A 144,179-nucleotide genomic window follows, 5' to 3' on the forward strand; every position below is an offset into this window, starting at 1 on the left:
TATTTAAGATTTGTCTTGTTTCCTGAAGTAAGCTTACCATAAACTTTCCTCTTAGAACTGCTTTTGTTGCATCCCATAGGTTTTGGTTCATTGTGTTTTTGTTCTCATTTGTCTCCTGGTAATTTTTTAGTTTTTTTGATTTCTTCAGTGAGCCATTGGTTGTTTAGTATTGTTTAATCTTCACATGTTAGTGATTTTTTTTTCTTGTAGTTGATTTTTAATTTCATAGTGTTGTGATCAGAAAAGATACTTGATATGATTTCAATTTTCTTAAATTTACCAAGGCTTCTTTTGTAGTCTAGCATGTGAGCTATCTTGGAGAATGTTCCATGTGTCCTTGAAAAGAATATTTATTTCCTGCCTTCGGATGGAATGCTCTATGGATATATCTATTAAGGCCATCTGATCTAATGTGTCATTTAAGGCCAGCAGTTCCTCACTGATTTTCTGTCTGGATGATCTCTCCATTTGTGTAAGTGGGGTGTTAAAGCCTCTGATTATTATTGTGTTACTATCAATTTCTCCCTTTATGTCTGTTAATATTTGCTTTATGTATTCAGGTGCTCCTATGTTGGGTGCATATATATTTATAATTGTTATATCTTCTTATTGGAGAGATCCCTTGATCATTATGTAATGTCCTACTTTGTATTTTGTAACAGTCTTTGTTTTAAAGTCTATTTTGTCTGATATAAGTATTGCTATCCTGGCTTTCTTTTGATTCCATGCAAACGAAAGACATTTTTCCATTTCCTCACTTTCAGTCTGTATCTGTCTTTAGATCTGAAGTTAGTCTTTTGTAGGCCGCATATACATGGGTCTAGTTTTTGTATCCATTTAGCCACTCTGTGTCTTTTGATTAAAGCATTTCATTCATTTTCATTTGAACTAATAACTGATATGTATGTTCTTGACATTTTGTTAATTGTTTTTTATTGTTTTTGTAGGTCTTTTTTGTTCTTTTCTTTTGTTCTCTTCTCCTGTGATTTGTTAACTGTCTTTAGTTTTGTATTTGGGTTATTTTTTCTTTTGTGTATGTGTGTCTATTAGAGATTTTTGGTTTGTGCTTACATAACATTTATATATAGCAATCTATATATACACATAATTGTTTTAAGTTGCTGATATCTTAATTTCAAGTACATTTTAACAACCCTGCATTTATACTCATCTCCCCTCACAACTACTATTTTTGATATTGTATTTTACACTTAATTGTTTTGTGTATCCTTTCTGCTCATTGTGGATATAGATGATTTTATTACTTTTGTCTTTTAATCTTCCTACTAGTTTTGTGTGTGGATGATTTGCTAGCTTCACTGTATATTTGCTTTTTACCAATGAGCTTTTTCATTATGTAATTTTCATGTTTCTAGTTGTGGCCTTTTCTTTTTCACTTAGAAAATTTCCTTTAACATTTGCTGTAAAGCAGGTGGTACTGAACTCTTAGCTTTTGCTTGTCTGTACAATTTTTTATTTCTCCATCAAATCTGAATGACAGGCTTGCTGGGTAGAGTATTCTTGGTTGTAGATTTTTCCCTCTCATCACTTTAAATATATCATGCCACTTCCTTCTGGTCTGCAGATTTTCTGATGAAAAGTCAGCTGCTAGTGTTATAAGAGTTTCCTTGTATGTGATGTGTTGCTTTTCCCTTGCTGCCTTTAATATTCTCTCTTTGTCTTTAATTTTTGCTGTTTTAATCATAATGTGTCTTAATCCTAACTGGGACTCTCTGTGCTTTCTGGAGTTGGATGTCTGTTTCCTTTCCAAGGTTAGGGAAGTTTTTAGCTATTATGTCTTCACTTCTCTCTCAGCTCCTTTCTTTCTTTCTTCTCCTTCTGGGACCTCTAAAATGCAAATACTAGTGTGCTTGCCGTTGTCCCCAAGTGCTCGCACACTGTCCTCATTTCTTTCATTTCTTTTCATTCTTTTTTCTTTTCAGCATCAATGATTTCCACTACTGTGTCTTCCAGCTTGCTGATCTGTTCCTCTGTTTCATTTAGACAACTGTTGATTCCTTCTAGTATATTTTTCATTTCAGTTATTGTATTCCTCATGTCTGTTTAGTTCTTTATATTTTTTAACTCTTTGTTGAAAACTTCTAACTTCTTACCTCTGTGCATCCATTTTCCTTCCAAGTTCTTTGATATGCTGATGAGCACTACCCTGAACTCTTTCTCAGGTAGACTGCATCAGATTCTTCCAGGGTTTTATATTACTCCTTCATTTGGAACATGCTCCTCTTTAGCCTCATTTTGCCTAAGTTGCCATTTTTATTTTTATTTATTTATTTATTTGCGGTACATGGGCCTCTCACTTTTGTGGCCTCTCCTGTTGTGGAGCACAGGCTCCGGACACGCAGGTTCAGCAGCCATGGCTCACGGGCCCAGCCACTCTGTGGCATGTGGGATCTTCCCGGACCGGGGCATGAACCCGTGTCCCCTACATCTGCAGGCAGACTCTCAACCACTGTGCCACCAGGGAAGCCCGCCATTTTTATTTTTGTGTATCTGGTAGGTTGGTTACATTTTTCTGATTTTAGAGAAATAGCTTTTTATAAGAGATGTCCTATGTGTACCAGCAGCACACTCTGCACTCATCACCAGAACTATATGCTCTAGGGCTTCCCTGTGTAAGGTCTGTGTGTGTCTTTCTGTTGTGGCATACTAACAATCTGGGCAGTTTGGTAGGGTTAGTTTGCCCCGAGTCTGGTTGGTTGCCATGTCTTGCCTTGTGTGGAGGCTGCTGGCTACTGGTTGGTGGGATCAGGTTAGGAGGTGGCTGACTGCAGAACCCTCATGGGGGGGCTGGGCTAGTGCTTGGCTACTGGTTGCGAGAGTCAGGGTCCAGGAAAAAGAGGCTTTTGCCTGGTCCTGGGGCTAGTGCTGGCCTACTGGCAGGCAGAGCTGAGTCCTGGGGACCGGTTGCAGGAGTCCCAAAATTAGTGTTGAATTGCTGGTAGGTGGGGCTGCTTCCTGACACAGTTGCCTGTGGGGCCCAAGGTATCTTGAAGCTTGTGTTGGCCTGCTAGTGGGCAAGGCTAGGGCCCAGGTGGTTCCAGGGCAGGATCTGGCTTGCTGGTGGGTGGGCCAGATCTGCAGCCTCCAGTGCTGTGGTTTTCTTGCAGCTAGTGTCTGCTCCCTAGTGGGTGAGGCTGGTCCCTAGATTAGATCCTAGATCCCTAGGATCTCTGGTGGGATGGGCTGGGGCCCAGGGGATTCTGGGGCTAGTGCCTACCCACTGGTGGGTGGAGCTTTGTCCTGGAGTCTGTGGCTGGAGAGCACTGGGGGGTCTTGATTCTAGTGCCTGTACACTGGTGCCTGGGGTCAGGTCCTGGGCCCTCTGGTGGGCAGGGATGTGTCCTGAAGCAGCTGTATGCTCAGGGGGCCTTATGGCAGCCTGTCCCCTGGTGTATGGGGCTGAGTCCATGCCCAGTTACTTGCTTTGCCTGAGGCATCCCAGCACTGGTCCCTACAGAGCACTGGGCCAGGACAGGGCTAATAAACTAGAGAGGGGATTCCCAAATGGTGCTTATCAACACCAGTGTCCACATGGTAAAAGGAACCCCCCAAAATGGCTTCTGCCAATGTCCTGTCCCCAAGGTGAGCTTCAGTTGCCTCCTTCCTCTCCAGGAGATTACCTATCAGCAGGTAGGTCTGACCCAGAAGGTAGGTCTGACCCTATCAAATTACTGCTTTTGCCATGGTTCCTGAAACCTGTGAGATTTTGTGTGCACTCTTTAAGAGTAAAGTCTCTATTTTCCCCAGTCCTCTGGTACCCCTGAAAGTAAGCTCTGCTGGCCTTCAAAGCCAAGTGCTCTGGAAACTCAACTTCCCAATGCAGGACACCTGGGCTAGGGAGCCTGATGTGGGGCTTGGACCACTCATTCCTTTGGGAGAACCTCTACAATTGTAATTATTCCCCTGTTTGTGGATCACCTACACAGGGATATGGGACTTGACTATATCATGTCTCTGACTCTCCTACCTGTCTCTTTTTGATTCCTTTTTATCTTTAGTTGTAGAAGATCTTTTCTGATAGGTTCTGGTCTTTTTCATCGATGGTTGTTCTGTAAATAGTTGTGATTTTGGAGTGCTTGTGAGAGGAGGTAAACTTAGAGTCTTTCTATTCTGCCATCTTGGCCAGTTCCCCCAAGATAAAAATTTTTGACTCCAAACTCTTTAATAATTTACACACAATTATGGAGAAATCCATATATCTTACTCTAGAATATAAAGTTATTTATTCTTCTTTCAATATTTCTTTAAGACTAAAATTTAAAATTTTGGACCTACAGCCACTCCAAAGATATTCCAAAGTGATTTTTTTTCTTTATGTCTGTTTATAACTATGACAGCTCACTTTATTTTTTAATGTTTCATTCCCTTTTGGCTTTTGTCTATTTTGCCAACAATCCTTTGGTTGTAGAGTTACATATTTTCTCATGATGATGTCTTCATTAACCAGCTTACCAGCTTCTATATCCTAGTTTCTTTAGATTAAGGGTAGATCACATGGTTTCAATATGGAAGATGATATGTGTTCAGTCCTTAAACACTTCATTTGCTTCATTATTTTAGGTAACGGGATGACTAGGTTGTCTCAGTAGAGACCACTGGTCTCAAGAATGCCAAGCAATAGAATATGGATGGATGCACTGATGCAAATCCATCTACCTTCCTGCAAAACCAACTAAATCGAATGAAGATCTGATCACATCATATGTAAGTACTTTTCAATCATTAAAAATTAACCAATTAAACATTATGTAAATCATCATTTGATGTTACTTAAAACTTTAAGAAATCCTGGTCAATGTGTCTAGTGTAGTTTTCAGTAACGAGGTTTGGAATTATTCACACTGGACTTTAGATTCTGTCTATGGCACCTTGGACAGGCATTTAATCTCTCTAAGCTTCATGATTCCCAGTTGTAGAATGGGAATAATAGCATCCACTAGATTAAAGGAAATGAACAGAGAGATGCAGAGTGAGAGACAGAGAGAGAGGGCTTCATATGTTTTCTACATCATGTATGATCCTGTTTTCTTTCTTGAATATCAGCTGTATACTTCCCCTTTGACTTTTAAAAATGCCTTAACAGCAAAAACAATAATAACTTATAAACAGTCATGTAGCACTAAATATGTAAATTCTAAATATTTTTAAAAACAAGACATTTAATAATAGCAATAGGTGATATAATTATTTACATCTACAGATGAAAAAATTGGAGCACAGAATAGTTAAGTAAATTTTCTAAAGTCACATGGAAAGTAAATGGCAGAATTGGGACTTAATTCAGCTCTTAACAACCATGTATACTCTGCTCAATACTGGTATTGTTTTAATATTCATCACTTGTGCTTAGTCTTCCTTGAATTTGGTTTGTGACACTTGCAAGCAAAATTCTCCTAACATGTACCTCATACACAGTATTTAAAAATGCCTTTAAAAAATTTCAGGACTTATTATAGTGGTAGCAATTCTACTGGCATTGGTTGTGGTGGTGGTGATGATGATGATGATGATGATGATGATTAAAACTGAATCATTTAGGGACTTCCTTGGCAGTCCAGTCGTTAAGACTTCATGCTTCCAATGCAGGGATGCGAGTTTGATCCCTGGTCGGGGAACTAAGATCACACATGTCATGCGGCTGGGCCAAAAACAAAACAAAACAAAATTGAATCATTTACTCTATAGCATGGTGATATGTGTCAACGTGTAAGATACTCTGAATTGTTTTTAAGCAAGTTTTTATTATGTAAGTTTAAAATGGAACTGAATGTTAAACCAACTACTGTATGACAACAAAAAGGCTAAAAAAAGACAGAGATGTAAAATAACTCAATAAAATGAATTCAGATATGAACATATGTGTAAAATAACATAGTACTAAATAATTTATAAACAACTGTGAACATGTGGTCATATATAAGATTCAATTCAACAAAAATTGAATCAACTATGTTTTAAATTTAAAATTGTTTTCAATGAGCATTTTTTGCTTAGTTTTCAGTTCTTTATGTTTTCCTTAAATAAATGCAGAAATTCTTATACTTAGGGAGAAATGTAGCATAAATTGTTGCCCTAAATGTGACAACACATTTGCAAGTTATTAATGTGTTTATTAGAGAAACATTCTGTATTTCCTTTGAAAATCTCACAGTGCTTTTTTCTTGTTAAGGAAATCTTCAGCCTTTTGCCTTAAGCATCACTTTTTCTGGGTGATATAATCCCAAAGAGCATTGGTGATGAACAATTTTAATAGAGAGTATAAAAATACCTTTTTAAAAGGGTACACTCCAATAGAAATAATTTCTTTTCTAACAGAAAATATTTTTTTCTCAGCCTCCTTGATTTTTCAAGATTAAATCTGTAAATCTCACTTTACCTTTGATCCTCTCCATTTATGGTTATGTAAAGTTTTCAGTCAATCCAGTCAGAGTTACAGATAGATTACCAGCTAAAAGCTGCAAAAAGATTAACATACATACACTTAAACACTATAAAGTTTAAAATGTCTAGGATATGAGGATTTTGAATCACTTTTTTCTTTGTTTTATTCTCATTGCTCTTTCAAATGTTGGGTTATTACAATTTCTGGGTATTATTAAAATTTCTGGAAGATGGTTTATTTACAGGTATATCAAAATATAAAAACTAATTATTATATGATATACTTTCAAATATTATGTAATCAGGCCAAAGTAAATAGCCTTTGTGAAGCTGAGAAAGAATGAACAGTGTATAATATATTTGTAAATTGAAGTATATATCAAACATCAATGAGGATTTCCTCCCTCTACTTTCACTAGTCTATTTTTCCCTTACCAGCTAGATACAATTTTTACTGTAATTCCTCTCTCTCTCTTCCTCTCTCTCTCTCTCTCTCTCTAAGATTTTTCCTCTAATAGTACTCTCTCTATCTGATAGAATACACAAGAGAACTTTAAATTCTTTAAAGGATTTTTATAAAATTAAAGTGGACTGTGCAGTTTAAAAAAATTTAGGCCATCTTGAACAAAGACCTAAATAGGCATTCAAATAACTTGATATTCTTTAAAGAGATATAATCTTCAACCACTACTTCAATATTTACAGCTTCATCCATATTTTGTAATTCTTCTTAGACATTTGTAAAAACCAGTCAAGACATTGGATAGCTATATAAATGAAACAAATGGATTAGCAGATATCCTCAAACCATCTTACTTCTTCCAGCATTATCAGTTCAAGTGGTTTATGATGGGCAGAAGATGTTAGCAGGATACATAATAGTTACATTAAAGAAGGTTTTCTGATAGAGTAGTGATCTAGGTTTGGTGAGGGACACTTATCTGAAAGAGTGACAATAATGTCAAATTTTATAATAGTTGGGGAGGTGGGGAGGGTGAACCAGACTTTGTGGCTTATGTATTTTAATCACATGAATCTTATCCAAAATACATGCCACAGAGTATCCATGTAATTAAATTGTTCTCTGTGTCTCCTCCTTATTGTGAAACATAAAGACATTATGAATTGTCAGTATTTGCCAGTCTGGTCAAGTATGTAGTAACCAAATTTAAACTTGTTTTTACATATGCCACTTTTGACAAAGAGAAGACTATGGGTCAAATTATATAACTAACTCTGTCGTGGCCCTTGAAAGGACATTAAAAATGGACCCTATGTTTAAGGAAGAGAAAATCCTAGGGTAGAAAAATTTTTTGAATGGACTCCAGCTATGTCACTATTTGAATAATCTCACAGAGAACAGTTTCAGCTCATGTGAAGACCTACAGATAAAATATATAGAATTCTCATTACTTGGAGCTATGAGAGGGAGCTTCATTAATCATGGGGTTTGAAGGAACGGTGATAAAGATACTCTAAACATGAGTGAAATGTATACATCCAAGAACCTAAACCCAGTGGCACTGAGTAATGAGGGCCAATTACTTGTATTTATAGTTTTGGATCACACTGCAGCAGAATTACTCTCTGTGTATATATTTGATAATGTTCTTGTACTAGGTGACTGATTCTGATATGCTGTAAAAGACACTATACATAAGGTATATTTAAAGTAACATCAAGTGAAAGAAGAAATTCAGTTCCCTGAGTAATGATAATGGAAAATTATTCAAGTGACAGTTAAACATTCAGGGATCCTCCTGTTTGCAGAACTGCCTCAGGCCACATTTAGTTACAGAGGCTATGGTGGCAAATCAGTAGAGATCAATGCCCCATTTATTCTACATTGCTGGGTAATGAGGTGTTCCAGCAACGAGAATTTTCCCAGAGAAGTTTACCCTTTCAAAAAGAAAATGTTTTTATGAAAGCCACTTTCTAGCCTGTGGTCTTCTACCAGCACTTAGGTCTCTAATGCTCAGATTCTCATTTGCAAGTTTGAAAAGTCCATTTCTAACTCCAAAATAAATGGTTCTTTGAAATCTGTCCTAATAGTTATATTTACTTTTTTTCTTAAACAGAGTACAAGGCCTCTAAAGAAAAGAGAATTCAAAATCATTACTGTCATATTTGTTCTCAATTCTCTATTTTTACTCTAGACAACACCCATAACACAAGGAAAGAAGTTCTTATATTTTCTCTTATTGAGATTTTTAAAAAGAGGTCACTGGAGAATCAGCTGCCTGACACTAGAGCTATGCTTAGAGTTATTTCTGGAGACCAATCCCTCTGTGTAAACCTAGAAATGCAAAGCTGGAGAGACCTTTTGACTTCCTTATTCTCACCTCCTCACTGTAGGATGAGGAAACTGAGCACCAGAGGGGTGAAAGTCTTGCCCATCCATCAGGTATCACTGCCATGACCACATCCTACACCAGAGGTTGGAAATCCATGACCTGCAGGATAAATTCAGTCTTTCTTCTGTTTTCGTAAATAAAGTTTTACTGGAACACAGCCATGTCTGTTAGTTTACATATTATCAATGGCTGTTTTCATGCTCTAACTGCAGAGTTGATTAGTTGTGACAAAGACCAGAGACAGAGACATCTGGTCAACAAAGCCAAAAATACCTACTATCTGTCCCATGACAGAAAACATTTGCTGACTTAAATCATCCCGTTCACTGTCGAATACTTTTCCCTCTCTTTCCTAGTATATATTTTTTGTTTGGTGGATTCACCTCATACATAGATACAAATAATACCCAAGGGCCTAAAGAATGTTGTGAGGAGATGTCTGTTAATGCTTTGTCTAAATAACATCTGCTTCTATAGGGCAAAAATCTGAAGACCACATTACTTTAAACCCCAATACTTTTAAAATACAACAGCTCATATCACTTTACTCCAAATTCATGGGGTGGGAAGGATATAGAAGGAGTATATCTCCCTTGAATCTTCTTCCTACAGTGAATGTTTAGATCATTTAGTCTATTGGAGGAAGAAAATATGTGGGTTAGTTACTAATAAACCTTGCTACATTGTTATAACAAGAAGAAATTTGATAATAATTTTTGTTGTGTGGTATATGTTTATGAGTATAAATATTAATTGTACCTTTCTTAGAATTGAAAATTCACTTATGACCAGAAATTAAGGGATATCTTATTCACTAAGTATCTCCCCCTCCTCATGGCACAAACTATCTATATAGAAGCCTGGGTAATGAGGAAACTTGCTGAAATTCAAAACACTTCAGACAAGCTTTCTCATGCACAAAATACTGCTTTTAATTGGTTCTTAACTAAATTAATTAAGCTGGTATGACTCACTCTCCAGTCACAACTCAACTTGAAAAACACAAAAGAATATGGCTGGGATAACAAAAGCTAAGAGCTCCTGATTTTCATATTAACAAGGGAGTTCAGCCTAGAGAGAAAAGGTTGATTTGTTTTTTAATGGGCTTTTGAAAGACGTGTTCAGGTCTAGTGTGATAATTTATGGTTAATCATATGTTTAGAGGCAAAAGACATTAATCTTGTAATATTAGGTCATTTTGTGTAACATAAAACAAAATTCTTGTCACAGTAACTTTAAAAGTCAGGTCAGACTTCCTTTTTGAGCAAAGGTGGCAAACTGACAACAAGAAAAAAGACATTCTATCAGAACAGCAGCGTGGTAAGCACAGAATGGCAGAACCACTCCTTGAGCAGACCTCAATCATAATCTGTCTCCCGCTTCATTTTTCCATATCTCATGACATAAACATTAATTCCACTGACTTATGTGTTGGTGGTACTGAACACTGAACAACTTAGCAAGGGCTGTGTTCTGGACCCTCACAAGTCAAATTAAAGAGAAAATAATCTTTCTGAGTCCATATTTATCCCCCAAAATGTAATTCCTGGAGCAGAAATTTGCTAAACTCAACCACAATTACTTTACCACATTGGAATCTTGCAAAAAACATCCACAAAGATAGATACCAGCTTGGAAAAACAGTATACAACAGTATAAGTCTACAAACAATGTTGAAGACTTTTATGACCTAACTTCTGTCCCCCTAAAAAAGATGTACTGAAGTTCTAACCACCAGTACCTCAGAATGTGACTTCATTTGGGAGTAAGGTCTTTACAGAGGTAATCAAATTAAAATGAACCCAATAGGGTGAGTCCTAATCCAATATGGCTGATATCCTCATAAAAATGGGGAAACCTGGACAGAAAGACATTCACACAGGAGAGGCTATATGGAGACACGCAGGGAGGAGACAGCCATGTGATCGGAGTGATGCATTTAGAAGGCAAAAATTAATAAGGAATGACAGCAAGCATCAGAAGCTAGAAGAGGCAAGGAAGGATTCTCCCCTAAAACCATTAGATAGAGCATGGCCCTGCTGATACATTGATTTCAGACTTCTAGCTTCCAGAACTGTGAGGCAATAAGTTTCTGTTGTTTTAAGCCACTCAGTTTTTGCTGCTTTGTCACAGCAGCCCTAGGAAAGTAATACAGGACATTAGGCACAATTGTTTTCTTCCATGTCCCGGTGAAAGTATTTCAGGAAAGGAGTAAGAAAGATAGATAAAAATAAACATGTTATATTGGGTGAGATGCTCACATTTTATAATTTAAAAATCAACCTCATGTTGCTGGAGCAGCTGCACAATTTCAGAGATGCGAGACCATCCCATTTTGTGCATCCCCTTACACTGATCTGACATGATGAAACTTAGCGCCTTGGTGGTATTTCTGCTACAGAGACTTTCGTCTCTTATGAGTAGGTGGGATACATAAAAGCCCAGATATAATGCGGTGCTTTATCTGTTGTTAAATGATCATGTTTGACAGGGTTGGCACATGCCAGAGAATTTGTACAGGATATAGTACAGGAATCTGATCATAAAATCTCCAACTTAAACATCTTCCATGTATAAGTTGTGTTCCAGAGAACCAACATTAGAAGAAATTATTTTTTGACGATAGGGACTTTAATAGATGTGAAAGGATCTTTAAATTACCCTGTCCAAACCCTTGCTCAACCCTGCAGGGCTTTTTATGCAATGGAAATGTAACTTAATTTGACAACCACTGCTCTGACACTTTTCCTCTTAGAACTGCTAGGACCACTGGGCTACACCCATGGATACAACTCCATCCCAGGGTCTGAGGTTGGCTGATTTACTATGGCTCACCTTCGTACTCATCTGGGTCCAGCTTCAAGCCCTGACTTAGTTTAGATTGCACATCCTTAGCTCCATAAAATTTATTTTACTTTCTACTCATTTAATTGTGTCTGAGTCTTCAACCAAACCAAATGAGTTAATAAATAAATGGCAACCAAAGCCTTCTCCTTTCCCTGCTCTGTTGTCTTATCACATCCTGATCACCCCAATCACATTTCAGCTTCAAGTTACCTCCACTACTGTAAGATGAAAAACAAATAGTTTGTCCTCAGTGCCAAATCAATGCTTGATCTGCCTCAAACATTGACTTTCACTTCTTTCATCTCACTTCTTCTAAGAAAATTTACTAAAGATTCCAGTTTTCTTAGTTACAATCTCACTTTTGCATCCTTTCATTGTGTTCTTTTTCTAAAAACCTCCCACTTCCGCTCTTAGAGTTCATATACTTACTGATTAAATGACAATTTAGGCCATTATGATAATAAAAGGAAGAGCACAGATTTCATTCCACTGGCGCTAACTGTTAACTTTATCTTGTTCCAAGACCAGAGGCTTCAGACATATCAATGGTATTTGTACACAGTACCCAGCTAAATATCTGCTATGACTTAATGTAATTCAAGTACCTAATCTAGAAAAAAATATATATATAGGGGATGTCTTTGAGAGAAAACTCACTGTACATTTCAAGCAAGGGAGACACTTTGGAGAGAAGTACACAAAGAGAGGAAGGAGGCAGTAATTAAGGTATTTGAATCTTCCAAATCAATCATGGATGTCAATAGGATGACAAATAAAACTGTCAGAACTTCTTTTTATCTACTTTTTCAGAGTAGGTTGTTATATTTAAAGAGATTTTAAAATATATGCAAGTATTTGAAAGGTACCATTATAAAACATTCACGTATATAGGTACATAAATAGTTGTCAAAGCACTTTAATATAGTAAATTTACTGTTCCTTCCATCTAGTCTGAAAACTGTCAGGTGGAAAAACTGTGGCTCCTAAAGAAATAACATTCCCAAAGTCACATAGAGCCAGAAACTTGTTGAATCAAGATTCAAATTCAGGACATCTGATGACTTAATAAACATTAATTTAGCACCTACTCTGTGCTAGACTTATGCTTGGGGTAGACCAATAATTTTCTTTTTATATCACTATGGCTTTGAAGCCCATGCTATAAATTGAATAAAAAGATAACCTTTTAAAAAGTCATTGTCTCTACTCAATACACTGTACTGACCTATATGGGAAAAGAATCTAAAAAAGAGTGGCTATATGTATATATATAACTGGTTCACTTTGCTGTGTACCTGCAACTAAAACAACAATGTAAATCAAGTATACTCCAATAAAAATTATTTTAATTAATTAATAAATAAATAAATAAAATAAAAAGTCATTGTTGAATTGTTATTTCTCTCAAAACAATCTCACAAAATTTTTGGTTTAGGCTTTAGAGTTGTATGAAGCTCAAAAATATAATCCAATAGCATTAAATGACCATTTCTGAACACCTCTGACTATTAATGCATTTATTTGAGGTGTGGAATTATAGCATCTGCTCTATGTCGAGGTATTAATAAACATAAACAACATTACTCTTAAAATGACTTCAACTTAGGAACATCTCTACCTTTCCTGTAGACTCCACCGTCAACCTCATAATTAGATTTTGTAACCCCAAATTTGAGGTGTAAATAAAGTATCCTGTTTTGTTTTGTGCAAACAGTGTCAATAACTGACAGGAGATATATGTCAGTAACTTTCACGTCTTCTAAAGTTAAAAAGAATCGCTTGTTTTCTATGATCTACGTATTCAATAAAATGTATGGGTACAGAATCTCTTAAAATGGAATAAAGCACTTTGCTTGTTAAAATCTAACTGAATATTGTAGGGCATTCAGTATAGCTTTGTAAGTTGCCCTCATCAGGGAACTGAGGAAAAAATGTCAACTCTAGGTAATTCCAAATTTTGTTATAACCAAGCCTGCTTTCCTTGCTGTTCAGTACTCAAGGCCCTGCTTTTCTATCTTTGTACAAATTATCTGTCCCAGAGACATCCAAAAGCTTTTAATAATCTGTCAGTTGAAACAGTCCATAAATGTTTATTTTTATTAATCCATCCTTTCACTCTAAGCTCCAGTTCACTCACTAAGCTGTTGGCTTTTTAATTCTGTAGTATTCTGGCTTCATAAACCCACTGAGCTTGTGATAACTTTCGGTACAATTCTGCAATCCAAGAGAGTGGATTTGAAATTTGAAAGCTCCCTGGAACTCCAGATAATAATGTAATGGGTAAAGCCAGCTGATTGATCAGGCCAGGCCTTAGTGGGAAGTTACACCTTCATGGACTCACCATGTCCCAGCTTAGCTGGTTCAGATGCTCACTTTTGTCAGTATAGCCTCGTGTGACCATCCTCTGATTCTCAGTGATCATGTTTAAAAGAGACTGATGTACAAGCCAGAATGCTAATAATTTACAACTAGCTAGGAGAACTTGGCATCTGCTCACCATAGTGCCTTCCAAATAAGTAGGTTTATTCAGATAAATAAATAAAGATCAGGAGGTTGCCTGGTGAATACTGTGTTATAGAAAAGGAGTAGACTACTTTGAAAGAATTTCTGTATCCTAACTGAAAACAACTTGCATCCACTTCAGAGAAAGTTTAGTTTAAAGGAAAGAGATCAATCATTAGAAGTACAGCTTTCTTGAGGATACCAAAGAAACTAACAAACTCTAACTCATTATCCTTCAATACCCCACCCTTATGTTGCATTTAACATTATATTCCTTCTTTTTCTTTCAAGATACATGTAACATTTATTTTTTGTCATCTGATTTTTTTAAATTTATAATAGGAAACCTCATAAATTTTATAAAGACTTTTTGTCCAAATTATAGCACAAATTACTTATAGGGTTTCTCAAACACCTGATTCCAAATCTTAATTCATTTGTCCATTCACTTTTATACATTCATTTATTCAAAAATAGCATAATGTGTCTTGTTAGCTTCAATCAAAGAGACTATATCTTCTCTCTGAACTTTCAATTACTTTATTCAATAACTTCCTTGAATAATTATTAGACCAAATCTTGTAACTCAAGTGTTCACTTTCATTCTTTACAGTGTATTCTGGCCTGGGTCAACTTCAATATTCTAAAAAATACCTAACTTGACTCCAGGTCCCTGTCTTAAAATTTTATATCATGGAGGATGTTTCTGAAAATCTGAGCTCTCAGTTGCCTGTCATTAACAGCAGGAAAATGAATGCTTCAGTAATCCCTCAGAGACAATTCTTATATGGAATATGGAATTCTCTCCTAGCTCTATTCCTAGAGTTAAGCCAAAGAAGTAAATAATATCATGGGGTTAATCAGCTTTGAAGCAGGAGCTATGAATTCCAAAACATGACAGCATACTTCACTATAAAAAATCACAGAGAATTTAAGTTTTCTCAAGGATGCAGGATCTGTTTATTCTCCTAATCTTCCTGTCTTTTCTGTTCTCATAATTGTGATTACTTTTAAGCATTATATTAATGTTCTATTTTAATTTATTTTTTTAGGAACATGGAACATATCAAATGACTTTATCTCCTAAAATCATATTGATTCATCATAAATGTAGATAGATCCAAAAAAGTACATATTTGGCCAGTTTTGTACCATTGTTTCAAACAAGATTACCAAAAAGTCAAGTAGGAATGTTTTCTCTTGATCTTGATATGGTTGCAAGCAGATCATCTTCCCCTTTAGAGGTGTTAGAGTATGATTGCTTCCTCTCCTCAGTCTGAAAGTTGAGTCATTGTACTCTCCAAGCCAGGATAAAGAACCAGACATACTGCTGAAGAGAAAATCAAAATTGGCCTAAAAATCAGATGAGCACATTCAAGTATAGTTTGACTGTCACTCTGCACAATATGACATTTAGATTTGACAGCCCATCAACTTTAGAGATCTGTCACGGTGGTCAGTTTCACACTATGCATTCCTAAGGAGGTTATTGTGATAATGACATCATGAGAGATATAACAACAAATAATTAGTCTGATTATATTGAGATTGTATTTTCTAAAAATAATATATATAAACCAATTATATTATATGGTGGGTAGGTATGTTTTGCCTCTTTTAATGAAACATAGTACAGTAATGCATTCATTTATTAATGAAAATAAATTAAGTAATAATCAGCACCACAAAACATTCCTTATTTAGCTCTAAAAATAAGAACCTTAAGCACATTAAAATATGATTCAATTTAGAACATTTTTTCATGTATTTAATTTTTAGAAATAATCTATCTTAAAAATGTAATTTACAAATGAATAGAAAACTACTTGTCTGATATGTTCCTGGTCTAGTTCTCCTTTGTAATCATATAAACCTCTGATTCTTATAGAACAATTAATAATTTTTGTTTATTTTATATCTTTTGGGGGAAAACATTAGTATTTACAAATACAACTATCAAAATTATAGGTGATAAATATAGCAAAAAGAGAGATTGTTTAGGTTTGCAAAATTCTTGTGAAATATTTTTGTCCTAATTTGTACTAGTCTGGAAGTTCACGTGTCTGACGGAGAAAATCTGCCTACTGAACCTGCTTCAAAAGCGATAACAGAATTATAATCGGATTTTACTAGTGCTCATCATTTATGCCCCAGAAAAATTAGCAGAAGATATGAGGGCATGCCCTCTTTTAAGCTATCTCTGCCTTGTGGTAGATGGGTGCCAGAACACCCCTCTGTGTGTGCCCACAGGAACAAATAATGACAGACTACTTGAATGTTTAAAGAAAGAAATTGATCTTGGCAGGAAGAGAAATTCAGCGAGTGTGTTTCATTTTTATTAGCATAGAGAAGATGGCAACTTCTGTCTCAATCTTTGAAAGTATATTCTAACTGGTTTCAAAAACAAGCCTTCAGAAACCAAAATATTCATTTATTTACTTTCTAGTCAATATTCATTTAAGGCCTACTACGTGCCAAACACTGGCTTATGCAGAGAGGATAAAATGGTGAATAAAAACAGCCAGGCTAAAAGTACAGTAACCCGAACATCTCAAAATCATTGCACCTATGGATCAATTTTAGTATTCTTTAGGAATTACTTAACAACTTTGCTTTCTAATTTCGTATTCTAAAAAAGGCCTTGGTTCAAGATTTGTAAGGCCTGAAATCTATGAATGAAAATAAACACTAAATGTTCTATATCCTTAGATAAAAGAATATTTTTTTAACAGTGCTGGCGGTGGGAAATAACAGCATTTAGTGGAACTTTAAAATGCATTTTTTGAGTGTTCACAAACTGTAAGAAAATTTGTGTCTAATTTTGAATTATAATAGTAGAGAATTCCAGGTTCAAATTTTGACCTTTTATTTACTACATCACAAATTTATTTTATTTAGTATAGAATCCAGGTAGAGGTTATGTGAAAGGGTTACAGAAGTGTGTGAAAGTGAAGCTGACGTAATTTGTGAGCGTGAACTCACTAAACATCCAAGGAGCCTGTGTAATGGGGCACACAGGAAGCATGAGTCCATGTTTGTACTCAGTGAAGGAAGATTTCACTCCAGACTCAGTCTGCAAAAAAGTACCCTTTGTATAAAAAGTTGGCAGGAGAGACTCCCTTCCTTTACAGTAGTAAACACAGATCATAGAGGCAGTGAGTAAGAGAGACACAGAGAGCAGAGCAGTAGGAAGATGAAAGTAGAAAGACAAGCTTTTCTTCAGTGGAGGTAACTAGTGCTGTATGTTTTGTGAACATATTAAAGGGAGGCGAAACATTAGCATAGAGTTAATCATAGTCTGTCTTTATATGAATGTTGAACACTCGTATAAACACAGGCTGAGGATTTTCTGCAAATAATAAAAGAAAGCATCAGTGAAGATTATCCTGGGAGAAGAATGGCAAGAGGGTGTCACAAAAACATAACAGCAGAACATAACAGCAGAACTTGTGTAATTTAGAGAAACTTTCCTAGACCCTCAAAGCAAATAAATGGTTTTCTCTAGTTCCTTAGTGGGGACAGCTGAAATTAACTTCAACATTGTAATTTATTTTCTGAATACAATTATGTTTATGTTACTCATGATCTTATTAAACTGCATAGTATTTTTACTCCATAAGACATTTCAATCATTTTCATAAATATTTTTATTATATTTAAAACATCTCTTTTAAGTAGCTCCAAATTAGTTTTCACTGTTATCTGGGATTCTATGTTATAGAAAAGAAAACAGCATCAGATAGGTAAAATTACATGCATATGTGCATATAGGTTGTGTCAAACAAACAAATAAACCTGCACAAACAGACTTAAGGACCATCTACAAGGAAACATTAAATGAATTAGCTACAACTATTGCATGACTATTATGCATCCATAAAGTAGGACAAACTGAAGTAAGAGCGGTCTAGAAGAGTTACTTAGGAAGTACTCACAGGTGGAAAAACAAGGTGCAGAGAGTGAAATTTTTCGCATCTTCGCATTATTTACATTTTTGTAAAATGCCCAATGCACCTAAAACCCTTTTTAAGTATATGTGCATGTATGCACACGTTTGTAAAATATCTGTATAAAATTATATAAGAATGAAGAAAATAGAGAAGTAGCCATACTAGGTGGTTAACAGGTTCCTAAGAAAAGGTAGGGACATTCTGATGGTGCTTATTATTATTCCTTTATTTTTAATTTTTTAATTTGAGGTATGATTGACATATAACATTGTATTAGTTACACGTGTATGACATAATGATTTGATATTTGCATACATTGTGAAATGGTCACCACAGTAAGTCTAGTTAATATCCCTCAGCTTTCATAGTTAAAGAATTTTTTTTTCTTGTCATGAGTACTTTTAGGATCTACTTTCTTAGCAACTTTCAAATAGGCAATACTGTATTATTAACTATAGTCACCATGCTGTACATTATATCCCCATGACATGTTTATATTGTAACTGGAAGTTTTTACCTTTTGACTATCTTCACCCATTTCTCCCCTCCCTGCCCACCCCTCCACCCCCCTGCCCCCCCTAATCTCTGATAACAATCAATCTGTTCTCTGTATCTATGAGCTTAGGTTTTAGTTTTGGTTTCATTTTTGGTTTAGATTTCACATATAAGTGAGATAATACAGTACCTGTCTTTCTCTGTCTGGGGTGTTTCCCTAAGTAAAATACCCTCAAGGTCCATCTGATGGTGCTATTTTTTTTGAAGATAAAAGAAAAGAGAAAGAAAAAGCAAAGTCAAACAAACAAACAAAAAAGGCAAAAAGAATAGAAAAATGGTTCTTTAAAAAAAGCAGTTATATATTACAACATTGTTTAGAGATTGATGCATCACTCTTGATGTGTCTACGTTCATGAAGAGCTTTAACTAAAATTAAAAAAAGAAGATTGTGATTCATGAGTGATAGAAATATTAAGTGGTACTTCATACAGATCCTTTTATGGTTCTTGAAATTTGGAGCCACATTACAAAAATATATCCATTCATTTGCATTCATCTACCCTATAGTGTTGACACTTAAATTGGAAATTTAAATGTAATTTGAGATTATTTCCAAAAATAAATTTTCTGGACAATATTATAATACTCCACAGAAAACAATACTATATTTAGATAAATATTTATACATCAACTCAACATTTTCTAAGTCTAATTGCAATAGTTTCTAAAGCATAATTTAAAATTAAAATATACTACTTTCAATGTTTAAATATTAAATACCTACAAGTATATCATCAGTATTACTATTTAGTATCTGTCTGCATTTGGTAACTTTTAAAATAATTTTGTTTTGCAATGTAGTAATAAAGAACTAATATCTATCTATCTATCTATCTATATATATATATTTTTTTTTCCTGGATAAAGTTTTATTTAAGTGAAGCACAGATTCACTATTTCACATAAAATACAGGATAATACCTTTTTAATATGATGAATTATTGAAGAATGGGAAAGCAGTTTTATTTTTTCTGGAAGTCCTTTGATATTTTACTTTAAAAAAGTAAAGTAGGGCTTCCCTGGTGGCGCAGTGGTTGAGAGTCCGCCTGCCGATGCAGGGGACACGAGTTCGTGCCCCGGTCCTGGAAGATCCCACATGCTGCGGAGCGGCTGGGCCCGTGAGCCATGGCCGCTGAGCCTGCGCATCCGGAGCCTGTGCTCCGCAAAGGGAGAGGCCACAAAAGTGAGAGGTCCGCGTACCGGAAAAAATAAAAAAAATAAAAATAAAGTATATAGCATTTGTAATTGGCATATTATTTTATATAAAGAATTTTTTAAGAGGTTGAACAATTCTCAACGCCTAAAAAATATAATTATTCTTGTGTGGTATCTTGAATGATTAGCAAACTTTTTTTTTTTCCAGTCTATGAAACATGCATTTTGGCCAAGCCCCAGTGATTCAAACTTTTCAATGTCCAAATTAATTATAGGTTCAAGTATGTTTGCAAACTTAAGCTACTATAAGAGTGAAAATTATAGCTTCCTCGAAATCCAATACATTATTGGGAAAAAAATAAGTACTTGGAATAACAACAAAATGTAAACTTCAAATATAAGCATGTATATTGACCAGACCCCTAAAAAAAGTAAATGAGAAAGCTGAATTATGTCAATGCTTACATATATTTTTAATCAACTTTCAAGTGTTTGATTTTTTTTTGACAGTCTTATCCCCTGATGTTTGAAAAACTTAATAATAGATGACATTTAATGAGTGCTTTGTATGCCAGTCACTACTGTTGGTGATTTATATGTCGGAACATATTTAACCCATAGAACAATTCTGTGAAATACAAACTATTAATCATTTTACAAATGAGGAACTAAGACACTAAATTGTTAAGAAATGTAATGGGTATAAAATTCCAGTTATGCTAGATAGGTAAGTTCTACGGATCTGCTATAAAACATTGTGCCTGTATTTAACAATGCAGTATCATGCATTTCAAACTTTGCTCAAAGGGTACAGTTTATGTTAAGTGCCCTTACCACAAAAGCAGAAAACAAAACAAAAAGAAAAACAGAGGGACGTCAGGAAACTCGGGGAGGTGTTGGATGTGACTATAATGTTGATTGGGGTGATGGTATCACAGATGCTTGCCAATGTTCAAATTGTACAAATTAAATATGTGCAGTTCTTTGTGTATGACGTACCTTCTTTAAGCTGTTTAAAAAAAGAAAAGAAATTTGTCTAGGTCACTCAGCCAGGATCTGTAGAGCTGTGTTCCAGACCAGACAGATCACACTCTGCCATTACACTAGGGTTTCTCAACCTCACCTCTACTGATATTTTGGGTCAAATAACTTTTTGTTGTAGGGAAATTTCCTGTGCCTTGTAGGGTGTTTAGCAACATCCTTGTCCTATACTCACGAGATGCCACCCATGAATCATGGCAATCAACAATGTCTCCAGATATTATCAAAAGTTTCCTGGGGACAAGTCTCTCCTAGTTGAGAAACACTGGGTTACACTAATCAGAATATTAAGAGCCCTGATTTATGGGACTTCCCTGGTGGTGCGGTGGTTAAGAATGTGCCTGCTAATGCAGGGGACACGGGTTCGAGCCCTGGTCCAGGAAGATCCCACATGCCGCGGAGCAACTAAATCCATGCGTCACAACTACTGAGCCTGCGCTCTAGAGCCCTCGAGCCACAACTACTGAAGCCCACGTGCCTAGAGCCCGTGCTCCAAACAAGAGGAGCCACCGCAATGAGAAGCCCGCACACCGCAGTAAAGAGTAGCCCTCGCTCGCCACAACTAGAGAAAGCCCACACGCAGCAATGAAGACCCGATGCAGTAAAAAATTAAAAATAATTAATTAATTAATTAAAAAAAAAGAGCCCTGACTTAATGGAGGAGAAGACGAAAATAAAGGTTCTGTTTAGAAGGGAGCAGGAGAAATGGGTGTTAGGTAATAGATCTATAGTACCCACTACCTATTTGTTATTATTTATTGCCCTTTGTCCTCTACTACAATGAATATTTCTTGAGGCTTTGTTTTACTACTTGCTTCTCTTATTCCTAGGGGGCTATGGATAACAAGTGAGGGCAGGTCATTGCTATTTAAGAACATTTAAAGATATCAAATAGTACCAATGCAGACATGTTCTGATTCTGCACAATTAAGGGTGGGGACGGCAATCACAACTCAGGAAATCTGTGCACGTGTGTACTGACAATCAGAGCTTCCACATAATGGCCTGACCAAGGGTGAAAAGATAGGGTACTCCTCCCTCCCGCCCTCCCTAAAACGTGTTAGGCAAGGTTTAAGTGGAGTTTTTCTGAATATAGACATTTTCTTCTAAGAAGATAAACTGAAGAAGGAAGAAAGTTGAGTAAAAAAGAAAAAACTGTATACAAATTGAAAATATTTCATCCATTCAAAGCTAATTACTTGGCAAACAATTTAATTTTTGTGCAAAATGACCCCTGCTAATATTTCAGTTACAGTGTGTGCCTCTACTAACTTGGCCACACGATACAGACCCCACCTCTGCCTTTAAGTAACCATGTCTCAGATCTCTCTTATTTACCACAAGTGAAACAGGTAAAGAGTGATTGTAAAAAAAAAAAAAAAAAAATCACATTTAACTTTTCATATCTTAATTAAAATGAACATTCACTCTATTAATGTAATAGGAGATAGGTCAAAGTTGACATATAATTCTAAAATTTAGTATAATTCTAACTTCAGAGACCTTTTCTCTTATGAAGGAAAAATTTAGTTTCTACATATAATACGAGTAAAGATTTTAAGAGTTAGTTAAGAGTTAGTAAATAGATACCATGTTGTTAACATCACCTGTGACATAATAGTAATAAGTGAAGGATGGCATTATATGGATAGCAATAAAAATAATGTAATCACTTAGGGAAAATATCACATCAGTGATCAAATGAACAAAGGCAAATATAATTTATTATTTGCATTTTTACTAAAAGCTATTAAGGTTTCATTGTTTTCCTGTCACTTAAAAGTAGCAAATTTAATTCATATTCCCATTGTATATTGAGGAAAACAAAACCGAATGGTTCATAGAATAAAAACTCCTTTGCTAGCAAAAATATTTTTGGTAATTTTCCTTTTGGCTGACATATAGATTAATTAACTCTGTTTTATTGTATAATAAATTGTTCCTTCAACAAGATACAACTTATAAAAACACATTATTTTTAGTACTATTAATTTTCAGCCAGGAATCTCATCAGTTATTCTGCAGTCTTGATATATAATAAAATTCCCAATTCCTTGTATCTACATGTTCCATGACAATATCATGTACACTGCAGTCCTTTTGGATAACAGTATATCTGAAGGCCAAAAAAAAAAAAAAAATCACCATTTTAGATATTGTGGTATTTAGATATTTGGTAGCAATCTGTGTTTTATAAAGCTTAAAACATAGTAACAGATTCTGGAGAATTAAAGCATTACTAGTGTTTCGGCAGAAAGTCTCCAATAGTTGACATAGACTTAACACCAACACCAATGTATATAATATAGGTACTATTGTTATTATCCCTATTTATCAGTGAGAAAACTGAGGTCCAGATAGTTAAAATGACTGTCCAAGTTCATAGAGCTAAGAAGTGACTGAGATTAGAATCAAGGCAGGTCAAAGTTGACATATAACTCTAAAATATATTATAATTCTGACTCTCATTTCAGAGTCTGTTTCTTAACCATACTGCTATTTTGAGTGTACCTGGAGTACCCTATAAGTATTTGTACTCTCCTTCCAAGTCAGTACCACGTTTTTGGTATCATTTTCTGTTCCAATGGAAACTATTGATAAGAGAACTTTTTTCTACCATGCTTGTATAGACAGAGATACGTAAAGCTCTGTTTGGGTAACTATCCCTAAAACTGACATCCTTGAAAATTATGGGATTTTTATCATTTCTCCCTAAGGAAGTATAATCTATGATTCGTGTGCAAGAGTCTCTGAAGCAAATAACATTGCTGACAACTGTGTGGTTTGTCGGTAATACAAATTAAGTAATATTCTCTCACGCCATTTTGAAAGAAATGTGCTGTAAAGCTGAACTGCTCAAATTTTTTTAAACATAGTTTTATATTTACATTTAATTTAGTTAAGTTTATGTTTACATTTAAATATTTATTTAAAAATAATTTTTGAAAAAGGTAGATGAGGAAAGGGAGTCAACTAGCCTAATTGTTCTATGTGCCTTTCTTGATAAACAATTGAAATACATTAAAATAAGTTAGCATAAAACAAGTATCATCTCATTTAAGAGATTGTAATCACACTTAGTTAAAACCATTTTGAAGTGAACTGATAATATTTGCATAAGGAAAAATTCTGGCAAATACATATTTTTTGGAAAAACCTGATTGATTACCATAATCTAAACACATAACAGATAAAAGATTGTCTTGATGTATGTGTGGGCTTTACTGAAGAAAATCAATACCTCAGCTCCTGCAAAAAAGAGATAGAGAGAGGAGGAGGGAATAGAAAGAGACAGAGAGAGAAAGAGACAGACAGAGAGAGAGAGAGAGAGAGAGAGAGAAAGGAATTTGTGCCATTCTGTGGGGTAAAGATTTATCATAACAGGATTTGATGGAGAATCTTTCCTGTGTTTCAGTTTCAGTTTTACATATCAGTATAGTAGGTATAATTCCTTGTGTCATAAGCTTGGTTAAAGCAAAGACTCAAAAATGTGCTTTAAATGTTGGAAAATAGGGTTTTTTTTGTACAAATAAAAATATCTTTACAGTGTTCTGTAATCAGCTCAGCTCTGTATAAATTGAAATACTCTGACTTGTCTCACACCATCAGTCTTTACATATTGCTAAAATTAACCAAAAGAATTTCAATCTATTAAATTGCTTTAAAAATTCTTAGTGGATGCTTCCATATAAACAAGTACTTAATATCTTAACATCCTATTGAACATCTAAATTATATGTGAAAGAATAAATGTAAAAACACTTGCCTTTTCTGAAAAACATTTTTGAAATATTTTAAGCCTATGAATTAGTTAACTTCAATTTTATTTCAAAGACTTTTAAAGTCTCAGATAGAGCCAAAATAAGTATTTTGTCTGTGCTGCACTGTTATTCAGCCAGTCCTAAATCAGTCTCTATCTTGACATGATATTCAAAGTTTATTTTTGCAATATAATTAATGTTTCCTAAAATATGGCTTATTCCTTTATATAATCATATATCATGAAAAGCAAATCATGTATTCCAGAATACAATAGATTAATAAAAAAAAATTGTCATGGCACAGTTAGCTAAAACACCATCTTAAGGAAAATATTAGTGTTGTTCATCATTATCAAAGAAGGATCATCTGCATAAATTATTTCTCATAAATGCCTGATGCTTTCTCATTTTAAAGGAAAGTCTGAGGTAGAGATGTTTCCTTCCTATTTTGCAAGCAAAATTAATTTGTATACTATCACTCTAAATTTAGCATTGCTGTGTTGTGGTCTTTTGAAAATTTCCTTCTCAATTTTGCAGAATTCATGCAGAATTCAAGCATCTTCATTTGTTTTTTTCTATGCTTGTAAATGATATAGATCATAATATGCCCCTTTATCTTCAAATATTTAAGAAACTTCTAAACTTAAGCCAATATATTCTATATTATGTAAAGTTATTAAAAATCACACACTAATCCTTTTCTAAAATCATGTTTGTAATGTTTCCAAAAGGAATGATTTAAAAACAAAACAAAAGCAAAGCAGACACTTAAACACATTTTTTGAAATCAAGGACTTGTGATCCATGGTAAATATGATATCATATAAGATCAGTTATTCCTGTGAAAAAATATCTAATTCAGCCATCACCTTATACACATCGCTAGAGGTATGAGGATCTTTTCTTCAGTTTATAATATTCTGGGTTCCCTATATACCTATAATGCCCTATAGAAGAGAATTCTGCTAAGTCAGTATTCACTTCACCAATGGAGAGGGCTAGTTATTTAACAAGTAATACGTATTTCCATAATTAAAATTCTCAGGCATGCCCCAGCTAATGCAAAATGCTGATGAGTTTCCAATCATGTGGAATTAATTTCTGGAGAGGCTGTGGAGTAACATTAGGTTTCATGAGGAAATCAGATAAAAAATGAAAGACCGGTACATGAAAACTTTTCCTCAATTTAGCACTGCAATAGCCTTTGATGCTCCTTAGAACTCTGCTCATGCAAGGAAAGTAATATCCAGAAACCAAGTTATTAGTACTGTGAGTGAGATAAATCATTCAAAGGTAAGCAATGTATAAGGCTACTGCACCTTCCTGTTCTAAGCTTGGGTCTCTCACCATGGATAATAACAACGATCATTTTATTAATAATTCATTGATAATTATCAGATACTGAAAAATCACATTTTTAAAAATTTCCTATTAAGTGGATATTCGTTATCTTCCTTAAAATTACCATTAGTTTTAGGAAAGGGATAATGATGTTCATACATATCCCCAGAGCAACATAGAAGCAGATGCTGCAGGAATTAGAATTATAATGTTTCATCATTTTAGAAATTTAATATAATATAGTTTCTGAATTTTATAAGTAACAATTTGTTAGTTGTTAGGAGACACTATTGAAAAGAAAATTTTTGAGTCTTGGGGAAATTTTTTAAACTGGAAAAAATTTAATTTAAAAAATAATAAGATACAGCTCCTTCTCATATAATTTTCTTGTTTTGAAGTTTAAATGTGCTAAAGCTTTGTAACTAAATAACAATAGGACCTTATAAATCCTTAATAGAAAGTCTATCCTTTTAAAAGTATTAATCTAAGCAACTGACTCCATAGTCTGGGTTAGCGAACTAAATGATATAATACATGTAAAACTTCTTTGTTTATGTGAGTTCCCCAGGGATGAATAAGTTCTACACACTGAAAAATGCTCAGTGCAGTTATCTAGCACTCACTGACTTAACTGTTAAGATCTTGGTTATTGGAGTTTGCATGCAATGCCTACTTAGGGATGATTGGTTCCTGGATTAATGAAAAGATAACCATAAAAAATTTTCCTTGGAGCTCTTCATTAGTCAATCTTTTAAAATCGGTGACTTTCTGTTTCTTGTTCAGTGCTATCTCATTTCTGGACCAGAGTTTATACATCGGGTACCTGTGTAGCTAACCTCAGACTGCTCCTCTGGCTCTCCTGTGCCCCTTACCTGGGCAACTCTCCAATTCTGGCCCATGTTAAGCCTTCTGTGGTTCTGTTCTTCCAATCTCCACTTAGCTTTGTGGGTTCTAGCCATCACCCTACATGGAAAAACCAACGATTTCCCAGAGTTAAAGCAGGAGTGACATGATCCTGGGTCATATTGAGCCCATAGTTAATTTCACCCTATGACACTGCAAAACTTATACATATTTGCTCTATAGGAATTATATATATTTTCTTTTTTAGTTTAATTATTCAAGTAACCTAACATCATCAATGATATATTTTATTTTACCCTTGAAGTAAATGTTCCTTTTCAGAGTACAATGGGCACAAAATCCTCCAGAAAACTTTAGAACTTTCCCATAAGCAGATAAATGATTTCACATGAAAAGCTTCTTCCATAAACAATATAGTCAACCATGAAACTATAGTACAGCAGAATTTAGAAAATAAAGGATATGGTCTTTCCAAAAATCCCCATCATAGAGCTGCTATGGAAAGCTTGTACCTATGCCTATTTTGTTCTGCTCATTGGTGTTAAAGTATCCATTTCCAGTGATTTGTCAACACAATAGATTTACCATGATTAAACTGTGACTTTAAAAAAATCTGCTTTGTTAATATTTTTCTGGTGATTACTCAGGTTTACTACCAATAGTATGTTCTATTGAGCATAGAAACTTACTTGTAATTGATAAAAACTCCTTGCAAGGCCTATCACAATTATTCGTGGAGAGAAATTTCACCAGCCTGTTCATCCAATATCATAACTTCCCCAGTTTTCTCTTTCTTCCTTCTCTGTTGCTCTTTTTGAAAGACTAATACAATTACACCAATTCCAGACCCAATCTAGCCCAAGACTTGCTTCTTGCTCTGATTTGAAAATATAAGAAATTAATTTTTAATTTTTTTAAAGTTTTATTTTATATTAAACTATAGCTGATTTACAATGTTGTGTTAGTTTCAGGTATACAGCAAGGCAATTCAGTTATACATATATCTGTTATTTTTCAAATTCTTTTCCCCTTTAGGTTATTACAGAATACTGAGCAGAGTTCCCTGTGTTATACAATCAGTCCTTGTTGGTTATCTATTTTAAATATAGTAGTGTGTATATGTCAATCCCAACTTTCCCTCCCCCCCACCTTTCCCCTTTGGTAATCATAAGTTTGTTTTCTAAGTCTGTGGGTCTAATATGTTTCTGTTTTGTAAATAATTTCATTAGTATCATTTTTTTAGACACTGCATATAAGCAATATCATATGATATTTGTCTTTCTCTGACTTACTTCATATCCATGTTGCTGCAAATGGCATTATTTCATTCTTTTTAATGGCTGAGTAATATTCCATTGTATGTAGCTTTATCCATTCCTCTGTTGATGGACACTTAGGTTGCTTCCATGTCTTGGCTATTGTAAACAGCACTGCAATGAACACTGGGGTGCATGTAACCTTTTGAACTATGGTTTCCTCTGGGTATGTGCCTAGGAGTGGGATTGCTGGATCATATGGTAGCTTTATTTTTAGTTTTTTAAGGAACCTCCATACTGTTCTCCATAGTGGCTGTACCAATTTACATTCCCACCAACAGTGTAGGAGGGTTCCTTTTTCTCCACACCCTCTCCAGCATTTATTGTTTGTAGACTTTTTGATGATGGCCATTCTGCCTGGTGTGAGATGATATCATATTGTAGCTTTGATTTGCATTTTGCTAATAATTAGCGATGTTGAACATCTTTTCATGTGTCCCTTGGCCATCTGTATATCTTCTTTGGAGAAATGTCTATTTAGGTCTTTGGCTCATTTTTTCATGGTGTTTTTAGTTTTTTTGATATTGAGCTGCATGAGCTGTTTGTAAATTTTGGAGATTAATCCCTTGTTGGTCACATCATTTGCAAATATTCTCCCCCATCCTGTGGGTTGTCTTTTCATTTTGTTCATAGTTTCCTTTGCTGTGCGATAGCTTCGAAGTTTCATTAGGTCCCATTTGTTTATTTTTGCTTTTATTTCCATTATTCTAGGAGGTGGATTGAATAAGATATAATAAGATATTATGTCAAAGAGTGTTCAGCCTATATTTTCTGCTAAGAGTTTTACAGTATCTGGTCTGACATTTAGGTCTTTAATCCATTTTGAGTTTATTTTTGTATATGGTGTTGGAGAATGTTCTAATTTCACTCTTTTACATGTAGCTGTCCAGTTTTCCCAGCACCATTTATTGAAGAGACTTTTTTCTCCACTGTATATTCTTGCCTCCTTTGTCATAGATTAGGTGACCATAGGTGTGTGGGTTTATTTCTGAGCTTTCTATACTGTTCCATTGATCTATATTTTTGTTTTTGTGCTAGTACCATACTGTTTTGATGACTGTAGCTTTGTAATATAGTCTGAAATCAGGGAGCCTGATTCTTCTAGCTCCGTTTTTTTTTAAGATTGCCTTGGTTATTCAGGGTTGTTTGTGTCTCCATACAAATTAAAAATTTTTTTGTTCTAGTTCTGTGAAAAATGCCATTGATAATTTGATAGGGATTACATTGAATCTGTAGATTTTCTTGGGTAGTATAGTCATTTTCACAATATTGATTCTTCCAATCCAAGAACAAGGTATATTTTTCCCTCTGTTTGTGTCATCTTAGATTTCTTTCATCAACATATTATAGTTTTTGGAGTACAGGTCTTTTGCTTCCTTAGATAGGTTTATACCTAAGTATTTTATCCTTTTTGATGTGATGATAAATGGGATTGTATCAGAGAAGACAAATAAATAAAAGGAATCCAAATCAGAAAAGAAGTAAAACTGTCACTGTTTGCAGATGACATGACACTATACATAGAAAATCCTAAAGGTGCTACTAGAAAACTACTAGAGCTCATCAATGAATTTGGTAAAGTTGCAGGATACAAAATTAATACACGGAAGTCTGTTGCATTTCTATACACTCACAATGAAAGATCAGAAAGAGAAATTAAAGAAATGTGATTTTTTTAATAAAAAGTATAATACCTACATAAAATTTTTAGTCAAGAAAAAGTGCTTCAGGGCTTCCCTGGTGGCACAGTGGTTGGAAGTCCGCCTGCCGATGCAGGGGACACGGGTTTGTGCCCTGGTCTGGGAAGATCCCACATGCCGCGGAGTGGCTGGGCCCGTGAGCCATGGCTGCTGAGCCTGCGTGTCCAGAGCCTGTGCTCCACAACGGGAGAGGCCACAACAGTGAGAGGCCTGTGTACCGCAAAAAAAAAAGAAAAAGTTCTTCATAAATAAATATATTAAAAAATAGATTTCAGTTCTGGGAATTTTGTTTTGTTTTGTTTTGATTTTTCTGTTACTATTTTTTTTATATTTTCCAAATTTTCTACCTTAAAATATATTACATTTAAATGGATTAAAGAATACTCAAGAGATGTGGAATATATCTGGAACAACTGAAAAAATTTGAGAGAATATATGTGTGTACAGCTATGACTTTTCATACTTTTTCATGTAAAACACCTCATAAATTTTTTTTTTTTTTTTTTTTTTTTTTTTTTGCGGTACGCAGACCTCTCACTATTGTGGCCTCTCCCGTTGCGGAGCACAGGCTCTGGATGCGCAGGCTCAGAGGCCATGGCTCACGGGCCCAGCCGCTCCGTGGCATGTGGGATCTTCCCGGACCGGGACACGAACCTGCGTCCCTTGCATCGGCAGGCGTACTCTCAACCACTGCGCCACCAGGGAAGCCCCACCTCATAAATTTTTAACTGGCCAGCACATTAAAAATCAGCAAATTTATTTCTTCCTAATGAAAATGTTTATAATATTACCTTTTTCCTTAAAATACAGTTCGGCTTATATATTTGAATTCTAAAGTCATCTTGAAACAATAAATAAAACAGTATGTGCTGAAAATTCACAGTCAAACCAGAAGTCTAAGGAACCCTTGGCGTCTATAATAACAACATAGCTTCACATTATGTCTTTCACACAATATATTTACCATAGTTGCCAAAAGGTAAAATAGCTGTATGTTTTATTATCTTCATGGAGATATTGAAGTAAAACATTTATTTTTTTTTTATTATTTGAGTATTATCTTAATTTTTAACATTATTTATTTATTTGTAAATTTATATATTATTTTTGCTTTTAAATACACTTTATTTTTAGAGCAGTTTTAGAGTCATGGCATAAATGAGCAGTAAGTGCAGAGTTCCCATATACACCTTGCCCTTTGACAAATACACTCAGCCTCCCACATTATTTGCATCTTGACCCATAGCAGTACATTTGTTATAATCGATGAACCTATATTGACACTCATAATCACCCAAAGCCCATAGTTCACATTAGGGCTCATTCTTGGTGTTGTGTATTTTATGGGTTTTGACAAATGTATAATGAAATGTATCCATCAAGATGATATCATACAGAGTAGTTACAATGCCCTAAAAATTCTCTTGTGCTCCATCTATGCATTCCTCCCTTTTTCCCTCTTATTCCCAGGCAACCAATGATCTTTTGCCATTTCCATAGTTTTGCCTTTTCCGGAATGTCATATAGTTGGAATCATACAGGTTTTAACCTTTTCTGATTGGCTTCTTTAACTTAGTAATATGCATTTAAGCTTCCTTCCTGTCTTTTCATGGTTTGATAGTTCATTATTTTCAGCACTGAATAATATTCTATTGTCTGCATGTACTTTAGGTTATTTATCCATTCACCTGCTTTTGGACATGTTGGTTGCTTCCAAGTTTTGACAATTATGAATATATCTTCTATAAATATCCATGCGCAGGTTTTTTGTGAACATAAATTTTCAACTCCTTTGGGTAAACACCAAGGAGTGCAATTGCTAAATTATATGGAGAGTATGACTGGTTTGTAACAAACCACCAAACTGTTTTCCAAAGTGTTTGTAACATTTTCCATTCCCACCAGAAATCAGAGTTCCTGTTACTCCTCAACCTCACTAGCATTTGGTGTTGTCAAAGTTGTGGATTTTGGACATTCTAATAGGTGTATAATGGAACCTCATTTTGTTTTATTTTACATTTCCCTGATGACTAAGATTTGAAGCATCTTTTTATATGTTTATTTGCCATCTGTTCATCTTCTTTGGTGAAATGTCTGTTAAGGTGTTTGGTCTATTTTTGATCAATTTTTTTTTTATTGTTGCACCTTAAGAGCTCTTTGTATATTTTGGATGAGAGTTCTTTATCAGATGTGTCTTTTGCAAATATTTTGTCCCTGACTATGGTTTGTTTTCTCCTTCTCTTGATGATATCTTTCACAGAACAGAATGTTTTAATTTTAATGAAGTCCAACTTAATTATTTCTTTCACAGGTCATGCCTGTGTTGTTGTAACTAAAAAGTCATTGTTAAATCCAAGGTCATCTCGATTTTCTCCCAAGTTATCCTCTTAGAATTTTATAGTTTTGCATTTTACATTTAGGTCTATGATGCATTTTGAGAAGCAGTTACTTTTCATACATGTGTAAAGCAAGCTTTACATAATCAATAACAAGGTTTCAAAAGTAATTATAAGAAACTGAAAATTGTGAACATTACTTTTAAATCACAATGATACTGATAATCACCAATATCATTTAAGTAGATATTGTATGCATTTCCAAAAAGGGAGCTCTAACAAGATTCACTTATATTAAAAGATGAAATACCTAGTAAAATTGTGAAACTTAGCTTCAAAATTAATTTTTACTACTAATGTCCAAATATCAGCAAAACTTCTTCAATTTACACATTCAGTGGCACATGCAAAGTTATAATTTGATATTTCATGTGGTAGCAATTAACTTTAGCTTCTTTTTAGATATAAAAATGAGTAAATATAGAACAAAAAAATAGGAGTAGATTGTGGCACTTGTTTATTCAAGTTGTGTTCAACAACAATTGTTTAAGGATAAAATCAATTGAGCAAAGTGCATTCCACAGTATATGTAATCTTCTAGAAGATCTAGTTGTATGTCCTTCCACTCATTGTAAAGCTATTATCAGTCTTCCTGAAATTTCTGCATCCAGGGGCAGTAGTAATATCTATAAACAATCAGAGTAATAAGTAAAGACAGTGCAGCCATGACAATTTAGATCTAAAAACCCATTTTGTATAGAAAAAACTGTAATCTCTATCAAATGATTAGTTTGCCAACCACCTCATACTATTTGAGAAGAAATCTTTAGAATTCTTAGTTATAACTATTTTGAAAACTCTATAACTACTTTGAAAATTTTCCCAGAAGGAAACAGACTTATCCTTCCATCTTTGAAACTAAAAAGGCTAAAGGGTAAATATCTTATTTCTTATGTACATGGAATTATTAAATGTCAAAGCAAAAGCAATTGACATCTCAAAGATAATTCCATTTCTTCTTTCTTCATCATCATCATACACTTGTCCCTTACTTTATTTACATACAGAGCTATATAAAACATTTTTATGGGAGAAAACATTTCCACATAGTAATAGTTTCTACAGTATCTATGGCATGAAGCACATAGACTAGTAAAAATGACTCTTCTTGGAGACAGACTGTATCTGGAGCCTCATCTTTAATTAAAAGAAACTATGAACCTCTTTAATAATTCCACAACAATATATTTTATAATTAATTAACAATTTCTGCAGCTTTGTTTCTATAGCCCACATTTCACATAATTTTTGTGAAATGTTATAAGCATGACCAATAAGCTGTTCTAATTACTGGTATTATTAACTTTTTATTTATAGAAGTGTTATAAATATATGTGAGCATACAGATATGATGCAAAATATACACATCAAATCTAAGAGTGTATTTGTAATGATGAAGAATCCATTTTTCCCTGTATTCTATATTTGTATGAACTGAAGTGAAGAATTGCCCAATTCCTGACTGCGGACTTCCAGGAAAACATTAAAAACTAAGAAACTTTCAGAGAAAGGCAATGAGAACAATAAAATATTTTGAGAATACATCTATGAAAAATTGTTGAATGAATAATGTTGAATAAAACTACCAACTCTTCCCAAGGGGCAGAAAGAGGACCAGTGGGTAGAAGTTAAAAGGAGACATTTTTTTTTCATGTAACATATAGATAAACTTACTTAAAGTTTTATCTCTTCAGTAATATCTTAAAAAGTTGTAAACTAGCCATCACTAAAAATGTTCAAGCATAACCTAGATAACCATTTCTTATAAATGGAGTAGAATAGGTTCACCAACTAAAGTTTACATTAGATAACCTCTAAGGGACTTCAACAATGCTAAGATAGGATCAATTAAATTATATATAGATATATAGTCTAAAAATATATTTTGAGTTCCATTAATGTGTGCTAAACTGAAACACAAGATTCAGACAAGTATTAATGGGCTATTAAATCATGCCCTATGGTGTCTTTAAATCACATGTCTTTTAGGATTACATTTAATTAAAAATTAAAGGCTATTTTTGGCTATTGAACCTGCTCTTCCATCAGAAAAAGCTTAGGAAAAAGTAGGATTTTTCACTTTTCTTGTTAAATGTTCAGCATCAGTTAAACTTTTTCATACCACTAGCTACCTGTTCTAAAACTTCTAATTCTAGAGACCTATTTCACTTGCATAATACTTTTTTTTTTTGCTTTGAGAATAGTTTATGGTAATACATTTATATTTAGATAAGCTCAAAGGCTTTACAATTGTAAATAGATTTATAATCTATACATAGAAACACAGTTTTTTTCACATCCTCTTGTTAAGGTGATATTCAAAAGAGCAAATCTTTATTATGAATGAAGGAATTTGTAATTTTTATAATTTTTTATATGCTTGACTTGTTTTCACACCAATGATGTATCCTTTGTAGTTAATGCAATATGATCACCTAAGTAGTTACCAATGTTTTATTTGCAAGAGAAGATTATGAAAATTTCTGTAATAATATTTTTAAGAGATTTGAGGAAGAGGAAGAACCCAGAATCTACAAGTTTCCAATAAGATTGTATTGAGGATGTAATTCAGTTGTAAATTATGTATATTAATCTTCTGAAAGTTCCACTGTTGATGGATTAAGAAATAACAGAGTAAAAAGAATAAAAATTAATGTAATTCAAAAAGAAAATTATTAGTTCCACAAAGATAGGCAGAATTCAAAATCTGAATTTGAGTATAGAAATATCTTTTGTGGAGGGATGTTGAAGGACGCCAGCAAAAATTTGGTCGTATAAACCTTAAAAGGCAACAATGAAATGGTTCTAGTTGAATGAGCTCTGATTCAACAGTCAAGAGGCAAGTAATGACTATGTGAATTTTCCTGGGACAATAACTTCACATGTTTGTGCATTTTTTCCTCCAACATAAGAGAATTTGATTACTGTTACTGCTGTAGAACAACAGCTTGAGATTTGTCAGGTTATTAATTTTTGAAAATCATTTAAAATTCCTGCTTTTTATGACAAACCAGATTTTTAAAAAGGGAGAAAACTATAAACTGTATTAAATAAAGAAGAAAAAGATGATGTACTATGAGAGTAAATTTTTAAAATTTCCCTTAATATGCTCCTTATATGGTCTAAAATGTGGTTACGTATTAGCACTGAGATAAGAAACAGTATCTCTTTTCTCTGGTTTGAAGTTAATTTGTGGGGTATTTTGAAAAAAAAAAAAAAAACTCAGTAAGTAATATTAAATTTGATAAAAGTTAGAAGAGTCATTGAATTGACTAAAATTTTAAGCATTAAATTAAGAATATGAGACATCCCTTCCATTCAGAAAATGTATAATCTTGTTGGAAAGATAAACTCCATTGGGTCCAAAATAAATGTTATTCAACTGGAGGCAATCTAGATAACATCTGGAATTTCAGAGAAAAGAAGGCTGATAATCTATGATATAATTTACCTAAAAAAAGGGGTATAATTGCTGCAAAAACAAAGTACTTTATTATGATTTAATAAACGTTTTAAATGATCACTATATCTTTATTATTTTTAGAAATACCTTTACTCTTCTAGTTAGTTTGTAAGAGATAGGGAAGAGAATTAGATTTTCATATAAATCAAGGAATCAAAGTATCACTACATATCCAGTTCTTTTTGTTTTCAGACCATGGCGATGCAGTGCTAATTTAATCAACAGCTATTCTAATGAGTGCCAGATGTTTTTGTTCAGTGTTTTGGAATTTGGTTCATTCAAATAACTTTACATACACATCACCAACAGAGTTTGAACAGTAGAGGGAGCCATTATCTACATAGTCTAAAATTTGAAAATGGTGTTCTCTGCTCATGAAAGAAGCAGTCACAGAAACTTAAAGTCAATCTGTAAAGCCCTTTTTAAATTTAAAAAATAAATAAATAAATAAACCATCTAAATGGGTTTAGCATTTTTCATTTAAAAACAAATTTAAACTGAATTTTATTGTAGTTCCTTTTGATGCAATGAAGAAATGAACATTTTAATAATTTGCCTACTTTTAAAAATCTTGTCTCAACTTATTAAATGTCAATACTACAGGAAATGTATAAATATCTATTATATCAGTGTTTTCTTCTTTTCATATTATTGCTATATCTGTTTAGCCTCATTTTTACCAAAAAATTCAAACTACCTAGTGTCCATTCTCGTATTATCTATACATATAAAAAATATGTCCTAACTTCTAAAAGACCTATGGATTTTCTTATTAGTAACTATGAGAGTATATTGGAAAAAAAAATTTTGATGAGTATAATGTATTTTATAAACTAGTGTTTGTTTCTTAAAAAATAGAATTAGGAATCTGTATTTGCCCATATGTTGATACATGCGTAACATTAGTGCAGTATTTAAAGCTTATATTTATTTAAAAATAATTATACATGAAGACATCTAAAATGACCCCCATAATTTTGTATAGTACAGATTAACACAAACTTAAAATAAGTTTATAATTAAAAGTCTCCACACTCATACTCCAAAAGCTCAGTTTGCTTCTCGTGATGATATATGAAACACCTGTATTAATCAAAGAAAAACGTCTTGTGACTATTTACTTTTAAGTAGTATTTCATTAGAGATTATAAATGATCCCACACTTCTTCACATTTCTTACTATCATTATTTAATACAGTTCTTACTTTATCATAGTTGTGATAGCTACATAAAAAATAGCCCTTGTTTATACCAAATCTTAGGGTCTAGATTCAGCAAATATATACTAGCATATGCCAGGCACTGTGCATAATATGAGATGAAAAATTAGATAATCTGTTGACATAGCACAGGCCAAAACAAGGATCCACAACTTCATCTTTGATGTGGTTTGTATAGTAAGAAAGCCAAGTTACTGTTACCCAGAAAGAGAAGAGTCTACACCTTTGCCACTCGAAGTATGTTCCAGTATCCAGTAGCACTGGCCTCCTCTGGGAGCTTATTACAAATCTACTCTCAGGCCCCATCCCAGAGCTACTGAACCAAAATCTGCATTTTAATAAGATCCCCGGGTACTTTGAATACACATTACATTTTGAGAAGCACGGAACACACCACCTCTTTACAGAGATTTCCTGGGACACAGGGGAACACTAGACTTTTACTATCTCTAGTTTTAATAAATATCTGTGAGGTTGAACCTGGGTAGTTTTGGAAAACTGCAAGAAAGCTTTCTAGTTCTTAGATGGCCTGTCAATGCCTAGGAATTCTACTATAAATCATGACTTGAAGGTGTGACACAGAATACTTACGCAGTTTTGCATATGCTGGGTTTAATTCTGAAATCACCAAAAAGCTATTTTCTAGTTGTCCTATCATTTTCAGTAAAAAAAAAATTTATTAGAAATGCATCTAAGACACATATCTTTGTGTACTTTTTTTCTTCTCTATCTGCAAAACTTTTTGATTTAAATAGTCGCTGTCACATGAGCAGCTTTTATAGTCGTGATAGAATATGAAGTGAAAATATATTGGTAGCATTAAGAAACTTCATAACATCATTGAAAAAACCCCTGTATATAAACTTTGATATAACAAAGCTGGCAAGGAGTTAAACACCACTAGCTGTTCCTTGTGAACAGAGGAACAGATTCAGCTGCTAGAATACCATGGTTACGTGTTGTCCCCAAACCTGCACTCATACTTCAGTTGACAGGGTAATCATCCTCATGTTCAGCAATTTTCGGAGCTCTGTTTATACTTGGCCAAATTATATATTCAGTATCCCAAGCAGTCTCACCTTTATTATGATATAAAATGAACAGACAGAAGAGTAAAAATCACGATGTAGAACTAGCAAAGAAAATGGAAGTTTATGCTTCTGGCTAGAGCTGGTTTTGTGTCACTTATTATGTGGGTGATGACCTCAACCCATGCACATCCCTCCTAGAGAATCATGTCTCATGTGGGGGAGAAGTAGAGGAAGAGAACTAGAAGAAAGTTCGTGATTCCATTGCTTACAGTGTCCTGAGGTTGTAGACACCTCTGTGTTGTGTGTGCGGGTGTGTGTCTGTGCATGCACAAAACTAATATTCCCTGTCTCCCTGTCTTTTGTCCATTATCACAATTCAGTCTCAGAGGACCAATGTCATGTCCTTGAAGAGATGGAAGAATCAGCCTCTTTGATTACAGATAATGGAAAGGGGTTCAGAGAGGCTGGGAAACTTGCCCCCAGTTTAAAGTGAGTTTGCAGCAAGACTAATAGTCAAAGCAAAGGTTCATCAAGGCCCAGCAGCATTCTTCTACACTCACTTCAAAGACTGCCTTTTAAAAATTTATGGATTTCATTCTTCCTTCCAGGCATCCCTCTTAACATAACTCTGAGACTGGGAAGAGAGGGAAAATGCTCAGGCATCAGGCACCCTGGGTGTTTAGACTAATGTGTTTGAAGAAATTGTTAAGTGTCTACCATACTCAGGACTTTGTTAAGTGGTAAGATACGTAGCTGAGAAAGATGTCACCTCTTTTCTCACTGAGATGATATATATGCGAAGGCTAAGGGTTGTCACCAGGCTGCACAAACCGACCAGTTCTCTCCGGTAGGAGGTTACAGTAGCCTGTCATAGCCTCAGTGGGAGAATGCACCTCTCTCTCCGTGATCCTTCACACCTATACCTAGAGGGCTGCACACACCCCTAGGAATCATACATTCTCTGAGCATATAAACAGATCTACCTGACTTAAATGCAGTTCCCTGGAAAACAGCAGACCTTGCCAACTTGAGAATCTTCTTGAATTTGAAAGGAACAGACTAGGGAAATGTTGAAATTCTGAGCACAGTATTGTGTTGTTGAAATTTCGTCATAAACCAGCCTGTTTTATCAAACACCACCATCATCTTATACGTTTTATTTTACCAAACATGAAGGTTTGCAAAATTTTAAAAAATAGTGATTATTTTAGCAATTTAAGATGTGCATGTTATTTTTAAAATCTGCAAATTAAAAAAAAAAATCTATTTGTTAGACCTTTGATCTCCTTCCTTTACCCTGTTGGTAAAATAATCAGTGGCAAGCATCAGCTCCCCACTCAAATATATACATGCATCCTACTGTTTTTGCAAGAGCATAAAATTATATTTCTGACTGAGAAAAATCATAAACCTCATATTATATCATTTTCTCCCTTCACCAGAATGAAATAGAAAGAGGATGGGAGGAAGATTGGCATTATTAGGGATTGGTATCTCTAAAAAGTGCTTTAGCACATGCTGAAGAAATTCCAGTATCTCCCATTAAAATGTTGTTGTTTTAAACCATTAAGATGCACACATGGAGAATCAAGTGCAATCGTTTTAACACTTCCATCGCATAAAGGATGACTGCTTAGCTTGGAGGGGAAGGGAAAGAGGGGAATTAATAAAGAAAATAACGAAGACACAGAAACAGTGTAGAAGGACTGTGGATGTTAAAAACATTCTTATGTAATACACCTACAAAGAAAAAAGATATATGTAAGAAGCTAAGAGTGCCCATACAAAGTGATAGCTTAGAATTTCATTTTATTATTATTTTTTGCGGTACGCGGGCCTCTCACTGTTGTGGCCTTTCCCGTTGCGGAGCAACAGGCTCCGGACGCGCAGGCTCAGCGGCCATGGCTCACGGGCCCAGCCGCTCCGCGGCCCCTGCATCGGCAGGCAGACTCTCAACCACTGCGCCACCAGGGAAGCCCTAGAATTTCATTTTAGATGCTGCCATTATCTCTGTGTAAATCCAGGTCCTCATTCTCACTTGAAATACTGCTTCAGCTTCCTGACTGGCTACATCCCTACAAGTCTCTCACTAGTCAAATCCACCTGACAAATTGCCGCAGAAGCGTTGCCCTAAAAACATAATTCATCACATAACTTCCTAATTTTAAAATAGCTCTTCCCTGTTGCTTGTCTCTGGCATAAACTCCCATTTAGGCCTAGGCTTTAATGTCATTTGCAACCTTGCTGCAGCTCTGTTTCAAGCTTTGTGTCTCCTTTGCCATTGCTCCAACCTTCCACCTGCTTTCTACAAGGTATAACTTGGGCTCGCAATACTCAGCCTTCCAACATTTCCCAGACAAGCAAGGCATCATCTAATATACCTCAGGATGCTTTTTTTTCCCTCAACCTGGAATGCTCTCTGTCCCTTTCTCACATAGCAAACTCCTGGTTTTCTGTGCAACCCTGACTTTAAAGCAAGCTAGTAAGAAAGAATCCCTTGGTATCACTGCTCCTGCCTCTTCAAGTCATAATTTAATCAATGTCGTATACCCTGAAACATCTGAGCATGTTATCTGCAACAGTCACCACGTGATGGTATTATACAAATTTCCCAATTTTCTCTTCTATTTCTTATGCTGGATAAGAGAGAGTCCATGTTTTATCTACTTTTCTATTTCCAGTTGTCGTTACCAAACACAGTACCAAGCATATGGTTGTTTCTCAAATTGCTCAAGGGAAAATGAATGAATGAACCTAGTCAGACTGGGCAAGTACATTCACAAAACTAAGCGGTTCAACCCTTTTCAATTCATTAGCACAATATTTTGCAGCTCAAATTATACTTCAAATTTTATTTAAATGCACTACAATGAGTATTTATTGACTATTTTTGGTGTATGTGTTTACCCCTTCTTTTGACTGAGAAACAACACTATTAAAATTCCTTCTATCCATTTAGATCCCTACTAAAGTATCACTGGGAAATTTTCAGCTATTGCAAAATAAGTAATTGCCACACTGATTCTTAGATTTCTATATAACTTTCTATAATATTTTGCAAAATTATGATGAATAAAACTCCACTGATATCATAAAATATCCTGTTATATCTCCCCAAATTTTTATACACTAAGCACATGTTTTGAATTATCATCTTTCATCCACCGGGTAGAAATTTCAAATCAAATTAATTGAGATTATAAAGCTTTATGCTGCTCCCTTTGTGTGCTGTTATTGTTAATAATCTTGATGTCATTTGCAAAGGCTTATTGATCCAGCTGTGTAATAATGGGAAGTATTAAGCTTGTGGTTCATTTACCATTAAATGGATTCCAGAGAAAGTACACTTTTTTCGTCACCAGACACCATGATTCACCTGTGTGAAATAAATCCAGGTTAAGTTTTCTTAGAAACTCTCTAAACAAAATTACTATATTCCCTATAGAGCATTATGGCTACAAGTAATCATAACAGTGGCTGTGTGGTGGATACCACTCCCTTCAGAAGTGTTTGGACAGATGTAATCCCACTTCCACTGCTGCGGTACAAGGTTGAATAGAAATATTGAAAGAAGACGTTCTTATACTCAATATTAAGGTGGACAGAGTGTTCAGTATTTCCTCATTAAGTATGAGGTGAACCACAGGTTGTTACAGCTGCCTGCTTTTAGATTGGAATATTCTCTTCTTAGTTTGCTGATAACTTTTATCATGAATCAGTGTTGACTTTTGTCATACGATACCTTCTGTATCTATTGATGGCATTATGCGATTTTTTAAAATAGGTAACAGATTACATTGATTGATTTTTTGTGTGTGAAACGTTTTATAATCCTGGATAAAGCCTATTTGGTCATGGTGTATTATCCTTTTTCTGTATTGTTGGATGGGATTTACTAATATTTTCTTATATTCATAAGGGATATCAGTCTGTAATTTTCTTTGCTAGTAATACCTTTGATTTTTGTATCAGGGTTATATGGACTTGAAAAATGAAAGTTGGTAAGTGTTTCCTCCTCCTCTGGTTTCTCAAAAGCTTTGCATGTTGTGGTATTAATCTTCCTTAAATGCTTCATAGAATTCATCAGTGAAGCTATCTGTGTCTGAAATTTTCTTTGTGAGATTTTTTTATTAAAAAAATTCAATAACAGGTATAGGGCTAATCAGATATTCTATTTCTTGATTCAGGTCTGGCAAGTTGTGATTTCCAAAGAATATGTTCATCTCACCTAAGCTGTCAATTTGGCATTATTGGCATAATGTTGCTATAATCTTTTAAACGTCAGTATCATCTATAACGATGTTCCCTCTCTTATCAGGATACTGATACTTTGCGCTTTTTCGCCTCTCTTTTTCTTTTTGCATTATTAAACTTCCTAAAGATTTAACTATTTTATTAACCTTATCAAAGAATCAATTTTAGCTGTTGATTATTTAAATATTATTTAATATTATTCAATTATTATTTAACATTATTTAAATATTTGTTGTGATTTATTCTATAAACTTATGATTTATTTGGAAGTGAGTGCTTAATTTCTGATATTTGAAGATTTTCCAGATATCTTTCTGTCACTGATTTCTAATTTAATATCAAATGGTCGGAGAACATATTCTGTATGACTTTGATTCTTTGAAACTTATTGAGACTTGATTTATTGCCCATTCTTAGTGCATATTCTATGTGCAATTGAGAATGTATTTTCTGCTGTTTGGAGATGTAATATTCTATAAATATCAGTTAGTGTAGCTCAGGCTTCTATAGTTTTTCTCTTCTCTACTGGCATTTCAGTGGAAATTTAAATTGTCTCAGGACTCTGGGTCCTGATCTGGACATTTTCCCAGGAGGAAAAAGCAGCCAGTCATCCAAGGTCAACCTGAGGAGAAGTCAATGTCATCACTTTCACTGTTTCTGTAATAAAAGAATAAGGCCTATGGAGCCCTTCAAGACAAGATACCATCTCTAGAAACCTACAACAGAGGTGTGGGAAGAGGTTGCAGGAAAGAAATCTGCACTGTGCTTCCTAGTCTAGTTTCTTCATGTCAAATATGCTCTTCTGTTTTAAAAGCCTGTATATCATGAGTGCTAAATCTAATCAGACTCACGAAAGATAGGAAGGAAATTGGAAGTTACTTCAACTTTAAGAGCTATGAGGTTCGATTAGAAATTCAGAACGAGCCAGGGGAAATTTGGAACAGTGCTTATAAGAAATATTGCGTATAAATAACATTTCTCTGTTTTCTTACCCCACCTTAACACTACCATACAGATACACACACACACACTCATTCACACTTCATATCTTCTTAACTTCTACAATGAGAGCCCAGAAATCATTAATTTCTGAATATAGAATGACATAAAGATACCATTTTATCCCTTTTAAAATTATTTTTGCATAAAAAGTTTTTAAAAACAATTTCAATCAAAATCTTTGATTCAGTGGACCTATGAAGACACATCCTGATATTTTCCCCTTTAATAAAAATGCAAGAATAAAAAAAAAATGAAGAAAACATTTTACTTAGTCAGGATTCCCATCAACCTAGGTTTTTTTTTTCCTTCTTTGCTTCTTTAAGCGTCAACAAATGAAAAAGTGAAGAAGTATTTCAATATATAACTAAATCATAGAAGCTTTTCCACTACTTTGCAAAATAGATTGATTGCTTCCCAAATAGTCTATTTGTCAAATTCTTTCTCTTAAGAGGTACTGCAGTGACCTAGAAACCTCATTAGAACCCTATACCAGAAAAGATTTTTCTTTTCCTGCTACAATATCTATGGGTGTCTTCATTAGTTGCATGTTTTTTTGTGTGTAATAAAGTATTTTTAAAAGATCATTTTTTTGTAGCAGAACAGCCACTAAAATGAGGTTTTTCCAAGTAAGACAATTTTAGCAAAGAACACTGTAGGTTTTTTATTGGTTATAGTTAAAATAACATGTACATATATGTTTTTGCTTTATCATTTCTCATTTGTTTAGTTATTACATTGATTTGTGTGACTTTATTGCCTCCTATACTGGTATAATTAGGGAGATGAAAATCAACTCAGAGGAACAAGCTGGGGAAATTCTATACAAAGCAGTCATTTAAATCTGCTGGTGATAAGCCTGTTGAGGTGTCTTTTTTTTTTTTTTTTTTCTTTTTAAGTCAGTCTTACAGAATATCTTGAGTGGTAAAGGTTTTTTTTTTCCATGAAACATTGTGAGAGTTTAAGGTGTACAATGTGATGATTTAACACATGCATATATTGTAAAATGTTTACCACAGTAAGATTTGTAAACACATTCTTTGTCTAACATGATTACCATCTTATTGGTAGTGATGTTAAGGTGAGAAGTTAAAGCTCTACTTTGTTTTATGTATACGATACAGTATCGTTGACTATGGTCAGCATGCTGTATGTTTTTTTTAATTACTTAATTTTACTTATTTTTGGCTGCGTTGAGTCATCGTTGCGGCACACGGGCTTCTCATTGCGGTGGCTTCTCTTGTTGCGGAGCACGGGCTCTAGGCACACGGGCTTCAGTAGTTGTGGCTCGCGGGCTCTAGAGTGCAGGCTCAGTAGTTGTGGTGCACGGGCTTAGTTGCTCCGCGGCATGTGGGATCTTCCCAGACAATGGCTCAAACTCATGTCTCTTGCTTTGGAAGGCAGATTCTTAACCACTGCACCACCAGGGAAGTCCCCATGCTGTATATTAGATCCCAGAAACTTAATCATCTGATGACTGAAAGTTTGTATCCTTTGATCAACATCTCCCATTTTCCCTACCCCTCAACCCTTGACAACCACTCTTCTATTGAGTGGTAAAGTTTTAAACGTGTTTAGACTTAAATGTGCTTTTGTGTTGGGGCAGGTTTGCTGCTGTCTTATCACGGGGTTAAAAGTGTGTTCCCAAGGCAGTCTGGTCTCAAAGGAGAGTTTGGAGTCTGAGATGCAGAAGTAGCCAACTGGAATTATCCTTGAGTAGTGGTGAAACATTTCATATACTCCTGTTTGAAAGTAACTTCATTAATGGAGAGCAAATCAAAACTGCTTCCAACAATCATTTTGCGAGCATGGTTATACCTCTTCGTTTAAACTCTCCCAGAAAATATTATCATTACTCTAAGGGTTGAGTTCTGCCTTACTGAATTTAACTGGCTAATTTCTATCTTAGCCACTTGAAATAGTTTCTGTTACTTAAAGAATTGTTCCATGTATTTGAAATTATATGAATTACTAAAGAAAAGCAGACTGGGCAAATGTGGCAATAAATGTTTTCAAACATAAGTATATATTTATAAAGAAGATTTTTGTGCCTACAGGAATACAAAAATCATTCTAATTCCTACCAAGATAATCTTGAGAGTTATCATATCCCTGAAGAAATTGTTGTCTATAGCACATATTTAACACATAGATACTTATTTGAAATGTTAATTATTTTTTCACATATGTGTGTATTTTTTGGCAAGTGAAACCCAATGAAATAAGCATTATTATAATCATGCCCGTTCTGCATATGACAAAACTGAAAACTAATTTGTTCAACATAATACAAATAAAACAGGATAGAGAAAATTAATATCTTTATCAGATATATATTTTATTAATTTATATTATTTAGCATCTAGACCAACCCTGAGCATACATACACACAATATATGTATGTATAAATACAAAATAGACTAATAGACTGATATATTATTCAATATAACTCATGTGAGTCCAAATACTGAAATATGTGTTAATTAATTTGTTACTGTTTCAGATGATTTGATTACATACAGTTTGGAAGAATGTAGTAAAATTTATAACCACAAATACGCAAACCATAAAACCTACAATAAAATTTATCATTTAAATTATCAGATAATGGAGAGATGGCTAACAAAAGTGTCACTCTGGTATAAAAATCATGGAGAGTAAGACTTGCTAAAGGCACTCCGAAGATATATATTTTTTTCCTTCTGCAATGAAGAGCTCATTTTTGTGTAAATCTGCATTTATTCCTGTGGAAAGAGAAAGGCATAGATGCGTAAAGATAATGCAAATTTAACCTAAAAGGAATTTTTGTAACCAGAGTTATCAGGAGTAGTAATACAGATGAGAAGTAGAAGTCATACGATTTTCAAGCCCAGATGCAGAAGCAATAAGGGACTGCTACTCAAAAGCAACAATTTGGTTGCAATTTAGGTCCAAATACATTAAGATTAGAGTCAAATGAGTGTGATCTACTCTCATATCCTTGAATTTTCCCTGGAAGGAATGGACAACTCAGATACATGGCAATAACCTCCGGGATGATTTTGGCCTAGAGACTTTCTAGTTCATTACCTTCCTTAGCATTTTAGTCCAGGGAAAACCAATTTCAATTCTATTAAAGAGATTCTTGCTATTATGCCTCTTTGTCTCTCTCTTCCATTTTTTTAAATTTAAGATTTTTTTCTTCAGCCGTATCTGAACATATTTCGAGAGACAACATCCCTTTTGCTTTATACTCTGCTGCTTTGAAATAGGTTGTGTTTATAATATGATCTTGCACAATAAATTACTACAAAATTTCTGAAATACATGGTGCCAATTACAATGAAATATTAACACTCAAAGCATTTTGATTGGTTATTTACATCCACAATTAGTTGAACTACTAAGAGAATTGAGAAACATATTTTTTAGCATGTCAAAATTGATTAGCTTACATTTATACTTTGCTCTTAAGTTACAGAAAATCAAAGTCAGAGCATTTGCACAGTGTTGCCAGTCACCAGTACTTTCTGCATATGCTGCATCCTTGTCAGTTATTAAATCAGTGTGCTTCATTTTCCCAGCGTAGCCTTATGCTACTGCAGAAGTGATGTGAACAGTGGAAGCAAGTGCTTGAATTTTGCCTGAATTTCTCAAATAATCCAAGCAGAAATAGAAAGTTTGCTTGAAGCACTGTTGTTATCCTTCTCTTCACAAGTTAAGTCATCCCCAACCTGTCAATCAAATGTCCTCTCTGTTAGACGGTTCCACTCTCTTAACCACCATTGCTCAAAATGTCTAGACCTCATACATTTTCTTATTTTATTCTTGGAAACACTCTTTAAAATATAGGCCCCATTTTAGATAGAGAATATTTATATACATCAGAATGAACTCTAGCAACATTTTTTGTAAATAAAATACTTTATTATGCATTTCTATATAAAATTTTCGAATCGTTCATACCAACATGATTACGTTTTCTCCACTATATAAGTCATTATGAAAATCAACATATTATATGTGGCTATAAATATTGTGAATTTGTAAACAAACAGTAGAATATACACATCCAAATATTGTTAATGCCTTCAAAGTAGTCACTTTTGTAGGTTGTGTGTTTATTCAGAAGTAACTATCACCTTGCAAAAAAGGATTTTGAATTTTTCTTGGAGAATTAACTTGAATGTCTGTGATAGATTCATTAAATTTCTAGAATTCTCTACCCATAAAGAATATATTCATGTCATCACTGCTCCACAACCTCATCAAATATTCTTCCTGGTCAAAAATAAAACTTTGAGGGCTTCCCTGGTGGCACAGTGGTTGAGAGTATGCCTGCCGATGCAGGGGACACATCTCTCCTTCCAGAACAACACTATCCTAATTTTTATCATCAGAAACATCCTTGCTTTTCTTTACAATTTTTATCATTCAAGTGTGCATTCTTAGACATTACTGGATAGTCCAGTTTTCTAGGCTTGGTATGTAATTTAAATCTCTTTTAAGCTACGGGGTCATTTTCTATCCCTTATTTTCTTTAAATTTTTAGATGCTAATTATTAGGCCATTTGACGTGTAGAGTTTCCCATAGTCTGGATGTTATAGATTGCATGCATAATGTGTAATGCAAAGGGCTATTTTGACCTCTGTATTCTTGTAAACTGGCCACTGGATCCAGAGACTTTATCAGACTTAAATTTGATCCCTTTGTCAAGACCACGTGTGATGGTGTGTGTGATGGTGTGTGTGATGGGGTGTGTGTGTGTGTGTGTGTGTGTGTGTGTGTGTGTGTGTGTGTGTTTTCAGGAAGCACATCTTATTTGGTTTTGATTCTGGATTCTTTTTGATGTTAGCTTCAGTTTCTGACTAACACCTAGATCTTTCATCTGATTGGAGGTGTGAGTGAGGACATCTTGGATCTGTACAACCCACCCCCTACCCCTCCCCGCCCAGCTGCCAGCTGACTTCCACTGTATTAATGTTCCCAAAAGACCAGTAGTAAGAAACCACCCAGCTGAGCCCAAATTGCTAACCCAAAGAATTATGAGCAAATAGAAAGGTTGCTTTAAGCCATTCAGTTTTCAGGTGTTGTTTTACATTGCAGTAGATACCTGACGCAATATATTTAAAGATAAAATGTTCTGAGTTCATACTGATATTTCCAATTCAAATTAGACTATAGGCTTCCTACCTAACCTCTTTCCCAATATATCTAGATCTTCTTCTTCCACATTAAGAAACCTATTCCTGAAGAACACAGAGGATGGTAATTTCTCATTTGCTTTATTTCACAGTATCCACAAAAAGACTCAGAAAAACAATAATACTCGTATTATCAATTGTGATTACTAAAAAATATTAAATGTTTTTAACGTGCAGTCATATTTTTAACATGCAGATTTTAATGTTTGATTATATCTACGTCATCAGATTTCTAAGTCATTAAAATTTCTAAGATTAAGATTTCTAAGTCATTAAATATTATACTCACTCCCATTTAACCCTCACTTAATCTCAATTTTACATCTATCTATATATTTAATGCATACCACAGGTCATTACATCAGTGTTTCTCTAGTCATTTTAGGTCTCTGAAGCTAATTCCCTATAAGCTTTACCCTGTGTATTAGGATAAAAACAAGGGAACGCTCTTCCTTGTGTTTTGTGTATTGGTAACAGCTTGTGACTTTCATAATTGAAGGTCAGTTTTATGGGATATAAAAAGCTTATCACATTCTCTTTCTATGAGAATCTTATATATTTACTCTATTTTCTTCTGAAATAAAACATTGCTGTTGGAAAGCCTGATGATAATCTAATTTTCTTTGCCACAAACGTCACATTTTTTTCCCCTAGATATCCAAAAGATTTGTGTTTCCTTTAGTTTAAGTTCCAGGAAATGTGCTAGGTTATGTGATGTCCCAGATCTATATTGCTGCATATCAAACTACCCTAGAACTTAATAACCAAAACAACAGCCATGTTATAAGGCTCACACGTTTTGTGGGAAAGAAATTTGAAAAGGACACAGAGGGGACAACACTTCTCTATTCCATGATGTCTGGACTGGAAAACAGATAACTAAGATAGTTTCTTCAATTTCATCTGGTGGCTGGCATTGCATGACTGAAGGCCAGGATTGGCTACAACCATTAGCTGGAGCACATGTATGCCGTTCCTAGAGATGGTGGTCTCAGTGTTATTGATATCCTATGCAGACATTGAGGGCTCCTTTATTCCCAGTGAATAAAGGGGAAGCTACAAGATCTTTTATGAATTTCTTCATACTCTGTGGTCAAAGCATTCACAAGTCTGCCCAAATTAAAGAAGAAGGGATGTAGTCCCCCAACTGGATGGTTGCTGTCTTAGTCAGCTTGGGCTGCTATAACACATTACCATAGAGTGGGTAGCTTTTAAACAATGGAAGTACATTTCTCACAGTTCTGAGCCTACGATGTCCAGGATCTAGTCACAGGTAGGGCCTGCTTCCTAATTCATAGAGCCATTTTGTACTCATGCCCTCACCTGGTGGAAGGAACAAGGGAGCTCTTCAAGGTCTAATCCCATTCATGAGGGTTCTGCCTTAATGACCTAATCACCTCCCAAAGGGCTCTACCTCCAAATCCCATCACATTGGGGGTTAAATTTCAACATAAGGATTTTGGGAAGACATAAATGTTGTCTGTAGCAGGAGAAATATCAAAGAATTTGCAGCCATGTTTTAAAAGTTACCAATCTATCCTCTATCTAAAACATTACATCTGGTCTTCTGTCATTTATACACGCCTTTATTGATAAAATTGCCTAACAGTCTTCTCTCATAAGGCATCAGGCTCAGGCTCATTGTTGAAGATTAGTTTAGAAGAGATCCAGGTGTGGATGAAGTTCCTGATCTGCATCCCTCTTGATCTTATTTGCTTATTGTCAATATTTGTCACTTTCTCTCAAATCCTTATTCTCTCTTTATGATTTTTATTTTTTTCCTTTTTAGCTTATATTTCTAACAGGACTGTATTTTTTATGTTTATTTCCTTTTGTTGTTCATCCTAGTTTAGATTTCTTGTTTAAAATATATTTTCTTTTACTTCTAATCGTGAGTCTGCTAGCTCACTTCTAAGGGTTTTGTCATCTGAAAAACTGTTTTTCTTTCATATATTGTATAATTTTTCTTAATTTATTTTAGCTCATTTTGAAATAGTACAATACAGTTTTAATCTGTTACGTTTTGAGCCTGACTTCCTGGTGGGCTTTCGTTTCCTGTAAGGAAGTTATTCTCTTCCTTATTCTTTTTTTCCTTAGAGTAACTTTGTATGGGATTTGACACTGATATTTTCCTGTTACTCACATGCATGTGATTTTAGTTTTCCTGAATTCTAAGACAGGAGGTTGGATTAGATAGCTTTTCTAACTTCACATAAATTTTGGGTACTGTTAAAAAAAATGATACCTTATTTTATGAGATTTCCTGGCTGTGTTCCCAAGCCCACTTCCAAATAGATCTTCTCTCATTCCTTCATATCTGTTATTCCTATCCTGCTCCAGTTATTACTGCTCTAAGCAGTTTCTGCTTAGAGTGTGGCCCTCTCTTAGAAGAGAGTCTTGACTGGTCAGTTTTAAGAGTTCACAGGGTATAGAATATCTAGGCAGCTTCAGCACTTTCCACTAACTGCATATATACACACATTAATGGAGTGAGCAAAACTCCTCCCAGTTTCAGCGGCCAGCTTCTAACTGGTTTTCCATGCCTTCCATGCATACATGTTGTTATTCTGTGGGTCCCTGTTCTCACTTCCATCAGTCACCCCACTGTTTCTCTCTCACCAGAGGAATATAACACACAGTTGCTGTGTATTGCCGGTTTAATTCTATCTACTTACAATTAGAGTTTGGGGAAATACCTTGTCATCTAGCTTTGCTGTAAATTTTGAACATGTGTGCTTAATCTTGTTATCTAGTCACTGTTAATATTTGGAGATTTGGCAAGACCCCAAAAATATGCTTTCACCATTTACTATTTTCCAAAAAATTCTGAAGACAATTTCAAAGAGTTTTCTGAATACCATTTGAGAAAGGGTAACATAATAATGGCCATCTTTGAAAGGAGATCACTAACATATGTCTGGTATATTAAAACCAAGCTTAATATTTTATAGCTATGTCTCACATTATATATATTTCTAATGAAAAATGATGAAAAGTAGTGTGGAGCTCAATGTCATTTTAAATTGTAGCTTTTGGAAAAAAAACTGCTTTCCCTTTATATAATCCTATTTTTATCAGAAAAACTCAATAAGATGAATAACTTAATTTGCAGTGTTCCCTTTTAATGTCAGCTTTATATTGAATGTAATGCAAAAAGCACACATATATCTGTAGACTAGACAAATATATAACAGCTTCTTATGCACAGGAAATAATATACTTTGAGAAGGACTAAGGCCATTAGAATATAAAATTGAATGAGTTTCTATGTTATCTTAAGGAATAAGGTGAATTTTTTCTCACTGAATAATTCTCTAGCAAAACTAGGAAATTGCTCTGTAACCAAGATATGTCCTTTGATCCACGAGGCTCCACAGATATAATTTCCTCCATGTTTCTAGATTCACTTTGATAAATTTTTCTGAAACCCCAGATTATTCTGGAAGAGGTAGTGTAATTATATTATTAGTTATCAATTCATTACCAGTCAAACTCCAGAACAAATACTGTTTTCCTCTTTATATGTTAGGGTAATGGCTGCTGGTCAAATTTCCTCTACATTTCTAGCAGTTACTAAAAATCTATGCATGGATATTTACTTTTTGTGATAACATTGAGTAAAGACAAAAACTAGTTAGTGCTTTCTAGGAATATAACTTAAAGTGTCTTTAGAGAAGATCCCATTTCTTATAATGAAGCATAATTTGTCATAGATTTTATAGATATAAGATATCAGTTAGAGTTGTTGTAACATCCACCTCTCATCGCTCAAAAGGTAAGGCATGATCTTACCTACTCTGAATTGAATATTAAAGTTCCATTTATACTGGACCAAATTAGAGCAATGTAGACAACCTGAACTTTTATTTCTTAGAGTTCTAGCTCTAAATCATATGCACAAAAAAAAGTTCTCTTGTGTTTACATACAGAAACATATATACATGTACATATATATACATATATATGCTAGTATGTATTAGTATGTACATATGAATTATTATGCATTATATATAATTAATTATTATTATGTATTAGTATGTGTGTGTATATATGTGAGAGCTGCCATATATATACACATATATATATACACATATATATATATATATATGCAAGAGCTGCCATACCAACACAAAATACCACAAACTGGGTGGCTTAAACAACAGAATTAATTTTCTCACAGCTCTGGAGGCTATCAAGGTGCCATTGGGATTAGTTTGCGGGGAGGCATATCTTCCTGGCTTATAGATGGCTGTCTCTTGCTGTCTCCTCAAATGGCCTTTATTCAGTACACACATGGAGAGAGAGAGATTTTTGATGTCTCTTCCTCTTTTTATAAGGACATCAGCCCTATCAGATTAGGGCCACAACTTTATGACCTCATTTAACTTAGTTACTTCCCTAAAGACTCTATCTCCAAATATGTCATATTGAGGGTTAGGGGAGACATGATTCAGTCCATTATATATATAAATACTCAAATATACATATAAGCATGTGAACAAATCATACAGACACAGACAGTCAGGAGCACACTATATATAGATGAGCATTGTTAAAAGTTTAGTTGTAGATAACTTTTTGGAAATGTGGTAGTTAAATTCCCTGTCCTCTTAAATTCCCTGTCCTCTTTTCTTAAATCTAAAGTCTATTTAAACCATAGTTTAGCTATATTTTATATTTACAACAAGAACTATGGGTTGCTATTGCAACACTAGAAATTAACTAATACTAATGTAAAACCCTAAACTGAATTCTTAATGGTGGTTTAATACTTTTTTTTTTTCTTTGCAATTGTGAATTTTGATGCTGGAAACATAGGTAAAAGGGGATAAACAAAGAATTTTACAGAATCTTAGGATAGAGGTGGTGAACACATTTTCCATTATATTAGCAAATGCTAATATAATTTTCTGGGTTGTCTGACAATACTTTAAAGGACATAGTTTCTTTATTTGGATAGAGGTTGCTCCTGAGCGCCTCATGCTTAGATTTGAGTTTGATAGTGTTCCTAGGTCACAAGCGTAAGGGGGCAGGGAGGGAGAGAGAGAGGAAGAGAGAGAGATTGAGATTGATTTGGGGGTGATTTTTGTATATTTCTATTCCCCTACCAGCTCCAGCAGGAGCAGTCACAGTGGCACTGCCCCTCAGAATTCCTGAGGTGGAATCTCTTAAAGCTCTGAGTCATCCCGATAAGACTCTCCAAAAATATTCACAGTCACATCCACAGAATCTGCCTAATTGGTTATCAGGATTAATGCCATCAAGCCCTTTATCTCTTTGGTTTGGTCACCACAGGAAACTTGATATTCCCGATATCCCATATTTAACACACACAATGATGCTGACTAGCGTTATTTTAAATTCAAAACCTCCTCTCAATTCCTTATTCTCAACTAATGTGCTTTCTGTTTTACATCACTGATGGAAAGAAGCAATAGCACAAGTTTGCTTTTTTATATCTCTGATAAAACAGCAATTGGAAGAGAAATTCTACATGTGCTCCACCAAGCTACTAACCTACACACTCTGCCTTCCCTCCTTGTATAATAAGGTCTGTTCTCCCATCTAAGGCAACTTCTTCACTTGCAGGGGATCACGTTCACTCTTCACTCAAGGAAATCAGTTCTGAAGTTGTTTCTTCCCAAATAGCATCAATTGTTTCTTCTATTGTCTCAGTCCCATCAACAGACAAACATGCTGTAGTCCAGTTTTTTAAAAAAGTTGCTCTGACTTCTCACTTAAGCAATCATCTCCATCTCATTTCTCAGCTCTACTTATACAGCAAAATTCCACAACAATGTTTTCTATACTCATTGTTTCCAGTTCCTGACTTCCCATTCTCTCAGGAATCCATTTAGTTCACCATTATTCTACTGCAATGGCTCTCTCATGAATGATATTAGGAAAATTATTTAACCTCTCTGAGCTTCAGTTTCCTCATCTGTAAATTTGAAATTTTATTTTCTGTTTAGAAGGGTTGTGGGAGGATTCAATAAGAATGTCATATTTGCATTCTACTGCCTGAGAACATAGCCAGTGAAAAGTCCATTTATAAACCCAAGAAGAAGGCCACCTTACAAAGACTGAGGCAGAACTGGGACATTGTCTCTTAGAAACCACTGAGACTGTGGATGGGGCTGTGGAGAGAACACGGGTACTGATTAGCTACAGTCTGGTCATTTTACTGAGAACTTTCAGGTGGAAGAAGACCCCCTTATACATTTGCTTACTAAACTCAGGAAGTAATGACAGCGTATTTGATCTTCATGGCACTTGTTACAATTTCAAAATCCTATGCAATAAAGATGTCTTCTCCCACATCTAATAGGTTAAAATATATGCTGGAGCTTATACTACTGGCTCATGAGCACCAGCTGTTAAATATTCCAAAATTTTGTAAGCCAGTTGTTACTCTGCTGGTAGCATGAAAATGACCATGGAGGAAGTATTTATAACACAGAAACTGGCAAACACTATGAATCAGGGCATTAATTAGTAACTGATTTACCAACCAACACTGCATATTATAATATGATAGTCATATGATTCCCTGTGTTACTTAATTATATTCAATTTGACTTTTAATTTTTATTTATTTATGGCTGTGTTGGGTCTTCGTTTCTGTGCGAGGGCTTTCTCTAGTTGTGGCAAGCAGGGGCCACTCTTCATCGGGGTGTGCGGGCCTCTCACTATTGCGGTCCCTCTTGTTGCGGGGCACAGGCTCCAGACGCACAGGTTCAGTAGTTGTGGCTCACGGGTCTAGTTTCTCTGTGGCATGTGGGATCTTCCCAGATCAGGGCTCGAACCCGTGTCCCCTGCATTAGCAGGCAGATTCTCAACCACTGCGCCACCAGGGAAGCCCTTCAATTTGACTTTTATTCTATCTCATAAATTTTTCACATTTAAACAATTTCAACAATTGTGAAGAGATTTACAAATCAAATAGGAACTACTTGAGGAGAATCTAAAACCTAGGGTACACTGAAAGCCTTAGAATTACTCTAGTTTCCATCTCACTAAACTAAATAATAGTACAGTCCAGCTGAATTTCTTACTTCCCCTTCATGTGAGAAGGTCTCATTTTAAGATCATAATATCCCTAAAAGAGCTCTTAAGCTTCTCAGACTGAGTTTGATGGTCTCAAAAAAAGATTGTTGAGCATGCATATGAAAATGAGTCCTATTATTAGATGAAACAAAATATAGCTATGTGACAAATACAATTTCCTATAACATTTCTTCAAAGGAAGCTACTTATGTCATTATGAAACACTCTTCCCCAATAATTTATTCTAGTTTATTCTCTATAAATATTATGGTTTCCAGTTACAAATGTAGTTAAAATATCCAGAGCATCCTGCTATCTGATTTCCATCACACTAAAGCTATGTTTGACTAATGACTACTTGTATAACTTCTTGTTTTACAATATTCTTCCTAATCCTAAATCACTCTCAAAGCCAGTAATAGGTTCTGATGTGTCATGTCACTCAGAATAAAGCTCCTCATGTATTTTTGATACCACTCAGACTAGGGCAAGGTAACTCTCAACATAAAATTTTTGCTGTGAACTTTCCAGGGGAAGAACTTTTGTAAGGATGTTTTTAAAAATCTTTTTTAACCCATGCTGAATTTTGCTGAGTAACAACTCCCTAAGCCCCGACAGCATCACCCTTCTAAAATGGTTGCCTGATACAATCTCACATAAACCATCTCTTAGTTCTTTGAATTCTGAGCCTTTGTTAGTTTTCAACTCTTTTAATTTGAGGTGATATTTACATTTAATCAGAATATCTGTCTCTATTTTCCACGTATTTACATTGAGATTGTGCAATGTACCAATAAACATTGCTGCTGTGCCTTAACACTAAGTTTAAAAACTCCTGAAGGGACCATATATTTTTAGTATTTTAATTTTTTTATTTGCTCAGTGCCTAATATGATCAGCACCCCCAGAAGGCATGCAGTGTGTGTTGAAAGATCCTTACTTGTTTGTCAGATTTGCATAACAGGTATAATAAATCTAGAAGATATTATATGTAACTAGAAGACTCATCAATTTAGTTATAAAATGGAATATTGCAATATGGCTTTTTATATTTAAGGACCATAATGCTTTCAAAGGAGTCAATGATTTTATGATGATGAGACATTTTAAATATTTTGGATAAAACTGACATTTCCAGACCCACCACACTGGTCAAATTGCTCAAATTATCTTGTTATTCTGGTCTTATAATTACAGCTTTATTTGGTGAGAAGAATTGTAGTGGTGTACCAAGTTTCAAGAAATTGGACCAGGGTTCAGTAACAGACAATATGAGGAATTTCAGAAAGTCTGAACAGTGAAATTAAGTTTATCAATACATAAGACTAAGGTCCAGACTTATAGGAAGGTTGAATTAGGGAGATCTGACAACAGGTGCTGGAGTTTGGTAAAACGTTTCTAATTTCTTGAAAGATAGAATTATGTGCCAAATGGGCTATCAGTCCAGAAGAAATCACACTCAAAAAGAGAATCAAACCAGGATTTATTCAGCAGAGACAATACCAGATTTAGGCACCGAGAACCAGGCTACACAATTAATGAAAAGGCTGACATGACTAGCTTTCTTCCTAGAATGCTCGTAGAGTCTAGGGCTGAGGAGCAGTCTACAGATTGGTATTAAATAATATCATGTGGAAAAGAGGAGACAAAATCCAGAAAGAACATTGGGGTTTTATTACATGATTGGCAAATATGATTATCCTACAGAAAACGTTGTTTGTAAGGCAGAATATAAACAGATTTCTGGGATCTGTATACAATATGTTCCTCAAACTTGTGTCAAAACTTGTCTTTTTCTATCTCTGTTTTATCCATCCCTAAATCCCACAATTCATTCAGAAGACAGAGACAGAATCACTGAATAAAACAATATCAGCAAGCTGGTCATAAATGCGTTTTAGTCCAGAAAGCATTTGAAATGTTTAGGATACCTATGTACATAACTATTAAAATAGCGTTTCTGATCAAAACATTTGCTTTCAGATATGTACAGATTTAGTAAACTTGCTTTAGGCTTCTTGAGAAACTGCAAAATTTATAGGTAACTCTAAATGTTAAGCAGTGCACTAGAAAGTTATTTGCATTAATATACTGAAGCATAAATGTTTCTCTAGTTAAACATTCATAAGAAAGTGTTGGTAAAGCCTCAACTGACTTCTATATATTTTCTTAAAACATACACTTCATTTGCTCAACTAAAATTTAACTAGAAGATTCTACACAGAAGTGAAGAAATAGGTCTTATTCAGAAATTGTGAAGGGCAAGTGTTTATAATCATTAGATTTTGTTGAGCAGAAATAACTGATATAGGAAAAGGAGGGACTTCCCTGGCCGTCTAGCGGTCGGGGAACTAGGATCCTGCATGCTGCGCAGCATGGCTACAAAAAAAAAAAAAAGGAAAAGGAACCTAAATGTACCCCTTTTAATTCACTTTAGAAAACATAAAACATATGTACTAAAGTGTGTAAATTAGTTACATTGCACATCAACATAAGGATGATCTGTGAAATTATAGAATTAATTAGAATAATGTTAATTCCATGTATAAGCATAAGAGTTTTACTTAAAAAGACATATTTTAAAAAGATCATATAGTTCACCAAAGTAACATATCAGTGTATTTTTCTTTATTTCATATAAAAAAATATTTTCCAGAACAGAAAAAATAGGTTTAATATTATTTTCATATGGAACATTTTACTAATCTTTCATCAAACTTCAATATATGTTTATACAATATATAAAACCTTCCACTAATTTTAGTCAATTTAAATTTCAAAACAAATATAAAAATCAACCAGGTAGTGCTGATGGTGCACCCCGGTGGTGCAGTGGTTAAGAATCCGCCTGCCAGTACAGGGAACAGAGGTTCAAGCCCTGGTCTGGGAAGATCCCACATGCCGCGGAGCAGCTAAGTCCATGCGCCAAAACTACAGAGCCTGTGCTCTAGAGCCCACAAGCCACAACTACTGAGCCCATGTGCCACACCTACTGAAGCCCGTGCACCTAGAGCTTGTGCTCTGCAACAAGAGAAGCCACCACAATAAGAAGCCCGCACACCGCAATGAAGAGTAGCCCCCACTCGCCGCAACTAGAGAAAGCCCGCATGCAGCAACGAAGACCCAACGCAGCCAAAAATAAAAATTAATTAATTAATTAAAAAAAATCAACCAGGTAAAGTATAAAATGGGGCTAATTATCCAAATAACACTTATCCATTTCCAACAGATTCTCTTTCACGTGGTTATTATTTTCTGAAATGTGTTCTGTAATTTCCATTGAATCACCCTCCTTAGATTTTCTTAGGTTAGACACTGCCTGAATTATGCAAACAAATGAAACTATGATTTTATTTCTATTATTTACTCAGTAATTTAAAAAAAGAAACTTCCTGAAAATTTTTGAAGGAATAATTTCAAATTTTTTATAATTTTTATTGGTGTATGGTTGATTTACAATGTTGTGTTAGTTTCAGTTGTACAGCAAAGTGAATCAATTCTACATATACATATATCCATTCTCTTTTATATTATTTTCCTATGTACATCATTATAGAATATTGAGTAGTGCTATACAGTACCACTGTGCTATACAGTACGTCCTTATTAGTTATCTGTTTTATGTATGGGAGTGTGTATATATCAATCCCAACCTCCAGATTTATTCCCTGCCTTTCCTCCCTGGTAACCATAAGTTTGTTTTCTACATCTGTGACTTGAGCTGGAAGATAGAGTGGTGGAAATCACTGCCATAAAACAGAATAAAGAAATAAGAATGGGGGCTTCCCTGGTGGCACAGTGGTTGAGAATCCGCCTGCCAATGCAGGGGACACGGGTTTGAGCCCTGGTCTGGCAGGATCCCACATGCCGCGGAGCAACTGGGCCCGTGAGCCTTAACTACTGAGCCTGCGCGTCTGGAGCCTGTGCTCCACAGCAAGAGAGGCCACGACAGTGAGAGGTCCACGCACCGCGATGAAGAGTGGCCCCCGCTTGCCACAACTAGAGAAAGCCCGCACACAGAAACGAAGAGCCAACACAGCCAAAAATAAATAAATAAATTTATGAAGAAAAAAGAAATAAGAATGAAAAGAAATGAGTACAGTCTCAGAGACCTCTGGGACAACATTAAACACACCAACTTTCACATTATAGGGGTCCCAGAAAAAGAAGAGAAAAGAAAAGGGCCTGAGAAAATATCTGAAGAGATTATAGCTGTAAACTTCCTTAAAATGGAGAAGGAAACAGTCACCCAAGTCCAGGAAGCACAGAAAGTCCCATACAGTATAAACTCAAGGAGGAACATGCTGAGACACATATTAATCAAACTGACAGAAATTAAATACAAAGAAAAAACATTAAAAGCAACAAGGGAAAAGCAACAAATAACGTGCAAGGGAATCTCCATAAGATTATCAATTTTTAAAACTGAAAATAATAAAAACAACATACACAAACAGGACAATTACAAATGTTCATCTAACAATCTTACAAACATCTTTATTTTAAAAATGAAAGAACAATGCCATACTGTTACAAAAATTGAGTGTAATGCATCCAAGGACATGATGTTTAGAATAATAACTGCCAACCTAACTACCATATATGGTGAAGAAAATAATCAAAATTCAATAATTAACATATTAAAAATAAATATTTAAATTTACGGATTAGGATTATTAAATACATAGTTAATTATCAATAATATAAACTAATTGATATTAACTAGTTGAATATAAACTAATCGAAAACAATATGGAGAAATGACCAATAGGGAAAGGTTTGCACATATAATCAGGAATTAAAATATTTTTATATTAAAGATATTAATTAGTGTGCATAGCTGCCACACTTTAATATGATTTACATGTAGTCATTTGAATCAAGCATTTACCAGCAAGATTTTTACCAAATTCTGAGCCTGGATACATCTCTATCCTTTTGAAATCAGGGCAATGCTTAGGGGACCTTATTAAAGAGAATAAAATTGCAAAAATAATTAGCATGCCTGTGTTCATTTTATAAACCGAAATGCCAGGAAGTGTCCTTTAGCTACAGGCTCCAAAACTTTAAATGCAAAGTAAAATATTTCTAGGTGCAGAGGAAGGATTTTGTAGTAAGTGTGGATTGAGGAAAGGACAAAACTGATAGCTGTTGAAAAGAAATAGGAGAAACTCAATAAACATTTTATGCAGAAATGAGATGAGCTGCTCATGAGATGTGATTACTCTTGACATTCATATCCTTCTTGTCCTGCTTCAGCATGGTTTATAATATACAGTAACCTACACACATGTCAGAGCTTTCCTGGACTGTTCTACAGCATGGTCCTAAGACTATTTTTCCAGCAGTACCCCAAGTATTACCGTACTTCAATGACCAAGACCAATACTGACCATGAAAATTAGCAAGTAAGATGTGATGCACCATTACCACTGTTATTGACAGGGAATTAATAACACTAGTGCCACTGAAAAGGGTTGAGGAGTTTGTCCTTATACCCAGCCAATTCCAAGGGTTAGGTAAGGACAACACAAATGAACTCACTATGAAATGGAAAGTACTTACAAAGGCTACTTAAGCTTTCTAAGTGTCATTCATGTTGTGTATATTTTTACAGTGTCTGTTTCTTTTCTCTCAGTCATTTCCCTGCCTTTAAGAAGACTTGTTTTATTTTCATTATGTGTATGAAATCTTTCTTTGTTATCTTTCATCCCAGACTACCTCTGTTTGCAATTCGGAAACTCAGTTTGTGATGTTTTCCTTCTTCATAAGAGAAATTTAATATCAAACATGAGCTAGTGTACATCAACTTAAATTTCAGACTGATTATTTTAGTTGGGCAGTTGACCTGACATATTTTGCAATGACATGTTATGATTTATTTAATTAAGTTAATGATATTAAGAGCAAGAGATATCTGTCAATTAATGTTTTTAAAGCTAAGCAAGGCAAAGAGGAAGATGCTAGTATTGTCATGGAAACTAGTAAAGTATAGCAAGGGAAGTGTTTCAAATTCTGTGAAACCAAAACTAAAATATACCATAATTAGAGGGAATAATCAAACTACTTTTAGGAATAAAGCACAAAAACTATTGATAGGAAAAAAGTAAAATTTAAGGGGTAAAAATACAAGGAACCAAACTATTAGATATGAGGCTAAAAAATAAGTTGAACACAAACTATTAATGAAATTTTGATCTATAGAAAAGTCCAATTTATACTGAAAAAGGAAACATGTATAGATTGCCAAGAATAAAATATTTTGAAAATTAAATGATTCCACATCTTTGAATATTAAATACTGTAATAATGTTACCATATGAGGATGCAATTAACTTCTCTTGATATCAGTGGCAAAGCTTTTTAAGGGATCTGAGGCATGAAAATTGAAATTGAAATTTTAAACGTAACCCTAAATAAATTGGGTAGTTTGTATTAATGACATTTAGAAAATAATGTTATTTGTCTAAATATTTCCACTCATTTTGAAAAATATTACAAGTGTATGGACAAATTATCTAAATTACTATCTAAAATACAATATAGAAAAAATTATAAAGTGTTTTTTTTATTTGTTTTCCTCCTTATTCAAGCTAATGTTCCCAGGAAACCTTAAAATCTACTTATCTAGATGTTTAAAACCATCTTCTTACATTGTTTTACATATTTAACATTCCATTTTTATACAACGCAATAATTTAATTATCTTACTACGTAATATACACTTCGAATATTTCCTTTAGTCTATGGAGAAAACTATAGAGTTGGAATAAATAGGGTAGACTACTATGTTGTTCCAAAGAATTCAAAACGAGATGTTTTGAATAATCTGTTAACTTTCCACACTAAAGCCGTAAGAATAATCCTAAAGAAAAACTACAGCCACAAAACAAAGATAAATCAAAAACAAGAACCTAAAGTGTTCAATTCTCTCATCCATTTTACATTCATTCTGATTGTGTAAAATTTAAATTTGATTGTAAGAGATAAACTTTGATCAATTAAGGGAAAATTTTCAACCAAATTATTTAACAAGTACTTATTCAGGCAGTCAGTATCTAATAATGGTCTGTTGGCTTACTGGCTAATCCTCCCTGTTATTCATACTTTCTAAGCCATGATGAAATCAAATCTCCTCTCTCTCTCTCTCCCCCCCAACCTCCCTCTCTCTTTTCTTGCTAGAAAGACACTATAAAGATCATATATGCTACCTAATTTAGTGTTCATTTAGAGAAACTAAAGATCCAAGATGTTAAATAGCCTCCCCAAAAGTCATACAACTCACTCTCGGATGAATTACATCTAGAACTCAGGGATCTAGACTCCTCTCTGGTGCTAAGTTGCCCTTAATTCCTAAGTATACAGCAATTTCCCAGTAATTTTTAAGTTATGAGCAGATGTCAAATGAGCAATGAACTCTGAAAGCTGTATAAACGTGAATAAAGTTTAGAGTGATAATCAAACAAAACTTACAACAAAGTGTATTTAGCACATGCTTAATGGATACACAATCCGTATCCTGCCACAAGGTAATTGGGGTATAAATAGTAAGCAAAGATCATAAATGAGCACAATTAGTCTTTTAAATGGGCAACTGTATTGTTTTATCTCTTTAATTTTTTATGTTCTAGGTCATTAGTTATCCCTGATTCTAGTTTACCATTAGCTGTGTTTGGTCAAACTCTGCCTGGAAAGATTTCATGAAGCACAAAGGCACACACCTTCAAAATAGCACTTTGAAGGTGTCCTATAGATAAGTCACCCTGGGGGTGGGAAAGGCCTCTGGAAATCCAGGATTGTAAACTAAGTCTTATGAGGGAATTAGAGCAGTTTCCAGCAGTAAAATATTTTCATCAAAAAAGTAGTACAAAAAGTTCCAAACTTGAAAAGTTGCTTGTTGCTTCAAATAACAGAGCTATACCAACTGGGACTGCTGAGCTCAAGGTTAAAGTGAAAGTACAATGATAAGCAGGGCAGGAACAAGGAATTGAACTTGAAAAATGCTGGAGCACAAAGAGGCAGCTAAGGGAGAGGGAGGTTGAACCAGTGTGAATCACACTTGCCTGGCTCGCTGGGTCTTTAGGGGTTGGAGATCAGTGCCGAAATGCATACTCTGCCTGTCTCACTCTTTGATAGCCTTAAGGTTAAAACTTCAGGAAAACAGCAGTTGACAAGTTAGAGGAAGACCACTGCCTAAAACTTGCTTCCCATTACGCTTGCTAATTTTCACATGAGGCAAGGCAATGTTCCTATATTAGAAGAAACATCATTTCTTGCAGTTTGTTTACTGCCACTGAACTAACTTGCTTGCTTTTTAGCAAGTGTCCCTGGTTTAAGGAAAAGTTCATCTTAAATAAACAGGGAGCAGCAAAATAAACTATCATAGTACAATTGATGCATAACCCTTAGGGCTTTCATTGAGAGGAAAGATTATTTTAGGCGATTTTGACTTTGATAATCAGAAATGTCAGAAAAAGGTGAAGAAAGATATTGAAGATTAAAGATGAGCGTTTTAGCAAGATTATTTTAATTTATCAAACTCTTTATGACAATGCTTTTGTAATTGTAACCAATAAATGAGTTATAAAATCATTTTAAGGATACACAACCAGCATTTAAATAATAACTAGAAGAGAACAAAAATATAATAGAAACTATAATAGTGCATGATTTATTGTAAGCATAAGTATCATTTGATGAAATTTTTGTCTCTGTATTGTTTTATGTGTGTGTGTGTGTGTGTGTGTGTGCATGTGTGTGTGTTCTGGCTCTCTATGCTACCGATGTGTTTATTATTTGAGTCAAAGAAAACCCAGCAAAACTCTACCCCCTTCAAAAACAAAACAAAACATTGAAAATCACTACCCCTTCTCCAAGGTGCAAACTGAAAAGGACGAATGCCCTTGACTGTACAAATAATCCTATAGGAGGTAAAGTCACAGTAACCCACCAAATCTTTACTTCTCAAAACCACCTTATTTTCCCTATGTAAAAGTCCTCCTCTCTGAACCTAATTTTATTTTCTCTCACATACACAAACATCACATACAGAGTCACAGCTCACACAAAGAATATCCTACAGAATATTACACTGACAAATGCTAATTAGCTTAAAATTTTTAACAGTTTGCTTTCTTTTTTCTCAAAATTATTTAAAATTGGTACATCTTTTCTTCACAGTTTGTCAGAAGGAACCTGTAAAATGATACAAACTGCCTTCCGCTCACTTTTTCTATTTTGAATTACTACAGCTACATCAAACTCACACACACTTATACACTTACCAACCACAGAAACAACAGGAAATCTTCAGAAAATCATTATTATCAACAGGCTCCAGACCATCCCCCTACCTATTTTCTATTCATAGATAAATGGGCAGAATAACAGCATTCCATCTGGTTTATCCCACTGGGTTTCAAATATGCCATCTGGCCCATTCTCCATAATTATATTCATCTCTTCCAACTACCTAACAAGAATGCAAAAGAAATCCTGAATTTATCTGATTTCATGAGAAGTATTTATTGAACAGTTATTCATTAAGGTTATGTTTTTATGCAATCTTTTTTCCTGACTCAGTGTTATTTTAGGATGTACTCACCTCTGTATCAATTTATTTCATGAAATGAGAGTTACCACTGTTTAACACACATCACATGGAAGACTGGGCTGGCTCCCATCTCTGTGTGATAAACATATGACCAGTACTATGGCCATTAGAGATTGGAAAGTCCTATGTGAGTTTGAGGAGAAAGAAATGGTACAAATATTCACACATATGCAGCTATAAGTCTGTATTTTACAATACAAAATTATAGCATCCAAAACTAGAATTTTTCTAAGATTTCAATATAAAATTTCCAATATGCAATGAACTGTGGCTTTTACAAAGTATAAGCTATTCAGTTTTGTTACTGTTTTGGGTTTTTTTTAATTCTTTTACTGTTCCAGCTTAATGAGGAAAAGCAATGGTGAAATTTAATAGGTCTTTTGCTAGAAGAGTTTTCTATCTAAATTACTTATGGAGCAGCAAATATGCTATGCGAGGGAAGTGTACAATGTTAAAAGTCAGAGAGCGTAGCTCTGAGAGGCTTAAGTGACTATGTGACTCAAGATTGGTGTAAGTAATAATATGGGTTAAGGGTAAGGTGCAGGTAGCAAAGGGGGCAGTATGTTTGTTTTCTTTCTAGGTACTTCAGTACATTAACCTTTCTGAGTGACTGATATAAGAACAATAGACTAAATGTAGTTATCAGATTACTCAACCATTTCATACCATGAGATAAGGATTCATTTATTCAATTATTTGTTTTATGGTGGCAAAATATACATAAAATGAAATTTACCATTTTAACTATTTTTAAGTGTACAGTTCTGTGGCATTAAGTACGATCACGTTGTTGAGCCACCTTCACCACCATCCATCTCCACAAAGTCACAAACTGAAACTCCGTACTCGTTAAACAATAACCTCACACTCCCTCCCAGGTCCTGGCAACCACCAAACCACTTTCTGTATCCATAAATCTGAGTGCTCTAGATACCTTGTATACAAGTATAATCGTACAGTATTTGTCCTTTTGCGACTGGCTTATTTCATGTAGTATATTGTCTTTGAGGTCTACCCATGTCGTAGCATGTATCAGAATTTCCTTCCTTTTTAAGGATAAATACTATTCCATTGGGTTGCTTCCACATTTTGGCTGATGTAAATAATGATCTTATGAATGTGGAGGCACAAATATCTGTTTAAGTCTCTGCTTTCAATTGTTTGAGGTATATATAATATCCAGAAGTGGAATTGCTAGATCGTATGGTAATTCTATTCCTAACTGAATTAAATAACAGTGAGAAGTCTGACTCCCAACATATACATTTACTAGCTTATTTATTCAATTCTAATATCCACGTATAGTGGTTTCAGAACAGTTGACCAGTACCTTCATGGGAAACAAATTTATCAACAGGGTACAGTGCATCTATAAAGTTCCTTTTGCTTTTAATCTTGTACACTCTGCGCATTTCCAAAGATGCTGAGGTTAACATCTTTATGTTCCTTCAGAGAGGTTGTACACATCTGCAATAGACTTAGGTAGATCCTTTTATTACATTCTGGATTTTGTCCTGGGGTCCGCAGCCTTCAAAAATATTTTTGTTTTAATTTGTATACTTTAAGGTTTCACTTTTGTACTGCAAAGTTCTATATATTTGGATAAATGCGTAATGTTATGTATCCAACATTACCATATTGTACAGAATGGATTCTCTGCCCTAAAATATCCCTTATACTTTATCTCCTCAACATCCCCCTCTCTCCCTGCGCTACTGGCAACCAATCATCTGTGTACCATTTCTATAGTTTTGCCGTTTTAGAATGTCGCATGAGTAGTATATACTGTATGTAGGCTGTTCAGGTTGGTAGACTAGTTTGTTTCACTTAGCAATATGCATTTAAGATTAATCTATGTCTTGGCATGGTTTGATAGTTCATCCATTTTTATCATTAAATAAAATGATACTCACAGTTTGTTTTTCTATTTACCTGTTCAAGGGCATCTTGGTTGCTTTCAGTTTGGGGCAATTATGAATAAAGCTTCCATAACATTTGCATGAATGTTTTCATGTGAACATACGCTTTCCAATCATTTGGGTACAAATCTATGAACACAATAGCAGGATCATATGGTAAAACTATGTTTATCTTTGTAAGAAACTGCCAGACTGTCTTCCAGTGTGGCTGTACCATTTTATATTCCCACAGCAATGAATGAGAGTTCCTGCTGGGGTTTGGTTTTTAACCAGCCATTTTGCAAAGGGATAACTGGATGAACTAACAAAACTCTATCACTCATTTAAACAATCTGTTAAATATCCTCAGTGATTTCTTGTATGACACAAAGGTTAGTAATGCTGAAGTAACAAAGGCGAGAGTTTCACAGTCAGGGCGACCTTGTTAACTCACAATATTGCTTTCCACTAAAATTTAGGGCTAATCTCTCTTGACTTTCACTACTTCTCCGTATTTCACTGACTTCCTAGTACCTTCCACATGGACTTTTCTGAAATAACTTTCATACCACAGTGGCACTGATTCTCCAAGCAGTCAAAAATCCGTATGTAACTTATAATCAGCCCTCTGTATAAGCAGTTCCTCTGTATCCATGCTTCTGCATCCGTGAGTTCAACCAACTTAAAGGATGTTGTAGTACTGTAGTATTTACTATAGAAAAAAAATCCACATATAAGTGGACCCGCTCAGTTCAAACCCATGTTGTTGAAAGATCAACTGTATTTTAGTAACAAACCTAACTCTACACCGTTAATTCTTGCTAAATGCTTTATCCTCCTACTTAGCAGAGTAGATTGAAGAAATGTAACAGTTATTTTATAAAGAAATATATATGTGTGTGTGTATATATATATATATATATATATAAAATGTATTAAGTAATGCCACCAGTCTAGGCTGCATCTAATAGAAACACTTGGGATTCTTCTTCTCATGCATGTTTCTTCACAACCAGAGAGAAGCTGACCTCCAATGTACCCAGAAACTGCATGACACTTACCACCTCTCTATTTACTAACTGACTAAGACACTGTCCCTACTGTACCTACACATACATTCACAAACTTACACTCTCATATTTTCCTTGAAATCCTTCTTGGTGTTTCTGAGTAGTTTGGGATTGGCACAAAGGAGTTAAGAACAATCCATGATTGTTCAGAATCATTTCTTCTGTTTCTCCTCCATTCCTAAGAAAGGCTTGAGAAGCCAGGATAGGGATGAAAAAGGAGCCTAGATCTCCTATCCCCCAGCTTCCCTACCCTTCCCCTCCACTCTCTGAGAGCCATGCCTCTACAATATTTTCAACTATTTTTCCTTCCTTCCCTGTACTCCCGTTCCTGGCAAAGCTATCTCCAGAATTTAAAGTCTCTACCAAAAATTGTGAGCTAGTTATAACTGACTTGGGATTAATACATTTGTAAAAAAAAGTACTCATTTATGTCTTATCTAATGAAATTTATTGAGCACTTAAGATGTGCCAGAAAAAATATGGTAGCACATTTTACCTTAAAATAACTTCAATATCATCATCATTATCATCTCATCATCACTCCACAAACATTTATTAAAATCCAACTATTGTAGGAATTAGAATACAATGCTAAGAAAAGCACCTCTGGTCCCACACTTGCAATCTGGTGGAATAATAGTAAAGATTTGCACAGTAGATTACAATTTAAAAATACATTCAGTTATAACATGTATTTAGCTTTCTTTTGACTTCCTATCTCATAATTTATAATTTATCTGGTTTTGTTAACTTAGCTGCTTGAACAATAATATCTATCATTTAACCAGGTGTGAACATAGATGTACCACTTTCAGGGAGGGAATGGATAGGGAGGTTATTTCAGTTTTAAGCATGCTACATTTGCTATGGCGCATTTAGTTATAAATATCCAGTGTGTAGACAGTTTACCTTAGTAGACTGGAACTCAGGAATGAGAGGTGGGCTAAAGATTGGGGATTCACGAGATATACTATTGGCAGATGAGGCCATGGATGAAACCACCCAGGAAGAAAGGTAAATGCGATGAGAACAGGAGAAAGGATTCTAATGTCTTACATCTAAGGTTAGGTTGGTCAGAGAAGCTTGCCTGGGAGACTTATAGGGCCAGTGGAAGATGGGTGAGAAACTAGGAGATTCTGCATAGTAAGAGAGCTTCCAAAAAGAGAGCTTAGTCAAACATGATTAAGATACAAGACTGAAATTTTCAAAGCAGATTCTGCAAATAGGATATGAATGATGAGGAAACCTACATTTGACAAGCAGGTTTAGAGAGCTGAAATGGATATTTTGTGTTTCAAGAGTGAATGTGGTTAAGGAAGTGAAGACAGCCAGGGTAGATGGAGACTGTATGATTAAGGGTGTTGAGAGCTTTTTTTGTTGTTTTATTTTTTGTATTCACACTTCTAAAATCAAATCTTCTCTGTGTTCTTTTGTTTTATCTAATCTCCTCCCCTCCCCTCCTTTCTCCTTCCCCTTATACCAACTCTCCCCACCCCGCCAGTCTCTCTCAACCTCTTTCAAATTCTATCTTTGGTGCCCTGAGACTACTCACCTACTTTTTCTGACATTGGAATAAGAACTTGGCTAAGAGGAAAAAAGGTTGAAATCATAAAATCCCTTATACAAGTTAGATTTTACTTCTGTAGTGCTGGCTTCAACATGCAGAGGGTGTTAAGGGGGGTTTGCTTTGCCTTGCTGAGCCTCCAACTGTCAGCTGACACTGCAGTTTGGTAAATGTCACTGCTCTCTGGGGTCTTGAATGCCAGGATGCAGATGGTCCACTGGACTCTCTCTGAAGCGATTAAAGAAAGAAAAATCTGATTCTTCATGAGGCATTTTTCTAAAGACATTGACCAAATGGAAAATTCTTCACCAAAGTATTTATAGAATAAACTTCCCAGTGCTGAATTTTGACATATTGGACCAACTTAGGGAAAATTTTACTTTTATTTTTACCCTAGGGAAACACCATTCCAAAACTCTTTCCTCTTTCTTTACAACACTACTTGGAATGTATTCTGGAACATGAGTAAAGTGACTATTTCACCCTTCTCTGCATATTTGTTGTAGTTGCCTGAATCTCTCCTTACTTAATGATTTCTCCATATATGAAACTAAACTCACACAACAGTGCCTAACACAGAAGATGCACTCATTAAGTATTAGGTACTTTTGGTGAGAGGCAGAGCTTCTCTTTTACTTGAAACTGAAAATGCCCTGTGATTACATTTTAATCTCCCTTTGCATTTAGTATAAGACACATACCTCGATTTCTTACATCAGAAACACCCTCTGTCATTTCTGAATTGAAATATACAGAGAGAAGAATGTTAAAGAAACAGGAAGAGCAGAGAATGAATTCTGATGGTCCATGGTGGCTGTGGAGCAGACACACACTGATTTCTGGGGGGACAGTAGCCATGTTTCCAGGAGAAGCCTGTAACCATGGAAGCCTCTTCTTATAGTATGTAGTGCTAGAGGCTTGTTCCCATTCTGTGGCATGATTTTGGGTAAGGTCCTGACTGCAGCCCAGCATCCTTTTTCACACTCTTTTTCTGTACCTGCTTCTCAAGACTCCTGGTATTCTGTGATCTACTCATTCTAGTTTTAAAAATTTATTTTTTGCTTAAATAATAATCAAAGTCAGATTTTGTCACCTAAAACTAAGAAGCCTGATAGATACGATTGCCATATACATCAGAAGCAGCCACCAAGGATCTTACATTTAACTCTGACTATATATTATTAATGCCTCAAAAATCTCAAGTATGGCAAATCTATGTGAAAATATTTTTTCTTCAGATCTGGTAATGAAGTGAGATACTAAGGGTTCGTTACTTAAGGCATGAATCTGGTGAGTGAGGTCATGGCAGGTCAGATTCTGATTGCTGTCTATGGAGACTACTTTCCTAGTTTGACATATAAAAGCCTAAGCTCCACAAGCTATTTTTCTGACTGATTTCTAACAATGTTCCCTCAAAAAACAGAATCGATTTTTTAAAATCTACTCAATGATGTCCCAAATAATGGTTTCTGTCACCAAACTCTTCAAGACCTTTTTGTATGGTGACCTTCTAACTTCACCAGTTTAGTGACTTTTGTGACTCAGATTCCTCTCAGGATCCTCAGATCCTCAGGATCCTCTCAGATCCTCAGATGGATCATGGTTCCACCTCAGTCCCTTTGCCCTCCAAGTAGAACTTTTCTAGCTAATTTGGGTGCTCCCCTGAAAATGTCTGCCAGTTTCCTCTTGTTTAGGCCACAAATCTGAGCTGCTTCATAATTCTTTAAGAGGAAAGGTTTGTTTCAGGGTTTGGCTCAAAATAAATCTTTGTGTTGAGATGATCATATAGAACATATGTCTCAATATACCAACATACACTCAGGATCAGAAGAATTTTCTCTTGATGGATTTATAATATGGGATAAAATACAAAAGTGTTCTGGAATCCTGTAATTTAAAAGTTTGTCTTGATACTTTGCTAGTATCTTTGAATACATAAAGTGCATATACCTCTGCATGGTGGACAGAAAGTTCCTCTGCACTTTATATGCAAATAAAATGTACTTATTTCCTTGAACTGGAAGTAATCTTAGCAGATAAATGACCCCGATATATGCTTGTTACCATAGAGAGTAATTATTTGAGCTAGGTTAATAGATAAACAGTTTCTTCAGATAATTGACTTGTTTAATAACATGTAGATACATTTGAAAAATGTATCTTTTAGTGTCCAGCTGAAATAACAAAGGATATCACACCGTACCAATGTTGTTTAATTGGCAAGATGGACATTGAATAAAATCCAGTATTATTTGGATAAAACCAATATAGGTATGACATATTGCTTACAAGTTTGACCCTTAGAGTTGGCAGGTAATCAAACTTATTTTTCTTTTCAGGAAAATCTTGTCCTATTCATGGATGGTCTTTCCATTTGAGTCTTAGCAACTTTCATAAGGGGAAGTGAAGTCCATGTTTAGCTTAGCTGATTATTGAATTATATGCCTCCATTCTTTTCCAGTATAACACAGATCTGCTTTCATGTAGTGTCAAAGAGCATAAATTCAATTCACTGCTATGTAGTACTTATCAAAACTGGGCTGAAATGGATAACATCTGTGGAATATTGAATGAATGATATTTAAACACTCTGCTCATTTATCAATCAACTTACATTAGTGATTTCAGAAAAAATTAAGCTCTGGAATACTCTGTTCTAACAAGGCCTTGAGCAAACAGTCACTGTGTAATAGAGATGAAGGTGGGATGGTCTTAGTTGGAGTGTAAGTAGACAGCCTTCATCCCAGCCACCAAGAACCTGGATTTCCCTAGATCTAGAGAGCAGTGTTTGGGAAACCTCACTCTGACTGTGTTAATCTGGTTTGATGTATTAAGACATTCCCCCAAAGGATGTGCACCAAGGCCATTCTGTTCAAATCCCCACCACCGGATTTACCTCATTGAACTGAATGTGTTGTTAGGCCATGGATGTGACATAGGCTATGGATGGTGTAAGAAAGAAACGGTCCTTTGAAACTCATCATAGCATCTATTACAATTACAATGTTGACATATTTGCCATACAACTCCTCTTTACTCACAGGAAAACTTTATTTCACATATCACAGCTAGGAATAATTATACTCATGTGAAGTCAGTTTGTGCTCATCTTTGGAACACCGGGACACAGGTAATGTGTTCCTAATATTCATTGGTTACTTATAAGCTGACGGACAAATTTGTGGCTAAAATCTAGCAAGTGTACAGTGACCTCTGGCCGTATTTTGTGTGTTAGTCTTTGATTTTGTGTGCTCTGGTTGTGTTTTTGTATGTTTACTTGGGGATTGGTTTTAGACTTTGAGTTTATCTTTAACCTGTTTTGTTTCTCAACCAAAAAAAAAAAAGAATCTGATTACAGTATTTGTATTTTTGAGTGCTGCCTGAAATTCATGTTTGAGGGTCTTTGTTTTTGAACAAAACGGATATAAATTTGTTAGAATAATTTAAAAATGTATTGTATCTTTTTTCTCATTCATACGAAGTCTTGGGTGTGTACATTTAATATGACACCTTCTGAAGCTTTCTTTCTCTCTTCTCAATACTTGTCTTCCGTAAATCCACTTAGTCCTAATCTGTTTTTTCACACACACTATAAATAAGGTACTAACAAGTTTTCAAATATTTTATGTGCTCATAAACAATTAATTGTGAACAGTCCTTTTACTTCAAAAATAATTTAGGTAGAAACATTTGTCTTCTACTTTTAATTCAAAGACCTCCTAGGTTCCCAGTTTGGTACAAAAACTCTAAATTCAAAATGCTTCCAAAATCTTAACAACTGGACAGAGTAATTGGATAATAGAGGCAGCCACTAGTGCCCTTGTACTTCATTAGCAGAAAACTAAATAGCAGAGCTTTTAAGAAATGTTTTTAGAAGCTAAGTGAATATACCAAAGAGAGCTATTATGTGCAGAGATTTCAGACATGTAAATTGAGTTGAACTTTGTTTGCATCCATCAACCTGTCCTCAATGAGGCTAACCAGGAATTTTGTAAAGCTTTGTTACAGTAAATGATATATCTAAAATAATGATAGTCTCCAAAGTATGGTCTATTAGAGGTAGCAACCTTAACATTGGGGAGAACAGAAATTTAACTTTGTCGTTTCCAACCATACTTCAGAGTAATAGGGGTGTTTCAGTGACATCAATTGACTGACCAAATTAATAGTTAGTCCTCAGGTGTCCTTAAATAGTTAAATAATTTTATTAAGAAAGACTCTTCTTACAGCATCTGGCTCAACATAACTACCTGACTTAAAATAAATATTTCCCAATGTTAAAAGATTATCTACTTAATTGTCAGAGAGTCTAGCAGATCCCTAGGGATAATTAGACAGAATCACACTATGGAAACTGGGAGGCACATCAAGCATATAATTTCTAACACGTTTTAAGCAATGGCTCTCCACTTTTGCCCTGTAATTATTTCTCACACAATATGATCCATCCCAGGGCAGAATTTCTGGATATAAACATAACTTTCAGTGGGAACGACTAATGAAGGAGCAATGATCAGTGTTATCCAGCACAAGGACGTGCATAAATCATAATCTCAAAATGCAAAAAACAGAATGAACTACTCTATTAATCAACAGTTACAGTCCTCAATACATTAGTATCTTCCAAACTAATGACATCAAGTAGACTTTCATTCTAGCTAAAACTTTCTAACCCACAAAAACAATATGAATATGTTTATTATTTCCAAATTTCCTAATACATTTTCTAATTAACTATAATTTGGGGCAACATATTAATAGCATTTCTATCAAAGCTAGTATTTTAATCAAACCAAATATTCCCAAAAATGTTTTATACATTTAATTTTTTTATAAATTAGTCTAATGTTTTATATATAATAATTGTGTTCATCTCTAATTTACTTAAAATTCTGCCACAGGACAAAATCTGTAGACAGATTTTTACAAACTTGAGATCCAACATAATATTTGGAAACCAACCAGACAATGATTGATAAAAAAGAAAATTAATATTTTTTTCTGTTCCACCTAGAGCCAAGACCAAGACAGGAAATTAAACACCTTATTGCTTTCTAGTTTTTTTCTAGGTTTACTCACTGTGGAGTCAAAGAATCCTCTGTGTGTGTGTGTGTGTTGACAGTAAGGAGAGGTTCTAACCTGACCTTTCATTCTCCCTTAGACCCAGGATTTTGTCATAGTTCCCATATATGTGCACACCCTGCTAATGCCATATTATAAAGCCCTAGGGTTTGGCAGATGCCATCTAGGTAAATGTTATTCAATATCCCTTCATCCTTCGGAACTCTATTTGTCTCCTCCATTTGTTTTCCTAACTTTCCCTCCAGCTCATTCATTTAAAACAAAAACAGGTCTTATCTTCATGTATTATTTAATATATTTGGTGTTTTGAACTGGGAGAACTGTGCTCTACATCTTACTAATGTAATTCCAAAAACTTCCTTTTAATTATATTTTCTGAACTGCAGCAATTTTTATTATGCTTTAACCTGTTCCCTCTATGGAAGCCTGGATGAGGTGAAGTAGAAGTTACATCTACTTGTCCTTACTGGTTAGACATGTCCGGAGTTATTCTATTTCTCAAAGAAGAGGTTGAGCTAAATAATGTAGGGAATTTTTAAAGCGCTCTTTTATTTTATTGCTGGGTCTAGCTCTTCCAATCAGAATGCAGAATAAACTCTAAGACTAATTACAGGCTTTGTCTGAATTGTGATGATCTGGCCCAGCTTTTGTTGATAGGTATCCAACCACCAGATCTAGTAGCTAGTAGCTTTGTGAAGGGAAACAAGGAAACACAAAACAAACTCAAATGATTAGATTTTTTGTGAAGTTTTTCTCCAAAAGATGTGGCCACTTTGACAAAACAAAGACACGTGGTGTGTAGTTCATTTGGATATTTGCAGCACAATAAAGGAAGAAATTTCCATATATATTATTGAAATGTAATGAACTAGTCAGAGTCAGTGAGGGAATATTATTTTGGAAATATGGCATATATAAACACACTTCAATAATATTTTACAAGTTTGTCCAAAATAATTGCAGAGCAAAATAGTGGACCAATTGAGGAATAGAAATATGAAAACAAACTCACTCTTCATGCCTTTTTGAAACTAATCTTATCACATGAAGCATGTTTTGCTAAGCCTCTCTATTTGATTTAATAATGAAAAAAAGAAGAGTAAATTATCCACTTCCATTTAATTGAATGATGAAACATTTGCAAAACTGTTGTTGGACCTGGTTGACATGAGGAAGAATTGTTTCCCTAAATATACTTGGCCTTCTCTCAGCCCTTTTAACCTCCCTGTTCCTAGATGAATATTGAATGGTTCTAGCTATAAATTTACAAAGAATAACCTGGGCAAGAATAACATGGGCAGCTTTCTCCTCTTCTTCTTGAAAGAATTCTTAGACATCACAAGCTTGGGTTCACAATTCTGCTCCATTCCTTCTCTTCAATTTTATCCTGGCACCGCTTGTTACCTTTCTGAAACCTGATAGGTTAAATTCTAGGATTTATCTAACAAGCCAACCTGTCTCTCAAATCAATTTATGTTTTTCAATCTAACTTCTATCAGAAATAAAGATTATATTTTGGCTTCCATCTTTAACTTTTGTTTTATTTCTTTAAAATTGCTATTTATAAGAGGTCACCCCAGAGATCCCAATAAAACCATATACATTTTCTATGGTTTCTTATTGAATTATATGTGCTCGATTGCTCCTTCTATATAAATTAAGACATAATTAATATCAAATCCATCTCTACCAGAGTCATAGGAGATGTAAGTGTAAAAGCAATTAGAAGACCTACTTAAGAGAAAATTGTTGGAAACTGTGAAATCTGGTATGTTTTATCAAGCCATATAAATTGATCACCAGGCTGATGCTGACTGAAAGTTTGTATTTTAAAGCATTCAAAATTTCAAATATGCCTAAATATATTCAGTTTCCCTCACGATTATTATATCACATCATTTCTGTAACAGTCTTTCTTTATTTAGAGATTACAAACCACAGGCTCAGACACAATCTTAGGGAGTACCTAATGAACTTGCCTTATGTTCCTATAGAAACCAAAGACTGGAGAAATTGAATTATTTCTTCAAAATCACACAGCTAACCAGAAACAATTCAATTCAGTTTTAGGAAAAAGATCAAACTCTTCAGATATTTAAGTACTTACCCAAAGAGGCATTTACTATTATTTAAATAATATAAAGGCTTACATTTGTTGAACAATTAATATATGCTGAACACTGTTCTTAGCATTTTACATACATTGTCTCATTTCATATCACAAATCTATAGGATATACATATTATTATACTCATGTTCTAGATGATGAAAGTGAGACTTAGAAAGGTAACTTACCCCCTCCTTGTATGGTGAGTAAATGCGGCAGCTGGGATGTGAAACCAGGCCTGACAAATATGAAGTTAACACTTTACTCTGAAGCTAACCTGTCTCTTAAAGTATAAATGATTACCAATTTTCATCTTAGTTCTACATTTTTTCAGTTTCCAACTTCTTCATCTTATCATTATGGGTAAGTTTTCATTTAAGTTTGTGTTACAAACAAAATAATGCTAAAAGTAAATAATGTTCAAACACAGATATTCAGCAGTTTTCTTTTACTTGTAATATATAAATATGTTCCCAGAATCTCACACATAGAAAGGAGAACTTAATGTCAATAACCAAATTAAAATTTTAATTATCATAGCTTTGCATCATGGCTTCTGTGCATTTTCACAAAATGCTTGACCTATTTTGGAAATCTGTGAAGACATTTATTTATACAAATATACATTTATACAAATATACATTTATTTATACAAACAAAAGTACATACAAAAAATAATAATAATTAAAATAATAATAATTACTACTTAAGGTATTTGTTACTGCCTAGGCATTTAATAAATATAAACTTGTAGTATAAAGTTTACTTTATACATTTAAGTACTAAGAGATAGATAATATTATTTATTCACCTCATACCCAGTTTACAGGTAAGAAAGCTGGGGGAAGGTAAGTAAACTTTAAGTTATCCAAGTTTACCCAGGTAAATAGTGGATTTAGATCTGAGTAGCCCAGCCACAGAGTCCATGATTCTAACCATTATTTGTTACTGCCTCAGTAGTTTTGGGTCTTACTATATTTAAATTAAAACAATGGGATCTTTTGAAATGCCTAGTTCAACCAATTAAGCTCTATTGCTTAAAAGTTATAGCAGCAAAAGACAAACCCAATGCAAAGTTCATTAGTTGTTAGACCTTATTTATTATGTATAGATCACAGCTATAGAAAATACTATAAATACAGCATTGGATTTTTTCTAGAGCAGCACTGTCCAATAGAACTTTCTGCAATGATGAAAATTTTGATATCTGAGTTGTCCAATACAGTAGTCACTTGTGACTACTGAGCACTTAGGATGTGGCTAGTATGACTGGGGAACCGATTTTTTAATTTTATTTAATTTTAATGAATTTAAATTTAAATAAAAGAGCCCCATGTGGCTAGTAGCTACTATATTGAACAGCTCAGCACTAGAGAATGTCCTAAAATAATGGCTTTCAGTCCTTTATGACTGTGACTAGAGTAAGAAATATATTTTACATCACAATGTCGTATACCATAATTGTGTGATTGTTTCTGTATGCCTATAGCCAAAATGAAATTTTTACAAAATAACACTTACTAACCCACTTTCAGTCTGATATTAGCTTTTCAATTCTATAGTTTAGTGAAAATCGTGACTCACAAATTGATTTTATGGTATATGAACAGTTTGAAATCCATTTCACAACACTTCAGCAAAGAATTTGTAGGTATAAAGGTGTCGTTTTCACTCTCATTTTCTAGAGAGCTGAAAGCCACTCCCAAGCGCCAACACAAGTTGCACTGAACATTTTACTCTTGTACATCTTTTACTGGGGCTAAAAGAAAATAAGAGTGCCTTGGGTCTTGAAAATAGAGAATCTCAGTGGTAGGTTTATTTTCTGTTTTCAGTGGATCTGGTACTGATGATTATAAAGGGTGTTCAGGAATGTTTGAAGATAGAGAACCTCCCCTTTTCAGGCCAAAAGTCTAAGAAGTGTGCTCAGGGATACGTGAATCTGCAAAGCAGCACAGTGGATCTCAGGAGGAAGGCTGAGGAACTGATCAAAGCTAGAAGGAAATCTAGGAAGGGAGACCGAGGCGAGGAACAAAAGCAAAGTCTTCCCTTTCCTGAGTACAAGAGTCTGCTGCATGTCTCAGAATCCACTTACACACACCCTCCTTAGTGACTGAATATTCTCATCCTCAAAATAACAAAGGGACATATTAAAACTCTCAGTCACCTTTAGCATATGGCAAATCTAATGTTTATTGATGATGTCTGTTAATAAAAGTTCTTACTTAAACAGTAAATAAAAGTACTGACAAGTAGAATGTCAGGCTGTCCTGTGTTATCTCTTGTATCTGCATGAAGGCTATGGATCTCCCCTTTCAACCTATGAATTTGGTCTAGGCTTTTTAATAGTACTATTATAATAATTCAGCTTAATTGATTGCAAACAAAAACATACACAGTAAGTTATTGAAACAATTGTATAATCTTTTACCTTTGTGACAAGGAGTTTAATTTTTTGTTTTTCCTGTCCTTTGTGACAAGGAGTTTAAATTTTTGCTTTTCCTGTTCCACTTATATGTGTTAAAATTAGACTTACTATTAGATGTGTATGAAATCTTATCAGTGTGATCTGAAGTTGGAAAACTGAAAGTCAAACCAACTTTATAATATTTTTCAAAATCAGTGTTAATGCTTTTTCCTTTTTCCTTTCTGAATTGTTCTTTAGGTTATCAAAACACTATCTCCTCTGTTTATTTATCTTCTCAACTCCACTGAAAAGTTATCTATTTTTCTAAAGCCTTATCTTAAATTTGTTCTAAATGCATTGCCTGACCCTGCATTCCAATTTCTAAGCAGTTTGTGGGAAGTTTTTGTAAATTTATTTTACAGTATTCAATATTAGAGATTAGCAAATTTATGTCAAGTGGGTGGATGTCTATACCAGAAAAATACAGATGAAAATGTGTTGTCTCATCCTCCATTAACCTCCATTCTTTTTTTTCACAAATATATTGTAGTTTTAAAAATATTCATAAGATTTTTCTCAGATTAAAATTTACCACAGGCTTATATAAAACAATGCAAAGAGAATATAGAAGAAAAAGAGGATAAAAATGAATTTGGGTGTTATTCTGTACATTTTCTCCCTGTTTTCAATTTTAGTATATGTGCTATGAAGTAAGCATCACATAATGGTTTATAAAGTTTATGATCTTCAAATCAAAGCCAAAGTACCTTTAATGTTAATTTTCTGTGGTGTCATGTGTTTGTAACAAATACACTAAAGATTATGTTTTATTTGTTCATTGTGATGGTTTCTTACAATGGTTTTCTTCTAAGAGGAGGAGAAAGTATAGGAATAATTATATTTGGTTGGATACTTTGCTATCTCTTACAAAATCTATTTTTATTTCACTTATTGTGTACAGTTCATAAAAATGTGCTCAAGTGATATAGAGTATTGTATTTATGTGTGTATGTGTATGTATAGGTATATGTGTGTGTATATATATGTGTGTGTGTGATCAATGTTAAAATAGGAAACTAGGGAATATAATCTTGCCAGCAAATAAAGATATGATTCTTTCTGTGTTCTATAGAAACCCTGCCTAAAATTTCCAAAGATTCAGAAGGTATGCCATTTTGCTAGGCTATAATTATTAAAAAGGTAATTTTTTATACTTAGCCAAACTTCATTTGGCTATAACTTCCACAAGGTAATACTAATTATACTGTAACAAAATAATAGCTGGTCTTCAGAGTGATATATTTTCAACTATAGGTTCCAATCATTAAAAGAGTTTTATTGATTTTTCTGTTAAGAGCATAATAAATTTTATAAATGACATACATTATACTATAAAGTATCTTTAATAAATAAAGTAACAATCATTCATAATCTTACAATCCAGAGGAAAAAACTATTAATATTTTTATATAGGGTATCAGCATTTTAATGAATATATACATAGCCACATCTTAGATAAAATTGTTTTGAACCTACATATAATTTTATGCCTATTTGTTCAGTTATGCAATAATATCTTATCATATATGTGTCTGTGTATATATATATAAAATCTAAGTTTTATTGGATGTGATATTCTATCACTGGAGGATAATATAATTATTTAATCAAATTTTTACTAATGGACATACACATCATTTGCTGCATTTACTTTTCTAAATAATGCTGAAATGAAAGTTATTTTGTGTACAAATTTATGTCCTTGAGGACATCATTCTATTTGTAGTATTTAAGAATTTTATAGTCTTTTCTTAAAATTAATTTCTATAAATTAATTTGCTGGGTCAAGTTACTTTGTATATTTTTAACAACATTGATACATATTACCCTTTATATAGTGTCTGGCTCCTGAGAATGGAGAAATGGATATTTGAAACCAACACCCACTGTGACCAACCAGAAAACCTGAACAAAGGGCCTTCCCTTTGATATCACTGGAGACTAACAAAGTAGTGTTTCTCATACATTTTAAATGAAATAACACCAAATTCACAACAAATTCAAATTTTCCTTAAATCCAATCCCTAGCTCATTTTACTAAGCCAGAATTTTCTTGATACTAAAATTTGAGAATGATATCACAAGAAAAGGAATATCAAGCCAATCTCACTCTTAAAAGTAAATGCAAAAATGCAAATTATCAAATAAATTGAATTAGAAGTACATTCAAAGTTAATATATCCAGAAATATAGAATTGTTTTTAATGTTTGAAAATTGTGATTATCTCCACATATGGAAAAAACATTTTTTAAACAATTCAATATCAATTTATTATCAAAAATCCTAGCACACTACAACTGAGAGATTTTATTAACCAGTTAAAGGGAATCTACAGGAGGGGACCTTCAAGATGGCAGAGGAGTAAGATGTGGCCATCACCTTCCTCCCCACAAATACATCAAAAAAACTCTACATGTGGAACAACTCTTACAGAACACCTACAGAATGCTGGCAGAAGACATCAGTTTTCCCTAAAGGCAAGAAAATCCCCACGTACCTGGGTAGGACAAAAGAAAAAACAGAGACAAAAGAATAGGAACAGGACCTGCACCTCTGGGAGGGAGCTGTGAAGGAGGAAAAGTTTCCACACACTAGGAAGCCCCTTCACTGGTAGAGACAGGTGGTGGGCAGGGGGTAAACTTTGGAGCCATGGAGGAGAGCACAGCTATAGGGGTAAGGACAGAAAACTGGAGAGATTCCCACACAGAGGAATGGTGCCGACCAGCACTCAACAGCCTGAGAGGTTTGTCTGCTCATCTGCCGAGGCAGGTGGAGGCTGGGAGCTGAGGTTTCGGCTTCAGATCCCAGGGAGAGGACTGGGGTTGGCTGCATAAGCATAGCCTGAAGGGGTCTGGTGCACAACAGGTAGCTGGGAGGGAGTCCGGGAAAAAGTCTGGACCTGCCTAAGAGGCAAGAGACTATTATTTTGGGGTGCGTGAGGAGAACGGATTCCTTCCCTGTCTGCCCACAGAAGGCAGAGCACCGCCTAAACGAGCTCCAGAGACAGGTGTGAGCTGCGGCTATCATTTTGGACCTCAGAGACAGGCATAAAATGCTAATGCTGCTGCTGCAGCCACCAAGAATCCTGTGTGCAGGCACAGGTCACTATCCACACCTCCCCTCCCAGGAGCCTGTGCACCCCGCCATTGACCAGGTCCCATGATCCAGGGCCAACCTCCCCAGGAGAACGCACAGCGTGCCTCAGGCTGTTGCAATGTCATGCTGGCCTCTGCCACCAAAGGCTTGCCCCACATCTGTACCCCTCCCTCTCCCCAGCATGAGTGAGCCAGACCACTCTAATCAGCTGCTCCTTTAACCCCATCCTGTCTGGGTGGGAACAGATGCCTGAGGGCAACCTACACACAGAGGTGGGGCTGAAACCAAAACTGAACCCCAGGAGCCATGTGAACAAAGAAGAGAAAGGGAAATATCTCCCAGCAGCCTCAGGAGCAGTGGATTAAATCCCCACAAAAAACTTGATGTACCCTGGATCTGTGGAATACCTGAATAGACAATGAATTCTCCAAAAAATGAGGCAGTGGAATTGGGAGCAACTGTAGACTTGGGGTCTGCTGTCTGTGACTGATTTGTTTCTGATTTTTATGTTTTTCTTAGTACAATTTTTAGTGCTTGTTATCATTGGTGGACTTATTTATTGGTTTGGTTGCTGTTTGTTTTATTATTAATATTTTTTCAATTTTTAAAAATATTTTTTAATATTTTATTTTAATAAATTATTTTTCTTCCTTTTTTCTCCCTTTTCTTCTGAGACATGTGGCCAACAGGGTCGTGGTGCTCTGGCCTGTTGTCAGACCTCAGCCTCTGAGGTGGGAGAGCCAAGTTCAGGACATTGCACCACCAGAGACCTGGCCCCATGTAATATCAATTGGGGAGAGCTCTCCCAGAGATCTCCTTCTCAGTGCTAAGGCCCAACTCCACCAAATGGCCAGCAAGTTACCGTGCTGGATGCCCTATGCCAATCAACTAGCAAGAAAAGAACACAACCACACCCATTAGCAGAGAAGCTGCTTAAAATCATACCAAGTTAAGAGACACCCCAAAACACACCACTGGATGCAGCCCTGCCCACCAGAAAGACAAGATCCAGCCCCACCCACCAGAACACAGGCACCAGTCCCCTCCACCAGGAATCATACACAAGCCACTGAACAAAACTCACCCACTGGGAGCAGACACAAAAAACAACAGGAACTATGAGCCTGCAGCCTCTGAAAAGGAGACCCCAAACACAGTAAGTTAAAAAAAAGTGAGAAGACAGAGAAATATGCAGCAGATGAAGGAGCAAGGTAAAAACCCACCAGACCAAACAAATGAAGAGGAAATAGGCAGTCTACTTGAAAAAGAATTCAGAGAAATGATAGTAAATATGATCCAAAATCTTGGACATAGAATGTAGAAAATACAAGAAACATTTAACAAGGACATAGAAGAACTAAAGAGCAAACAAACAATGATGAACAACACAATAAATGAAATTTAAAATTCTTTAGAATGAAACAATAGCAGAATAACAGAGGCAGAAAAACGGATAAGTGACCTGGAAAATAAAAGAGAGGAAATAACTATGAAAGAGGGAATAAAGGAAAAAGAATGAAAAGAATTGAGGACAGTCTCAGAGTCCTCTGGGACAACATTAAATGCACCAACATTTGAATTATAGGAGTCCAAGAAGAAGAGAAAAAGAAAGAGACTGAGAAAATATTTGAAAAGATTATAGTTGAAAACTTCCCTAATATAGGAAAGGAAATAATCAATCAAGTTGAGGAAGCACAGAGAGTCCCATATAGAATAAATCCAAGGAGAAACATGCCAAGACACATATTAATCAAACTACCAAAAAGTAAATGCAGAGAAAAAATATTAAAACCAGAAAGAGAAAAGCAACAAATAAGATACAAGGGAATCCCTATAACGTTAACAGCTGATCTTTCAACATAAACTCTGAAAGCCAGAAGGGAATGGCAGGACATATTTAAAGTGATGAAAGGGAAAAACCTACAAACAAGATTACTCTACCCAGGAAGGATCTCATTCAGGTTCGACTGAGAAATTAAAGTCTTTACAGACAAGCAAAACTTAAGAGAATTCAGCACCACCAAACCAGCTTTACAACAAATGCTAAAGGCACTTCTCTAGGCAGGAAACACAAGGGAAGGAAAAGACCTACAAAAGTAAACCCAAAACAATTAAGAAAATGGTAATAGGAACATACATATTGATAATTACCTTAAATGTGAATGGATTAAATGCTCCAACACAAAGACACAGATTGGCTGAATGGATACAAAAAGAAGACCTATATCGATGCTGTCTATAAGAGACCCACTTCAGACCTAGGGATACATACAGACTGAAAGAGAGCGGAAGGAAAATGTTATTCCATGAAAATGGAAATCAAAAGAAAGCTGGAGTAGCAATTCTCATATCAGAAAAAATAGACTATAAAATAAAGACTATTACAAGAGACAAAGAAGGACACTGCATAATGATCAAAGGATCAATTGAAGAAAAAGATATAACAACTGTAAATATTTATGCACCCAACATAGGAGCACCTCAATACGTAAGGTAAATGATAACAGCCATAAAAGGAGAAATTGACAGTAACACAATCATAGTATGGAACTTTAACACCCCACTTTCACCAATGGACAGATCAACCAAAATGAAAATAAATAAGGAAACATAAGCTTCAAATAACACATTAAATAAGATGGACTTAACTGATATTTATAGGACATTCCACCCAAAAACAACAGAATATACTTTATTCTTCAGTGCTCATGGAACATTCTCAAGGATAGATCATATCTTGGGTCACAAATCAAGCCTTGGTAAATTTAAGAAAATTGAAGTCATATCAAGTTTCTTTTCTGACCACAATGCAATGAGTCTAGATATAAATTACAGGGAGAAAACCTGTAAAAAAAAAATACAAACACATGGAAGCTAAACAATACACTACTAATTAACCAAGAGATTACTGAAGAAATCAAAGAGGAAATCAAAAAATGCCTAGAAACAAATAACAATGAAAACACAATGGCCCAAAACCTATGGGATGCAGCAAAAGCAGTTCTAAGAGGGAAGTTTATAGCTATATAATCCTACTTCAAGAAACAAAAAACATCTCAAATAAACAACCTAATTTTACACCTACAGCAATTAGAGAAAGAAGAAAAACAACAACAAAAGAAAAACAAAGTTAGCAGAAGGAAAGAAATCATAATGATCAGATCAGAAATAAATGAAAAATAAATGAAGGGAACAGTAGCAAAGATCAATAAAACTAAGAGCTGGTTCTTTGAGAAGATAAACAAAATTGATAAACCTTTAGCCAGGCTCATCAAGAAAAAAAGGGAGGAGACTCAAATCAACAGAATGAGAAATGAAAAATAAGTAACAACTGACCCTGCAGAAATACAAAGGATCATGAGAGATTACTACAAGCAGCTCTATACCAAAAAAAATGGACAACCTGGAAGAAATAGACAAATTCGTAGAAAAGCATAACCATCTGAGACTAACCAGGAAGAAATAGATAATATAAACAGACCACTCACAAGCACTGAAATTGAAACTGTGATTTAAAATCTTCCGAAAAACAAAAGCTCAGGATTAGATGGCTTCAGAGGCAAATTCTATAAAACTTTTAGAGAAGAGCTAACACCTATCCTTCTCAAAACCTTCCAAAATGTAGCAGAAGGAGGAACACTCCCAAACTCATTCTACAATGCCACCATCACCCTGATAGCAAAACCAGACAAAGATATCAAAAAAGAAAAAGAAAACAACAGGTCAATATCACTGATGAACATAGATGCAAAAATCCTCAACAAAATACTAGCAAAGAGAATCCAACAGCACACTAAAAGGATCACACCATGATCAAGTGAGGTTTATCCCAGGACTGCAAGGATTCCTCAATATACATAAATCAATCAATATGATACACCATATTAACAAATTGAATGGTGAAAACCATATGTTAATCTCAATAGATGCAAAAAAAGCTTTCAACAAAATTCAACACCCATTTATGATAAAAACTCTCCAGAAACTATGCATTGAGAGAACCTACCTCACCATAATAAAGGTTATATATGACAAACCCACAACCAACATCATTCTCAATGGTGAAAACCAGAAACTGTTTCCTCTAAGATCAGGAACAAGACAAGATTGTCCACTCTCATCACTATTATTCAACATGGTTTTGGAAGTTTTAGCCACAGATATCAGAGAAGAAAAAGAAATGAAAGGAATCCAAATCGGAAAAGAAGAAATAAAGCTGTCACTGTTTGCAGATGACCTGACACTGTACATAGAGAGTCCTAAAGATGTTACCAGAAAACTAATAGAACTAATCAATGAATTTGGTAAAGTAGCAGGATACAAAATAAATGCACAGAAATCTCTTGTATTCCTATACACTAATGATGAAAAATCTGAAAGAGAAATTAAGGAAACACTCCCATTTACCACTGCAACAAAAAGAATAAAATACCTAGGAATAAACCTACCTAAGTATACAAAAGACCTGTATGCAGAAAACTATAAGGCACTGAGGAGACAAATTAAAAATGATACAAAAAGATGGTGATATACCATGTTCTTGGATTGGAAGAATCAACATTGTGAAAATGACTATACTACCCAAAGCAATATACAGATTCAGTGCAATCCCTATCAAACTACCATTGTCATTTTTCACAGAATTAGAACAAAAAAATTCACAATTTGTATGGAAACTCAAAAGACCCCGAATAGCCAAAGCAATCTGGAGAAACAAAAATGGATCTGGAGGAATCAAGCTCCCTGGCTTCAGAGTATACTACAAAGCAGAAAAACAAAAATACAGATCAATGGAACAGGATAGAAAGCCCAGAGATAAACCCACACACATATGGTCACCTTATCTTTGATAAAGGAGGCAAGAATATACATTGGAGAAAAGACAGCCTCTTCAATAAGTGGTGCTGGGAAAACTGAACAGTTACATGTAAAAGAATGAAATTAGAACACTCCCTAACACCATACACAAAAATAAACTCAAAATGGATTAAAGACCTAAATGTAAGGCCAGTCAGTGTAAAACTCTTAGAGGATAACATAGGCAGAACATTCTATGACATAAATCACAGCAAGATCCTTTTTGACCCATCTCCTAGAGAAATGGAAATAAAAACAAAACTAAACAAATGTGACCTAATGAAACTTAAAAACTTTTTCACAGCAAAGGAAACCATAAATAAGACAAAAAGGCAACCCTCATAATGGGAGAAAATATTTGCAAATGAAGCAACTGACAAAGGATTAATCTCCAAAATATACCAGCAGCTCATGCAGCTCAGTATCAAAAAAATCAAACAACCCAATCCAAAAATGGGCAGAAGACCTAAATAGACATTTCTCCAAAGAAGATATACAGACTGCCAACAAACACATGAAAGGATGCTCAATATCACTAATCATTAGAGAAATGCAAATCAAAATTACCATGAAGTATCACCTTACACCAGTCAGAATGGCCACCATCAAAAAATCTACAAACAAAAAATGCTGGAGAGGATGTGGAGAAAAAGGAACCCTCTTGCACTGTTGGTGGGAATGTAAATTGATACAACCAATATGGAGAGCAATATGAGGTTCCTTAAAACATTAAAAATAGAGCTACCATATTACCCAGCAATCTCACTCCTGGGCACATACCCTGAGAAAACCATAATTCAAAAATATACATGTACCACAATATTCATTGTAGCACTATTTACAATAGCCAGGACATGGAAGCAACCTAAGTGTCCATAGACAGATGAATGGATAAAGAATGTGACACATATATACAATGGAATATTACTCAGCCATACAAAGAAACGAAACTGAGTTGTTTGTAGTGAGGTGGATGGACCTAGAGTCTGTCATACAGAGTGAAGTAAGTCAGAAAGAGAAAAACAAATACCATATGCTAACACATATATATGGAATCTAAAAAACAAAAAAAGTCATGAAGAACCTAAGGGCAAGATGGGAATAAAGACACAGACTTACTAGAGAATGGACTTGAGGATATGGGCAGGGGGAAGGGTAAGCTGGGACAAAGTGAGAGAGTGGCATGTACATATATACACTACCAAATGTAAAATAGATTGCTAGTGGGAAGCAGCTCCATAGGACAGGAAGATCAGTTTGGTGCTTTGTGACCACCTAGAGGGGTGAGATATGGAGGGTGGGTGGGAGATGCAAGAGGGAGGGGATATAGGGATATATGTATACATATAGCTAATTCACTTTGTTATACAGCAGAAACTAACACAACATTGTAAAGCAATTATACTCCAACAAAGATGTTTAAAAAAAAAGTAAAGGGAATCTACAAAACAACAAAAGCAAATATAAAATTTAAGGAAGAAATTTTAAAAGGCATTGGTCTCTAATCTAACAAGATAAATACTTAAATTACTACAACTTCTACTCAGCACTACAACGGCAATACTTGGTAGTGAAATGTCAAGAAAAAGAAACAGACTTTCAAAAGATTGAAAAAGTAGAATTACAACTTAAAATGCTTAGAAAAATTCATTATATTTATAAAATTTCATACCCTCGGACCAGTTTTTAATTAGGTTGTTTGTTTTTTAATATTGAGTTGTGTGAGTTTTTTTGTATATTTTTGCTATTAACTGCTTATCACGTATACCACTTGCAAATATCTTCTCCCATTCAGTAGGCAGCCTTTTCGTTTTGTTCATAGTTTCTTTTTCTGTGCAAAGTTTGATGTAGTCCCATTCGCTAATTTTTGCTTTTGTTTTCATTGCCTGAGGAGACATATCCAAAAAAAAATATTGCTAAATTGATGTCAGAGTGTACTGCCTATGTTTTCTTCTATGAGTTTTATAGTTTCAGGTTTTATATTAAGTCTTTAATCCATTTTGAGTTTATTTTTGTATATAGTGTGAAAGAGTAGTCCAACTTGAATCTTTTGCATGTAGCTGTCTACATTTCCCATTGCTATTTATTGAAGAGGCTGTCTTTTCCCTATTGTAATATTCTGGTCTCCTTTGTCATAGATTAATTTACCATCTAGGTATGGGTTCATTTCTGGGCTGTCTGTTCTGTTGTATTGATATGTGTCTGCTTTTCGTCCAGTACCATACTGTCTTCTACAGTACCATACTGTAGCTTTGTAGTATACTTTGAAATCAGGGAGTGTGATTCCTTCATCTTTGTTCTTTCTTAAGATCATTTTGGCTAATCAGGGTCTTTTGTGTTTTCATACATACCTTAAAATTATTTGTTCTCGTTATGTGAGTGATGACATTGGTATTTTGTCATCAGTTGCATTGAATCTGTAGTTTGCCTTAGGTAGGATGGCCATTTTAACAATATTAATTCTTGTAATCTGTGAGCACAGTATATCTTTCTATTTGTTACTCTTGTCTTCAATTCATTTCATCAGTTCTTATAGTTTTAAGAGTACAACTGTTTTACCACCTGAGATTAATTGCTAAGTATTTTATTCCTTTTGATGTGATGGTAAATAGGACTGTTTTCTTAATATCTCTTTTTGATAATTCACTGATAGTTCATTGCTCAAATATAAAAACACAACAGATTTGTGTCTATTAATTTTGTATCCTACAAATGAATATAGTTCATCATTAGTAGGTTTTTGGTGGTATCTTTAGGATTTTCTATGTCTGCAAACAGTGACAGTTTTACTTCTTCCTTTCCAATTTGGATTCCCATTATTTATTTTTCTTGTCTGATTCCTGTGGCTAGTACTTTCAATACAATGTTGAATAAAAGTGATGAGATTGAACTTCCTTATCTTGTTTCTGATCTTAAAGGAAGTGCTTTCATCTTTTCACCATTGAATATCATGTTAGCTGTGGGCTTGTCATATATGGCAGTTATTATGTTGTGGTATGTTTCTTCTATGCCCACTTCACTGAGGGCTTTTATCATAAATCAATGTTAAATTTTGTCATAAGATTTTTCTGCATCAATTGAAATGATTGTATGATTTTATTCTTCAAAATTTTAATGTGGTATATCACATTAATTGATTTGGGAATATTGAACCATCCTTGCATCCCTGTGATAAATTCCATTTGTTCATGATGTATGTCTTTTTAATGTATTATTGAATTTGGTTTGAAATTTTTAATCAAAATTTTATCAATATTCATCTATTAATAATAGATAATATTAATATAAATAATATTCAATTAATAATATAAATTGATAATATAGATATTATCAATATCTAAGTTCATCAGTGATATTGGTCTATAATTTTCTTTTTTCTTCTGATATCTTTGTCTGATTTTGGTATCAAGGTCATGGTGGCCTCATGGAATGAGTTTGGAAGCATCCCTTTCTCTGCAATATTTTAGAATAGTTTGTGAAGGATGGGTATTAACTCTTCTTTAAATGTTTGATAGAATTCACCTCTGAAGTGCAAAGCCATCTGGCCCTGGACTTTTGTTGGGAGTTTGTTTGTTTGCTTGTTTGTTTGTTTAATTACTGATTCAATTTCATTACTGGTAAGTGGTGTGTTCATATTTTCTGTTTCTTCCAGATTCAGTGTAAAATTGGGAGATTGTACATTTCTTGGAGTTTGTTCATTTCTTCTAGGTTTCCCATTTTATTAGCATATAATTGCAGCAAATTCTTATGATCCTTTGTATTTATGTAGTGTCAGCTGTAACTTCTTTTTCATTTCTGATTTTATTTTGGCCCTCTCTCTTTTCTTCTTGATGAGTCTGGCTATAGGTTTATGGATTTTGTTTATCTATTCAAAGAACTAACTCTTAGTTTTATTGATCTTTTCTGTTGTTTTTCTGGTCTCTATTTCATTCATTTATGCTCTGGTCTTTATTATTTCTTCCCTTCTACTAACTTTATGGTTTGTTTGTTCATCCTTTTCTGGTTCCTTTAGGTGTGAAGTTAGGTTGTTTATTTGAGATTTTTGTTTGTTTTCTGAAGTAGGCTTGTTTTACTATAAACTTCCCTCTTAGAACTGCTTTTTTTTTTTTTTTTTTTTTGAGTCCCATAGATTTTGGATTTTTTTTTGAATTTGTCTCCGGTAATTTTGTTTTCCGCTTTCATTTCTTCAGTGACCTTTAGTACCTCTTTTTTCTCAAATGCATCCTGATTGGACGATAAATTGTATGGTCACTCTAATCATAGATTTTTATTTCCACTGCTTTAAATAAAAGTTAGCCTCTTGCAAGCAGACCTCCTTTTTGCAGTTTCCCCTCTGTAAATGTGAATCTTAATGTATTTGTTGATGTTACTATGACATATCACTATTAAAAAAATGTTTTCAGATATTTGTTTATATTTTCCAAGCAATACTAAAATAATAATGAATATTAGATTAGCCTGATATTTATAATAAGGAAACTGATACTCAGACTTAAAAATCTCACATGATGAGCCATGGATACACTCGGCTGCCTCAGCCATAATACCACTGGAAAATTTATTCTATTATCATAGATTTTATATTAGTATTAATAAAGTGTACATATAAATTACTTCCTTTCAGGAGCTAGATCACACTTTTGAGAACTTTTTCATAACAATGACCCTGTCTAATTTGTAGATATTGTCGTTCTTTTTTGTATTGTTGCTCTGACTTCTTGTGGTGTCACAAGGAAATTCTGTCATTTGCCCCAAGTATTTTAAGAGCACAGGTTTAGTTGTCTTTATAGTTATTATTATTATTTTGTCAGCTCATTTCAGGCTAGAGAACTCCAAGGCTTTATTATTTTTTACAGATCTTTGCTTTTTGAAATGTATTAGCTTTGAGTTATATTTTCTCTTCCCATCTTATTTTTTCCCATTAAAAAATAATACTTTTTAATCTAAAATTGCATAATGAGTTGAAAATTGGAACTTCGTCTTGGATGTTACTTGTATGCCTACCCCAAACTATAAATTGTCACTGTGTCTGTGTGATTGACTTTCAAGCTAAATAAACTCAGTGAGATTTGTTCTGTTATCATTATTCAGTCTCTTATTGAAATTGTAGTCTATTCATTCTTGCCTAAAGTGACTTTAGATCTTGCCGATTCTTCCATAATCTTCCAAAAATACAATTAAAATTATTATTTGTGAATGGTCATTATTTATTGAAAAGTCCTATGTATTTTGTAATTTCTATCTGTGAGTTTGACTGTGAAAATGTAAATAAGTGCAGCAATTCCTAATCCATTCTGCTTTGAATAAAATGCATCAATGTCAATTTTTTAGGTACAGGAACATAATAAAATGAAGTATTTTTATATGAACAAAGTCTGCATTTCTTTACCAGTGTTATAGGAGAAATTAAAGAGGTTTCAAAAGTCATTTATTATTTGACTTTAAGGTTACTGCTAGTCTTATTTTTTTCAAGTATTTATAATCCTCCTCTTCTAGTTAGTTAAATAATGCATTTTTGCTAATATATGAAAAAATAAACAATTGAAGCTTAAAATGTCTCCCACATTGCATCACTTACATTTTATTCTTCAGTATATTACAAAATATGAGCAAACCATTGTTCACTTATCAATTATGAAAGTGAAAATTTGCTTTATTATTATATGATGAAACCAAAATTTCTTCAGATGAATATTTCCTTTCTTTAAATTCTTACAAAGAATGTGAAACATAAACTAACCTGTGTCACAAAGGATTCTGCTACTTAAATATTTTATTAAAGGAATTCTTTCTACTATATAAACAACAATTTGCTTTCTTGTTTCTAATGAGTTTCCCCTTGATATAAATGTGAACCCCCAAATCTATTTCCTTCCTGATTCTGCCTTCTGGAAGATCTTATTCAGGCATAAGTCTTCATAACTCTGTGCTTGGGTCATTTCTGTGGAAATATAAAGTAAAATGAGATAGTTAACCAATTTAAGGTACTCTATAATTTGTGCAATGTGTGCAATATTTACAGAGATGAAGAGAGTTAAAGAAAAGCTATTGGTTTCAAATGGTCTTCAGGGAGAAGAAATAGCAATGACATACTTGGCCTTGAGTGTGATTCTGAAAGTTTTATGATAATGTGCTGTCTACCAACTTGCCACACATGTCAGTTAATCAACTAGAAGAATAAAGGTGCCAGGGTAGACAGTTCCCATCAAGATGAATTCTTATATGCAGCGACCCACTAGCATCATATTTCATATTTTGAAGCTTCCCTTATTATCATTTCATCTTTTATTTAATATTTGAACTCTATGGTTTCTGCCATGCCCTTGTTTTTACTACACATATTAATAAAAATTCATGCAGCATCACATTTTAAAAAGTATCTTGTCATAAAGAAAATCAAGAAAATATTGTGACTTCTCTGAACTCTGGGCAAGAAAGGAATTTTAAGCATAAGTCTAAAAAGAAAAAAGGATTGAATGATAAATAAGAGAAGTCAGTTTTAGGCAAAATATTAATTTTTATTATGCAAAAAGTTATAATCAAAGCTTGAAAGTCCAACAAAAAATGCTAACACATATAAACATATAATCTGCCATAAATGACAAAAAATTAGTAATTAATAAGATGCAAAGAAAAATAATTCAAGACTGTCATTTGGCTTCTCAAATTAACAGAGATTCAAATACAGTTAGAGGTCTGGAATGAAGATGGAAGAGAGAGAGACAGAGAGATATAGATATATTCTGGATTGGAGAGGTGCAGAGAAAAGATTCAGATTACTCGCCCACATTTAGAAATTTATCAGGAAGTATTCAGCATCAGGAAGGAAGTATTCAGTGATGTACACAGATATTAATCTTCATTATAGCCTTGCTTTTAAAAGCAAACTAAATATTAAAAAAAAATAAAGGTCCAAGAAACAAATTATTTTGCATATACCTGGAGAAATATTTCATTTAACCTTTTTTTCCTGTGCCTAATATTCTAGGAATTGTGCTCATTATATATTATTAATGAAATAGAAAGCAACTTTTACTTTCTCTATCTCTGTATATGCTATATGATCCTAATGGTTAATTTGGTTAATTCCTGCAAAATAAAATTATTAATGCTTTTTACATTATTTATATATTTCTATATTTTCTAGTCTCCAGAATTTATGTATTACTTTCCTAATGAGAAAGGATTTTAAAGTAATACTATAACTTTATTGACATACCATTAACTGATTATTTTCTTTAGCTACTATGTGAATTTATCCTTTCTATAACTACGTGTACCTTTTAAGAAAGGAATTATTTGTCTCTGGAAAGGTATTTTGTGTGAAAGTCCATAAAGATTATCTCATTATTAAGTAATTTGGAAATACTCTCTTATAATTCATAAGCTAATATGCAGGAAATTTATTGAGACTTAACTGGACTGTATCAGGTTTATAAAACTGTTGGCTCATCTAGAGAATATGGAGACCAATTAAAATTTTGGATATCTGTTTTTTTAATTTAGTCAAATAAACACTTCTGTTCACCCTACCAAATAGTTAAAGGATAATTTGAATATTTATTTCATTCAAATATAATTATTTATTTATAATTTATTTCATTCCGTTTTCAGATTCATCCCTGTAAGCTATATGCAGCCCCTAAGCAAGACTAATTCTATGTAGTCAGACCCTAGCCATCCTGCCAGCTAGCTGACCAAGATGCTTGAGCAGGCCCAGCTTAAATCAACAGAGGATATCCTGGATCAATAGAGTTGCCCAGATAACTTGTAGACTCATGAGAAATAATAAAGGATTTTTTTTGTTTTAAGCTATTAAAGTTTTAAGTGAGTTTTTATAGAGCAGTAGCTATCTGATAGCTGTATTAAATAAAGCACATGTTTCTAAATTCTTTAAATTATCATATTTAATTATCTTTCTGATTTTAATTCACTACAGTTATAAGATTTCCTACAAACTTTTGAGAATCTGTTCTCAGATCCAGCCTTTAATAAGCTATTTTAAATATCTTAGTATTAGGTTCTGAGAGTATGATTTGGACCTATATAACACAGTCATTTTTAGTTATAATAACTACATAATCACAAATATAGGAAAAGTAAAAATAAAGAATATTTGCCTTTGAGGAATGTAATAAACTATAGGCAATATTTCGTTATTCAGAAAAGAGTCAAATAAGGTTTAACCCTGGATTTGTCCATCTCCCTACTAATGTCAACTGGTTATTGACTAGGTGAGTGTAGGAAAAGCACAGACATTATCTTTCATTTCCCCTTTCCTTCCCTACCCTTAGTGCCTACTCTCACTCTTCCCAGATCAACAGGGTCTTTCAACAAACTCTGAGTCCCCAGTTAATGATTTCAATCTAGGAGATGAATATGTTCCATGTCTTAACTATGATTTTACTCATTTTTCTGACCCTGAAAAACTAGGCTGACATTATAAATATAACAAGTAGAATATTTGGAGAATAAAAGTTTTCTTTTGTTGAGAATAACAACTACAATGAAAAAGCTTAATTTTGTATCCTCAGCACTTTATCCATTGATATTTTAGAACATCCTAACACTATGTTATCTACTTAATCATTAGATAGAAGCCTATTGACTTTATTCATTAAGTGAAAGCAGATGGCTCCAAATTAACTAGTGAATAAGTTCACAAATATTAAAAATTATCAATATATCAAGAAATGCTTCTAATGAACATATGTAGGAACTTCTTATTTCCCAAGGCTGCCTTCTGAAAATGTGAATGTAGAAGCAGTAAACTTTAGAAAGGAGATGAGGTAGACTACTGCACTAGACAGCAGTGAGACCTATATTGGGTGAGGTACCTGTATTTTTCAGCATGATGATTGCCTACCATAGCATTCAACTCTTGCAGTCTGTCATGTGGCTGATATAGTGAGTATTAGAGCAGTTTATCTGGGTCAGAGTGTTTACTGAAACTCATTAAAATGTAAATATATTACTTGAGAAAGGTAACACTGTAAGTCACAGAATGTATTAATAATTTAACATGTATTATATTATTCTAAAGTTCTAATAATTGATCTGTTGACAAAGAACTTAGAAGATACATTCACTTGCATTTTTAATAATAGGCTTCTCAAACTAAAGATTATTTGAACTCAATTCTTGATCTCCACCATCTGTATAGTCCCCTCACCTGTTATTGACTGAATGTGCCCCCTATCATCATATACTGAAGACTTTATTCCCAATGTGATTGTATTAGGAAGTGAGAGCTCAGGAGGTAATTAGGTTTAGATGAGGTCATGAGGGTGGATCTCCCCACCCCACCCCCATGATGGAATTAGTGCCCTTATAAGAAGAAGAAGAAGAGACACCAAATCATCCTCTTTCTACCATGTGAGGACAGAGCCCTCACAGCTATGAGTATACAGAAGGAAGATTCTGTTGGAATTCAGGCAAAGGACACCCACTAGAACCAACCCATGCTGGTACCCTGATCTCAGACTTTCAGCCTCTAGAACCCTGAGAAAATACATTTCTGTTGTTTAAGCCATCCAATCTATACCATTTCATTATAGCAGTCTGAGCTGATTAGACACCACCCACTCAACCAGCTTCTCAATCTGAGAACCTGAGAATCAACTTTTGTTCATTTATGGTCTCCATATCTCATATCTAAACCAGCAGCAAGTTCTTTGGACTATTTTATTATGTTTTCCTGATGAAAATCTTCCAATGGCTGGTCCTGCAATAATAATGCAATCTAAACTACTCATTTTAACCCATATTTACCTCTCCAACCCTTCCCTTACCACTCTCCTCTTGATTTACACACTTCAGTCACATTAACCTTTCTGTTGCATGCATCACAAAGTCCATTCCCAACTAAGACTCCGTACACCCTCTTGCTTTGCCTGGAAGCCTCTTCTTTAATACCTTCTTGTGGCTATCTCATCTTGTCATTCATTTCTCAGTGTATGGTCCTGCTGCCCAAAGAGCCCTTTTCTGACCATGCTTGCTAAAGTAGCTCCCAATACCACACTTGTCATATTCTATTTCCTTTTGGGAATTTATCACTGTTTGAGTGATTATTACTTTTTTTGTTTCTTTGCATGTCTTATTTCTGTCTCACTTTATAAAATAAATCCAATAAGATATGAATGTTATTTATCTTATGACTTGCTATATCCTCAATGTGTACAACAACACCTAAATATATCAAAAATGACTCAGGAAGGTACTTTAAGCAGCATGTTAAGGTATGTTAATACATTTAATTATATAACACAATCTAAAGAAATTTTGTTTACCAAATATATATATGATATGCAGTACAAAATCATAATTCCAGTCAAATGTTTGAATCAGAAAAGAAACTTTTAAATAAAGCATAACAAGATTGTAGCAGGATTTGCCCTTAAAATATATTTATAACTTGTTCAGTCTCTTTGGTATTTTCTGAACAGAAGCAAAGTAGTAATATTTATAAAATATACCATAAAATAATTTTTCAGTTTGCTATATTTTTCAGTAAAACATGTTTACTAATATAACTGTGACAAATTTAAAAATAGAGGAAATTATATTCATTAATAACTCCTCCTCCCACACACACAGATTAGGAAAATACAATTACCATTCAATATCAGTTAAGTTATCCAATCATGCATTCCTTTCATAAGCATATATAAGTTAATGACTATGTATGAGGGTAAGATTGACTTTCATATTAGAAAGCAAAGATATTTGTAAATGATACAGTCCTGTCCTCAAGGAAATTCATTTAGGTAAAGAGACAGACATGAAAATAAATGGCTAAAATGTAATGGAGTTATACAGTCAAAAATAGACATGTACCTAGGCTAACATGGAATCATAGCAGAGGAGTTTTGCAATAGTTGAAACACTGTGGAGAGAGGGAGGAGGTGGTTCTGAGCTGAATCTTAAAAGGTGACTAGATGTTAGGAAGACAAAGGAAGAGGGAGTGAGTCTATGTAGGGGGCTATGTGAGAGGCAAAAAATAAAAGTATAAGAGATGAAAAAAAAGCAGGTAGGACTCATTAGATAGTGCTTTGTCTTCTCACTTCTTTGTTTATCGATCTTCCATTTATTCCCTAAACAAATATTTGAGTAGCTTGTATTAGGTGCCATGCATGTACCATGCAGGACACTTCATAGTAAAGGTTTGAAATTTGTACTATAAGTGAGAACAATAGATTTTATGATGGCTTATATTTTAGGATACATTACTCTGGCATTTCAGTGGAGAGATAAGTTGAAGGGTTTAGGACTGCAGACAGGAAGGCTGTTGTAATAATCCATGCAAAAGTTGATAATAGTCTACATTAGGGCAGTGGTAATAGAGTAGAGAGAATGAGACAGATTGAAGAAATATTTAAGAGAATACATTAGCAGATTTTACAAGTGAGAGAGAGAATTGTCAGCCACATGAAGTGAGCAAGGAGAGTTGATTAACCTTTGTCTTTTATCAGTTCCTTAATAACTTGAAAGGCAAAGGTTTTGGCATGATCTGTCTAGTCTAGGTGCTCCAGCTAAACTCTCTTAACAAGGAGAAAAGAAGTCGTACCTTTTCCTTCTTTCCATGTTGCCCTTGCACTGGTGTCAGAGCCTTACAGGCTTCTCTCCCTGAAGGAAGAAGTCTGTAAGACACTGCAGGTCAGAGGAGAGACAAGAACTCCCACTCCAATCCTGTCATTGTTCTTTAGTCTGTTCCTCTCTTAGTAGATATACCATGAAACTAAATGAGAAAAGAAGAGATATCTGAGTATTTTGCATGTGCACAGCTTGGATTTCTACATACTGCCCTTACTAAATAAGAACCAGGAAGGGGCTATTTAATTGACCCTCTGCCCTTGCGTTGAATTCCAACTAAAGATTTCAGTACAGCCTAGGCTTTTCATTTACAATCACCAAGACAGAAAACAGTATAATCATTGTTTTACAGTATGATTTTTAATTACCAGCCTATTTTTAATATTTATGTAAGCAAACTTGCTTTCTTTATAAAGATGGATACAAATTTCCAAAACACTGAACTTAAAAAAAACTAGTTCAATTCTTAAACAGAAAATTTCAATAAAATTTTTCTAATAAAAAGTATCTCACCAGACTATTATAAAAATTGGATTAATTTCTGATTAATGAATTAGTCTAATTTATCTATAAGTCCAGATAAGATTGTATTTGCAAGTTAAAAAATATCTTGTTTCCTTTATTTATAAATATACTACTACTCATATATAAAAATATATTTCAATTCTTAATGAATATTTATTTCTAACTATAATTTAAAGAAATGAACAGGTAAAAAATGTAAAATAGATAGCTAGTTGGAAGCAGCTGCATAGCATAGGGAGAGCAGCTCAGTGCTTTGTGACCACCTAGAAGGGTGGGATAGGGAGGGTGGGAGGGAGATGCAAGAGGGAGGGGATATGGGGATATATGTATACGTATAGCTGATTCACTTTGTTACACAGCAAAAACTAATACAACATTGTAAAACAATTATACTCCAATAAAGATGTTAAAAAAAGAAAAAGAAATAGACAGGTAGAAAAATGTAAGTTGTGCACAGTGGGTAAATTATGTATTTTTTTTCTTCTACTCTAATAACATTGAGTGTTACTCATTATTTCGTTTTCATTTAACAACATTCTGGAAAAACTCTTACTTAATCTAATTTAAGTATTTCCTTTCTAAAGGACATTACATTATGCAGTTAGACAATCTTGAGTGTGTCTTTAATAAAAATCTGTGGAGATCTTAAATAATTCCAAAGGTTTTCTGTTGGCTAAAATGAAACTGGAAAACTTTAATATTTGTATATTATACCAAAATCTATGTTTGATATTCCCATCAATTATAAATTAAAATATTTTATTCTTAAAGTGCATTTAATCACATGATTGAGAGTACAACTTAGGCATTGAAACAACAGAGTGATTGCAATAACTTTTGGTACTTTTTTAACTAGTATATTAAAATTAATTACATTTATTTTATCCTTAAAATGATAAGAAATTGACTAGAATAGCTAGTACAAAAGTGAACTAAAATAGTAATGGCAAAGATTGAGTGAACTCTAGGTCATAAGTGGGCTGCAGGCTCTTTCATTATACATAAAAATTAAGCAGCATTAAGAATTTTTAGACTACAGTCCAGCAGGATTTAAAATATAGAAATATGTCATTTTACTTTAGGTGCCTCCAGATAGATAGGTAGATAAGTATAGATATAAACCTTTATATCTATATATAGGTATAGATATCCTATCTGTACAGTTTGAGTTTTAATTGATATTTAGTATGCAGAAGTGGATAGGCATCTATGCTTATATGATGCCTCAATTTTTCAACAACATTCAGTCAACTTGTGTACTTTGCTTTGTGTAAAGGTCATATTTGGGTGCCTGACCTCCTCCGTAGCATGGAGTAGGAAGCTTGGGAATAACAGACCTGCCTGCTTTTACATATACCCACCACCACCAGCAGCCTGACAGAATGTCTGAAATTCCCTGAATGTCTGAAATTATGTAGGATATTATGTGACTATATTAACTGTGATGGATAATGCAAAAAGTTAAGAGTTTTGTAAAGTATACAGAGCTATAAAATGTGTAAGCTATTATCAGCACACAAGTCATACTTTGTCATTATTGTTTTTATCGTGTCCACTAAAAAAAAGAATCTATCATTTATCTAAAAAGGCATTTAAAAAAGGTCTATTTGAACACATAAAAGCCATCTCTAATAATGAAATGTTACAAATATCAAAAAGAATCTATTTAAATAAATATTTTGTCAATAAATATTAATCTATTTAAATATCTTATCAGTAAAGATTGTTACATATATTTTTGTTAGTTTTCCAATAGAATTTCAATATGTCATAATTTAGTAAATTTCAGTGAGTTTGGATACTAAATTATACTAAATTATATTCTTAATTTTCTCTGTGTTTTAAATGTAAATGTAATACCAGTATGCTAAAACTTATTTTACTTAGGCATATTCTTAATAATTAAAGGCATTCAACAACCATAAGCTTGAAGTATTTAACAGATTACTATTCTATGAAGAACAGTATGATCTCTTGGGCAGTCTTTCTGTGTGGAGTTTTATCGATAATACATTTCAGGACACTGTAATACAAAAATTAACAAAGAAAAAATATTTCATCATCTCTTGGGTATTGTCCAATGCAAATTTTACCAGTTCTTTTCTAAGGCAAAACACAAACCTCTCACCTATTAAACATGATAAATTAACATAAAAGATACACTGGAGTCCAAAGACAAAATGAAAGAGATAGTTTTACTCACTGGGAAGTCCAAACACAATGGAAGAACTTGAATTATTTTTACTTTGCGCAACTAAAGAGCCATGAAAGGCATTGTGAATTCACCAAGCATTGTCTTCTTATTTGTACTTTCTATCTGAGAAAAAGTATTCTTTAGTAATTAAATAACTATATTCCACCCCAAATAGTAAAATTCTATTTATTGAGCCCATTTTCTATTAACATTTAATACACATTTGAAAGTTATTTCATTCAGAAAAATGTTCCAAAATAACAAACTTGGAAATATAATATCTAAATTAAAAAAGAAGGCAAGAGTGACAATTAGAAGATAAATGGCTTTTTACAATGTCAAGGAAGGGAAAATTAGTTCGGTTTTGGTCCAAGGGGAAGAAAATTGTTTCATTAAGAAGAAATGTATTCCAATAGAGGTCTCAAATTTCTGTAATTGAAAATTTCAACTAAGTTTATGCTCTAATTCAATCATCTATCTCAAAAGATCTCTATACTTGAGACAATCATGTTTCTACTTTAAACAGACTACGCATCATGATAAAACTTTCCAATGTGGGATACAAATTCTGCTGGATAAAATTCAAACATTTATCCCTAAAAAATGTGCTGCTAAAGAAATAAGCAAATTGTAAGAATCTCCAAAAAGACAAGAAATGCAACCCAAGAGATTAAAAAACAAAAACAATAAAAACACTAAATTGCCTTAGGAACATCTGTTGAACCTTGGTCTAAGGTAGCCTGAAGATTTTGTTTTAACTGGCTGAGCACCATAAATGGGGCAAAGCCTGAATAGTAGGTTAAATCAGAAAACTCTTCATAAAGATGGAACTCTGGAAAAAGTATCATTTTCAGTGCGGTAAAACTCAAAAAATACTAAAATTCAGAAGATGTTTAGGGCACTTTTATTTTGCCTAAAGAATCCAAATCTCTCCTGAGATTTTCTAAACATAGTCTGTTGTCAAATATACTTGACATCAAATTGACTATCATGTAGTGCTCAAACTATAAGCTGAAGATTTAAAGTTGTCCTAGGCAGGTCCTTGCCCCTACTTACCTAAGAGAAGCAACACAAATAGTCCCAGAAAACAAGAACTTTAAGTAAAGACTTCAAAAAATCTCCAAGATTTATTTTTAAGAATAGAAGATTATCAAAAATGATAAGTAGATAATTGTTATCCTGAGTGAAAGTTAACTGAAACAAAAATTTTATAATCAGGATTTAAAAGTCTATAATTATTGAAATTATCAGAAACATAATATAAAAATTATATATTTAATATGCTTAGAGAAACAAAACATAGAATTCAAAATATGAGAAAACAAAGAGATTATCAAAAAGATCAAGGTAGGGTTGAAAAATAAGCTAACATATAAATAAACATGTTTATATATATATTAAATGCAATGTAAATATATACATATGAATAAAAATTCAGTGCAAGATTTCTTGTGTCTGATATTTATAAGCCAAATTAGCACAACCAACTCAAAACTATGACTCATAAGTATAACATTAACAAAATATTTCTTTAAAATAATTGAAGATTTGACAAGATCACAAGATGAAGTCAAACTCAAAACCCAGAGAAATAAATATGTAAGAAAATTTCTTTCTTTAAGAATAACTGCTGAGATTGGCAAATTTGAATATGGTGTTGGGGTAATAAAATAAAACCACACTGCTTACAGAATACAGGAATTCTTTAACGATAACCATCTTCTTCATAGGGTTAGGATCAACTGAGGTTGACCAACATTAATTTGGAACTGACAGCCCAAATGTAACTCAACTGGATCTTCTGAGAAACCTCAAGCCTCAAATTTAGTTTAAGGTTGTCTTACACTAGTAGCAACCACAGTCAACTGGCAAACAAAGACATCTTTTTCTTTAGGCTTCAATTATGCTTTCATGTACTTTTTTTTTTGTACAATGGCATGCACACAGTCAAAGCAATCAAGGCACTCAAGAAAACAATTCAGTGTAAGTTTAACTACAGAAACAGACAAGGAACAGACACAAAATGATTTTGATATTAAACATTGGACTCCAAATATAAAATAACTAATATATATATAGTGCATATACATATAAAGTTTATATATAAAACTATTTTAAAATATATAAGCCAGAGGAAGCTCTAAAAAATGATAGTGAATAAAAAAATCAAATCAAAATAAATCTAGAAGTAAAAAACACATTAACTAAAATTAAAATACTATATATAAATAGTATTTATAGTACCATAAATACTATATGGTTTTATAACTATTTAGACTAAACTAAAAACATAATTGGTAGACTGGAAGAGAGGTCAGAAAAATTACCCAGACTTGAAAACACAGATTTATATCTATGAAAAATACAATGGGAATAGAAGATGAACCCTTAAGGTCTAATATTCATTTAAATATAAACTCAGAAGAAAGGATAGGAAAGACACAAAATGTGAACAGTAATCACTAAGAATTTTTAAAACTGATTAAAATCATCAAGCTATAGAATCAAAGAGCCCAATTTATTTTAAAAAGAATAAATAAAAAGAAATTCACACACAGATACATGATAATAATATTTCAGAAAAAAAATACAACAAATTCTTGAAAGAGCAGAGGAGGAGGGAAGACAGATCATCAGTAATGAACAGTGAGTGGACCAGCCTCAGACCAGAGAGCACATTTCGAATGGTAGTAGAACTCTATATAAAACACACCACACACACACACAGCCACACACACACACTACAATTTAATTTTCTAAAATTTTGTTTAATAAGATGTTTAGCAAGGTTTCTAGTTGTAAGGTCAATGAGCAGAGGTCAACTGCATTTTTTTAAATAAAAAGTTGAACATTTAAAACAATACATTATTTGTAATATTTAAAAAATAAACACTGTCTAGAAATAAATCTAACAAAAGTTACAGAAGAGCTATATTATAATACATTAAATATATAAACCATTGAAAAACTCAGTATTATGAAGATATCTGTATTCCACATATTGACTTGGGGATTCAGTTCAGTGTCAATGAAATCATAACCAGCTATTTTGTGGAAATTTATAGGCTGATTCTAAATTTTAATATTAGAACAAAGAGCCAAGTGTAAGCAAAATTTTCCTATAAAAGAAGTCCATGGAGGGAGAGGATGTATTATATAGTTTTATTAAATAAAGCATTATGGTATTAGTGCTCAAGTATAAATAAATGGGCCAATATATTTATGAAAATATAACAGAAATGGCATTACAGATCATAAAGAAGAAGATGGGCTATTCTAGTATTTCTTGTTCCAATATAAGTTTCAGCTGTCAGACTTAGTTTTGCTTTTGTGTTCTGTGGTGGGTTTTAACATTTTCCATCCCTTTACTCTGGTTTTCAACAAAATTACTATGCTTCATCTAGGTGTGGTTTGTTTTGCATTCATCTAAATTTGAGTTCATTGTGATTGGTATCACTCAACAAAATTTTGATAATTCTCAGCCATTATTTTTTATTATTTTGAATTTTTTTCAATGCAGCACATTCTTATTAGTTATCTATTTTATATATATTGTTGTATATGTGTCAATACCAATCTCCCAAATCATACCACCACCACCACACCCAACCCCGCCCCACTTCCCCCCTTGGTGTCCATATGTTTGTTATCTACATCTTTGTCTCTATTTCTGCCTTGCAAACCAGTTAATATGTACCATTTTTCTAGATTCCACATATATGCATTAATATACGACATTTGTTTTTCTCTTTCTGACTTACTTCACTCTGTATGACAGTCTCTAGGTCCATCCACACCTCTACAAATAACCCAGTTTCATTCCTTTTAATGGCTGAGTAATATTCCATTGTATATATGTACCACATCTTCTTTATCCATTCATCTTTTGATGGACATTTAGGTCATTTCCATGATCTGGCTATTGTAAACAGTGCTGCAATGAACATTGGGGTGCATGGGTCTTTTTGAATTATGGTTTTCTCTGGGTATATGCTCAGTAGTGGGGTTGCTGGTCCTATGATAATTCTATTTTTAGTTTTTTAAGAAACCTCCATACTGTTCTCCATAATGACTGTATCAATTTACATTCCCACCAAGAGGGCAAGAGGGTTCCCTTTACTCCACACCCTCTCCAGCATTTGTTGTTTGTAGATTTCCTGATAATGGCCATTCTGACTGGTGTGAGGTTATGCCTCATTGTAGTTTTGATATGCATTTCTCTAGTAATTATTGATGTTGAGCAGCTTTTCACGTGCCTCTTGGCCATCTGTATGTCTTCTTTGGAGAAATGTTTATTTAGATCTTCTGCCCATTTTTGGATTGGATTGTTTGTTTTTTTTAATATTGACCTGCATGAGGTGTTTATGTATTTTGAAAATTAATCCTTTGTCCAATGATTCATTTGCAAATATTTTCTCCCATTCTGAGGGTTGTCTTTTCATCTTCTTTATAGTTTCCTTTGTTGTGCAAAAACTTTTAAGTTTCATTAGGTCCCATTTGTTTATTCTTGTTTTTATTTCCATTACTCTAGGAGGTGGGTCAAAAAAGATCTTGCTGTGATTTATGTCAAAGAGTGTTCTTCTTACATTTTCCTCTAAGAGTTTTATAGTGTCCAGTCTTACATTTAGGTCTTTAATCCATTTTGAGCTTATTTTTGTGTATGGTGTTAGGGAGTGTTCATTCTTTTACATGTAGCTATCCAGTTTTCCCAGCACCACTTATTGAAGAGGCTGTCTTTTCTCCATTGTACATCCTTGCCTCCTTTGCCATAGATTAGTTGACCATATGCGTGTGGGTTTATCTCTGGGCTTTCTATCCTGTTCCATTGACCTACATTTCTGTTTTTTGTACCATTACCAGACTCTCTTGATTGCTGCAGCTTTGTAGTATAGGCTGAGGTCAGGGAGTCTGATTCCTCCAGATCCGTATTATTCCCTCAAGATTGATTTGACTATTGGGGGTCTTTTTTGTCTCCATACAAATTTTAAGATTTTTTGTTCAGGTTCTGTAAAAAATGCATTGGTAATTTGATAGGGATTACATTGAATCTGTAGGTTGCTTTGGGTAGTATGGTCATTTTCACAATATTGATTCTTCCAATCAAAGAACATGGTATATCTCTCTATCTGTTTGTGTCATCTTTGACTTCTTTCATCAGTGTCTTATAGTTTTCTGATATATATATATATATATATATATATATATATGCATGTAGCTGCATATATTACAACATATATATTTTAATATATATTTTCTAGATTTTCTGTTTGTTCTCATTATATGGATTTGTTCATTACCTAATTCATTGTTACAGGGAAAAGAACTCTGGTAACTTTTTTTTTTTTGAACCTGAAAACTAGACACTGCTCCTAACATTTCACTACAGTTGAACTCTGTTTTACGTAACTATATTTTAAGACTATAAATGTCTGTAGGCTAAAATTTTCCATATTTTTACTCTAAGTTTATTTTTATTGTTACATGGGCATCCAAACAATATTGTCACTAATATAAATTGATGACTCAGCTGAAAAAGGGACAAGTTCTATTAACTTTAACCATTAACATTGCTGCCCAGGTCTACTGAATTGTTTCAACAGAAAAATGTGTGCTCCAACATCTTCTGCTGACTTTTCCATTTTCTTAAAAACCAATTTACTTGCAGATTGGGACAGAAAAGCAGGGTATGCATACTGGTGAGAATTATGAAACAAAGATTAATGAATGGTGCTTGTCAAAGATTTGCTGAAGTTATGTATTTTGCACAGGTTTCCTGATACAGCAGTCATGGATTCATTCAGTCTATAGAGTTTAGGACATAAAAATGGAATCATGTCAGATGAGTGAGCTAAGGAAATGTGAGCACTTGAATGGTAGCAATGCATTCCACATACTTCACCTTAATAAAGCCTGGCAAGTCACCCTTCCTAGACCTCATTTTTCCCTCTGTTATCTGAATATGGGTAACAGTTCTGAGAGATAAAGGATAGGAATGGTATGCAAAATACTTCAATTCTTAATATACTCTCAAAGCTCTGTTTGACTTTTCATCATGCCTGCTATGGTACCAACAGGTAATTTAAGAGAAATTAATCCGCATTTAAAAAACTAACTATAGATACATTTAAAATGATCATATAAGCTGTAGTTATAATTCATAGTACCAGTATAATAGACTTTTAGTGTTTGTTGATATCAGATGAATAATTTTGAAAATATTGGAAGCAAGATTTAAGTTTTCATTGTAGCACGCTGTTCTCTTTACTTACATTTAGTGAACGGTATCATAATTAGCTTCTAACTAAACTATTAGTAGCTTACTTTGGATGTCAAGCCAACTATACATCAATGACAAATTATTACTCCAATATTCAAACCTTGAAAGATTCATAATACATCCTGTAATATCATTTCCTTTCCTTGGTCAAAAGGACTAACAAGAATATTGGGCAGTGACAAAAATCTTTCTTTATAGAGCAAGACACTTGTTTATCTAGAATGGAAATCACAGTTTCAAGATAAAGCCAGATCTCCATCTAAATATTACCTCTATTTTAGGGTTATTTCATTTCAAAATATTTATTCACTATTTGGTTACAGGGGAGGGGAGTTGGAAAGTGGGTAAAATGAGTAAAGGTGGTCAAGAGGTACAAACATCCAGTTATAAAATAAATAAGTCATGGGATGTAATGTACACATGGTGACTATAGTCAACAATATTGTATTTCATATTTGAAAGTAGCTAAGAGAGTAAATCTTAAAAGTTCTCATCACACACACAAAAATTGTAACTTTATATGGTGATGGATGGTAACTAGACTTATTGGGGTGATCATTTCACAGGATATACAAATATAGAATTATTATAATGTATACATGAAACTACTCTAATGTTATTGTCAATTATACCTCAGTATAAGAAATAATACTAAAATAAAGAACAAGCAGCAATCTACTAACCAAAAAGAAACAAATATTTTGTATTAATAAAAAAGTATCATGTTCTTAAATAAAACTTTATACCTCATAATTTTTATGATAAATTGACATTTTGTTTTTATCAACATCTTATTAGACAATTAAAGATTTAAATTTAAATCAAGTTAGAAGTATTTATGATAAGATGAGAATAAAATTTTAACTCTCTCTGAGACAATTTAAAACCACTATTTACATATTTTTAGAATTAAAAAAAACATTTATGTTAGAGGTTGATGAAGTGATGACAAATTCAGTGAAGTTAGAAAACAAACAATAAAATGTAAAAATAAGAAAAACACATTAGCTGTTAAAGCAATAGGGCCACTGAGCTATTTCTGAGTCATAGCTGCTGAGGGACTAGATATTTGATAGAGCCACACAGGAAGTTTTCTGACAGTTATTTTTCTACATGACAAGAAAAAACTTTTACCTTGGACTCTAAGAAATAGCTATCTCACTAATAATAATAATACAATAATTATAATTTAACTTCCCTCCTTTTTCCCAGCCACGCTTACAGCTTACTTTAGCAAGAAGAAAGTTGACCTGAAGAAGAGAATGTAGCTACCACCACACAGGGTGATAGTGACATGTTAATAGGTGAATGAGATAAAAGGGCTGATGGTTACAATCAAGCTTAAGTGTTTTTTTTTGTTGTTGTTTTTTAAATGTTTTTACTGTAGAACTTCTTAAAGCATGTACTGAAGACATGTGTGTAGATTATGAATCTCTGGGAGAAAATACAGGATACAAACAATATTTATTAGATTTTTATGACCACATGTGGTTAGAAGATTTCTAAAATGGCCCCCCAAGATTCCAAGGTCCCTAATAACACATGTCCCCTGTCATTAAATCAAACACTAATTTAGGTTCTGCTATGAAAGTCTTCTGAAGCTGTAATTAAGTTTCCAAGTCAATTGTCTTTAAGGTAGGGAGATAATCCAAGGGGCCTGATTTGATAGGTGAGGACCTTAAAAAGAGAGAGTTTTCTTTAGTTCATTGCAGGAAAGAAAATCAGAGATTTGAAGTACAAGAAAAATATAATGTTTTATTGCTGACTTGAAGATAGATGTGGCCACATGACAAGGAATGCATGTGACTTCTAGAAGCTGAAGTAGCCCCTGGCTGACAGCCATCAAGTAAACAGGGGTCTCTCAGTCCTTCAACCACAGGGAACTGAATTCTGACAACAAGAATGACTTGGAAGCAAAATTTTCCCCAGAGTCTGTGGATGAGAATTCAGACTGGCCAATGACTTTATTCCTTCTTGCAGTACCATGAGCAGAGAACCAAGCCACCATGCTGGATTTCTGACTTAGAGAACTGTGAGCTAATAAACGGGTGTTGTTTTAAGCCATTGTGGCAATGATAGTTTATTTTGCAGCAAAAGAAAACTAACACACACAGAAATCATACTTCACTTTTTTTTAATTTAAAGAATGTATTAACTTATGTATTTTATTTCCCCAAAGTCTAATTTATTTATTACCTATAAAGAAAATGTGGACATGCAGTATCACAGACCAATACCTAGCAGTTGACATTTTAACCCTCTAAGGTCCTTCATTTCTGGACTCATCTAATTCCTTTCCCTTTGGCCAATTCTTGCCAGAGTTCATTTCTTCTGATTGATGTATTATAAAGACAGAAAATAATCAGGAACACAACTAACACTACTGGTCTTTCCAACTGTTTCCCTTAGAGCCACAATTCAGTAGGCACACGATGTGCCTTCCAATTTATTGCAGAAGATAATTTTATCAAATGTTTTACAAAGTAATAACAGGGTGCCATAGTCTTCCAGCTTACTGTGTTTGTTTTTTCTCTGCCCATCAATTGACAGCTAATCCAGAGACAAGTTAGAGATTTTATGACAGTACTCCATTAAAGGTACCAATTACTTTAAAATGAGGCTAATTGCAAAAATAAGAAAATTCTAAAATCTCAATGGCCTAACACAATAAAAGTTTATTTTGTGCTCATCTAATGATTCAGTGCAGGGTCAGATTAACAAAATTAAGTGTGAGGGAGGTTGTTGGAGGTATAAATATGTTCCACACAATGTTTCAGGGACCGAAGCTGCTAGACACTGTGCCATCTCCAGCAGTTATACTCCATGGTTTACTTGAGTGTCAATATCCAGCTGGTGGATGAGGGGAAGCATGTAATGGGATTATACGGGAAACATTTTATGGGGTAGGCCATATAAGTGGTGCAATTCTGTTTGCCAACATTCTTTTGCCAGACAGTGTAACCAAGCAGTGGGTTCATCAAGAAGAGGAAACAATTTGAGGAATGCGACAGACATTTCCATCTCAGTATAACTTTCCATCTGTTCAAGTTTTTATTGAGTTGTTAATTATCTTTAAGTTGTTAAATACCTTAATTCTCTTCATATCCTTAAAAATTACAGATGTATGTTACCTAAAATTTTTGTATAGAATCTATATGTAATAGCCTGATTGCTTCTAAAATGATTCCCCATGGTTATATATACATTTATGGATAATATGTTGATAATTGAACTGTGGATTTTTAACATAAATTTTTAAAGCCTCCTTAGCAGTACATAATAATTAATATCTCCACAATGACATCTTTAGTTTACTAATTCATATCTATTATCAAAATTCTATTTTATAAGCTAGACCATAGATAAAAGAATATTTGAAGAAATATGAGTGATATTCCATTCTAACCATATACTTTAGTTTTTAAATTTTTTCATAGCATAAGTTTTTGCATTAATTTTTATTTTATATTGGAGTATAGTTGATTAACAATGTTGTGTTAGTTTCAGGTGTACAACAAAGTGATTCAGTTATATATATATTGAATACATGTATATATTATTTTTCAAATTATTTCCACATTTAGATTATTGTATTGAGCAGACTTCCCTGTGCTATACAGTAGGTTCTTACTGGTTATCTATTTTAAATATAGTAGTTTGTACAATCCCAAACTCCCAATCTATCCCTCCCTCCCACCTTTTCCCCTGGTAACCCTAAGTTCATTCTCTAAGTCTGTGAGTCTGTTTTGTAAATAAGTTCATTTGAATCATGTTTTTTTTAGGTTCTGCATATAAGTAATATCATATGATATTTGCCTTCCTTTGTCTGACTTACTTCACTTAGTATGATAATCTCCAGGTCCATCCATGCTGCTGCAAATGGCAGTATTTAATTCTTTTCAATGGTTGAGTAATATTCCATTGTATATATATCTTTGTACCACATCTTTTTCCTTTCATCTATTGATGGACATTTAGGCTGCTTCCATGTCTTGGCTATTGTAAACAGTGCTGCCATGAATATTGGGGTGCATATATCCTTTCAAACCATGTTTTTCTTGGATATATGCCCAGGAGTGGGATTGCTGGATCACATGGTAGCTCTATTTTAGTTTCTTAAGGAACCTTCATACTGTTCTTCATAGAGGCTGTACCAATTTACATTCCAACCAACAGTGTAGAAGGATTCCCTTTTCTCCACACCCTCTCCAGCATCTATTGTTTGTAGACTTTTTGATGATGGCTATTCGGCCTGGTGTGAGGTGATATCTCATTGTAGTTTTGATTTTCATTTCTCTCATAATTAGCTATGCTGAGCATTTTTTCATGTGCCTCTTGACCATCTGTATGTCTTCTTTGGAGAAATATCTATTTAGGTCTCCTGCCCATCCATTTTCTGATTTTTTGTTTGTTTGTTTGTTTTATTGAGCCATATGAGTGAGCTGTTTGTAAATTTTTGAGATTAATCCCTTGTCGGTCACATTGTTTGCAAATATTTTCTCCCAATCGGTGGGTTGTCTTTTCATTTTGTTTATGGTTTTCTTTGCTGTGCAAAAGCTTTTGAGTTTAATTAGGTTCCATTTGTTTATTTTTCTTTTGATTTTCATTATTCTAGGAGACAGACCATGAAAGATATTGCTGTGATTTATGTCAAAGTGTGTTCTGCCTATATTCTCCTCTAAGAGTTTTATAATATCTGGTCTTACATTTAGGTCCTTAATCCATTTTGAGTTTATTTTTGTGTATAGTGTTAATGAATGCCCTAATTTCATTTTTTTTTTTCAATACAGCTGTCCAGATTTCTTAGCACCATTTATTGAAGAGACTGTCATTCCTCCATTGTATAGTCTTGCCTTCTTTGTTGTAGATTAATTGACCATAGGTGCATGGGTTTATTTCTGGGTTTTCTATCCTGTATAGATCTATATTTCTGTATTTGTGCCAGTTCCACACTGTTTTTATGACTATAGCTTTGTAGCATAGTCTGAAGTCAGAGAGCCTGATTTCTCCAACTCCATTTTTCTTTCTCAAGATGGCTTTGACTATTCAGGGTCTTTTGTGTCTCCATAGAAATTTAATTTTTTTTTGTTATAGTTCTGTGAAAAATGCCATTGGTAATTTGATACAGATTGCATTGGGTCTGTGAATTACCTTGTGTAGTATAGTCATTTTGACAATTTTGATTCTTCCCATCCAAGAGCATGGTATATCTTTCTATCTGTTTTTGTTATCTTCTATTACTTTCATCAGCATCTTATAGTTTTCAGACTGCAGGTTTTTTGTTTCCTGAGGTAGGTTTATTCCTAGGTATTCTATTCTTTTTGATGTGATCATAAAAGTGATTGTTTCTTGAATTTCTCTTTCTGATATTTCATTGTTAGTGTATAGAATTGCAAAAGATTTTTGTGTATTAATGTTCTATCCTGCAAATTTACCAAATTCATTGATGAGTTCTAGCAGTTTTCTGGTAGCATCTTTAGGATTTTCTGTGTATAGTATCAAGTCATCTGCAAATAGTGACAGTTTTACTTCTTCTTTTCCAATTTGGATTCCCTTTATTTCTTTTTCTTCTCTCATTACTGTGTCTAGGACTTCCACAACTATGTTGATAAAAGTGGTGGGAGTGCACATCCTTGTCTTGTTCCTGATCTTAGAGGAAATGCTTTCATATTTTCACTGTTGAGTATGATGTTAGACGTAGGTTTGTCATATGTGGCCTTTCTTATGTTGAGGTATGTTCCCTCTATGCCCACTTTCTGGAGAGTTTTCATCATAAATGGGTGTTTAATTTTGTCAAAAGCTTTTTCTGCATCTATTGAGATGATCATATGGGTTTTATTCTTCAATTTGTTAAGGTGGTGTATATCACTGATTGATTTGTGGATATTGAAAAATCCTTGCATCTCTGGGATAAATCCCAGTTGATTATGGTGTATAATCCTTTTAAGGTATTGTTGGATTCAGTGTGTTAGTATTTTGTTGAGGATTTTTGTGTCTAGTTCATCAGTGATATTGGGCTATAATTTTCTTTTCTTGTAGTACCTTTGTCTGGTTTTGGTTTCAGGGTGATGGCCTCATAGAATGAGTTTGGAAGTGTTCCTTCCTTTATAATTTTTTTGGGAATAGTTTCAGAAGAATAGGTGTTATCTCTTCTCTAAATGTTTGATAGAATTTACCTGTGAAGCCATCTGGTCCTGGATGTTTGTTTGTTGGGAGTTTTTTCATCACTGTTTCAATTTCAGTACTTGTGATTGGTCTGTTCATATTTTCTATTTCTTCCTGGTTCAGTCTTGGGAGATTGCACCTTTCTAAGAATTTGTCCATTTTTTCTGTTTGTCCATTTTTTTTGGCATATAGTTGCTTGTAATAGTCTCTTATGATCCTTTGTACTTCTGTGGTGTCTGTTACATATTCTCCATTTTCATTTCTAATTTTATTGATTTGAGCTCTCCCCTTCTTCTTCTTGATGAGTCTAGCTAAACATTTATCAAATCTGTTTATCTTTTCAAAGAACAAACTTTTTGTTTCATTGATCTTTGCTATTGTTTTCTTCATTTCTATTTCATTTATTTCTGCTCTGATATTTATGGTTACTTTCCTTCTACTAATTTTGGATTTTGTTAGTTCTTCTTTCTCTAGTTGCTTTAGGTGTAAGTTTAGTTTGTTTATTTAAGATATTTCTTGTTTCCTGAAGTAAGATTGGATTGCTATCCCTGCATTGGCAGGTGGACTCTCAACCACTGCACCACCAGGGAAGCCCCAGGTGGTATATTTGAGGCAGCTGTTTACTCATCAAGACTTTAAGCAGCCTGTCTGCTGATGAGTGGGTCTGTGTTCCTGCCCTTTTTGTTGTTTGGCCTGAGGCATCTCACCACTGAAGCCTACAGGTTTTGGGGAAGGACCACATCTTGATGAGAAAATGGTGGCCTCCAGGAGGGCTCATGCCAATGAGTACTTGCCAAGAGTGCCAGAGTCACCCCCCTGCCTCTGCTGGAGACCCTCCAATACTAGCATGTAAGTCTAGCACAGTCTCTTATGAGATCACCACTTTTTACCTGGGTCCTCATGTGCACCCGCCAAGAGTGGAGTTTCTTTTTCCCCCAGTCCTGTGAATTCCTGCAATTAAACCCACTGGTCTTCAAAGCCAGATTCTCTGGGGGCTTCTCCTCTCATTGCCAGACACCTAGGCTGGGTAGCCTGACGTGGAGCTCAGAACTTTCACTGCTGTGGGAAAACATCTATGGTATAATTATTTTCCAGTTTGTGGGTCACCAACCTGGCATGTTTGGGATTTGATTTTATCACTATTGTGCCCCTCCTACCATCTCCTTGTGGCTTCTTCTTTGTCTTTGGATGAAGGGTATCTTTTTCGGTAGGTTCCATTGTTTTATTGTTAGTGATTGTTCCACAGTTAGTTGTGACTTTGGTGTTTCCATAAGAAGGGGTGTGCTCATGTCCTTCTATACAACATCTTGTCTCCTCCTCCCCTCTCTAAGCATATATTTTAAACAAATAGATTTCCAAAGGTGTTATGTAAAGACTTTTTAGATAAACATTTTAAAATATTTCCTTTCGAAAATAAAGATATACAAAAGTAGAAGGAATAGTACTCTGAACCACCACCTACTCATCACTTATTCAGCCATTATTAACTCATGGCCAATATAGAAGTGTATTTTTTTTTTTTTTTTTTGCTGTATGCGGGCCTCTCACTGTTGTGGCCTCTGCCATTGTGGAGCACAGGCTCCAGACGCACAGGCTCAGTGGCCATGGCTCACGGGCCCAGCCACTCTGCGGCATGTGGGATCTTCCTGGACCGGGGCACGAGCCTGCGTCCCCTGCATCAGCAGGTGGACTCTCAACCACTGCGCCACCAGGGAAGCCCAGAAGTGTATTTTGAGTGAATGATAATACTCCATTTTTGTAAGGTATTGCAATTTTGGAATAATATTTTATTTAGTCAAGGGGGGATTATTTAATAATCATAAATGTGTTGTTATTGGATACGTGTTTTAAAATTTGATGCTATAATAATTCAATGTGTAAATTATGAGATAAGAGAATACCTACCAATCCAATGTGCACAAGACATAAAAGTGACTCAACCTTTTATGTAAATTTGTAAGAGATACTTTGAACTATACTATTATTTTCAGTGCTCTTTGGTTTGCCTGGGAGTTTTAGTAATTTTAAAAGCCAAAGTCCACACATCACCTCCAAGGCAGGCATTTTTCTAATATCAACAGAGAAGATACAGTTGAATGTGATGTTGTCTTAACTCTCAAGAACTGTACTAATGAGATAATATAGATATATAAAACATAACGGAAAATATTATAAATTCAGTGGGAGAGGTACCAAGCTTATGGGAATCAGAGGAGTAACAGAATATACACTGAAGTGAGGAATGGCTGTAAAAAGTACCATTTGATATGGGCTTCAAAGATTTGGTAAATATGCAACCATATGAAATTAGAAAATATTATAACAAGAAATATACATACACATAATTTCTCTTGGATTGTCCCTAAGTAAGGTATTGAATGGAAAATTCTTAATAATCAGATTTTCTGGGGATGAACATTGGACTGACAAGTTATTTTAAATTTCATAAATATTTTGGAATATAGGAACCTTAAATTTACTAAATCTACTAATGACAGAGTTTGTAATTTAGTGACATGACACAGAGATGGCAGTAAACATCACTACAAAGCTATGTGATGGGACAGAAAATACTGGCAATAAAGTTCAGTATAGACAACACAGCTGATGATGGAGCCTCTATTCTAATCTGACAGGAAGCCAAGATATGTTGCCAAATATTTAATAAAACACCTAGTTAGCAATATTTTAAATAAAGAAGTGTAAATGTACAGAGCATGTTTACATTTATGTTGATTCATTCATTTAGTCAATAGTCAATTGCTAATGCCTACCATCTGAGAAAGAGCCTCATATGGATTAGAAAGAAGCAAATTTCAAATCCCAGGAATGGGATTTGAATGTATTTCAAATCCCAGGAATGAAATTAAAAGTGATTTTTTTTTTATTTCAAAGAATGTGAAAACAGGGAAGGGAATTGCTTTTATTCCTTATCTCATTTAATGGTAATACTGTTCATCAAGCCTTTCAACTATAATCTTATCAAATGTACCCTAGGTGTGTCTCTAAAAATCTGTTCTCTCCTCTTTCCTTTTGTTGTTGCTGCCTCAGTTCAGGCCCTCATATCTGCCACTTAAACTATTTTAAAACAAACTTCTAGCTGGTTTATATACAACCAGTTTATCTGGTTCCATTTGACTTGTCATGTTGCCACTCCAGTTATGCTTAAAATGCAAATAAATCATCCACTGACCAGTCTTAAAATTGTGTTGGCACCCTGAGCATATAGAATAAAATGTAGGCATAAATTTTTCAGCATAAACCTGATCTACATATTTCAACTTCATTTGCTTCAAATCTCTCCAATCTTCCTACCCCATATCTTACATTGTGGTCTATGAAACTTTTTACCATACCCTAGACACATTAGGCTCTTTTATAATCTACGGCTTGGCACAATTTGCCCCTCACTGCCTACACTTATTTCCCTTTTTTTTTTTTTTTGTATTGAAGTTCTGTTGTAATTGAAGACCCAGCTCAGATATCAGTTCCTCATTATGACATTCTTTGAAATACCCAAGAAAAACTAATTGTTCTATTCTCTGTGCACCCTTCGAACTGTATAAGCATCCAAATAAAACCATTTGTTTTTACCTTGTATTATAATTTGTTGGCTTCTTCGTCTTCTATCTTACTCTAATAAGTGAAATAAGTTCAATGGCCATTTCCATCTGTTTGTTTGTTTGTTTTGTTTTCTTAAAATCTTACATAGTGCCTAGCATAAAAGAAGTAGTGGCAAATCTTAAGTAAATGAATAAATCTACTGAAAACAATGGTATAGTGAAAGAGTTTTTATTTGTGAATTATAGAATTTATATTTGCTACTTTTTACTAATCAAGTTTATTTCCTTATTCTAGTGTTAAGTACAGTAGCAAGGAGAAAAAGACCAAATTTCGTGAGTAAAATTCATTGACAGTCATATATTTTCTTAACCATGGATGGAATTTTGCCTGTTGAAGTAAATACTCCCTCCTTTCCCACCAATTGTGATTTGTGCCTTCTTAGTATGCCAATATAAGGGCAAGGTTTAAAATATATGTTCTATATTTTTACCCTTGGATACAGTAATTGAAAAAACCTGAAGTGTTCTTATTGAAAAGTCTCCACAGAAGATCAAAATAAACTCAGAAATTGGTCAAGTATGGGGATATTAAATGTATTTTTTTCTAGAGTAGCTTTCAGACTTTAGAAACTTTCATAATTAGAAACTTTTTATAGCTTTTGCCATTCATTTTATACGATACATTTGAAGGCTTAGATTTCTTTGTCTTTTGGACAGTGAAAGAGAGACTTATTCCAGATGGGTGAAAAACTGCACAATTTATTATAATATTTCTGGAATTCGTTCTTATTAGTATCAGCATTTCTCAGCAAAGTTCTAGAAATATAATTGGTGCCCCTCACCCCCCATCCCCAACAAAAAATTTCCTATAGTTTCTTTACTCTTCAGCTCTAAGGATTCACATAAAAAGACTGAGAGGTCATACTGTAAACATGTAATGTGGTGGTTGATGGAGTAGAGAAGGCCAAGTGTAAGTCTTCCCTACCTGCCGAACTCTTACTTCTAAACCAAATCTGCTAAATTATGGAGCTAGGAAAGAAAAGTTAGGAAACACAGAACAGTGGTAAGATGAGATAAATGGTATGAGAATTTATGTAGCCTATTCTAGAGTAGTCGTGTAACCTCAGTATTAGAATAAAAAAAATATATTTCTAAAACTATCCAGAGCCCTCTTGAAAGCCATTCCATTATGACTCAAACATCTTATTAGTTGTCTTTTGTTATTGGTTCCAGAAGTGTTTGGGATAGTCATTATAGTTTATTCAATGAATACTCAATTACATATATTATTAACCATTATAAATATCAGTTTGCAATTTTTTATCCCCTATATTTCTAAATGATAGTGCATATTTCTTTCAAATGCTGGCATAGTGTACAGAACACAAAAGTGTATCTATAAGACTAAACAGATTTTACATTATACCAATTAGTCTTTCTAAAATTAAATGTTAATGAATAAAACTCTTTAATAACCTTTAAACATTAATCAATTTTTAGAAAATATTACTGAAAAATAAAATAACATTAGCTAAAACTTTCAAGAAAATGCTATAATTCAATTTTTTTAATGAAATAATGACTTTCAGGTATACCTACTTCTTTTCAGTTCTTACCCATATATGCATGTACATTGTCATAAGTATAACAATACTGTAAATTTTGTTTGTTTAACTTAGCATTATATAGCATGCATTTTCCATTTTGCCATGCATGATGAGTCATTTATTTGATATATTGTGATTTAAATATTCTTCTCAATGAAATTTTATTTCAATTTTCAAATATTATAGATAATTCTTCATAAATGTAGAATTTTTGCTTGGAAAAATTCACTAATCCCTAAAGTTAAGTTGGAAGAAAAAATAATAAAATACCTATGAATAGAGTATATTTCAAATATATATGTTTGGTTTCAAGAGAATTTTTAAAATATATGAACTAAAAATAAGTTATAAATAATATGCATAGCTCTTGATATATTAAATCAAGGTATATTAATTTATTTTATGTTATATTATTACAATTTGTTTATTACGTTAAGCAACCTATTATATTAGTTTTATAACTAACATCAAAAAGTATATATTTATTATTTTGAAAAAATAATTATATAAAGCCACAAATAACTTTTTCTGATATTTAGTTGAGTTATTTAGGCTCTCTGAAACTTTGTGATTTCCTTTAAACATATGAATGGCGATGTCTACTTTGCAGAGTTTTTGTTTGTTTGTTTGCTTGTTTGTTTGTTTTAAGGATTAAGTATTTTTTAAAAAGTATAGAAAGACCCTACTCTACTGCCTAGTATGTAATATAAGATCAAGACACATTAAAAATATGGGCACAATTGAGATACTTTTATATATAGAAATCAATTATACCCTACCTTTTTCCAAATTTCACTTAACTGGTAAACAATTATTACTTTTAATCTCCCTCTGCATTTCTAAAACTTATCCGTTTTTATTTGTAGAACAACCCAGTAGTTTAGCTTTTATAAATAGGATATATTGATGTTTCAGTTCAGATATGGGTTAGTTTCCACTCTTGTTGAAGTATGAACTTTAAAAATTTAAGGCAGAAACAGGATGACTTTCTCATCTCTAAAATAATGAGAGTAATTATTATCCATAACTTTTTATCTTTTAATTTTGAAATAATTACAGATTCATAATAATAGTACAGAAATGCAAAGATAGTACAGAGATATCCCATGTAGGCTTCACCTAATTTCCCTTCATTAGTCACATTTTGCATATTATAATACAAAATAAAAATGGGAAATTGACCTAATAGTAAGATGTCATTTTCTCACGTGTAAATTGGTGTAACCACCACTAGTCAAGGTGTAGAACTCTTATATCATCTCAAAGATTTCCTTGTCCTACCTTGTTATGGTCACAGCCATCATTTCCTTGCCCACTATCCGTAACTCCTGGCAACCACTAATCTGCTCTACATATCCATACTTTGTCATTTCAAAAATAGTTTATTAATCAAATCATACAGATTGAAGCCTTTTAGGATTCTGGATTATTACTCAGCATAATGCCTTTGAAATCTGTCCAAGTTGTGGCATGCATCAATAATTCATTCTTTTTTATTCCTGAGTGTATTTCATTGTGTATATATACCACAGTTTATTCACCTGTTAAAGGCCATCTGGGTTGTTTCCAGCTTTTGACTGTTATATAGTTGCTATGCACAATTGTGTGCATTTTTGTGTGGCCATAAGTTTATACATCTCTGGGATAAATACTCAGAAACACAATTACTGGTCATATGGTAAATGTATGCAGGTTTCCCAGAATGGATGTACCATTTTACATTCTCATCAGCAACTTATGAAAGATACAGTTTCTCCACATCCTTGAAAGAATTTATCACTGTCACTATTTTTTAGCTATTCTAAATAAGTATAGCAGGCCTAAGATGGCTATCATTATAAAGGCCTGCTTGTAAGGTTTGCTCTTGGCTGGCATTTTGGAGCTTGGATTTAGAAAGGGTTCCCATTATTCTCTGATAAGGATGGCTCACAGTACCTTTGTATCAACACTTTGTACAATTTGGTTTACATTGACCGCTTGCTCTCCTTCCGGGAGTTTGGAATGTTGATATACATTAGGCAAAGAGTGCCAACATGACCAGCTCCCAATTAAAACCCTGGGCACTGAGTCTTTAATGAACCTCCCTGATAATATTTCACCTGTCTTGTCACACCTCATTGCCAGAGGAAGTGTGTCCTGTGTGGCTACACTGGGGAAGGAGCATTGTAGACTTACACCCGATTTCCACTGGGATTCTCCCCGAGCACATTTTCCCTTTGCTGATTGTGCTTTGTTCAATTTCACTGTAGTAAATCACAGCTCTAAGTATGACTATATGCTGAGTCCTGTGAGTACTCCTAGCGAATCAGCAACCTGGGGTTGTCTTGTGAACCCCAACACAGTAGTATATAGCTCCTTAGTCTCAATTTGTTTCCCTACTGACTAGTGATATTGAACATCTCTCATGTGCTTATTTGCCATTTGTATATCATCTTTAGTAAAATGTCTCTTGTTTATTCTTTAACTGTACTGTATTTTTTGTTGCAATTGAGTTATGCAAGTTCTTTACATATTCTACATATGAGTCTCTTATCAGGTATATGGTTTGCAAATATTCCCTATCAATATGGAATTTTTCATTTCATCCTCTTAATGTGGCAAAAGTTTTAATTTTGATGAAACCCAATTTATTACTTTTCTGTTTTTGGATCATGCCTTTGAGGTATATCTAAGAACACCTTACCAAAGCCTATGACCAAGAATGTTTTCATATGTTTTCTTCTAAAAATTTTATAGTTTACCATTTTACATTTAAATCTATGATCTTTTCAGGTAATTTTTGCATAAAATGTAAGACTTACATAAGTCTTAATGTAGGTAGAGTGATTTATCCCACTTTATTCTCCTTTTTCAAAATTATTTTAGCTATTCTAATTCCTTTGCCTTGGAACATAACTTTTAGAATTATCCTGCCAAATCTACAAAAAGTCTTGCTGAAGATTTTGATAAGAATTGTGTTCAACCTGTATAATTGGCATCTTTGCTATATATAGTTTTCCAGTATATGGACAAATATGTCTCTCCATTTATTTATACCTTCTTTGATTTATTTTATTAGGATTTTATAGTTTTCAATGTGTGAGTTCAAGGCATGTTCTTTTGGGTCTATACCTCAGTATTTCTCTCTTTTTTTGAATGATTGTAAATTGTATTATATTTTAAAATTTTGATATCTATATATTCACTGCTAGTATATAGAAATATAATTGATTTTTATATATTTATCTTATATGCTGAAAACTTTCTGTACCCCTAATTAGTTCTAGGAATTATTTTTGTAGATTGCTTGGGATTTTCTAAAAGCCATTATGCCATCTGCAAAGAGGGACAGTTTTATTTCTTTTTTCTGATCTGGGTTTCTTATTTTCCTTTACCTCCTGCTTTCAATTTTTTTTTCTGTGTCTTTAATTTTCAGACTTCTGACTATGATGTATCTTGGCATGGATTTCTTTAGTTTTATACTGTTTGGGGTTTGCTCAACTTCTTGAATCTGTTGGTTCATATCTTTTAAAAAATTGTTTTAAATTAAGTTATACTTGAAATACAATATTACATAAGTTTCAGGTGTATAATATAGTGATTCAATATTTTTATATTTTTTGAAATACTCACCACATTAGGTCCAATTACCATTATTGCAATACAAAGTTGTTATAAAATTATTGACTATATTTCCTGTGTGTACATTACATTCCCATAACTTTTCTTTTATCTTTTTTTTTCTTAATGAGATCTCTTTGTTATTTTTTTAAATTTTTTATTAGGGTATAGTTGATTTACAATGCTGTGTTAGTTTCAGGTGTATGGCAAAGTGAGTCTGTTATACATATACATATACATATATCCACTCTTCTTTAGATTCTTTTCTCATATAGGCCATTACAGATTATTGAGTAGAGTTCCCTGTGTCATACAGTAGGTCCTTATTAGTTATCTATTTTATATATAGTATGGTATATGTGTCAATCCCAATCTTTCATTTGTGCCTTTTAATCCCCTTCACCAATTTCATCTGTTGTTGGTTTATGTCTTTTGCCAAATTTGGAATATTTTCAACTACTATTTCGCTGAAAAATTTTTCAGCCTCACCCTCTCTTTCTTATGAACTATTATCACATGACTGTCATGTCTTTTTCTTTGTTCCACAAGTTCCTGAGGCCCTGTTTGTTATAATTCAAGCCGTTTTTTGTCTAAGGTTAAGATGGAGTGGTTTCTATTGTTCTAATCTTCAAGTTCACTGATTCTTTTCTCTGCCCCCTCTATTCTGTTGTTAAACCCATTATTGTTGGCTCTTTGTTTTTGCTGTTACTACATTGTCTAGTTATAGAATTTATATTTGGTTCTTCTTTATATCTTTTATTTTCTTGCTGGTATTTTCTATTTCTTTGAGGATATATTTTTTATTAGTTCTAAACATTTTTATAATTGCTAGTTGAAATATTTTTATGATGGCTTTCCAATTCTTGTCAGATGATTCCGCCCTATCTGTCATGCATGCTGTTGTTGATTTCTGTTGATTGACTTTTTTTATTCAAGTTGAAATTTTCTTTGTTCCTTGTATGACAAGTGATTATCAGTTGAAAACTGTACATTTTGAGTATTATATTATGAGACTCTGTATCTTATTTAACTTTGTAATTTGTTTGTTTGTGTTAACTAGTTTTTTGACATCACTCCAGAAGGGGAAGGAGGGTAGGTATTACCTCCTTACTTCCAGGTAGTTGTGGAATTCCAAGTTCCCTTATTGGCCTCCACTGACTGGGGAGAGGGTTTCTCATTATTGGGCGAAGTTTTCAGCTGCTAATGTGCCTCTGGGAGAACCAAGATGGCCTGAAGAGGCAAGAATGCCTTGTTACTCCTCCCCACATGACTTCCACTGTCCTGTTGGAAGAGGGAGGGCTCATTAATGTTGACCAGTGATGAAAACTTGTCTCTTCATAAGGCCTTTTCTTATGCCATCCCAGTAAGGAGGGATGCCTCATTTTCACAGGGCAAGGGTGGAATACAGTCTCCCCATCTGGTCTCCATTCACACTGAGAGACAGGATGAAATTCTGGCTTCTTACTCAGGCTTTTCTGTTGTAACCCTAGTCTTGGCTCCCCACTCAGCCTTTTCTGCTGAGGTGGAGAAAGGGCCACAGTTTATTCTGTGGTGTTTGCTTGAAACAGACAGTTTTTGACTCAAATATTTCTGTCTTATTAAACTGCCCTTTTTTCCTGGTCTTTGGTTGTGGAGAGCCACATTTTGTTTGTTGTTTTTTGTTTGTTTGTTTGTTTGTTTTGTCTATGGCTATTGACATTTCTGGGTTGCTAGCTTCTCCAGCACCAAGTCTAGGGAAAATGGGACAAAATGAAAAAATTTTGTTCTCACCAATGTGTCATTCCTTGAGTCCCAAAACTCCTAGCTGGTCTGTCTTCTCTCCACATTAAAGAGTTTGTTTTCTATAAAGTATCTAGAGCTTTTAGTTCTTTCTAGTGGGAGGAATAGGATAAAAGTACCTACACTCCATCTTTCCAGAAGTGGAAATACCAAATCTATAGGATTTCAGTAAAGAGTAAACGAGATAAATTTTATCAAGTGTCTAGAACAGTAACTATTATTTAGGAACATTTAATAATTGTTAGTATCCAACTCCTATATCTGCATAAATATTCTGAAAATTAATTGAAAGAGTAATTACATAAAATGAGAAATTAACTTTCCTCATTGAGGATATGATATATATTAAATTTACACATTAGTTAATCATCTTCTATCAAAAGTTGCATAGTTTGTCAGAAAGTGAAGATTTTTAGAATACGATCTACTAAATGAAAGTCACATTTCTTCTGTACAGCACTTGTATAGATTTAATTATTTTGAAATCTTTGGTACAAGCTCCCAATTTATATTTCTTAAGCATAATTACTAAAAAGGAATTGCATCAACTGGTCTCACTGCCCTATTGCTTTCCCATCTATCTGTTCTTGACATTTAACTGGATTTTCTGAGGATGAAAGAACATAATAAAAAAGAAAAAGAGAGAAAGTGATCAGAGAGTTAATAGAAAGAGGTCAGACTGCTGAATTCTCTCTTCCATTTAGCAGCTTGAGACCTTAGAGAGTCTACAGTTGTAGATAGTACACTTGCTAGTTAAGCTGTTCCACATTGTTTTATTCATAAATATTTATTCATAAATAAATATTATTTTATTTGTTAAAAAATTAAAAAAAAAGATAGTGGATAAAGCACAATCAATTTAACAGAGTCTTTATCCCTTTTTTTCTTTATGTGTAGACTCATGAATTATTACATGTACTATCTTTTTAGGGATTTGGCAGAAACACCCCTTTACTGAGAACTTGCAAATTTTCTGTTACCTAGTTTTCTTACTGTTTCATCCCAACCCTCCTGCTTACACAGCACCTTCTCATTTTTTATGTGTGTCTTTTCACTTTTATTACATTAAATGTTACTCTTTCCAAAACCTTTTCATGGAGCTCTGTGTTCTTAGGAGGAAAAGCACAGTATAAACCTAATAAGCAAAGCCAAGTTTGAAATCCAATAAAGAAGAACCTCTAGAAATTATTAAAGACTTCACTGACAGAGAAATTACACCATGATATCCCATTTCCTCATCTTTTCACTGCAGTAGAATCAATGAAATCAATATATCTGAAATGAACTGCATACAGTTCATTCAGAAGAATGGCTCTGGCACAAAAGTGAGCAGCTTCTAAAAATTGTCAAGACTGCTTATTCCTTGAAACAGTATGTACAGAGTTTTAGTAAGGTTGCTTTCTTTTTTAAATTTATCTAAATTGAAAAAAGTGAATGCCAGTGCTTTTGATGGGTCCACAGATAGATGCTAATGGACCCCAATATTAAAAATTGAAAATCCCATAACACAGTCACAATATTATAAAAAGGTCATGCCTGTTTCACATTTGGAACTCAGGAGCATGAGGATTAACAAGTGTTTATAAATACGGCAGGTAAACAAATAGTTTATTTGGAATTTAGTTTGGAAGCACCAGTATCTAATCTCTCAGAGAAAGAGTATAAACAACATCTAGATCAGCTGAGCACAGGAAATATAACCATCCAAGAGATAACACACAATAGTACACACAGATGGTTTAGAGACCCTTATATTTCTTCTATTCTGTCCACACTATTTGTTTAAGTTTAAGGAATAAATATATGTTAATATATACTTATTCCTAAATGTAAGTGACAAACCAAAGATAAAATCATTAAAAAATAATACGCCAAACACATGCCAGGTACCACATCAGGCATTTTTGCATGCATTTCATTTACTACCCCAAATTCCCCTGCAAGTTAGGATGTAATAGCTTATTCTAAACTTGTAAGTTACAGTTCCTGATATACTCCCAAGTTCTTGAGAGATGTTCCATCTACAGGCCTCATTAAAAATATGGCCTTAGTGCAGAGCAACTAAGCCTGTGCACCAAAACTACTGAATCTGTGCTCTAGAGCCCGCGAGCCACAACTACTGAGCCCGTGTGTCACAACTACTGAAGCCCATGCACCTAGAGCCCATGCTCTGCAACAAGAGAAGCCACCGCAATGAGAAACCCACACACCACAGAGAAGAGTAGCTCCCACTTGCTGCAACTAGAGAAAGCCCGCCCACAACAATGAAGACCCGATACAGCCAAAAATAAATAAATAAAATAAATAAATAAATAAAAAATATATGGCCTTAGGTGGTCATCAGTTGTACTGGGTGATTTTCACTGTATTACACTCATTTATATGAGTTTTGTTCAGGTGTAGGCCCCTCATCCAAGATCAGTCAAAATGTGGGCTGCCAGCAGAAAAATATATTCTAGGCCAAAAAAAATTTCTTCTTATGGGAATTTCAGTGTACAAACGGAAACAATCTATCAGTGGGTAGCTGTATCAGTCAAGGTCCAGTCAGAAGAGATAACCACACCAGATATTTGAATAGAGGCAATTTAAATAGAGATTTTGTACATAGGTAACTTAAAAGGCAGGAAGAAACGTTGTTTATCACCCCTAAAGTGAAACACCTACCGCCCCTAAGACTGGAGAATAAAAGGAAGAGGTTTGAATTATTAAGACAGAAGCTTAGACAAGAGACCCCACAGAGCTGAAACTCTGGCTTCTGAGGAGGAGGTGTTGGCCAACGTTACTGAAGTTCCTGAAACATAATTGTCTGATACCCAGGGCAGACTTTTAAGAAGGGGGCGCTGGCCTCTGGTATTGGTGTCTCAAAGTGGGGCACGGTCAAGCTGAGCCTGCACATGTGGAGAAAACTGCAAACTTGATTCATCTCCCATAGAAAGGAACTGTGTCTTTTGAGTTAAGAGTAGCTAGGGTAATGCTCACAGAAACAAGTAGACAGAAAGCAACCAAGAAGGAGCAATTCTTTTCTTCCTCTTCTAGCCTTCCACTCTTCCAACACTCCCTATTGACAGAGGACAACAAAGAGCCAGCAAAACAGATACATGGTTTGCAGAATCCCAGCACCAGCATCACAAAGAAAATCATAAGAGGATGGGTTTGAATCTGAGAAAGAAAACCTTAATAACTATTATATTCTGTTCCTTTGGCCACTCAGCTTTCACACATGCTTTTTTTATACATATTTTAACTTCCATAAGACAACAAAGCAATTTATGTTTTCACTGAATAAGTTGCAACTATCTTTTATTTAAGTGAAGACATTCTTACACTCTGCTGAAATAAAAAGGTATAAAATTCCAACAGTTATAGTAACTGAGTCTGGGAGACTGTCACATTACCTATCTTTGATCTATGTTAATTTATCCTCAAACTCAATTACAGTCACATCTGCATATTTTATTCCCTGAATTATAAATCCCCTTACCTGAGTGGCCAATTCTGATACTGAGTTATAAATTTAACCTTCTACAAAATTTGGATAAAGTAGTGATGGGAAGAAAGAGAGAGAAGAAATTATACACATACACATGCACTCACACATACGTTCAACAAACAAGGAATAAAATATATAAATATAAATACCAATATAAATATATAAAGCAAGGAATTCCTCACTTCTGTAACTGATCTTGAGGGCATAATTGATATCTATAACTTCAGTCTTACATTATTTATTCCATTTTTCTTTTGTCTTTAAGCATAGGCTTTAGGCCACAATTGATATTTATAACTTCCTTTTTCCAGAACTTCTGTTTTCTTTGTCTTAAGCTAATCTGGTCATGTTTCTTTTCTAATGGTGGTTCTTCTAACTTTCATTCTTGAAGGCTCTAAAACCTTAGTGGTTTTTATTTTTTTCATTGCTGTATTTTTCCATTAACTTACATTTTCAGACATTAAAGTATTATGAGACGGCCCAAGGCATTCTCTAAGTTCCAAATATAAACTTTCCTGCCCCCATTTTGTAGCAGCAACCAACTTCTCCCTTGGTAATCTGTGTCAGTCACCCCAGTGAGTAGAGTAACCACCTGGTTTTCCTGTTGGTTCAGTGGCATGGAAAGCAGAAAAGGGCCAGGTGAACTCTCAAGTTGCAATTGAATAGAACCAAGGCTGTACCTTTGGTGGAAACCTTCCTTCCTTGGAGGTACCTCCAACAGAGCAGAGATCAAAGTTGAGAGTGTGAAAAATAAAAACTCTGTGATTTAAGCTATTTTAGTAGCAAGAGTCGTTCCCACTTCCTCTCTTTGATTCCCAGGACTGTGTACTCTGGATATAGGAGAGAGCAAATATGTTGGTCAGTGATTAAAACATATGCTGTGCCCTAAAATATAAAACCCCACTCTTTCAAATGTTTGTGATTTTCCCCCTAAATTGGCAGGTCTTTCCATCAGTGGATTAGGACAGCTGCTGCTAAGACCAATGAATTCCATGAGCAAAAGCCCTTTACTGCTCTTATTTTGCTATGAAATAAGTTTCTTGACCAGTATCAGTGTTGTACAAAATGTCATAATGATGTATAGGCTATAATATAAATCTTTGGATGGTGATGTTGGCAGAAGCACTAAGGGCAGAGAAGGCAAATCCATATCCAGAATACATGTCTATTCTAGTGAGGACAAATCTCTGTCCCCTCCTTGATGTAAGTGGTCCAATGTGATAAACCTGCCATCAAGTGGTTGTTTGGTCACCTCAGAGAATGGTTCCATTCCAGAGTTCATTGTTGGTCTCTGCTGTTGCCAGGTAAGGAACTCAGCAGTAGCTGGGTAGTTTAACATTGGAGAAGGACATACATGTGGATAAGTCCTATAAATAGTCTCCATCCCTGCCATTGTGGCTACCATGGATGCATTGAGCAAGAATTTCATGGCTGAAAAAGAGGCTGACTAAAGTCCATAGAATGTATCATTTTGTCAACCTAAGAAGCTCTTCTGCAGTGGATGAATTTTGGGGAACATTCAAATAGGACATAATTATTTTCAGACTCTGTACCCACTCTGACAGATCCATCCATACATCTCTTACCCAGGCTTCACAGTCACCAGTTTTTCAATCCTGTTCTTTTTGAGTTCCTATCTATCCAGGAGAATCATTAGCATCTACCTGTGAATTAATGTCGACTTGGTCTTTTGGCCATCATTTGGCCTAGACAAAGTAAACAGCCAAATATTACACATGGAGTTCTGAACACTAGAATATTTTCCTTCCAGCTTTTCTTTATGGCCACCTCTGAGTAAAGCTATAATGACTGGTCGGTTAATTAGGCCTGGATGTTTTATTCTTTAGACAATTGTTCATAGGCAATTTCCAAAAGAGCCATAGGTACAAACTGAGAAAAAGAGGCACTATAAAAGAAATTATCATCAAAGAAGTTTGAGCCATATACTCATTCAATTTATGTGTGCTTCCCAGAACTTCTCAAGCTCTAGTTTTTATACATCCTCTTGCTGATTGATTGCTGCTACAAGTGCCCAAACTTATTGGTCACTCAGATAACATCATTTTGTAATAAGAAGCATAGGTAAATAGTCATTTCTCCCATAGTTAAGTGTTCAGTGTCTTTTAGGGCTCAGTAGCAAGCAAGGAAGTGTGTCTCAAAGGGGTAAATAGCTGTTTGCAAAGGAGAGCAAGGATTTCTCAAAAACACCACAGAACTTCACTGTGATTCTTCTATTAGTCTTGCTAGGTGTCTCATACAACATCCCTAGTTGCCACAGACAATTTGAAAAATATTGGATCTTTTATTCATAAGGCAAAGTGGAAGAGTAGCTGGGGCTTCAACTTAGAATTTCTGCTAAGACATTTCTTGCTCTGGTTCTCACTAAAAGCTGGCAGACTTATAGGTTACCTTAGGTATATGATGCTCCCAAACCCAAAAGGCCCATCAAATATTGAGGTTTTTTCTGATGGTTCTTTTCCTGAAGCTTGCCTTTCAATGTGAAGGAAATTTCATTACATGTTCCAGATCTTTGTATTCTTAGAAACTTCCTTGAGTTAGCAGGCCCCTGAGTATTCTTGGGGTTTCTATACCATCGTCTGTGTCACACAGATCTTTCTAAGGAATCTAAAGTTCTTGTTACTTCCTGTTCACAAAGTCCAATAAGTCATAATGTTAGTGGAACGATGTGATGTGACATGGAGTATCCAACTTATTAAGATCTTTTGTGGGCTATGTTATGGCAGTGAACAAAAGAGTTGATATAGTCCTGAGGCAAAATATCCAAAACTATACTGTCGGCCCCACTGGCTAAGTGCAACAGTTTTTGATTGCCTTTTCCAGTTGATATGTAGCAAACTGTATTATTCAAGTCAATAGCTGCATATAAAGTGCCCAGAAATGTGTCAGTTTGCTCCATAAAATAAACTATGCCTGGAACAGTGGAAGCAACTGTAGTCTCTGCCTGATTCAGATACAATAATTCATATTCTCCAAGATTCACCCACCCTCTGCACAGCTAAAAGAGGCAAGTAAAATAGTGCTACTATAGGAATGATCACACATCTTTCTAGATTTTGACGTTTACCCTAATAGCTACAGTACTCCAAGAATGAGATGCTGTTTCTAGTCTACTATGTTGGAAGAAAAGGAAGTTCTAGGGTCTTCCACTTCATCTTTCCTACTATAATAGCTCTATATCATTGGTTAGATGTCAAATGTGGGGTTTCCACCAGTTGCCAATTATAACTATTTCTATTATATATTGAGGAACTGAAGAAATAGGAAGAGACCTCAAACATATTGGTCTCAATGTGATATAAACTTAGGTTAAAATCTTATTTATCATTTGAATTAAATAAAATATTATTTTGGCTGGTTGACCATGAACAATTAGAGGATTTTGTACTCTCATGATTTGCTACAATTCAGAGAAAGCATTCAGTAATTTCCCAAAGGTCTAGATATTTATGTTTTCACAGTGTGCAATCGCTCTATTAAATGCAATCCTCTTTGAGGGTATGCTTGAAAGAAGGATATACTTTGAGTAAATACTTGTGGCAGTGTTGCTGGGTCCTTCCTCAAGGGAATCTAGGTTTGCCTTCAATCCACATAATTTAGGCCTATGAACGAGCTTAGTCCTAGAAACTGGATGAACAAAAATGATTTATTATTGTGGTGAATCAATTTAGGTTTCTGGCCACCAGATTTGGAGTCTTGTTGTTGTTGTTATATAGATCAAGTAAATTTTTAGTAACCAGAGTATATATTTATTGGTAGAGATACCATGATCAATTAACCACCAACAACATCCCTGTGAATCAAAACTTTCTAAATGCCACTTTATCCTTTATCCCTGCTGTCGTTTTCAGTGAAAACAGGTTAAGCACTGCCACCTAGCATCTGTATTTCTGGTATTCAGTTATCTCTATTAAAATAGAAGGTTCATTTCTATTGCATCATCTCTATCATCATACCTGTTCTACAAAGAATAACTAACACAGCGTATTTCAAGGATACTGATGTTTCACCTACTAATATATTTCTTGATATCTTAATGGAGAATTCTCTGGGTCCTATGAGGGTATGTACTGAGAGAGTAGAAATGTATATTGCATATGAAAACTCCACGACAATATTCCTTACTCTTTAATTATTTGGATTTCTTTCCCTTAATTATTTCAGGGAAGTTTCAGTGAGTTAGCATCTCAACCTCATTTAAATACAGATCATGGTTAAGTTCACACTTTAGTCAATCAACTAAGTAAACTATCACAGCCATTTCCAGGTGTACAAGTTAATGCATTAATCCAGAATCTCTGGTAAGCTCATTCATATCAATAAATGCAACTTGATTCAGTGTTTTATCCCACCCTAATTCATCTAACATTCTTAGAATATATTTCCACACATATTTCACTTGTTTCTTTGGATATGAATTAACAAAATCTTGAAATTATTTTGCCACATAAACTATTTCCTCCTGGTATAATGTGCAGTAGCTATCTGGTCTGCTGAGACACTTTCTTCAGTAAGCATTTCAAGGCAGACATGTAATAATGAGCTTAACTGATGATAATGCATGTCAGAGGTTGCTAGCATTCTGTTTTCCATTGCCAAAATACATGTCACTGCATTAAAGACCAATAATGTGACCAATACAATTCCCAAATAATATCTGATGGTTTCTTTGCTGTAACAAATTTATTAGTCCGGGTCTAGTCAGGAGACAGAAACCACACCAGTTATTTGAATAGAAGTTAATCTAAGAAAATTTTAACTAGGTATAAATTTTGATTAGTTAACTAAAAAAAAAAAAATACTAAGTTTTCACAGAGGTTACAATTGTAGGAAGTAACTGCTATCTAGGACTGCAAGAATATAAGGAAGAGGCTGTAATTATTAAAGTTAGAAGCTTAGAGGAGAGGCTTCATGGATCTGAGACCCATGTCCCTAAGGAGGTAATGCCAACTTCTTGGGTACTGTTGTCTTTGGTGGGGGAGCAATTAAACTGGTTATGCAAGTATTGGAAAATCTGCACACTGGATTCATTGCTGCTAAAGGAAAGAACTGTAGGTCTGGTGAATAAGAATAGATCAGCTGACACTAACAGGAGCAGAAAGTAGACAGGGAGAATGCAGGAAATAAAAAGGAAGGAGCAAGTCTCTTCCTCCTTGTCCAGCCTTGTTATCTCATTCTAATGTCTTCTACTGACACAGCTTCTCAGGAACTAAGTGGCAAAGAATAAATGTGGTTTACAGAATTTAAGTCTGAGTATCACAAAATAGATAAGTAAGTGGATATTTGGAGTTGAGTTACAATAAATTTAAAAGTTGCACAATAACTAAAGAGAAAATCCATTGGGAGAACAGCCAGATTAATGGTATAACATTACAGGGTAGATGTTGGACTCTTTCTACAGTTGATCATTTCCCTGGGTCAAATTGTACATATTTTGTTAATGTTATAAGTGTGTGCATCCTTATACCAATTCCTGTTCCCATATTTAAGATATTTGAGTGAGTCCATTCCTTCTAACCAAATAAAATATACCTAAACAACCCTTCAATTTAAAGACGACAAGACAAAAAAGACTAAGCTCACAGCTAATTCAGCAAAATTAACAGTTTAATCCAGTCTAGATATGTAATTCTAGAAAATGGACATCCACTTATAATTATTATTTTTAAAATTTTGTCAACTACTACAAATAGATTTTCTTTGGTAGTTCTGAAAGTTTGTATGCAATGAATTCAAATGTGGTCAGAATCCACTTTATGATCAAATTATTCATACATATAGCAATTTCACTGCTTTTTTGTTTTTCAGTTTTATTTCTAATGTATGGAATGGAGATTTTGAGACCAAAGCCTCCTAACTAATCCAAAATAATTGTATTGGATAATTCCTTTTGGGAATTTGGAGAATTACATTTTACCTGAGGCAGGTATAACTGTCATTAGAAATTAATTGACTTTAGCTACAAAACTTTTATTGTGAATTTGGTTTCTTTAAGTATGTCTGCTAAGAACTGATTATCTTAGGATTTGTTGGCAACTAAGCTTTCTGAATCATAGGATAAGAACCCAAATCTTTGAAAAGAAGTGATCAACCTGAGGCGGAATGTCATTCTGAAAAACCCATCACTATTCCTGACAAGCAGCTATAGCTTCATTCTATTTACAGCAAAGTATTAGTGTGGTAATAAGGCAGAATTTCAGATGCTTTAGTTTTTAATGTTTAACTATATGTTTTGTTTACTACAGTGAAATTATTATAGATTCTATATACACCATTATGCCTTTAAATTTTTAAAAGCAAGAATTGCATTTAATTGCATGGTGGCATTGCACAATATATTCAATGTTAATATTGCTAGATAAATGATTTTACAAAAACTTATAAAATAATTGTATAGTTTCTCTAGTAATCATCTATAACACTTTATGCTAGTGTCATTATTTTATCCCCAAAAGCAACTCTTCCATCATCATTATAATAAAAATTATATCTAAGCAGTGCATTTGCTTTACTTACCTGTCACACATTCTTGATTTATCTAAACCATACCAAGAAATTTTTCAATAAATTAATGTACCATAAACTCTATTACTGCCTAGAGGGATCAAACCTTCTTAAAAGATATGGGAATATTATAATGCAGTTATTTCTCCACAATTTCTTAATTTTTAGGCTGACCTACCTAAAAGTAGCATTCTATACAACTGTGAATATTATATATGCATGCATATATATATGTGAAGTTACATGCAATATATCTGTAGCAAAGAGCTAAAAATTATAAAATAATAGTCATTTATATAAACCTCTATATAGAATTTATTAAAAAATAAATAGTATAAAGAAAAGATTTGTAATATAGGTCTAAGGCCACTCTATGTTCTATATAAATAGGGCTAATTTTGACTGCTACTGGTTATCTAATTCACTATGTTTATTCTTACAATGAAATAAAATCCTGTAATCTTAAATTTGTCACTCTAATATGTGTACATTTATAGTGCCAATCCTATATCTGAATATATCAGATGGGAAATATTTTCATTCTTCCAGGAAGTTATTCCTTACCTTACCACATTCTGAGAAAATTACTCTAAAGTTTCCATAAGAGTGACAAGCTAAACCATAGAGCAGCTAGAATTTTAACAGAGAAGTAGGGAAAGAAAATTAGTTCTACTGAGGTTGGAACAAGTCTCAAAGTCTGGCCTCAAAGACTATTCTTGCAAAGAGAGTAAGATTTAATTGGATCAAACTGTGGGACAATTCATGTCCCAGAGCCCCATGGAAAATAACAGATCAATTAGCTGGCAATTAGTAGAGGCTAACAAGCTGTGATGCAAGTGGATGCAAATGATTTAAGAGAGATCAAGGAAACAATCAAAGAGAACCCTGCAAAAACCATTGTCTCCCAGGACGATTGTGAACATGGTCAAGGCTGTGCCCTATGAAGGGTGACATCAGATGCTGCGCACTATGGGGGAAATAAACTTTACTGAAATAGTTCAGCCAGTTCACTAAACAAATAGTCAAGCTAACAGTAACAACAATAAATCCTGGAGAGGGAGGCTCTATCAGTATCCAGAATTACCACAATATATTATCTAAAATATCCAGCTTTCAATAACAATAACAAAAAAATATGATACATGCAAAGAAATAGAAAAGTGTAACACGTACACTGGAGGAAAAATCAGGCAACAGAAACTGCTTTCTGAGAGGGACTGAATGTCAGACTTAGCAGACTAAAACTTCAAAGCAACTATTATAAATAAGCTCAGAAAACTAAAGTAAAGTCATACTTAAAAAAATAAAGAGTTAGATGACAAGTTCTCATCAAATTGAGAATATCTGTAAAGAGACAGAAAGTATTAAAATGAGTCAAATGGAAATTCTGGAGGTGAAAAGTACGATAACCAAAGTGAAAAATTCACTAAAGGATCTCAATAGTAGTTTTAAGCTGGAAGGATCAAAAATAAACTAGCTTGGGCTTCCCTGGTGGTGCAGTGGTTGAGAGTCTGCCTGCTGATACAGGGGACACGGGTTCGTGCCCCGGTCCGGGAAGATCCCACATGCCGCGGAGCGGCTGGGCCCGTGAGCCATGGCTGCTGAGCCTATGCGTCCAGAGCCTGTGTTCCCCAATGGGAGAGGTCACAACAGTGAGAGGCCCGCATACCGCAAAAAAATAAGTAAATAAATTAATAAACTAGCTTGAAAATAGATTGATATATATATTATGGAACATGAAGAATAATATGAGAGAAAAACATATGAAGAAAATGAACAGGATCTTAGAGATCTGTGGGATACCATCAGGAATAACAAAATATGCATAATGAGAGCACCAGAAGAAGAGGAATGAGAGAAAGCAGAAAAAAAAAAAGAAAAAAGAAGAAAGTAATGACTGAAAAAAATCTTCTCTTTGTCAAATGGTGCCTGGGCAACTGATATCCACATGCAAAAGAAAGAAATTGAATCCCTTCTTTATACAAAAAATTAACTCCACGTGCATCATAGAACATAGAAAACATAACAGTAAATCTTTGTGACTGTGAGTTAGGAAAAGCTTCTTAGATATAGCACTGAAAGCACAAGTGACAAAAGGCAGAAAAAATTGTACCTCATCAAAATTAAAAACACATGTGCTTCAAAGGATACCATCAAGAAAGTGAAGAGATATTTGACAGAACTGGAGAAAATATTTGCACAGCATGTATCTGACAAGGGACTTGGATCCAGAATATATAAAGAATTCTTAACCACTCAGTAATAAAATGCCAGGTAGGGCAATTAAAAAATGGGCAAAAAATCTGAATAAACATTTTTCCCAAAGATATACAAATAATATATAAGCACGAGATTAGGTGCTATTTTCTAATGACATCATTAGTCATTAGAAAAATACAACCAATACCTCAATAAGATATCACTTCACACCCACTAGGGAAACTGTAATACAAAAGACAGATAATACCAAGTGTTGACAAGGATATAGAGAAATTGAAATCCTTATACATTGTTGGTTGGACTAAAAAAAAGCTGTAGCTACTTTGGGGATTTTAGCAGTTCCTCAAAATTTGAAACATATGAGTTACCATATGACTCAGTAATTTCACTACTAGGTAGGTGTATATCTCACAGAAATTAAAACATACATCCAGGGCTTCCCTGGTGGCGCAGTGGTTGAGAGTCCGCCTGCCGATGCAAGTGACACGGGTTCGTGCCCCGGTCCAGGAAGATCCCACATGCCCCAGAGCGGCTGGGCCCGTGAGCCATGGCCGCTGGGCCTGCGTGTCCGGAGCCTGTGCTCCGCAATGGGAGAGACCGCGACAGTGAGAGGCCCGCGTACCACAAAAAAACAAAACTAAACAAAACAAAAAACATACATTCACACAAAAACATGTACACAAATGTTCATAGCAACATAATTCATAATAGTAAAAGAATAGAAACAATCCAAATGTCCATCAACTGATGAATAGATAAACAAAATGTGGTATATCATTCAATGGAGTATTATTTGGCAATGAAAATAAATACAGGAGCATCCTACAACATGAATGAATCTTGAAATTATAGTATGTGAAAGAGACCAGAGGTAAAAGTCCACATATTATGATTTCATATATGTAAAATTTTCAGAATAGACAAATAAAGGCTGAAATTAGACTAGTGTTTGCCTAGGACTGGAGAAATTGGTGGAAATGGGGAGAGACTGGTAATGTGTTCAGAGTTTCTTTTCTTGGTGATGGTTGTCCAACTCTGTATTTATAAAAAACACTAAATCATATACATTAAGTAGGTGAAATGTATGGCATATGGATTATATCTTAATTAAGCTGTTAAAAATTATACCTACCCTAATTACAGAATGATAAAAATATCACTTCAGTTCTCCAAATAACATAAGTGTACAAACTTTTTAGACTATGAGATTAATAAATAAAAAGTAACTAGTATTGTATGGTTTCAGTTTTAAGTTTTAAGTATTACATTTCTAGGATAGCTGGACTATCTTTCTGCCTAAAACCAGAAATAAAGAGATTCTCTTGTGACCCCTTCAGGCATTAGATTAATTTACTCTACTCTTAAATATAGTTATATTAAGAAGATATTGATATTTTGATTCAGTAGCCTTGAATTTCTAATATTTTGAAGTATATTATAATTAAAGTTTAAAGTTTTACAGAGGGTGTTTCAAAACTTAAATTAGCATCTTGTCTAAATATTACTAATATTAGAAACAGTTTATTATTAATGTTCTAGATCTGTAAAAATTTAAACTATGACTCGCATTGAATCCACTTCAGAAGTCAACATAGTTATATATTAAAATGTTTAAAATTGTATAATGATATTTTGCTTTGAAAGGCATACTTGCAATTTTAAATATCTTCTAATAGTACCATTGATACTGCAAATCTTTTGTAACATCTGGAAGGCAAAATAGATGCTAATGATTAGATGTTTGAAACTATTAAATTAAGAAAATTAATTTTGTCTTAAAAAGAAGAGTGCTTATGATTCTTCCATTCAGCTTAAAAACATAATATTCAGATCTTTTACAAATAGCCAAAATTCATTCACATGGAAAATGCCAAATGATAAGATGATGTTTCTGAAATATAACTTTGTTTCTTATTAAAAAGAAAAATTCATAATATACCGGTTTACAGGTAACTATGAGTCAATAAGGATAATTATCATCTTCCTTTGAATGCTACATTTAAAATTAAAGTTCATTTAATATTCAAAGTCATTAAAGGAGATACAGAGTAAATATAATTTTATTCTGCAAAAAGGCGATGTTCAGAAATAGAACTCTATAAATCAATTGCCTAACTAGAATTAATTATTTTGAATTATTTCAATTATCCTAAAATGGAATAGGATTTAAATAAAACCAATATATTTTCTGCAACCACCAAAAATTTATCTAGTAACAGTGACAGTTTTAGGATTCAATGTAAATTTGGATTAAGTTTTTAAAAGAGGGGGGTCTTCCAAATTTGTTTAAATAATCAAATTTTAGAGAATAATTAATTCATTGTTAAAAGTACTGTGTCCTGAAAATTATAAGGGATATACAGTTTATAAAATTTATATAAATTGTCCAAACTGAAAACCACCTTTAAAATGTCTCACTAAAGTCAAAATTATTCAAAGGCTAAATTTTTGAGTAACTAGAAAGCAGTATTCATCACTGAATAATTAATAGAAATGATAATAAATTTAAGTATATGCAAAATATGATACTTATATATATGAAATATAAAATGTACATATTAAAATGTATTGACATAATGTTGGACAGGATTGTTTAAATCTTAACTTTGACTTTCAAATGTTTTACATTAGAATAACATCTGGTTTATATATTATATATCCACATTCACCTTTTTAAAAGTAAATATGTGTGTATGTATATATATATATATACACATATCTGTATATATATACATATATGTGTATATATATATATATGGGACAGATACCCTCAAGCCTGTGAAACAAAAAGAAATACTATGGGAAATGAGGTGATTTCCTTAAAAACACAATGTAAGGTTTCTTCCATTTTAGCCATGTCAGAGCAATGGATACTACACTCACCTTCTCACTGTGAGCAACTATAACCTGAATAAAATATAGAAAGCATTTCCTTTTATATGCTGGGTGACACAGATCCAGGACTATGATCCTTGAGGCAAGGATATCACAGAATGAGTTCTAAGATCATGCTAGCTTTATTCTATGGGTCATTTTTGTTTTAATTAGTAAAATGATTTTTATTTTTCACTGAAGATTATTTCATGACATCTAAACATGCCTTTGATAATATTTAACAGATGGTTTTACAATGTAAAAATTTTTGTCCAGTGTTATTAAGGAATAAATGATAAATATAATTGTATTAAATATATACATATGATGATTTTATATACATTGCGAATGATGATCAAGATCAAGATAATTAACACAGCCATGAACTCACATAGTTAGCTCATTTTTGTGTGTGGTGAGAATGTTTTAGATTTACTCTTAGTATATTTCAAGTATACAATATGGTATTATTAACATAGTCATCATGCTACACATTAGATTCTCAGAACTTATTCATATTATAACTGAATGTACCCTTTGACCTACATCTCCCCATTTTCCCCTCTCCACTCCAGGTCCTGGCAACTGCCATTCTAGTCTGTTTCTATGAGATCAGCACTTTTCTTTTTTTTTTTTTCAGATTTCATATATAAGAGATATCATATAGTATTAGTCTTTCCATAGCGATTATTTTGCTCAGCATAATGCTCTTAAGTTTCATACATGTTGCAACAAATGACCTGCAGAACAAGGGGGTGGAACTGGGAGAGCTGGGAGCCGAACCATAATTTTGGTTGTCACACGTTACTGGATGATGTTCCAAACGATAGATTGGAGAGACTGCACTGAGCACATGAGACGTTCAATTAAGATGCCAGAAAGGCTGTATTTTAGCAATAGCACCCTGACATCAGGGCTACCATAGACCTACTCTGAAAAAACATTGAAAGAATAAAAAAACAAAGCCACCAAAGGACCCAGATGACCCACCTGCTTACTAAAACAAAAGCCATATTCTTTAGAGGAAGACATCAATATAGAGACTCTTAACAATTAAACATCCACAATAGCCAGCATAAAGTTATTACACATGTGAAGAAGGAAGAGAATATTACCTAGGGGACAGGTAGTTAGCAACAGTTCTAGAGATGACAAAAATATTGAAATGAACAAACAAGAAGCTTTTATATTTGGGGACAGAAAATAATTGTAGTTGATTTTTTTTCAAAATAAAAGTCTATCCCTCAGTTGCAAAAACTCCAAAAACTTTAAGAAAGATAAACAAACACAAAGAATCTACACATAAGAACACCACAGTTAAGTTCCTTAAAAGAGCAAATAATGTGTGAGAGGGAAGAGAAACAGAGAGAGAGAGAGAGAGAGAGAGAGACTTCAAAGGATCCATAAAAAAGAAATATATTACATAAAGGGAAATAAACACTATTGAATTCTGATCGAAAAAAATGCAATTGGGAAATCAATGCAAAACTATTTTTTAAATGCTGAAAAAAAGAAAAACCTGTCAAACTTGAATTCTATGTTCAGCAAAAGTATACTTTAAAATTAAGGCAAAATAAAAATGATTTATATAAGCAAAGGCTAAGATATCTACCACCAGTAGATGTGTTCTGAGAAATTGTGGAAGTTCTTTGGGCTGAAGGAACATGACTGTAGATAAAACTTGTGATGGCTAATTTTATTAGCAAATTGACTAGGTTATGATGCCCAGCTGGTTAGTCACATACTAGTCTGGATGTTACTATGAGTGTATTTTTATATTTTATTAGCAATTATAATCAGTTGACTTTAAGTAGAGTTCATTAACCTCCATAACGTGGGTAATCCTCATCGAATCACTTGAAAGTCTTAAGAGAAAAAAATGAGGTTTTCCAAAGAATAAAGTTATCTGTGTCAAGACTGTGACATAGAAATCCTGCCTCAGTTTCCAGCCTGCTGGCCTATCCTACAGATTTTAAACTTTGCCGGCCCCATAATCACAGGAGCCAATTCTTTAAAATCTCTGTGTCTCTGTCTTTCTCTCTCTTTATATATATATCTATGTACCTCAATAGATATCTATATCATTGATTCTGTTTCTCTGGAGAACCTCAACTGATACAAAGCTCTTACATATATGAAAAAAATGAATGCCACAAATGGTAAATACTTGGATAAGTGTAAAATGTTTCTCCTCTCTTTTTATATTTAAAATATGTGCACTGTTGGCTAGTTCTATTTCAGTTTTAGCTGAGTAAGTCTCTCGAAGACTGATGCTCATCAGATAATAACTCTAACCAAATAACAAACAGACATAAAAAAAAAGGAAACTTCTTAAAACCTTCAAAAAAGATAAAGAAAGCAGACAGATTATAGAGAGATGACAAAATCTGGAAATAGAAGTTATCCTATAGGGTGAGTTCCCTGTTTTTAACACTTTTAGCTGAAGGGTCAAACCTGGGTTTTAAAATCTGTAGTGTTTGTGGTCTGAAAAATCTACAGAGTTCTAGGCAAATACAGCAATTATAGAATGTGGGATAATCATAATAAGATATCACCTCACACATGTAGGGGTGGTTATTCTCAAAAAAAACAATGTCATATTAATTATGTTAATGACTTTGTAATCAATGGATTCTACTCTTTTAAAAAGATACTAATAGGTCATATTATAGTTTCTAAAATGACTCAATTGAAAGTGGAGGAATTTCTTTGATAATTAGGTCTGGCACTGATGATATAGTTTCTCTGCTGCTGGAAGACTGTTATAGAATCATGCGCAAACTGTTTATGATATATAAACAGACACCAAACACTTCATTAATTTATTAAACAGATATTTATTAAATAGCCATTAAAAGCTTGACAAAAACCTACGGATCAGAATACAGAGATCCACAAAGCATTGCCCTTTAAGAATTGCTGCCATCAGTGTTAAATAAAATAGGGCACACAAACTCTCCTTATTATTGCATTTAACATCCTATATGTACTTGATTTAATTACATGTAAAACAAAAGGTTTTTACTTCTTTTGCTCATTTTAAGAATTTGATAAACGCTATAGAAACATATTCAGGAAAAATAGGCATACAATATTTTCCATACAATTTTAGGGAAATTACAGTCTTCTAAAGTTGTTTGACAAGGCCAAGACCTGGTCTTAGATGATTCTGATCATGTGGGAGACATGTGAACAAGCAATGTATGTATATGAACTTTCTAAACAATGGTGTATTGGGCCATTTTAAGGAAGCAGCTGATTAAGAGAAATATTTTCAGAAAGAGAAAGGTCCCTGCTACATGGATTAGATGGTCAAAATCAGCTTCAACTTACTTATTGCTAAATCTGGATTGATTGGTATAAGAAGTATTTTGTTTGAATAAAAATATGGAAGTTTTTGTTGTTGCCGTTTTTTTGAGAAGTAGCATAACATATTGGATTCTGAAGTTAGACTCTTTTGGTTTTAAATCCTGGGTTTTAATAATTACTAGCTCTAAGTCCTGAGTTTTATGTTGTTTTGTTTGTGTAAAATGGGGCTAATAATAGCACCTACCTCTTGGTGATTTTTGAGGTTTAAGTTAGCTAGTGTTTGTAAAGAGCTAAGAATGACATATGGAAATACTAAAGAGTATATAAATGAATGTTAAATAGCATTTCACTGACTTTTGAACTATATAAAGAAGTCCTGAGATGTAAGGATATCATTAAAAGAGAGTGAAAGGAATTGGGTAAAATTATTGAGAAAGGCAAGAGAGTACATGACAAATTAATTTCCAGATACTATTTTTAGAGCCACAAAAAATTATTTTAACAAACTATCAAAAGTAAAAGGATAATCTTAGAAAATCTTTTTGTATTCAAATCCCTATACTTTTACTTCCACAACTAATATGTGTACTACTAAAAAACACACATATTTTTAGAGTAGCTTTCTAGATGCATTTTATAATGCCTAAGTTATGAAAGATACACAAGTGTAGGGAGAAATTATATGAGTTCATTGTTAGACTATGGTAAGGCTATAAGAGGACAACAGAATGGAGGCTGAAAAAAGAAATAGGAAAAAAAAGAAAAAAATAAAGCAAGTAAACAAAAAACAATAAAAGAAAAAGCCTGGAAGGCAATATCAATATGGTGGAGTAGGAGGACCCTGAACTCACCTCCCTTCAGGAACACATCAAAACAACAACTACGTATAGAGCAACTTTTGCTGAAATCGACCTGAAGACTAGCAGAATGACTCTTCTATAACCAACACTGTAAAGAAAGATCCACATAGAGTTTGGTAGGAAGAGAGGAGAAGCAAGTTAGTCAGGACCTGCGCCCCCTAGCGGGTGACCCAGAAGAGGAGGGAGATATCACAAGTTTGGGGATCCTCCATGGGATCTGAAACTTGGAATATGAGACTCTGAAGCTGGCTTAAAACCCAGTGGGGCTTACTGAAAGGGCTGTAAGGAACCGAAACTTCACCCTGAAGAGCACAAGCACAGATTTCCTTTCTCCCAATCACAGCACAGCGGCAGCAGATTGAAAACTGCCTGGTGCTCTGGCTGGCTTTCCAGGATCGCCTTAGTGTTCAGCCTTCACTGGGCTCTTGCTGTCATCCCTCTTGCTCTTGCACTGGTCCCACTAAGGTA

This window comes from Stenella coeruleoalba (genome assembly GCF_951394435.1).
Source record: "Stenella coeruleoalba genome assembly, chromosome: 5".
Taxonomy (NCBI): Eukaryota; Metazoa; Chordata; class Mammalia; order Artiodactyla; family Delphinidae; genus Stenella; species Stenella coeruleoalba.